Source organism: Bufo gargarizans, chromosome 9 (genome assembly GCF_014858855.1).
Source record: "Bufo gargarizans isolate SCDJY-AF-19 chromosome 9, ASM1485885v1, whole genome shotgun sequence".
In the NCBI taxonomy this organism is placed as follows: Eukaryota; Metazoa; Chordata; class Amphibia; order Anura; family Bufonidae; genus Bufo; species Bufo gargarizans.
The window spans coordinates 166,046,801-166,190,979 of NC_058088.1; the positions used below are offsets into that span (position 1 = coordinate 166,046,801).

The 144,179-nt window shown below is 46.0% G+C and overlaps 1 protein-coding gene across 1 annotated transcript; it reads left to right on the forward strand.

Annotated features, from left to right (window-relative positions):
• Nucleotides 1-583: 583 nt before the first annotated feature.
• On the forward strand, nucleotides 584-65,002 carry LOC122919833 (ceramide kinase-like). The gene is made up of 13 exons (XM_044269023.1): nucleotides 584-617; nucleotides 24,247-24,345; nucleotides 49,281-49,403; nucleotides 54,104-54,232; nucleotides 55,999-56,062; nucleotides 56,724-56,869; nucleotides 58,554-58,628; nucleotides 59,847-59,999; nucleotides 60,421-60,526; nucleotides 60,730-60,788; nucleotides 64,227-64,435; nucleotides 64,540-64,724; nucleotides 64,942-65,002. Exons 1-13 carry the CDS (start codon nucleotides 584-586, stop codon nucleotides 65,000-65,002), a joined length of 1,443 nt encoding a protein of 480 aa, XP_044124958.1.
• Nucleotides 65,003-144,179: the final 79,177 nt, after the last annotated feature.

Consider the following 144,179-nt stretch of genomic DNA (forward strand, 5'->3'; position numbering starts at 1 on the left):
CTCCTCAGAGGGGATAAGGGAATTCAGGCTTGGAATGGATGACATATGAGGCGCTGACGGGTCGTAGATGAGGCGTTTTAATTGGAGGATTGTCTCACAACCAGCCCGATGGGGTTGATCCGCCAGGACTGAAACGGAATGTGGAGAAAGGGACCGATGATGAAATCCTTTTCCACTTCGGATCGAAGGAGGGCATCCACGGCCTCCGGGTCACTGACCTGCGGAAGAATGTAAATGAGAGGAAAAACGAAGCTGCGGACGCGAAGGAGCAGCTGAAAATGAAGATGAAAAGCGAGGGAAATGAAACTATTTAAAATACTTACCAGAAGACGCCCAAGACCAAGGAAAAGGAGATCTGAATCCGAATGCGAACCGGTAAGCTAAAGAAAAATCCAGACCTGCAGAAGAGAAGAGGAAAACAAACAAAAATACGGTCCTCAGAGGGACCGAACAAGACTTGAACTTACCTGAGGAAAGATTTTAAAACCTTTGACTGACGCGAGCCGGAAAAAAAAAACGGACCGAACCTGCGATCTGAAGATAACGCATATGAGGACCAGATGAGCGACAGCTGGGAAGCGAGATGGGAGGCGAACCCCCAAAGGAAGCGAAGACAGGTAAGATGCCAGAAGAGGAGCAGTCGACAGCCGACTGGAAGCGAGAAGCATGGACAACCCACAGCCGTGAATAGCAGAGAGACCAGGTAACCGAGAACTGAAAAACAGAGCTGGGCGATCCAGGAGGAAGGAGGAACCCCGGGCGAACTAGGGTAGAGACCTGGGCGATCCAGGAGAAAGAAAAAGAACCCCAGGCGAACCAGGGTAGAAACCTGGGCGATCCAGGAGAAAGAAGAACCCCAGGCGAACTAGGGAAGAGACCTGGGCGATCCAGGAGAAAGAAGAACCCCAGGCGAACTAGGGAAGGGACCTGGGCGATCCAGGAGACAAACACGCGAACCGGGCGAACCGGAAAAGAGACGACCCTGGGCGATCCAAGGCTTGAGACAGGACGAACACCGCGAGAGAGAGAGAGCCCGGGGACCCGGGAAGAATAAGCCACGACAGAAAATAAGGCGAGAACGCTGTGATGCGGAACACTCGAAGAGACCGAGGGCCGCGGTGTAATGGAAAAGGTGGTGTGATAGAAAAAGGACAACCAGAGATGAGGCCCAGAGACATGAACTAGCGACTGCGGAGGCCGACATACTCGGAGCATGGAACAAGACTCCGCAGTGGCTGGAGGAAAAACATGCTGCAGCTGGGGGACGGCTTGATGGGTTGGGACCTGAGCATTCATGTTGTGTTCTGTAGGCGCAAGCCGCAGGCATCCAACAGGTGAAGCCTCAGAACAAGCGTGCGTTTATTGTTGTGCGCCCCACCAGACTATGGGAACGCGCGACAATAGCCCCAGAAACGCGCAAGTACCTCCAGGGAAGCAGAGAGACAACCAAGCCCCAGTGGACAGAGGGGGGCAGACAGAAAAAGATGAGGGAGGGTAAGGGACAGGCATTCAGACCAGACAGATGCGGGAAGCGAGTAGTGATGAGCGGCAGGGGCAATATTCGAATTCGCGATATTTCGCATGAACTAGTATTTTCGCAAAAATCGAATATTCGCAATTACGAATATATTTTGCGATAATCAAAATATTCGCGAATTCTCGAAGTTCCGATATTCGCGATTAAAATTCGCGACTCGAATATTTGTGATCAACACTAGAAGCGAGACCCTGGCGGCCGATTCACCCAGGCAGCATGAGGTGGCAGGCAGGAGCTGCGCTAGACATACCTTGAGATGCCGGGAGCGAAAGAAGGCTGACGCTGGAGACGCAGCAGGAGGAAGTTGAGGGGCGGACCTGGAAGTGAGGAGGCCACAGCTGAGGACCGGAGCGCACTGCACACGTGGTGTGATTGACGCCAGGACCTGAGGAGAGCCGAACGCTGGAGAAGCAGCAGGAGGAAGCTGAGGGGCGGACCCGGAAGTGAGGAGGCCACAGCTAAGGACCGGACCGTACTGCACGCCGCTGGAACGTCAGGCTGGAGAGGAGGTGAGTGCCGGCCTAAGTACTGCATGCCCCTCCCACAATTACAGGCTGCGCTGCAGCCTTAACTATTTGTTATAATTTGGATGATTATGGCTTACAGCTTATGAAACCCCAAAGTCACAATCTCAGGTCCCCTTTGCTCAGGGGGTTTGGATTATTTGCTGACTAGAGTGCGACACTTTGAGCTTAGAATACTGAAGCTTTTAACAATATTCTAACTTTAAGTTGCATTACTGAAATAATTGGACGTTTGCACGATATTCAAATTTTTCGAGTTTCACCTGTATATCACATGACCCTCTACTTCCCATTGGAAAAACTTGAGCTGAATTTAACCACTTTCCGCCCGCCAATAGGATATAAACGTCCTATGGGTGGATCTCTATTTCTGAATGGACGTTTTAAAACGTCCATTCAGAAACTGGAGCTGCATGCTAATCGTGCAGCTGCTGATCGGGTTGCCCGCTGTCAGTGACAGCAGGGCAACCCAGAGAGAAGGCAGGGACAGTGCCCAGGTGTCCCTGCCTTCTAGATCGCTGCATACACAGCGCTCACCGAGCGCTGTGTATGCAGAGCAGGAGCTGTGTGAGCAGACCGGAGAGGGTAGGAGCTGTGTGAGGTCTTTCACAGACCTCGATCAGCCCTGCACTGAGGCTGTACAGCGCTGTATTGCGCTGTACAGCCTCTCTGGGGGGTGTATTTTTTCCTGTAACTGGGGCTACTATGTCAGCCCCAGTTACAGGAGAAATCAACAGTGAAAAAAAAAAAGAAAAAGTGAAGTAAATGTCCCCCAGAGGTCTTGTATGACCTTATGGGGGACGAAAAGTGCAAAATAAAAAAATAAATAAAGGGTTGAAAAAATAAAATAAAATAAAAGTTTCACACGTAAAAAAAAAAAAGTCCCCAAGTAAGGAATAAAAAAAAAGTTAAAAATAGAAAAAATAAAATGAAATAGACATATTTGGTATTGCCGAAAATCTCTCAAAAAATAAAAAAAAACTATAGCTCTTAGAACATGGAGACACTAAAACATCATTTTTTTGGTTTAAAAAATGCTATTATTGTGTTAAAGTGAAACAAATAAAAAAAGTATACATATTAGGTATTTCCACGTCCGTAAAAACCAGCTCTATAAAAATATCACATGACCTAACCCCTCAGGTGAACACCGTAAAAAAAAAAAAAAAAAAAAAAAAACTGTGTCAAAACAAGCAATTTTTGTCACCTTACATCACAAAAGGTGCAACACCAAGTGATCAAAAACGCGTATGTCCCACAAAATGGTACCAATAAAACAGTCACCTCATCCCGCAAAAAATGAGCCCCATCATAAGAAAATCTCAAAAAAAAAAAAACTATAGCTCTCAGAACATGGACACATTAAAACATAATTTTTTTGTTTCAAAAATGCTATTATTGCGTAAAACTTTAATAAATGAGAAAGTATACTTATTAGGTATCACCACGTCCGTAACAATCTGCTCTATAAAAATGTCACTTGACTGAACCCCTCAGGTGAACGCTGTAAAAATAAATAAATAAATAGAAACTGTGCTAAAACAACCAATTTTTTGGTCACCTTGCCCCATAAAGTGTTATAATGAATGATCAAAAAATCATATGTACCCAAAAATAGTACTAATAAAACTGGCACCTTATCCCCTAGTTTTCAAAATGGGGTCACTTCTTGGGAGTTTCTACTGTAAGGGTGCATCAGGGGGCTTCAAATGGGACATGGCATCTAAAAACCATATGGAGTTCCTTTTCTTCTGCGCCCTGCCGTGTGCCCATACAGCAGTTTATGACCACATGTGGGGTGTTTCTGTAAACCGCAGAATCTGGGTAATAAATATTGAGTTTTGTTTGGCTGTTAACCATCAATGTGTTAAAGAAAAAATTTGATTAAAATGGAAAATCTGCCAAAAAAGTGAAATTTAAAAATTTGATCTCCATTTTCCTTTAATTCTTGTGGAACGCCTAAAGGGTTAACAAAGTTTGTAAAATCGGTTTTGAATACCTTGAGGGGTGCAGTTTCTACAATGGGGTCATTTATGGGGGTATCCACTATGTAAGCCCCACAAAGTGACTTCAGACCTGAACTGGTCCTTAAAAAGTGGCATTTATCTTAATAATTTGAAGAATTGCTTCTAAGCCTTCTAACGTCCTAAAAAAATAAAATGACATTTCTAAAATGATGCCAACATAAAGTAGACATATGGGGAATGTTAAGTAATAAATATTTTATGAGGTATCACTTTCTGTTTTAAAAGCAGAGAAATTGAAATTTTGAAAATTGTGAATTTTTCAAATCTTTGGGTAAATTTGGGATTTTTTCATAAATAAAGGTCAAATATTTTGACTCAGATTTATGACTATCGTGAAGTAGAATGTGTCACGAGAAAACAATCTCTGAATGACTTGGATAAATAAAGGCGTTCCAAAGTTATTACCACATAAAGTGAGATATGTCAGTTTTGCAAAATTAGGCCTGGTCAGGAAGGGGGCTAATGGCCCAGATGGGAAGTGGTTAATATGGCAGATTTCAAAATGGCGGTTGCAAACGCTTCCTCCATCAAATAATGCAGCCGACCTCCCAATTAATAAACACATTTTGGAAGTCAATTTTCTTTAACCACTTCAACCCCGCTAGCTAAAACCCCCTTAATGACGAGGCCACTTTTTACACTTCCGCACTACACTACTTTCACCGTTTATTGCTCGGTCATGCAACTTACCACCCAAATGAATTTTACCTCCTTTTCTTCTCACTAATAGAGCTTTCATTTGGTGGTATTTTATTGCTGTTGACATTTTTACTTTTTTGGTTATTAATCGAATTTTAACGATTTTTTTGCAAAAAAATGACATTTTTCACTTTCAGCTAGAAAATTTTTCAAAAAAAACGACATCTATATATAAATTTTTCGCTAAATTTATTGTTCTACATGTCTTTGATAAAAAAAAAAATGTTTTGGCAAAAAAAATAAAAAATGGTTTGGGTAAAAGTTATAGCGTTTACAAACTATGGTACAAAAATGTGAATTTCCGCTTTTTGAAGCAGCTCTGACTTTCTGAGCACCTGTCATGTTTCCTGAGGTTCTACAATGCCCAGACAGTAGAAACCCCCCACAAATGACCCCATTTCGGAAAGTAGACACCCTAAGGTATTCGCTGATGGGCATAGTGAGTTCATAGAACTTTTTATTTTTTGTCACAAGTTAGCGGAAAATGATGATTTTTTTTTTTTTTTTCTTACAAAGTCTCATATTCCACTAACTTGCGACAAAAAAATAAAAATTCTAGGAACTCGCCATGCCCCTCACGGAATACCTTGGGGTGTCTTCTTTCCAAAATGGGGTCACTTGTGGGGTAGTTATACTGCCCTGGCAATTTAGGGGCCCAAATGTGTGAGAAGTACCTTGCAATCAAAATGTGTAAAAAATGGCCTGCGAAATCCGAAAGGTGCACTTTGGAATATGTGCCCCTTTGCCCACCTAGGCTGCAATAAAGTGTCACACATCTGGTATCGCCGTACTCAGGAGAAGTTGGGGAATGTGTTTTGGGGTGTCATTTTACATATACCCATGCTGGGTGAGAGAAATATCTTGGCAAAAGACAACTTTTCCCATTTTTTTATACAAAGTTGGCATTTGACCAAGATACTTCTCTCACCCAGCATGGGTATATGTATAATGACACCCCAAAACACATTCCCCAACTTCTCCTGAGTACGGCGATACCAGATGTGTGACACTTTATTGCAGCCTAGGTGGGCAAAGGGGCTCATATTCCAAAGAGCACCTTTAGGATTTCGCAGGCCATTTTTTACACATTTTGATTGCAAAGTACTTCTCACACATATGGGCCCCTAAATTGCCAGGGCAGTATAACTACGCCACAAGTGACCCCATTTTGGAAAGAAGACACCCCAAGGTATTCCGTGAGGGGCACGGCGAGTTCCTAGAATATTTTATTTTTTGTCACAAGTTAGCGGAAAATGATGATTTTTTAATTTTTATTTTTTTCCTTACAAAGTCTCATTTTCCACTAACTTGCGACAAAAAATAAAAAGTTCTAGGAACTCGCCATGCCCCTCACGGAATACCTTGGGGTGTCTTCTTTCTAAAATGGGGTCACTTGTGGCGTAGTTATACTGCCCTGGCAATTTAGGGGCCCATATGTGTGAGAAGTACTTTGCAATCAAAATGTGTAAAAAATGGCCTGCGAAATCCTAAAGGTGCTCTTTGGAATATGAGCCCCTTTGCCCACCTAGGCTGCAATAAAGTGTCACACATCTGGTATCGCCGTACTCAGGAGAAGTTGGGGAATGTGTTTTGGGGTGTCATTATACATATACCCATGCTGGGTGAGAGAAGTATCTTGGTCAAATGCCAACTTTGTATAAAAAAATGGGAAAAGTTGTCTTTTGCCAAGATATTTCTCTCACCCAGCATGGGTATATGTAAAATGACACCCCAAAACACATTCCCCAACTTCTCCTGAGTACGGCGATACCAGATGTGTGACACTTTTTTGCAGCCTAGATGCGCAAAGCGGCCCAAATTCCTTTTAGGAGGGCATATTTAGACATTTGGATCCCAGACTTCTTCTCACGCTTTCGGGCCCCTAACATGCCAGGGCAGTATAAATACCCCACATGTGACCCCATTTTGGAAAGAAGACACCCCAAGGTATTCTGTGAGGGGTATGGTGAGTTCATGTGAGATTTTATTTTTTGACACAAGTTAGTGGAATATGAGACTTTGCAAGAAAAAACAAAAACAAAAACAAACAAAAAATTTCCGCTAACTTGTGCCCAAAAAAATGTCTGAATGGAGCCTTACAGGGGGTGATCAATGACAGGGGGTGGTCAGGGAGTCTATATGGGGTGATCTCCCCCCTGTCATTGATCACCCCCCTGTCAGGCTCCATTCAGACGTCCGTATGATTTTTTATGGATCCACGGATACATGGATCGGATCCGCAAAACGCATGCGGACGTCTGAATGGAGCCTTACAGGGGGGTGATCAATGACAGGGGGGTGATCAATGACAGGCGGGTGATCAATGACAGGGAAGTGATCAGGAAGTCTATATGCGTGATCACCCCCTTGTCATTGATCACCCCCCTGTAAGGTTCCATTCAGACGTCCGTATGTGTTTTGCGGATCCGATCCATGTATCAGTGGATCCGTAAAAATCATACGGACGTCTGAATGGAGCCTTACAGGGGGGTGATCAATGACGGAGGTGATCAGAGAGTCTATATGGGTGATCACCCCTCTGTCATTGATCACCCCCCTGTAAGGCTCCATTCAGACGTCCGCATGTGTTTTGCGGATCCGATCCATGTATCAGTGGATCCGTAAAAATCATACGGACCTCTGAATGGAGCCTTACAGGGGGGTGATCAATGACAGGGGGGTGATCAGGGAGTCTATATGGGGTGATCAGTGGTTCATAAGGGGTTAATAAGTGACAGGGGGGGGGGGTGTAGTGTAGTGTTTGGTGATACTTATTACTGAGCTGCCTGAGTCCTCTGGTGGTCGATCCAAACAAAAGGGACCACCAGAGGACCAGGTAGCAGGTATATCAGACGCTGTTATCAAAACAGTGTCTAATATACCTGTTAGGGGTTAAAAAAATCACATCTCCAGCCTGCCAGCGAGCGATCGCCGCTGGCAGGCTGGAGATCCACTCGCTTACCTTCCGTTCCTGTGAGCGCGCGCGACCTGTGTACGCGCGTTCACGGGAAATCTCGCATCTCGCAAGATGAGGCGTATATGCGTCGCTGAGCGCAGGGCTGCCACCTCCGGACCGCACATCTGCGTTAGGCGGTCCGGAGGCGGTTAAATTACACCCGTTAAAAGGGTGTGTCGAGACTTTTGCCTCACTCTATGTTTATTGTCACAAAACCATATGAAAAATATTTGCTGCATAAAACTTATGTAAATCACTAAAACAAGAATGGAGCGAACCAAATTGTGTATGCAAAACGGGAGCCACGGTGTCATGGCACATGAATATACAAAGTTACCCTACTTACCTGTATAAGTTGACTTTGGTATATCCCAGGAAACTTCTGGAAAGGGCTGGAGACGAAGAGGAGCATCTTGATTGGAGGTCGTTCCAACGGCTTCAATGGATGTCACTACAGAAACCGCCTCCACTCCAGCCATCTTCTGCAACCGTCCCTATCAACCACAAGTCTACGATGCAATCTGCCGGTGAGACAGTTTCTTCTCCCCACACTTTAACCCCTCATATACCCAGCTCTGATTCCATTCCTCCACATAAGGCCTCATGCACACGACCGTTGTGTGCATCCGTGGCCGTTGTGCCGTTTTCCGTTTTTTTTCACGGACCCATTGACTTTCAATGGGTCCGTGGAAAAATCGGAAAATGCACCGTTTGGCAGCCGCATCCGTGAGCCGTGTTTCCTGGCCGTGAAAAAAATATGACCTGTCCTATTTTTTTCACGGCCAACGGTTCACGGGCCCATTCAAGTCAATGGGTCCGTGAAAGAACACGGATGCACACAAGATTGGCATCCGTGTCCGTGATCCGTGGCCGTAGGTTTTAGTTTCATACAGACGGATCCGAAGATCCGTCTGCATAAAAGCTTTTTCTGATCTAAGTTTTCACTTCGTGAAAACTCATTTCCGACAGTATATTCTAACACAGAAGCGTTCCCATGGTGATGGGGACGCTTCTAGTTAGAATACACTGCAAACTTTGTACAAGACTGCCCCCTGCTGCCTGGCAGCACCCGATCTCTTACAGGGGGATATGATAGTACAATTAACCCCATCATATCCCCCTGTAAGAGATCAGGGCTGCCAGGCAGCAGGGGGCAGACCCCCCCCCCCCCCCCTCCCCAGTTTGAATATCATTGTGCGGCCCCCCCCCCCCCCTCCCCTGTTGTTAACTCGTTGGTGGCCAGTGTGCGCACCCCCCTCCCTCCCTCCCTCTATTCTTTTAATACATTGGGGCCAGTGTGCGCGCCCCCCCCCAACCCCCCCCCTCCCTCCCTCTATTGTTTTAATACATTGGGGCCAGTGTGCGCGCGCCCCCCCAACCCCCCCTCCCTCCCTCCCTCTATTGTTTTAATACATTGGGGCCAGTGTGCGCACCCCCCCAACCCCCCCCCCCCCTCCCTCCCTCTATTGTAATCATCATCGGTGGCAGCGGAGTAGAAGATTTTCATACTTACCTGCTTCTTGCTGCTGCGATGTCTGCGTCCGGCCGGGAGCTCCTCCTACTGGTAAGTGACAGGTCTGTGCGGCGCATTGCTGTCACTTACCAGTAGGAGGAGCTCCCGGCCGGACGCAGACATCGCAGCAGCCAGCAGCCAGGTAAGTATGAAAATCTTCTACTCCGCTGCCACCGATGATGATTACAATGGGGGGAGGGAGGGGGGGTTGGGGGGGTGCGCACACTGGCCCCAATGTATTAAAACAATAGAGAGAGGGAGGGAGGGGGGGTTGGGGGGGCGCGCGCACACTGGCCCCAATGTATTAAAACAATAGAGGGAGGGAGGGGGGGGGGGGGTTGGGGGGGCGCGCGCACACTGGCCCCAATGTATTAAAATAATAGAGGGGGGGTTGGGGGGCGCGCGCACACTGGCCCCAATGTATTAAAACAATAGAGGGAGGGAGGGAGGGGGGTGCGCACACTGGCCACCAACGAGTTAACAACAGGGGAGGGGGGGCCCACTGGCCACCAATGAGTTAAAAACAGGGGGGGGGGGGGTCTGCCCCCTGCTGCCTGGCAGCACCTGCCAGGCAGCAGGGGGCAGTCATGTACACAGTTTTTTTGTATATTCTAACCTGAAGCGTCTCCATCACCATGGGAACGCCTCTGTGTTAGAATATACTGTCGGAAATGAGTTTCACGATGTAGCTCATATCCGACAGTATATTCTAACATAGAGGCGTTCCCATGGTGATGGGGACGCTACAAGTTAAAATATACCATCGGATTGGAGAAAACTCCAATCCGATGGTATAACAGAACTCCAGACTTTACATTGAAAGTCAATGGGGACGGATCCGTTTGAAATGGCACCATATTGTGTCAACATCAAACGGATCCGTCCCCATTGACTTGCATTGTAATTCAGGACGGATCCGTTTGGCTCCGCACGGCCAGGCGGACACCAAAATGACTTTTTTTTCATGTCCGTGGATCCTCCAAAAATCAAGGAAGACCCACGGACGGAAAAACGGTCACGGATCACGGACCCACGGACCCCGTTTTTGCGGGCCGTGAAAAAAAACTGTCGTGTGCATGAGGCCTAACATTCAGTTGTTTAATGAATTTGTGTCATTTATTACTCAAAAGTCAATCTCTCAGTTTCCAGAGAGTGTTTGCGGCTCTCATGGAGTTAATTTGGTTTCTGAAAAATCTTCTACAGATAGCGACACCAGAATGAATCAAAGTAAAATACTGAATGTTAGCCAATCTAATGAGTTTCTGCCTTCACCTGTACCAAAGTTGAATACTGGCTCTTGTACAGGGGCGTACATAGAAATAACTGGGCCCCATGGCAAGAATCTGAATTGGGCCCCCTCATGAGTGACCCACTTAGGGTACGTGCACATCTACTGCAGAGGTTCCAGCAAAAGCCTCCGTTGCAGATTCTGGCAAAAACAAAGGGCAAAACAATCTTGAATGACCGCATTATTGTGAATGGGATCCGGCAGGTGCCGGCAGTGTTTGGCATATGCTGGATCTGGCGATTCTGGTATTCCGCTGGTATGCTTGAATAGAATACCAAAATCTGATGGCAAGTGATTACCTGGCCTTACCCGATGAATTGTGCCCGCTGCTGCTACTTTTTATATAGTGTCATCCTTCTCCATGGACTGCTCCTGCTTCACCTCCTCCCCGATGCTGACTTACCGAATATGCTGCGGGCCTGGAGCAGATCTTCACAGCACTAGTCTGCAGTCTGGTGATGGTGCGGGATCAGGTCTGGTCACAGTGCGACACGTGCTGGCAGAGGAACAGGACAGGGACATTTTCCAAAGTGCAGAAACAGAAATCTAAAGGATTTTATCCAGTTACAACTGATGTTTTTCTGACTGCTGCAGAACCTCCTAATACACACCTCAGCTGCTGCAGAACCTTCTAATACACACCTCAGCTGCTGCAGAACCTCCTAATACACACCTCAGCTGCTGCAGAACCTCCTAATACACACCTCAGCTGCTGCAGAACCTCCTAATACACACCTCAGCTGCTGCAGAACCTCCTAATACACACCTCAGCTGCTGCAGAACCTCCTAATACACACCTCAGCTGCAGCAGAACCTTCTAATACACACCTCAGCTGCTGCAGAACCTCCTAATACACACCTCAGCTGCTGCAGAACCTCCTAATACACACCTCAGCTGCAGCAGAACCTTCTAATACACACCTCAGCTGCTGCAGAACCTATACATACCTCAGCTGCTGCAGAACCTCCTAATACACACCTCAGCTGCAGCAGAACCTTCTAATACACACCTCAGCTGCTGCAGAACCTATACATACCTCAGCTGCTGCAGAACCTCCTAATACACACCTCAGCTGCTTCAGAACCTCCTAATACACACCTCAGCTGCTGCAGAACCTCCTAATACACACCTCAGCTGCTGCAGAACCTCCTAATACACACCTCAGCTGCTGCAGAACCTCCTAATACAGTGATGGCGAACCTATGGCACGGGTGCCAGAGCCGGCACTCAGAGCCCTTTCTGTGGGCACCCGCGCCTTGGAAAAAGTCTATGGCGTACCAATATGCTTTAGACTTTTCCTGCCATTCATCAGCACAGGACACACTATGAACGGCACGTGCAGCGCATTGAATGTAGGATATTGAGCTATTATAGCTAAATGATAAAGTACATGGAAGATATACTGTATTGGTATTCAGGTTAAATTGCTGTGTTGGCACTTTGCGATAAATAAGTGGGTATTTGGTTGCAGTTTGGGCACTCGGTCTCTAAAAGGTTCTCCATCACTGTCCTAATACACACCTCAGCTGCAGCAGAACCTTCTAATACACACCTCAGCTGCAGCAGAACCTCCTAATACACACCTCAGCTGCAGCAGAACCTCCTAATACACACCTCAGCTGCTGCAGAACCTTATAATACAAACCTCAGCCGCTACAGAACCTCATAATACACACCTCAGCTGCTGCAGAACCTCCTAATACACACCTCAGCTGCAGCAGAACCTCCTAATACACACCTCAGCTGCAGCAGAACCTCCTAATACACACCTCAGCTGCTGCAGAACCTTATAATACAAACCTCAGCCGCTACAGAACCTCATAATACACACCTCAGCTGCTGCAGAACCTCATAATACAAACTTCAGCTGCTGCAGAACCTTCTAATACACACCTCAGCTGTTTCAGAACCGCATAATACACACCTCAGCTGCTTCAGAACCTCCTAATACACACCTCAGCTGCTGCAGAACCTCCTAATACACACCTCAGCTGCTGTATAACCTCATAATACACACCTCAGCTGCTGCAGAACCTCCTAATACATACTTCAGCTGCTGCAGAACCTCCTAATACATACTTCAGCTGCTGCAGAACCTCCTAATACATACTTCAGCTGCTGCAGAACATCATAATCTGATGCTAGAGAACTTAAAAGGCTTTGATCACATCTGTGTTGGGGCCTCATTCGCAGATCAGATCATAAATTCTGGACACAATTTTATAGCCTGGCAGATGGAAACCCATCAGATCTCATCATAGTCAGCGGGATCCGTCGGGTGTTGTTGTCCATGAACTGCCAGATCCGGAACTGCAGTGATTTTCGTTGATTTGCTCCTATGACGGCAGAACAGTGAACGTCACCAGCACAGATGTGAACAAAGCCTAATACACACCTCAGCTGCTGCAGAACATTATTATAGTGATGAGGGAACTATAAGTCTCATCATCAACAGATTGGCATTATTGGAAATTAGGGAGCAACACAGGGAGAGGTAAAATGGAGAGAACTACAACTCCCAGCATGTCCAGGCTGTTATTATCGGATACAAGTAGATATTACACAGAGAGAGTATAAGGCCGGGTTAACATCACCGTTTAGTTTTCTGTTCTTCTGATCCGTCAGATAAACAGAAAAATAAAGAAAAAACGGATCCTGTATTTTAAGCATCAGTTCTGCACATTTGGCATCCGTTTATGCCATATCTGTCAGAGATCCGTTATTTTAGACGGAAAAAAGTCCTGCATGCAAAACGGAAAACTAAACGGTGATGCGAACCCAGCCTAAGAAGAGAGAACTACAACTCCCAGCATGTCCAGATTATTATAGGATATCATCTAGTTGTACTAGGTGAGAGATTTAAAAAGAAATAACTATAACCCCCAGTATGGGCAGACTTATTATAAGGCATCAGTATACATTACAGAGAGGGGTTATAAGAAGAACTACAACTCCCAGCACTGCCAAACTTTACTAGGGCATAAATTGAAATTACATGGAGAGGGATACAATAGGACAGAAGAACTACAACTCCCAGCATTACTAGACTGTATTAGGACATACATTTAAATTACATGGAGAGCGATACAATAGGACAGAAGAACTACAACTCCCAGCTGTTCTAGGATGTTATGGGTTATCACAAAACACCACTAACCTCCCTCCAGGCACCACACAGAAGCTCCACCCCCTCACAGGGATATGTCACAGGTCTTTCACCAGTCCTCTGCACTGGTCACATGATGATGACATCACCAAAGGTCCTTTAGACTTCTGCTACTCTGTTATTCCTTGGCTTCCTGCACTGGTCACATGGTTGATGACATCACCAAAGGTCCTTCTTCACCTCATACATTCTAAGGTAGCCATACAAGTGTAATTAGTGGGCGGGGCCTATCCTCCACTGCGGGCCCCCTTCCCCCAGGGGCCCCATAGCAGCTGTGTGGTCTGCCTCTATTGGAGGTACGCCACTGCTCTGGTATAAATAATAATTCAATTGGTGAATTAATGAGCTGTTAAATATCTCCTCTGGGTAGGGTTGCCACCTTTTCTTCAAGCCAAACCCGAACAGAAGGGAGGGAGGGCCCCCTTCCAGGCCCAACCCATGTCCCACCTCCAGCCACGCCCATGTTCCACCTCCACTTCTGGTCGTTGTCGCACCGCGATCATTACGCCCCTGAAGAGGCTCATTAGCATATTATACGTCTTTATTTTAAGAGAACGGCGGCAGGGAGTTATAAAACACACTATTACGTAGCTGACTGACATCAGCCCATCGCTAATGGCAGTCAGCTACATAACGTAACGTTTTTTCTGATGATTGACAGATTCAGAGACCTGTTTAAATGGTTTCTACCAGCAGAAATACTGTTATGTAGCTGACTGATATAGCGATGCGCTAATGTCAGCACTACATAACAGTATGTTTCTTACATTTGTCCCTGCAGCTGTTTTTGCAAAAAAAAAGCACTTTTATAATATGCTAATGAGCCTCTAGGTGCTATGTGGGCGTAAAATCAGCACCTAGAGGCTCCGTCCACTCACCCTGTATTCCGCCCAGGTCCTGTGTTGTGCCCGCCCCGCTCCTCTTGATTGATGCCACTGTTCCCTGCGCCGTTCACTTCTGTCTTTGGCGCAGGCGTAGTGAGTGAATGATGCGATCCTGGTGCCGGACTCCTCACTGCGCTTGCGCCGACTACACCACAGTGAGGAAGTCGGCACCAAGAGAGTGGCCTTCACTCACTGCGCCTGCGCCGAAGACATAGTGAACGGCACAGGCGCGGGATTTTGTCAATGCTGCTGCGAACAGTGGCATCAATCAAGAGGAGCAGGGCGGGCAGAACAGGGGACCTGGGCGGGATAATGGGTGAGTGGCGGAGCCTCTAGGTGCTGATTTTACACCCACATAGCACCTAGAGGCTTATTAGCATATAATAAAAGTGCTTTTTTTTTTAGCAAAAACGACTGCAGGGAATAACATTAGAAACATACTGTTATGTAGTGCTGACATGGGCGCATCGCTATATCAGTCAGCTACATAACAGTATTTCTGGTGGTAGAAGCCCTTTAACCACTTCAACCCCGCTAGCTGAAACACCCTTAATGACCAGGCCACTTTTTACATTTCTGCACTACACTACTTTCACCGTTTATCGCTCGGTCATGCAACTTACCACCCAAATGAATTTTACCTCCTTTTCTTCTCACTAATGGAGCTTTCATTTGGTGGTATTTCATTGCTGCTGACATTTTTACTTTTTTTGTTATTAATCAAAATGTAACGATTTTTTTGCAAGAAAATTTCATTTTTCACTTTCAGCTGTAAAATTTTGCAAAAAAAACGACATCCATATATACATTTTTCGATAAATTTATTGTTCTACATGTCTTTGATAAAAAAAAAAATGTTTGGGTAAAAAAAAAAATGGTTTGGGTAAAAGTTATAGCGTTTACAAACTATGGTACAAAAATGTGAATTTCCGCTTTTTGAAGCAGCTCTGACTTTCTGAGCACCTGTCATGTTTCCTGAGGTTCTACAATGCCCAAACAGTAGAAAAACCCCACAAATGACCCCATTTCGGAAAGTAGACACCCTAAGGTATTCGCTGATGGGCATAGTGAGCTCATAGAACTTTTTATCTTTTGTCACAAGTTAGCGGAAAATGATGATTATTTTTTTTATTAATTTCTTTCTTACAAAGTCTCATATTCCACTAACTTGCGACAAAAAATAAAAAATTCTAGGAACTCGCCGTGCCCCTCACAGAATACCTTGGGGTGTTTTCTTTCCAAAATGGGGTCACTTGTGGGGTAGTTATACTGCCCTGGCAATTTAGGGGCCCATATTTGTGAGAAGTACTTTGCAATCAAAATCTGTAAAAAATGACCGGTGAAATCCGAAAGGTGCACTTTGGAATATGTGCCCCTTTGCCCACCTAGGCGGCAAAAAAGTGTCACACATCTGGTATCGCCGTACTCAGGAGAAGTTGGGGAATGTGTTTTGGGGTGTCATTTTACATATACCCATGCTGGGTGAGAGAAATATCTTGGCAAAAGACAACTTTTCCCATTTTTTTATACAAAGTTGGCATTTGACCAAGATATTTTTCTGTGTAGTGCAGCTTATCCAGGATGGCACATCAATGCGAGCTGTGGCAAGAAGGTTTGCTGTGTCTGTCAGCGTAGTGTCCAGAGCATGGAGGCGCTACCAAGAGACAGGCCAGTACATCAGGATACGTGGAGGAGGCCGTAGGAGGGCAACAACCCAGCATCAGGACCGCTACCTCCGCCTTTGTGCAAGGAGGAACAGGAGGAGCACTGCCAGAGCCCTGCAAAATGACCTCCAGCAGGCCACAAATGTGCATGTGTCTGCTCAAACGGTCAGAAACAGACTCCATGAGGGTGATATGAGGGCCTGACGTCCACAGGTGGGGGTTGTGTTTACAGCCCAACACCGTGCAGGACGTTTGGCATTTGCCAGAGAACACCAAGATTGGCAAATTCGCCACTAGCGCTCTGTGCTCTTCACAGATGAAAGCAGGTTCACACTGAGCACATGTGACAGACGTGACAGAGTCTGGAGACGCCGTTGGAGAACGTTCTGCTGCCTGCAACATCCTCCAGCATGACCAGTTTGGCATTGGGTCAGTAATGGTGTGGGGTGGCATTTCTTTGGAGGGCCGCACAGCCCTCCATGTGCTCGCCAGAGGTAGCCTGACTGCCATTAGGTACCAAGATGAGATCCTCAGACCCCTTGTGAGACCATATGCTGGTGCGGTTGGCCCTGGGTTCCTCCTAATGCAAAACAATGGTAGACCTCATGTGGCTGGAGTGTGTCAGCAGTTCCTGCAAGACGAAGGCATTTATGCTATGGACTGGCCCGCCCGTTCCCCAGACCTGAATCCAATTGAGCACATCTGGGACATCATGTCTCGCTCTATCCACCAACGTCACGTTGCACCACAGACTGTCCAGGAGTTGGCAGATGCTTTAGTCCAGGTCTGGGAGGAGATCCCTCAGGAGACCGTCCGCCACCTCATCAGGAGCATGCACAGGCCTTGTTGGGAGGTCATACAGGCACGTTGAGGCCACACACACTACTGAGCCTCATTTTGACTTGTTTTAAGGACATTACATCAAAGTTGGATCAGCCTGTAGTGTGTTTTTCCACTTTAATTTTGAGTGTGACTCCAAATCCAGACCTCCATGGGTTAAAAAGTTTGATTTCCATTTTTTTATTTTTGTGTGATTTTGTTGTCAGCACATTCAACTATGTAAAGAACAAAGTATTTCAGAAGAATATTTAATTAATTCAGATCTAGGATGTGTTATTTTTGTGTTTTTATTTTTTTGAGCAGTGTATATACTGTAGTTGGTGACACTAATAATATTGCAGATTCTCTATCTCGGCAGGAGTTCATCAGATTCAGGCAGCTGGCTCCAGAAGCGAATGACACATAAATTCCATGCCCACCTCATTTATGGACAACGATACTACACTAATCCATACGTTTTTAACCTGTTTAGGACATAGGGCATACCGATACGCCCTAATGTCCCGATCCTTAAGGACACAGGGCGTACCGGTATGTCCGATGTGTTTCCGATCACCGCCGCGCGGCGGGCGGGGATCGGTACAAGGTGCCTGCTCAAATCATTGAGCAGGCACCTTGGCTAAATGCGCGGGGAGGTCCCGAGACCCCCCCGTGTCGGCGATCACAGCAAACCGCAGGTCAATTTGGACCTGCAGTTTGCGGCTTTTTATGGTGCGACGGGCGGTGATGTCATCGGGTCCCCGTACGGCTGTAGGGGGGACCCGATGGCATGGAAGGCAGCGCAATGCCTTTCTGAGCCATTGGTGCTGCCTTCCTGTGACGAGCCTGTGAGATCCAGCCCCCGGAAGCTGTATGAGTAATGCACACTGTAATACTCATACAGCCAATGCATTCCAATACAGAAGTATTGGAATGCATTGTAAAGGATTAGACCCCCAAAAGTTGAAGTCCCAAAGTGGAAAAAGGTGAAAAAATTATGTTTTCCCCCCAAAAAATTGAAAGTTTAAAATAAAAATAAACAAAAATGTCATTTTCCCCAAATAAAGTTGAAACAAATTGGTAAAAAATAGGGGGGGGGGGGAGTTGATGACATATTAGGTATCGCTGCGTCCGTATCGTAATAAAAAATAAAAACTGTGCTAAATAAACTATTTTTTTGTCACCTTACATCACAAAAAGTACAACAGCAAGCGATCAAAAAGGCTTATGCCCAACAAAATAGTACCAATCTAACCATCACCTCATCCCGCAAAAAAATAAGCCAAAAATCGCCCAAAAATAAGCCAAAAATCGCCCAAAAAAAAATAAAAAAATATGGCTCAGAATATGGAGACACTAAAACATTTGTTTTTGTTTTAAAAAAGCTGTTACTGTGTAAAGCCTCATGCACACGACCGTTTTTTTTTTAAGGTCCGCAAAAACGGGGTCCATAGGTCCGTGATCCGTGACCGTTTTTTTGTCCGTGGGTCTTTCTTGATTTTTGGAGGATCCACGGACATGAAAAAAAGTTGTTTTGGTGTCCGCATGGCCGTGCGGAGCCAAACGGATCCGTCCTGAATTACAATGCAAGTCAATGGGGACGGATCCGTTTGACGTTGACACAATATGGTGCAATTGCAAACGGATCCGTCCCCATTGACTTTCAATGTATACCAGTTTTCTCCAATCCGATGGTATATTTTAAATTAAAGCGTTCCCGTCACCATGGGAGCGCCTCTATGTTAGAATATACCATTGGATTTGAGTTACATCGTGAAAACTCATATCCGACAGTATATTCTAACACAGAGGCGTTCTCATGGTGATGGGGACGCTTCTAGTAAGAATATACTACGAACTGTGTACATGACTGCCCCCTGCTGCCTGGCAGCACCCGATCTCTTACAGGGGGCCGTGATCAGCACAATTAACCCCTCAGGTGTCGCACCTGAAGGGGTTAATTGTGCGTATCATATCCCCCTGTAAGAGATCAGGGGTTGCCAGGCAGCAGGGGGCAGACCCCCCTCCCTCCCCAGTTTGAATATCATTGGTGGCCAGTGTGCGCCCCCCACTCCTTCCCTCTATTGTATTTATATCATTGGTGGCCAGTGTGCCGCCCCTCTCCCTTCCTCTATTGTATTTATATAATTGGTGGCCAGTGTGCCGCCCCTCTCCCTCCCTCTATTGTATTTATATCATTGGTGGCCAGTGTGCGGCCCCCCCTCCCTCCCTCTATTGAATTTATATCATTGGTGGCACAGTGTGCGCCCCCCCCCCCGGCCCCCCTCCCTCCCTCTACTGTAGTTATATCATTGGTGGCACAGTGTGCAGAATCCCCTCTCCCCCCCCCCCCCCCGATCATTGGTGGCAGCGGAGAGTTTCCGATCGGAGTCCCAGTTCAATCGCTTTTAGAAGCATCATACTTACCTGCTGTCTGCTGCGCTATCTGTGACCGGCCGGGAGCTCCTCCTACTGGTAAGTGACAGGTCTGTGCGGCACATTGCTTAATGATCTGTCACTTATCAGTAGGAGGAGCTCCCGGCCTCTCACAGACAGCGCAGCAGCCAGCAGGTAAGTATGATGCTTCTAATATTGCTAAGTAACCATGGCAACCAGGACTGCAGTAGCATCCTGGTTGCCATGGTTACCGATTGGAGCCCCAGCGATTAAACTGGGACTCCGATCGGAACTCTCCGCTGCCACCAATGATCTGGGGGGGGGGGGGAGAGGGGAGGCTGCACACTGTGCCATCAATGATATAAATACAATAGAGGGAGGGAGGGGCCACCAATGAAATTAAAACTGGCGAGGGAGGAGGGTCTGCCCCCTGCTGCCTGGCAGCCCCGGATCTCTTACAGGGGGCTATGATACGCACAATTAACCCCTTCAGGTTCGGCACCTGAGGGGTAAATTGTACGGATCACCGCCCCCTGTAAGAGATCGGGTGCTGCCAGGCAGCAGGGGGCAGTCATGTACACAGTTCGTAGTATATTCTAACTAGAAGCGTCCCCATCACTATGGGAACGCCTCTGTGTTAGAATATACTGTCAGATCTAAGTTTTCACGAAGTGAAAACTCAGGTCTGAAAAAGCTTTTATGCAGACGGATGAAAGTAACCTACGGCTACGGATCACGGACACGGATGCCAATCTTGTGTGCATCCGTGTTTTTTCACGGACCCATTGATTTGAATGGGTCCGTGAACCGTTGTCCGTAAAAAAAATAGGACAGGTCCTATTTTTTTGACGGACAGGATACACAGATCACGGAGACGGATGACAAACTGTGCATTTTCCGAGTTTTTAACTGACCCATTGAAAGTCAATGGATCCGCAGAAAATCACGGAAAACAGAACAACGGCCACGGGTGCACACAACGGTCGTGTGCATGAGGCCTAAAACCTACATAAATAAATTTAAAAAAGTATACATATTAGGTATCGCCGCATCCGTATCGACCGGCTCTATAAAAATATCCCATGACCTAACCCCTCAGATGAACACCGTAAAAAAACGGTGCTAAATAAACAATTTTTTGTCACCTTACATCACAAAAAGAGTAATAGCAAGCGATCAAAAAGTCATATGCACCCCAAAATAGTGCCAATCAAAACATCATCTCATCCCGCAAAAAATGAGACCCTACCTAAGATAATCGCCCAAAAACTGAAAAAACTATGGCTCTAAGAATATGGAGACACTAAAACATGATTTTTTTTGTTTCAAAAATGAAATCATTGTGTAAAACTTACATAAATTAAAAAATAAGTATACATATTAGGTATCGCCGCGTCCGTAACAACCTGGTCTATAAAAATACCACAAGATCTAACCTGTCAGATGAATGTTGTAAATAACAAAAAATAAAAACTATGCCAAAACAACTATTTCTTGTTACCTTGCCTCACAAAAAGTGTACTATAGAGTGACCAAAAATCATATGTACCCTAAAATAGTACCAACAAAACTGCCACCCTATCCCGTAGTTTCTAAAATGGGGTCACTTTTATGGAGTTTCTACTCTAGGGGTGCATCAGGGGGGCTTCAAATGGAACATGGTGTAAATAAACTAGTCCAGCAAAATCTGTCTTCCAAAAACCGTATGGCATTCCTTTCCTTCTGCGCCCTGCCATGTGCCCATACAGCGATTTACGATCACATATGGGGTGTTTCTGTAAACTACAGAATCAGGACAATAAATATTGAGTTTGGTTTGGCTGTTGACCCTTGCTTTGTAACTGGAAAAAAATTATTAAAATGGAAAATCTGCCAAAAAAGTGAAATTTTGAAATTGTGGAACACCTACAGGGTTAACAAAGTTTGTAAAATCAGCTTTGAATACCTTGAGGGGTGTAGTTTTTAGAATGGGGTCATTTTTGGGTGGTTTCTATTATGTAAGCCTTACAAAGTTACTTCAGATCTGAACTTTACCTTGAAAAGTGGGTTGCTTCTAAACTTCTAAGCCTTGTAACATCCCCAGAAAATAAAATGTCATTCCCCAAATAATCCAAACATGAAGTAGACATATGGGGAATGTAAAGTAATAACTATTTTTGGAGGTATTACTATGTATTATAGAAGTAGAGAAATTGAAACTTGGAAATTTGCAAATTTTTCAAAAGTTTTGGCAAATTTGGTATTTTTTTATAAATAAAAATATTTTTTTTTTTACTCCATTTTACCTTTGTCATGAAGTATATTATGTGACGAAAAAACAATCTCAGAATGGCCTGGATAAGTCAAAGCGTTTTTTAAGTCAAAGCGAAAGTTATCACCACATAACGTGACACTGGTCAGATTTTCAAAAAATGGCCTGGTCCTTAAGGTGAAATATGGCCCTAAAGGGGTTAAGAGAATCTTTAGCACCATCAACATGGGCCGCGTATTCGGCCGCATGGCAAAATTGGATTAAATTCTGCTCATCCAAGAATATCGCCTGGTCAAATCCTAGTCAAGAGATCATTCTAGAGTTCATTATTTATCTATTCAAAAATGGTCATAAATCTCAATCTATATACAGTCATAGCTGGGATTTCTTTTTTCTTTAAATTAAATGGTTTCCAACCTTTAACTAGTAATTTTGTTATTAAACAATTGGTTAAAGATATAAAAAAAAAATTAACCTTTTTCTGACAGAACCAGACCTATGCCTCTAGAAATATTATGTGACTTTTTATTAGACTTACCCAACTTCTGTTCGTCTATTCTAGAAGCCCATCTATTTTCAGCGGCATTCTTGTTAACATTTTTTGGAGCCTTACGGATCAGTGAGGTTACAGCAGCTAACAAAAAAGCAAATGCCCCATTGTTAATTCAAGACATAATCCCTCATAGTAATCATATTCAAGTATTTATTAAGAAATCAAAAACTGACCAACTAGGCAAAGGAATGTGGATCAATTTGAATGATTTTCAAGATTCGGTCCTTTGCCCAGTCAAGGTGATTCTGAAATGGTTAGCTATTAGATCCATTTCATCTGGCCCCCTTTTCTTGCACGAGGATTTGACACCACTTACTAGATATCAGTTCAATTAAAAAATTTAAAATGTAAACAGCGTTTAGGTTATCATAATATTAAATTGACTTCACACTAATTTAGAATTGGTGCAGCGACAACGGGTCTTTTAATTAATAAGATAAAAAAATAGATGGCAATCTGATAGATATAAACTTTACATCCGACCAGATCTATTATTATAATATATGTTATTTCGATTCTTAGGTCATCTCAAGATAATATGGATTTTAGGTGATTCATTGATTTCCCTTGCTCAACAGAGCATCAATCAGATTTAAGAATGATAAATTGGATCTGGAAGAAAATAATAGTATCTACTGGAAGGGCGTTGAAGTGTGTGTTATTAGAGTGCCAAAAAAAATGGAAAAGGCTAGTCCTAGGCCAGATTTAATTATTTTACATTTCGGGGTACATGATGTAGGTATGTTAAGCACTCACATCTTGATTAATGATTTTAAGGTTAATATTAATCGTATTTTCAACCGGTTTGTTGTTATTTTTTCTTGGTTGGTGTGTAAAACATGAGCGAATATGGCTTGCGGTGAATTGTGGTGGTCATTTAGCTTTGCTTATGGCGGTGCGGTTAAGTCGCTCATAAATGAGCGGACTGTTTAATAATTTGTTTGGTATTATTTGATTTAATTATATTGGTTGATAAAACTTATGGTAACATGTTAGCACCGCGGCCATATTGTCACCACCAGATCTCTGAGAAACTCTGACAGACGTTCTTCAGTACCTCTTGTATGATGCATTCAATCTACCCATAGTTGCCAACTATCCCAAATTTGTAGGGACTCTCCCAGCAAATTTGGAGTGTCCCAGGCCAGAAATAGGCAGCGTTAATGCAATGGTCATCCTCAAGCGATTTTGGGTGCTCCCTTGGGGGCCTAATTACACAGAATTTACCAACTAAGGCTACGTTCATATCTCTGGTGAACATTTCCGTCAGGTTTGCCAGATCTGGCATTGCTGGATTCTGTAGTTCACTTCCAGTTCCCCATTGACCGTAATGAGGTCCAGCGGTGATCTGGCCTAAATGCCGAGTTTCAGCCAGACAAATACTGCTGCTTTCAGAGGTTTTTGTTCAGCCGACATCAGATCAGGCAGCTGGATCATCTCTGACGGAGATGTGAACGCAACCTAAAATGTTGGTAAGGCAACGTTCACATCTCTGTTTCTGAGAACCGGCACAAATGCCGACTGTTGGCTGGACCAAAAACTGTTGCATGCAGTGGAATATGTCCGGTAGAAACCCGACATTGATGCCAGAAATTGGCCAGATCTGTTCCAGACTTCATTACAGTCAATTGGAATGCAGCGGTGAAGTACAGGATCTGGCAGGCTGCTTTGTGCTGGAACAGCCTACCGGATCTCCTAACGGAGATGTAAATGTAGCCTTAAAATGTCTGCCCTGTCTGAACATGGCCTCATATTTTGAAAAGTACACCGTCCTACCAACCTATCATAGAATAGAAACACAGGCAGAGATATGTATGGTCACCTCCATTTCGGTATCTCTGCACTAGATTTAGGATGTGAGGACTAGTGTGCACCATGATACGCTGCGTATCAGGCTGTGTGTTCTGGTCGGGATGATTCCTATGTGACTTTCTCTTCTAAATTCCAGTCTCTCTCGTTTTGCACAGGTATGACAGTCTCCATTCCAGTCAATGAAATTGTCACCGTGCGTCTGGGCGACAACAAACAGCAGACGAAGATGAGCGCTCCTAGCAACCAGTTCACAGGTAACATCCACAGAGGACAGGAAATGGAACGTCCGGAATTAGCGAGGCGGTGGAGGGGGAAGGACATGAGTCATTAGAAGGGAACCATTCCCAAAGCATTACAATGAGATCCAGTTCCACCTTAACCCCTTAAGGACCGGGCTCATTTTCACCTTAAGGACCAGGCCATTTTTTGCAAATCTGACCAGTGTCACTTTAAGTGCTGATAACTTTAAAACACTTTGACTTATCCAGGCCATTCTGAGATTGTTTTTTCGTCACATATTGTACTTCATGACACTGGTAAAATAAAGTCAAAAAAATGAATTTTTTTGCATAATAAAATACCTAATTTACCAAAAATTTTGAAAAATTTGCAAATTTCAAAGTTTCAGTTTCTCTACTTCTGTAACACATAGTAATACCCCCAAAAATTGTGATGACTTAACATTCCCCATATGTCTACTTCATGTTTGAATTATTTTGGGAATGATATTTTATTTTTTGGGGATGTTACAAGGCTTAGAAGTTTAGAAGCAAATCTTGAAATTTTTCAGAAATTTACAAAAACCCAATTTTTAGGGACCACTACAGCTCTGAAGTCACTTTGCAAGGCTTACATAATAGAAACCGCCCAAAAATGACCCCATTCTATAAACTACACCCCTCAAGGTATTCAAAACTGATTTTACAAACTCCGTTAACCCTTTAGGTGTTGCACAAGAGTTATTGGCAAATGGGGATGAAATTTGAGAATTTCATTTTTTTGCCTAATTTTCCATTTTAACCCATTTTTTCCACTAACAAAGCAAGGGTTAACAGCCAAACAAGACTGTATCTTTATTGCCCTGACTCTGCTGTTTACAGAAACACCCAATATGTGTCTGTAAACTACTGTACGGCCACACAGCGGGGCGTAGAGTGAAAGGTGCGCCGTATGGTTTTTGGAAGCCAGATTTTGCTGGACAGTTTTTTTGACACCATGTCCCATTTGAAGCCCCCTGATGCACCCCTAGAGTAGAAACTCCATAAAAGTGACCCCATCTAAGAAACTACACCCCTCAAGGTATTCAAAACTGATTTCACAAACTTCGTTAACCCTTTAGGTGTTGCACAAGAGTTATTGGCAGATGGGAATGAAATTTGAGAATTTCATTTTTTTGCCTAATTTTCCATTTTAACCCATTTTTTCCACTAACAAAGCAAGGGTTAACAGCCAAACAAGACTGTATCTTTATTGCCCTGACTCTGCTGTTCACAGAAACACCCAATATGTGTCTGTTAACTACTGTACGGCCACACAGCGGGGCGTAGAGTGAAAGGTGCGCCATATGGTTTTTGGAAGCCAGATTTTGCTGGACAGTTTTTTTGACACCATGTCCCATTTGAAGCCCCCTGATGCACCCCTAGAGTAGAAACTCCATAAAAGTGACCCCATCTAAGAAACTACACCCCTCAAGGTATTCAAAACTGATTTTACAAACTTCGTTAACCCTTTAGGTGTTGCACAAGAGTTATTGGCAGATGGGAATGAAATTTGAGAATTTCATTTTTTTGCCTAATTTTCCATTTTAACCAATTTTTTCCACTAACAAAGCAAGGGTTAACAGCCAAACAAGACTGTATCTTTATTGCCCTGACTCTGCCGTTTACAGAAACACCCCATATGTGGCCGTAAACTACTGTACGGCCACACAGCGGGGCGTAGAGTGAAAGGTGCGCCGTATGGTTTTTGGAAGCCAGATTTTGCTGGACAGTTTTTTTGACACCATGTCCCATTTGAAGCCCCCCTGATGCACCCCTAGAGTAGAAACTCCATAAAAGTGACCCCATCTAAGAAACTACACCCTCAAGGTATTCAAAACTGATTTTACAAACTTCGTTAACCCTTTAGGTGTTGCACAAGATTTAATGGAAAATAGAGATACAATTTCAAAATTTCACTTTTTTGGCAGATTTTCCATTTTTTATTTTTTTTTCCAGTTACAAAGCAAGGGTTAACAGCCAAACAAAACTCATTATTTATGGCCCTGATTCGGTAGTTTACAGAAACACCCCATATGTGGTCGTAAACTGCTGTACGGGCACACGGCAGGGCGCAGAAGGAAAGGAATGCCATACGGTTTTTGGAAGGCAGATTTTGCTGGACTGTTTTTTTGACACCATGTCCCATTTGAAGCCCCCCTGATGCACCCCTAGAGTAGAAACTCCAAAAAAGTGACCCCATCTAAGAAACTACACCCCTCAAGGTATTCAAAACTGATTTTACAAACTTCGTTAACCCTTTAGGTGTTGCACAAGATTTAATGGAAAATAGAGATACAATTTCAAAATTTCACTTTTTTGGCAGATTTTCCATTTTTTATTTTTTTTTCCAGTTACAAAGCAAGGGTTAACAGCCAAACAAAACTCATTATTTATGGCCCTGATTCGGTAGTTTACAGAAACACCCCATATGTGGTCGTAAACTGCTGTACGGGCACACGGCAGGGCGCAGAAGGAAAGGAATGCCATACGGTTTTTGGAAGGCAGATTTTGCTGGACTGTTTTTTTGACACCATGTCCCATTTGAAGCCCCCCTGATGCACCCCTAGAGTAGAAACTCCAAAAAAGTGACCCCATTTTAGAAAGTACGGAATAGGGTGGCAGTATTGTTGGTACTAGTTTAGGGTACATATGATTTTTTATTGCTCTATATTACACTTTTTGTGAGGCAAGGTAACAAGAAATAGCTTTTTTGGCACGTGTTTTTTTTTTTGTTATTTACAACATTCATCTGACAGGTTAGATCATGTGGTAATTTTATAGAGCAGGTTGTCACGGACGCGGCGATACCTAATATGTATACAATTTTTTTTTATTTATGTAAGTTTTATACAATAACTTTTTTTTAAAACCAAAAAATTGTTTAGTGTCTCCATAGTCTAAGAGCCATAGTTTTTTCAGTTTTTGGGCGATTATCTTGAGTAGGGTCTAATTTTTTGCGGGATGAGATGACGGTTTGATTGGCACTATTTTGGGGTGCATATGACTTTTTGATCGCTTGCTATTACACTTTTTGTGACGTAAGATGGCAAAAAATAGCTTTTTTTACACCGTTTTTTTTTTTTTTTTTTACGGTGGTCATCTGAGGGGTTAGGTCATGTGATATTTTTATAGAGCCGGTCGATACGGACGTGGCGATACCTAATATGTATACTTTATTTTTATTTATGTAAGTTTTACACAATGATTTTATTTTTGAAACAAAAAAAAATCATGTTTTAGTGTTTCCATAGTCTAAGAGCCATAGTTTTTTCAGTTTTTGGGCGATTATCTTGAGTAGGGTCTCATTTTTTGCGGGATGAGATGACGGTTTGATTGGCACTATTTTGGGGTGCATATGACTTTTTGATCGCTTGCTATTACACTTTTTGTGACGTAAGATGGCAAAAAATTGCTTTTTTTACACCGTTTTTTTTTTTTTTTTTTTACGGTGGTCATCTGAGGGGTTAGGTCATGTGATATTTTTATAGAGCCGGTCGATACGGACGTGGCGATACCTAATATGTATACTTTATTTTTATTTATGTAAGTTTTACACAATGATTTTATTTTTGAAACAAAAAAAAATCATGTTTTAGTGTTTCCATAGTCTAAGAGCCATAGTTTTTTCAGTTTTTGGGCGATTATCTTGAGTAGGGTCTCATTTTTTGCGGGATGAGATGACGGTTTGATTGGTACTATTTTGGCGTACATGCGACTTTTTTGATCACTTTTATTACCTTTTTTGGGAAGTAAGGTGGGCAAAATTTCAATTTTCTCATAGTTTTTATTTTTTTATTTTTATGGCGTTCACCGTGCGGGGAAAGTAACATGACCGTTTTATAGATCAGGTCGTTACGGACGCGGCGATACCTAATATGTGTAGTGTATTTTATTTTTTTAATTTTTATTCAGTGATAAATGTTTTTTTTTTTTATCTTAACTTTTTTCACTTTTTTTTTATTTTTTTGACCCAGACCCACTTGGTTCTTGAAGATCCAGTGGGTCTGATGTCTGTATAATACAGTACAGAACCTATATAGGGTTCTGCACTGTATTTTACTTACACTGAACAGATCTATGCTTTCAGCACAGATCTGTTCAGCACCATGGACAGCAGGACGCCTGAGCAGGCGTCCTGTTGCCATGGGAACCTTCCCCGTCTGCCACAACTTCGCAGACGGGGAAGGGTAAGGACGGGGCTCTCGGGGGGATGCCTGGGGGCTCTCTCCCTCTCCCATCGGGGGGCTGCAAAGGCACAGCAGCCCCCCGATGGGAGAGGGAGGGAGCTCCATGCACTGTTAACCTTTTCCATACAGCGGTCCATACGGACCGCTGTATGGAAAGGGTTAAACGGCTGACATCGCATCAACGATGTCAGCCGTTTATACCAGGGTGCCAGCAATGTGCTGGCACCCTGGTATATCCACTAGAAACCAACGATTATTCAAGGGGAGGCGGGCGGGGGATCGCGATCCCGCCTGCCGCACCGCCCGCCTCCCGCAACGCCCCCACTGCCTGCGACACCCCCCCTGCACCACCCGCCGCCATCAAATCGTGCAGGGGTGCAGGGGGAAGGTGAAATCTTGATCTTAGGCACTCTGAAGTTTCTGATCCCCGCGGTCAGGGACCGCGGGGATCAGAAACTGCAAAAAGCGCAGCAAACCGCAGGTCTGAATTGACCTGCGGTTTGCTGCGATCGCCGACACGGGGGGGTCAAATGACCCCCCCCTGCGTTGTTACGGGATGCCGGCTGAATGATTTCAGCCGAAATCCCGTTCCGATTAACCCCCGCGGCGCCGGAATTCAGATTTTAAGTCAGGACGTACCGGTACGTCCTCGGTCCTTAAGGACTCGGGAAATAGGGCGTACCGGTACGTCCTCGGTCCTTAAGGGGTTAAAGAGGACCTGTCACTAGAGTTGAGCGAACACCTGAATGTTCGGGTTCGAGAAGTTCGGCCGAACTTCCCGGAAATGTTCGGGTTCGGGATCCGAACCCGATCCGAACTTCGTCCCGAACCCGAACCCCATTGAAGTCAATGGGGACCCGAACTTTTCGGTACTAAAAAGGCTGTAAAACATCCCAGGAAAGGGCTAGAGGGCTGCAAAAGGCAGCAACATGTAGGTAAATCCCCTGCAAACAAATGTGGATAGGGAAATGAATTAAAATAAAAATTAAATAAATAAAAATTAACCAAAATAAATTGGAGAGAGGTCCCATAGCAGAGAATCTGGCTTCACGTCACCCACCACTGGAACAGTCCATTCTCAGATATTTAGGCCCCGGCACCCAGACAGAGGAGAGAGGTCCCGTAACAGAGAATCTGTCTTCATGTCAGCAGAGAATCAGTCTGCATGTCATAGCAGAGAATCAGGCTTCACGTCAGCCACCACTGCAACAGTCCATTGTCATAAATTTACGTCAAGCACCCAGGCAGAGGAGAGAGGTCCCGTAACAGACAATCTGGCTTCATGTCAGCAGAGAATCAGTCTTCATGTCATAGCAGAGAATCAGGCTTCACGTCAGCCACCACTGCAACAGTCCATTGTCATAAATTTAGGCCCAGCACCCAGGCAGAGGAGAGAGGTCCTGTAACAGAGGATCTGGCTTCATGTCAGCAGAGAATCAGTCTGCATGTCATAGCAGAAAATCAGGCTTCACGTCAGCCACCACTGCAACAGTCCATTGTCAGATATTTAGGCCCAGCACCCAGGCAGAGGAGAGAGGTCCCGTAACAGACAATCTGGCTTCATGTCAGCAGAGAATCAGTCTTCATATCATAGCAGAGAATCAGGCTTCACGTCAGCCACCACTGCAACAGTCCATTGTCATAAATTTAGGCCCATCACCCAGGCAGAGGAGAGAGGTCCCGTAACAGACAATCTGGCTTCATGTCAGCAGAGAATCAGTCTTCATGTCATAGCAGAGAATCAGGCTTCACGTCACCCACCACTGCAACAGTCCATTTTCATAAATTTAGGCCCAGCACCTAGGCAGAGTAGAGAGGTCCCGTAACAGACAATCTGGCTTCATGTCAGCAGAGAATCAGTCTTCATATCATAGCAGAGAATCAGGCTTCACGTCAGCCACCAATGCAACAGTCCATTGTCAGATATTTAGGCCCAGCACCCAGGCAGAGGAGAGAGGTCCCGTAACAGACAATCTGGCTTCATGTCAGCAGAGAATCAGTCTTCATGTCATAGCAGAGAATCAGGCTTCACGTCACCCACCACTGCAACAGTCCATTTTCATAAATTTAGGCCCAGCACCCAGGCAGAGGAGAGAGGTCCCGTAACAGACAATCTGGCTTCATGTCAGCAGAGAATTAGTCTGCATGTCATAGCAGAGAATCAGGCTTCACGTCAGCCACCACTGCAACAGTCCATTGGCATATATTTAGGCCCAGCACACAGGCAGAGGAGAGAGGTCCCGTAACAGAGGATCTGGCTTCATGTCAGCAGAGAATCAGTCTGCATGTCATAGCAGAGAATCAGGCTTCACGTCAGCCACCACTGCAACAGTCCATTGTCAGATATTTAGGCCCAGCACCCAGGCAGAGGAGAGAGGTCCCGTAACAGAGGATCTGGCTTCATGTCAGCAGAGAATCAGTCTGCATGTAATAGCAGAAAATCAGGCTTCACGTCAGCCACCACTGCAACAGTCCATTGTCAGCTATTTAGGCCCAGCACCCAGGCAGAGGAGAGAGGTCCCGTAACAGAGAATCTGTCTTCATGTCAGCAGAGAATTAGTCTGCATGTCATAGCAGAGAATCAGGCTTCACGTCAGCCACCAATGCAACAGTCCATTGTCAGATATTTAGGCCCAGCACCCAGGCAGAGGAGAGAGGTCCCGTAACAGACAATCTGGCTTCATGTCAGCAGAGAATCAGTCTTCATATCATAGCAGAGAATCAGGCTTCAGGTCACCCAACATTGGAACAGTCTATTGGCATATATTTAGGCCCCGGCACCCAGACAGAGGAGAGGTTCATTCAACTTTGGGTAGCCTCGCAATATAATGGTAAAATTAAAATAAAAATAGGATTGAATGAGGAAGTGCCCTGGAGTACAATAATATATGGTTAAGGGGAGGTAGTTAATGTCTAATCTGGACAAGGGACGGACAGGTCCTGTGGGATCCATGCCTGGTTCATTTTTATGAACGTCAGCTTGTCCACATTGGCTGTAGACAGGCGGCTGCGTTTGTCTGTAATGACGCCCCCTGCCGTGCTGAATACACGTTCAGACAAAACGCTGGCCACCGGGCAGGCCAGCACCTCCAAGGCATAAAAGGCTAGCTCTGGCCACGTGGACAATTTAGAGACCCAGAAGTTGAATGGGGCCGAACCATCAGTCAGTACGTGGAGGGGTGTGCACAAGTACTGTTCCACCATGTTAGTGAAATGTTGCCTCCTGCTAACACGTTGCGTATCAGGTGGTGGTGCAGTTAGCTGTGGCGTGTTGACAAAAGTTTTCCACATCTCTGCCATGCTAACCCTGCCCTCAGAGGAGCTGGCCGTGACACAGCTGCCTTGGCGACCTCTTGCTCCTCCTCTGCCTTGGCCTTGGGCTTCCACTTGTTCCCCTGTGACATTTGGGAATGCTCTCAGTAGCGCGTCTACCAACGTGCGCTTGTTCTTGCGCATCTTCCTATCACGCTCCAGTGCAGGAAGTAAGGTGGGCACATTGTCTTTGTAGCGTGGATCCAGCAGGGTGGCAACCCAGTAGTCCGCACACGTTAAAATGTGGGCAACTCTGCTGTCATTGCGCAGGCACTGCAGCATGTAGTCGCTCATGTGTGCCTGGCTGCCCAGGGGTAAGGACAAGCTGTCCTCTGTGGGAGGCGTATCGTCATCGTCCTGCCTTTCCCCCCAGCCACGCACCAGTGATGGGCCCGAGCTGCGTTGGGTGTGCCACCCCGCTGTGACCATGCTTCATCCTCATCCTCCTCCACCTCCTCCTCATCCTCCTCGTCCTCCAGTAGTGGGCCCTGGCTGGCCACATTTGTACCTGGCCTCTGCTGTTGCAAAAAACCTCCCTCTGAGTCACTTCGAAGAGACTGGCCTGAAAGTGCTAAAAATGACCCCTCTTCCTCCTCCTCCTCCTCCTGGGCCACCTCCTCTTCCATCATCACCCTAAGTGTTTTCTCAAGGAGACATAGAAGTGGTATTGTAACGCTGATAACGGCGTCATCGCCACTGGCCATGTTGGTGGAGTACTCGAAACAGCGCAACAGGGCACACAGGTCTCGCATGGAGGCCCAGTCATTGGTGGTGAAGTGGTGCTGTTCCGCAGTGCGACTGACCCGTGCGTGCTGCAGCTGAAACTCCACTATGGCCTGCTGCTGCTCGCACAGTCTGTCCAGCATGTGCAAGGTGGAGTTCCACCTGGTGGGCACGTCGCATATGAGGCGGTGAGCGGGAAGGCCGAAGTTACGCTGTAGCGCAGACAGGCGAGCAGCGGCAGGATGTGAACGCCGGAAGCGCGAACAGATGGCCCGCACTTTATGCAGCAGCTCTGACATGTCGGGGTAGTTGTGAATGAACTTCTGCACCACCAAATTCAGCACATGCGCCAGGCAAGGGATGTGCGTCAAACTGGCTAGTCCCAGAGCTGCAACGAGATTTCGCCCATTATCGCACACCACCAGGCCGGGCTTGAGGCTCACCGGCAGCAACCACTCGTCGGTCTGTTGTTCTATACCCCGCCACAACTCTTGTGCGGTGTGGGGCCTGTCCCCCAAACATATGAGTTTCAGAATGGCCTGCTGACGTTTACCCCGGGCTGTGCTGAAGTTGGTGGTGAAGGTGTGTGGCTTACTGGATGAGCAGGTGGAAGAAGAGGAGGAGGAAGCCGAGAAGGACGAGGTGGCAACAGGAGGCAAAGAATGTTGCCCTGCAATCCTTGGCGGCGGAAGGACGTGCGCCAAACAGCTCTCCGCCTGGGGCCCAGCTGCCACTACATTTACCCAGTGTGCAGTTAGGGAGATATAGCGCCCCTGGCCGTGCTTACTGGTCCACGTATCTGTGGTTAGGTGGACCTTGCTACAGATGGCGTTGCGCAGTGCACACTTGATTTTATCGGATACTTGGTTGTGCAGGGAAGGCACGGCTCTCTTGGAGAAGTAGTGGCGGCTGGGAACAACATACTGTGGGACAGCAAGCGACATGAGCTGTTTGAAGCTGTCTGTGTCCACCAGCCTAAATGACAGCATTTCATAGGCCAGTAGTTTAGAAATGATGGCATTCAGGGCCAGGGATCGAGGGTGGCTAGGTGGGAATTTACGCTGAACGCTGCCGTGTGACATGGTTGAGACGCTTGGTGACGGAGGTGGTGGTGGTGTTGGTGGTACATCCCCTGTTTGCTGGGCGGCAGGTGCCAATGTTCCTCCAGAGGCGGAGGAAGAGGCCGAGGCGGCAGCAGCGGAAGAGGTAGCAGGGGGAGCCTGAGTGACTTCCTTGGTTTTAAGGTGTTTACTCCACTGCAGTTCATGCTTTGCATGCAGGTGCCTGTTCATGCAGGTTGTGCTCAGGTTCAGAACGTTAATGCCTCGCTTCAGGCTCTGATGGCACAGCGTGCAAACCACTCGGGTCTTGTCGTCAGCACATTGTTTGAAGAAGTGCCATGCCAGGGAACTCCTTGAAGCTGCCTTTGGGGTGCTTGGTCCCAGATGGCGGCGGTCAGTAGCACGCGGAGTCTCTTGGCGGCGGGTGTTCTGCTTTTGCCCACTGCTCCCTCTTTTGCTACGCTGTTGGCTCGGTCTCACCACTGCCTCTTCCTCCGAACTGTGAAAGTCAGTGGCACGACCTCATCGTCCCCTGCATCGTCTTCCACCCAGTCTTGATCCCTGACCTCCTGTTCAGTCTGCACACTGCAGAAAGACGCAGCAGTTGGCACCTGTGTTTCGTCATCATCAGAGACATGCTGAGGTGGTATTCCCATGTCCTCATCATCAGGAAACATAAGTGGTTGTGCGTCAGTGCAGTCTATGTCTTCCACCGCTGGGGAAGGGCTAGGTGGATGCCCTTGGGAAACCCTGCCAGCAGAGTCTTCAAACAGCATAAGAGACTGCTGCATAACTTGAGGCTCAGACAGTTTCCCTGATATGCATGGGGGTGATGGGACAGACTGATGGGGTTGGTTTTCAGGCGCCATCTGTGCGCTTTCTGCAGAAGACTGGGTGGGAGATAATGTGAACGTGCTGGATCCACTGTCGGCCACCCAATTGACTAATGCCTGTACCTGCTCAGGCCTTACCATCCTTAGAACGGCATTGGGCCCCACCATATATCGCTGTAAATTCTGGCGGCTACTGGGACCTGAGGTAGTTGGTACACTAGGACGTGTGGATGTGGCAGAACGGCCACGTCCTCTCCCAGCACCAGAGGGTCCACTAACACCACCACGACCATGTCCACGTCCGCGTCCCTTAATAGATGTTTTCCTCATTGTTATCGTTCACCACAACAACAAAAATATTATTTGGCCCAATGTATTGTATTCAAATTCAGCTGAATATAAATTTGAGGCCTAGTATTTAGGCGCTGGGTGACCGGTATAGATTTACTGACAGAATTAGACTTTGAAATGCACAGTAGCGTGTGTGTGAAGTTATTCTGAATGACCCTATGTGCACCTTGAATATTATATACCCTTTTAGGGATAGATTTCAAATAGCTCTGATATAGCAGAAACCACTAAATTATGAAATTGCTAAATTGGGAATTGTATTTCAACCTAGAACAAAAAATGTGCTTTGACAGACACTAAATAACTTGCCCAGCCAGAACAGTACAGCGGTAACGACAGATTTAGCGGGATATCAATTTGAGGCCTAGTATTTAGGCGCTGGGTGACCGGTATGGATTTACTGACAGAATTAAACTTGGAAATGCACAGTAGCGTGTGTGTGAAGTTATTCTGAATGACCCTATGTGCACCTTGAATATTATATACCCTTTTAGGGATAGATTTCAAATAGCTCTGATATAGCAGAAACCACTAAATTATGAAATTGCTAAATTGGGAATTGTATTTCAACCCAGAACAAAAAATGTGCTTTGACGGACACTAAATAACTTGCCCAGCCACAACAGTACAGCGGTAACGACAGATTTAGCGGGATATAAATTTGAGGCCTAGTATTTAGGCGCTGGGTGACCGGTATGGATTTACTGACAGAATTAAACTTGGAAATGCACAGTAGCGTGTGTGTGAAGTTATTCTGAATGACCCTATGTGCACCTTGAATATTATATACCCTTTTAGGGATAGATTTCAAATAGCTCTGATACAGCAGAAACCACTAAATTATGAAATTGCTAAATTGGGAATTGTATTTCAACCCAGAACAAAAAATGTGCTTTGACGGACACTAAATAACTTTCCCAGCCACAACAGGACAGCGGTAACGAGAGATTTAGCGGGATATAAATTTGAGGCCTAGTATTTAGGCGCTGGGTGACCGGTATGGATTTACTGACTGGGATATGGCCAAAAAATAACCACACTATTGCTGGTTAAATGCACTTGGTGTGACAGCTTGACCAACCACACTACTGAGGGTTAAATGCACTTGGTGACGGGCGCAGCTTGCCCCTGATGTAGTATATGGCCAAAAAATAAACAGACTATTGCTGGTTAAATGCACTTGGTGTGACAGCTTCACCCTGATGTAGGCTTTAGCCAAAAAACAACCACACCATTGAGGGTTAAATGCACTTGGTGACAGGCGCAGCTTGCCCCTGATGTAGTATATGGCCAAAAAATGAACAGACTATTGCTGGTTAAATGCACTTGGTGTGACAGCTTGACCAACCACACTACTGAGGGTTAAATGCACTTGGTGACGGGCGCAGCTTGCCCCTGATGTAGTATATGGCCAAAAAATAAACAGACTATTGCTGGTTAAATGCACTTGGTGTGACAGCTTCACCCTGATGTAGGCTTTAGCCAAAAAACAACCACACCATTGAGGGTTAAATGCACTTGGTGACAGGCGCAGCTTGCCCCTGATGTAGTATATGGCCAAAAAATAAACAGACTATTGCTGGTTAAATGCACTTGGTGTGACAGCTTCACCCTGATGTAGCCTTTAGCCAAAAAACAACCACACCATTGAGGGTTAAATGCACTTGGTCGCAGCTTGTGCTGGCGCACCACAAAATGGCCGCCGATCACCCCAGAAAAAAGTGACTGACAAACGGTCTGGGCAGCCTAAAAACAGTGAGCAATTGAATTTCAGCAGCTCAATGATGCACAGCTGCAGATCGATCGATTAATCAAGTCCTTTGGAGGAGTTAGTCTGCCTAATCTCGCCCTACTGTCGCAGCCGCAACCTCTCCCTACGCTAATCAGAGCAGAGTGACGGGCGGTGCTATGTGACTCCAGCTTAAATAGAGGCTGGGTCACATGGTGCTCTGGCCAATCACAGCCATGCCAATAGTAGGCATGGCTGTGACGGCCTCTTGGGGCAAGTAGTATGACGCTTGTTGATTGGCTGCTTTGCAGCCTTTCAAAAAGCGCCAAGAAAGCGACGAACACCGAACCCGAACCCAGACTTTTACGAAAATGTCCGGGTTCGGGTCCGTGTCACGGACACCCCAAAATTCGGTACGAACCCGAACTATACAGTTAGAGTTCGCTCATCCCTACCTGTCACCACTCCTGACATTTCTGTTTTAATATTCATACATGCATTCCCCATGTGATAACAATTCTGGAGCATCTATTTTTATTACTCTATGCTGTGCTGTTCCTTTATTATTTCTACTAGAAGTTATGAAATAATTGCTATTAGCCTTCAGTAAGGGTACAGAGAGGAGGTAACCATTTGGGGGTTGTACCTGCACACATGAACATGGCAGTAGTGATTGGATAGAGTGAGTCTGTGCAGGTACACCCCCGCCCCCCCCCACCCAACTTGTTACCGCCCCTCTGTACCCTTACGGAAGGCTAATAGCAATTCAATTATAATTTCTAGCAGGAATAATAAAGGAACAGCACAGCATAGAGTAAGGGTACTTTCACACTTGCGGCAGGACGGATCCAACAGGCTGTTCACCATGTCGGATCCGTCCTGCGGCTATTTCGCTGTGCCCGCGGACCGCCGCTCCGCCCCCATTGACCATAATGGGGACGGGGGCGGAGCTCCGGCGCAGCACGGCGGTGCACGGAGAAAGGGCGCCGGACTAAAATTACTGCATGTCAACCGGTCACGTGACGTAGCGTGGAGCTACAAGTGTCACCTCTCCTGACATGTCCATTTTAGTATCTAAGGTACTTGCATCCCCCATGTAATAACAATTTGGGAGCTTCTATTCTTACAACTCTTTGCTGTGCCATTCCTTTGTTATTCCTGGTAGAAGTTATTAATAATTTGCTGGTCATTTGTAATGAAGGTCCAAATGGGTTTTACCAGGTGGGGTGTGTTCCTGCACAGTCTGGGCAGCACTGATTAGTTATGTCAGACTGCGCAAAGACATAATACTCTCAACTGGTAAGACCCATCTGGACCTTCTTTGCAGACTGCTGGTAATTCATTCATAACTTCTAGCAGGAATAATAAAGGAATGACACACCTAGAGTCATAAAAATAGAAGCTCCAGGGGGGCGTGGTTTGCCGGCTGAGAGGAATGGCTGCCTGAGCTGTGAGCTCCCGAGCCCTAGCTACCGACTGCATAGCTACAACGAGTTGGCACTTGCTTTTTATCGCTGGCCTTATAGCATTAACCTCCCTCCTGGCTCCCATGATGACGAGGGGTAAGAAATCGATGAAGAACCAAGGAAAGCTGGACTTCTTTGTTGAAAGACTGAGGGATCAAGATGGCGCGGGCTCGCCGGCCTCCACGCGATCCTCAGGCTCAGCGGACCCTGCTTCACCGGCGGTCACTCCACCCCAGCAAAGGAGTCCGACTAAACCCTCTCCGATGCACCTACCTCCTAGGACTGAGTCCTCCCTGACTCCGCCAGAAACGAGCTCCTCTGCCCGGCACAGCGTTTCCAGTCCCCGAGAGAGGGACGGCTCCCCCTGCCAGAGCCCACCGAAGCAGAAGCCGCGGCTACAAGGGGAAGCGGTACCATCAGCGGGGGTGAGTAAACGGGATACCCCGTCCCTAATAGACTATCTTACGACTGACGATGTAGCCACCGGCAGCATGATTAAGGACATGTTAGTTGTCTTTAGCCGCTCCATGCACTGTGAGCTCGCGGCCCTGTTGAAGCCCCTGCAGGCCTCCATAGCAGAAGCGGATAAGCGCCTCACACATGTCGAATCCAAAATGGGAGATTTTCGCAGCTTCACATAATCATCTAGTAGATGCGCAAAATCTTAGCGGAGTGGAACATTCCCATGCCAGAACCTCCCGATCTCCAATCAAGAGGTCTTAGACCTATACCAACGGACTGGCAGACCGCATCTTCCAGGCGCAGGCCACATCGCTGAATAGTGACCTTCCAACTCCAGATAGAGCTGTTTTCTCAGTGTTTGGGCTCGGTGCGGCTGATCCGGTTAAAAACCGCCCTCAAGCCCTCACCATAGTGCCTGATGATTATCAGGTGTTTGTTCAGAACTTTTGTCTTATTCCTTTTCATGTTTCCTTTCCCTACCCCAAGTCATTGTTATTTTAATGTTTCCTCCTTGTACCCTCCTCAAGTGCCAGTGGTCGGAATGCTGTCGGGTCCAGAATTGAGCTTCTGTATACTGGGATCAGTTCTATTTGTCCTACTCACATGTAAGTTTATCTGGGATAATCTCTCTTTCCCTCCCTCATCATGGTTCTCAAGATTGCTGCTTTAAATGTTAAAGGGTTAAACAGCCCTTTCAAAAGATCTATGCTGTGGAGGGAAATAAGAGAACTGAAGTGTGACATTTTTTGTGCCACTGAAACCCACCTGCTGAAATCAGATGGCCATAGGATTCATCATCCTAAATTCACGCATATTTATCAGTCACATTATACTAAAAAACAGAGAGGGGTTATGGTGGTCATAAGTAATTCTGTGGCCTTCTCATTGAAGTCCTCAGTTCTGGACCCTAACGGTAGATTTATTATCCTGTTATGCTCTATCAATAATGTGGATTACACATTAGTTTTTGTATATGCACCTAATAGACATCAAGTTTCCTTCCTCCGCCGCCTAGCTTCTAAGGTCCGGCGGTTGAGGTCTGGCCATGTGATCTGGGGAGGAGACTTTAACTCTGTTTTAGACCCAGAAGTTGACTCCACGACTATCTCCAGAGATACCCCTAGAGCTATAAGGTCCCTCTTTCTACAAGAGGATCTGTATGATGTCTGGAGACTTCAGCATGGATCCGAAAGAGATTACTCCTTTTTCTCAGCAGCTGGCCAGTCATATTCTAGAATAGATTTGTTTCTGACAGGAAGATCAGTGATCGCCAATGTGATCTCATCATCCATCCGCTCGATCACATGGTCAGACCACGCCCCGGTTACTATAACGCTCAAAGAATCCCACTTATCCAAACCCTACTCCCCCTGGCGAAATAATACCTATGTAATCAACCACCCTGTTTTCTCCAAAGAGTTTGACTCTGCGCTGTCTGAGTTCTTTAACTTGAACGACGGCTCTGTTTCTAACCCTTCCACCTTGTGGTGTGCCCATAAGGCATTCATTAGAGGCGTTTTTATTAAGATTGGTAGCAGGCTGCAGAGAGAACGCAGGGAGAAGATAGATAAGTTATTAAAGGAGATTAAATCAGTAGAAGCACTCAACAAATCCTCTATCTCTTCTACTCACTCAGAAACTCTAAAATCACTTAGAACTCAGCTATCTGCTTGTCTTCTTTACAGGCATGAGCTACGCTTAAAAAGGACCCAGGCTACCTTCTACTCCCAGGATAATAAAGCGGGACGCCTATTGGCTAACCGGCTAAAACATAGAGCTGCTAAGTCCAAGATCCCTTATCTCTTAGATCCCTCCTCAGGGAATAAAATAGTATCCCCGACGGGAATAGCTGACGCTTTTGGAGATTTTTACGCCTCCCTTTATAACTTATCTCCCCATAGTCTGGTCACGCCTCCACGAGTGGAACTTATTGAGAAGTTTCTTGATAAATTGGGCCTTACAAAACTGACCCCTGCCCAGTTAGATACCCTCAATGCCCCCTTGACTGTTGAGGAACTTCAAGCCATTGTTAAGAAACTGCCTTCTCATAAAGCCCCAGGCCCAGACGGCTTATCTAACTCCTATTATAAGGTGTTCTTCAACCAACTCTCTAAATATATGCTACAATCCTTTCAATCAGCCAGAGACACAGGTTCCTTCCCTAAAGAAATGCTTGAAGCATTAATAGTGACCATTCCCAAACCCAACAAACCAACTGATGACCCTAAAAACTTTCGCCCCATATACCTCCTAAACACTGATATTAAAATATTTGCCAGAATCCTGTCGTCTAGATTTGCCCCTCTTATCCCTCTACTTGTCCATTCTGATCAGGTCGGATTCGTCAAAGGCCGTCAAATTCAGGAGAACTCCAGGAGAGTCCTAAATATCCTCGCTCATGTACATAAGAAAAAGACTCCTGCTCTGTTCGTAATGCTGGACGCTGAAAAAGCGTTTGACCGCATTTGCTGGTCCTTCTCTTTTGCAGTACTGGACAAAATGGGCATAGCTGGTCCTATACTCACCTCGATCCGAGCCTTGTATAAAGATCCCTCAGCTAGAGTGTGGGTAAATCGGTCCCTCTCCAGTCCTTTCAATATCTCCAATTGAACCAGGCAAGGGTGCCCCTTTTCCCCTCTCATGTTCATATTATCTATAGAACCCCTTGCCCAGGCCTTACAATTGGAAAAGGGAGTGTCGGGCGTCAAGATCGCTGATCGCAATCATACATTGAGTCTTTATGCAGATGATGTGATACTCACGCTTACCAACCCTGCCTCTTCTCTATCCTCAGCCTTAGATATGATCTCATATTTCGGTCAACTCTCCTACTATAAACTAAACACCACTAAATCCCAGGCCCTACCCCTTAACTTAGACCCCCGAACAGTGGCGTCCCTGAAAGAGAAATATGACCTGGATTGGCAACCGACCCAAATACAATATTTAGGCATCCACCTCACCTCCTCAACTCAGAGCTTATATTCAGCCAACTACCCTCCCCTCTTAGCTAATCTCAAGAAAGACCTTGAACACTATGATAAATTTGAAATCTCCTGGCTAGGTAGGTTAGCTACCTTTCAAATGTTTGCCTTACCTAAATTTCTCTATTTATTTCGGGTCCTCCCCATAAAACTTCCTTTATCCTATTTTTCTCAATGTAATAAGCTGCTAAATAAGTTCCTCTGGCATGACAGAAAACCCAGAATAGCATCTAAAATCCTACAGATTAGGAAACAACTGGGCGGTATTAGTCTTCCTAATATACATGACTACTATTTAGCGACAAATTGCCCAACTTGAGAGCTGGTGGAAATCAGATTTGTCCAAACAGTGGGTTCATATTGACTCCACGGAAGCCCCTAGAGGAGACCTGAAAGCTTTGTTGATAGCTTCTTTGAACGACTCCTTCAAAAAAAAACGATCTGTCCTTTCTCGCTTCCAATGCGGTAGACAGCTGGATCCGCTACCACATCCTCACATCCAAAGGGTCCCGTCCTGTCTCAAGCCCTCTTCCACTAGGGGTATTAGATTACCTTATCCCAGATCTAGGGGTGAATGCCTGGTATAAATACGGCATAACTGAGACCCCGCAGTTGTTCCAGACAGTTGGACTTTCTTCCTTTGAAAGTCTTCATAATACCTTCCAGGTTCCCAATGTAGAGTTCTACAAATTTCTCAGAATCAGACATTTTCTAGCAGATAACCCTTCTTTGTCAATGGCCAATACGCGGGTTCTGGAGTTATGGTCTCTACCTAATCCGAAACAAAAAATTCTTCACCCTTTATACTCTCAGCTTAGTGGCAAAGACACCTTTACTATGACTGCACCTCTCATTTCCTGGGAACGGGACTTAGAGACTAAGTTCACGCCTGCACAATGGCAATCAGCTTTTAAATATGTTTCAAGCAATATCACTTGTGTGACCCAATACGAGTCTTTTGTAAAGACCTCCTTGAGATGGTACTTTACCCCTGAAAGGCTACATCTGATATATCCATCTGTCTCTCCCCTGTGCTGGCGGAGTTGTGGTAGTAAGGGTACGTTATATCACATATTGTGGACCTGTCCGGTGATTCAGTCATTTTGGAAAGAGGTTTTCTCTCTAATCTCCAACATCACTGACCCGAGGTATTCCTTGGACCCCCCCTCCCCCTCCTTAGCATTACTATTGATTGGTGTCACAGAGGTGCATATAGAGGCTTGGCCTGCCATATCTTCCTCTCTGCCAAATTAGCTATCACCTCTAGATGGAAATCTGAACTCCCTCCTAAGATAGAGGATGTAATCCAAAGGGTTAACAAGACTTGCCTATTTGAGCAAATAATGGCCTCTGCAACCTTGAATAACAACTGCAACACGGTGAAATACGAGAAAACCTGGCGGGTATGGAAGGCATCACCATTCATGTTCCCCTCCCAAACACCACATCTGAGCACATAGTAGATCATGCGTACTGCCCCCCCCCCCCCCACTGGTACACCTGAGGAACTGTTACTTGTTTTGTATTATTCACTGGACGGATCTACCGTCTGTGCTGTTTATTTGTGTTGATTCCCATGTCTGGGAGTCTTGTTATAATCTATGCTTACGTGTAAGCTATCTCACCTGCGTGTGAGGATCATTTATGCTTGTTCTTAAGGAAATACCTTAATAAAAACCTATTGATTATAAAAATAGAAGCTCCAGAAGTGTTATTACAAGCAGGATGCAAGTAGTCAGAAGAAGGGACAGGTCCTTTTTAAAGGGTTTTGCAAGATTACAAAAACATGGCTGCTTTTAGCCAACAACAGAACCACACCCGTCCACAAGTGTGGTGTGGAATTGCAGCTCAGCCCCATTTACTTTAGCGGAAGTGAGCTGCAATACCAGAAACAGCCCATGGACAGGTGTGGAGCTGTTTCCAGAAAAAGGCAGACTTGTCTTTCTAATCCTGGACAGCTCCCAGCCTACCAAACAAAGGAGCGTGGCCTACATGCTGGTGGCTGACAGTCTAATGTGTATGGTGGCCTCCCGACAATACCCAACAAGTGATGGTGGACCTGTGGAGGGAAGCATACTTCCTACTCCCATTGATGTACCGCTAAGGGGGGGGGGGCATGTTGATGCAGTGGCACATATGACCCCCATCCATCCAAGAAGTTGACAACTGGGGCCCGAAGCACGGTGGACCGAAGAGCCAAACGATGGGGAGCAGGTAAGTATGCCTTCCTCCTAACGCCTGGCAGGGAGGGAGGCTGCCCAAAAGCATTTGAAAGCTGGTCAACCCCTTGAAGAGTATGTGGACACTTTCAGGTCTTGTCCACATGGTCAGATTAGGTTCATAGAATTATTTTCTCCCTTGGGCCCAAGGTACTTCAGTCAAACACTGGATCTGAAACCTTTCATCCACCATCCTATCTCCAGCCATCATAACTTTTGTTGTCCTCATCTTAAAAGCTTATGTGTGAATCATCCTATAAGAAATAGGCCCAATTTATTGGCTTCAAATGGGTTTGTCTTCTGCAGCACATTTGGGCCTGTCACTGTGTCAGTGCTTGAGACCAACGGAGGATTCTCTGGTGGACCAGTCCAACCTTGCACTAATCCCAATGGATGGCATGTCCATGGTCCTACAAGTATTAAGGTTCTCAAACACCACTCCACTGCGCCTTATGTATGGCACTTTAACATGTGGTACATCTTCGAAGCCATGATGTTAAGTGCAGCAAAAAGTACTGTTTTCATGGTGTTATGACAATGAAGGTTGTACCTCGGCGACGTGTTGTCTAGGTTTACGTCATGGAAAAGTACTCAATGAAATATGACCCCCAAGCCTTTGTACGTATGATTGACCTGTGTCGGGTATATAAAGCAAATGCTTTATATGAAGATACAAATTTTAACGGATCAAAAGAAAAATTATGCAAACTATATTGACCCGTGAGATGGACATAAACACCTCAAAAAGAGTTTGATCAAGAACCTGATTATTTTATGCAATCAGTAAAACAGGGTACAAGCGTCGATGCAAAAATAGAAATGGTTTATTATACAATAGTTTACAATACAATCAAAAATTAATCAACATAAATTTCAATAATATACAATGATATGCAGTACCCAGAATTCACCACTATATGATGCCAACAAAACAATACTCAACCAACACAAAAATATTATGCAATACAGCTTTAAATTTGTGAGAGATATACAATCAATGGATTATGCGGAAAACTCAATCAAGAAGATGACAGATACGAGCCCTTGCTCCGCCCAAAATTGATGACCAAACTCAGATAATGGTAGTATTGCAACAAAACTTATAAATTATTGGCTTGATATCAAACTAGGGAGTACTAAGATTCCCAACAGAGAGTTTCTCCAATATTATCCCCTTTATTCAGTTATATGCATCCTGATGGAGCAACTAACGTTACACATCCGCAAATGAGCGGGTATCTGACTAAGTATCAAGCCAATTAATTTAGATCAATACTACATAAAACAAAATATACATTACCCAAGGGTCAAGTGATGTGCAGAGTCTTGGGGCAGCCAGCTCTCAAGAGTTTTTCCCGATAATCCAAATGATTCTCCAGAGATCTATAATCCAAATGTTTATTTGTTTGTTTGTCCTTTTTTTTCTCTCCTTTTGTCTTTCTCCTGGTAACTGGTTTCTTAATGCAAAACTTATCAGATGAACACGCCCTCCGAGTTTGGAACTCTCCAATCATTGTTGGATGGGTGTGTGCATTGATAAGGAGCATGACGTCATAATACTACCCAGAATGCACTTTTGCTACTGATGTAGCATTAACTGCTCATATCTAGGTGGCACTGTTGTATAAGCAATAGGCATCATACCATTATGGGTTAACTCATACATGCCTGATATTTTCAATACTTCACACCTCTGACATCCAGAGGCCTTGTCTCAGGGCCGAGGGACAAACTTTAATACATGAATGTAAACTTTGAGGATCATCTACACAATTCTCACACTGTGGAATTCATATTCAGATAGGAAAAACAATGAAGCCTCAGAATCTGCAGATGCAGTGTACTGTATCTTCTAACTTTCTAAATGTATTGTTACTATAACACTAGCTTTTGAACAGCACAGTAATCTTATCATGGACTTACTTTGGCCTACATGAAAATCCATATAAATCAACATTGCTCTTAAAGGCAATGAATATCCATTATAACAAAAAATAATTAGATATAACTGTTTACACAGAATGAAAAAGCACAACAAATCCCCCTTCATTACAATGTAATACAATAGAGAAGTTGGACTACATTGGAATGTCACAAAAGGCTTTTTATTCGGATTCCTCAAAGACATTAGTTCTTGTTTAAACTGTTCGTGACTCTCATGAAGATTTATTGAATGAGTCAATAATTTTGAGTGTAAGTCGGTGGTAACAACAGTATCCTCTACAACGGAATATAAGTCCGATAAATGTTTTTTCTGATTCTCCATCTCTGCATGAATACTCATTAGGTTCCTTTTCAGTGAACCGATCTCAAGTTCCAATGTCTTAATAGAGATGGAATTAACGGCTGATACACCAGTGGCAATGACAGTGCCCACTACGCCAAAGATTATGGCGGCTGTAATCGCAGAAATGAACCGCTTTGGTTGTCGACTTGTTGAAAACTGTTCTCTAGTCATGGTTTTCCTTGTCTGTTCCAGGATCTGTGTAATCCTTTCTTGGGAATTGCCGATGTGCATTTGATACCAAATCTTTATCTCCGGAGACAAAATCTCGGAAATGTTGAACTGTCTTTCGACGAATACACGTGGATCCAACCTGATGTAGATCTTTTGTGATAGAATTCTCTTATTCGTCAAGAGGAATCCCGTGGTATCCTGTAGCATGATTCCAGATGAAGGGCCTGGTACAGCAATCGGCTCGGCCTGGAACTCCTTCCCCAAGATCAGGATGATGTAGATAATGGCAACAACACTCAATGCCATCTTGCGCCTGAAATATATTGTATGACAATATAAGTACATTCATCTTCCACTTTTTATCACTCCTGCAAGAAAAAAGTTAATACTACCATACATCTTTGATTTGGCATCGTTTCTTTTCTTGGACAGAGCAAGTTCTCGATAAAAAAGTGAATCAAGAGATATTTAGTTACAGAGGAAAATACATGAGGATAGATTAGTACATTTGTATGTTCATACTATACCAATCCTGGGTTTCCATCTTTAGCTGGAACCTTGATATCTCTTCACTCCTCATCATCCAGCAATCCTTCCATTTGGCGAAGTTGTGACCTAGGATGACAAACATGTCATTGATTAATATGCACCCATTTCTCTATAAATTCATCCCCCTTAGGAATTTTGATTTTGTAGACCACAGGTGACAATTTGTCAATGACGACATAGGGTCCCTTCCAGGAAGGCAGGAACTTCTTTTTCCTTCACCTGATCCTGGGTGAAGTTATAGAGATAAACCTGATCGGAAATTTCGTACTCCTTTTGAGTTGAGTTTTGAGTCTTCAGACTCATAGTAGGTTTTGGTGCTTACGGCTGCTTTCTCCATATTCTTCTGTGCAAATGCAAAAGCATGTTGAAGGTGCTTACGTAGATTCTCTATGTATTGATGGGCTGTTGAAGCATTTATCAAATTTTGGTCTGTAGTCCGGTAGAATAAATGCTGGGCTAACACCATCTTCCTTCCTGTGATCATTTTGAAGGGAGAAAGTTTGGTTGCTGCGCTTGGAGTGGCTCTGATGGCCATGAGAACCAGAGGCAACTTTACATCCCAGTCCTTACCGGATTCATCGACAAATTTCTTTAGAATGTTGACAATTGTTTGGTTGTAGCGTTCCACTCCACCACTAGAGGCTGGCCGGTAAGCTATATGTAGCTTCCTTTTTACTCCCAGTATCTCCCACGTTTTTGTCATCACCTCACTAGTGAAATTACTACCGCGATCGGACTCAATGCGTTGGGGAAGACCGAACCTGGAAAACACGTGGTTAATGAGTAGAGACGCCCACACACTTGAACTGCAAGTCTTGCAAGGCAAACATTCTACCCATTTTGTGAATAGACAAGTCACGGTTAACATATATCTGTTGCCTTTTGAGGAAGCTGTTACTGGTCCAATAAAGTCAATCTGGATGTCTGACCATGGCATGGACATCCCCCTTTTCATCAGCGGTGCCCGATGAGTGGGTGCTTGCGGCTGGAATTGAGGGCATATTAAACATCCTTGACAATATGTGCGAACGTCTTGCAATATATGAGGCCAATAAGCGTAATCCCGTAGTAATTCATACGTTAACTTCTCACCTCGATGACCAGCCATTGGGGCGTCATGGGCGTGTTGTAACATCAAACCTCGGTATGCTGTGGGTACCACCCATTGTAAGATACCATTCTGCGAGGTACTTACCAACAATCCATCCTGTAACGAGAATTACATCTTCATCAAAATTCGTAACTCTTCTTTGCCTGCACAGTCTTTCATAGTTACGGGACAATTCTGCGGATCTTCAATGTGTTTGTAAAACATACCAATGACTGGATCCCCCTTTTGACTCGCGATGAGATCCTCACTAGGGGAATCTTGGCTCCATTGTGCCACATTGGCTTTGGTTTCCTTTTGGGCCTGTCTTCTTGTCATTGCATCCACTTGGATAGTTCCCATGAGGTCATCAACGTCCAAGACTTCTCCATTAATGGCTGCTTGTTTAGCGAGGGAATCTGCCAAATCATTCCCCTCTTTATCTATACCTGGAGATTTTGAGTGACCTCTTACCTTTTTCCAGTAGATGGTCAGACCATGGGTAGTAACCATGTCGTCGATCTTACAAAACATTTTACCATGCTTGACAGGCTTATTGTTACTTCTTGCCATATTAGACCTTTTCCATCCAGGGAAGTACTCCATGAAGCTACTGCGAACATAATTAGAATCCGTGATTATAACAAACTCTTTAAGACCAGAATCAATAGCCATTTGTACAGCTTTATACACAGCAGTGAGCTCCGCGAACTGGCTACTTTTGGTACCAATTTTATATCCGACGGACGTGTCTGGGAATGTGTTATTCCATACGATTCCGATACCTGCGACCAATGTGCGTTCAGTTTCTATATCGGTATGGAAAGAACAGCCATCAACATATACACATGGTAAGGATTTGCAGTATTCTTCTTCATAAGACTTGTATTGAGATGCAGATTGCTCTTCCAGTAAATCATTTTGTGGTGATTCACCTGTATGTCCTGAATTGGAACAATCATGAAGTTCGGCTAATCCTTGAGCAACTGCTTTCTTATTATTTTGTTTGTACCTGATTTCCAATGGCCACACAGTTGACAGTAATGCTTTTTCACAGTCATTGAACTTGACCTCAACCGGTGACAAGGACTTGCTGACATAGGCGATGATCTTGTTTAGGTTGTCCTGTTTTTGGAAAAGGACTGCACTCACGGTTTTGTCGGTGAAGCCTGTTTCAATGCTAAAATCTTCTCAGCAAGGCTTTACATTCATACTCACTTTTACCATCAGATCCCTCATTTCAATTGATCCTCTGCTGTCAAATAGATTAGAAAACCATGGAGGCTTAGTTCTAGATCTAGCATTTTCATAGTTCTAGAAAGAGCCCCATACCTATCCATGGGTGGTGTTGGACAGCTTAGCTCTATGGAAGTGAAAGAGAAGCGACAACCACAGAATGGAGACATCCAGCAGATGTCGTGGTCATCATCTTGTGAACTTCAGAAACAAGTAGACTTGCCTGTTCTCTCTTGCTCCTTCACTCAAAAAATGTTTTCTTTATCTTGCAGTGTATCACGTGTCTCGTAAGTCTTCTCAACGCTGGTTTCTTCAAATGGTGACCTTTACAGCTTCAGATGCCCAGGTGGCTCATAGCTGGGTGCAGGCCATCCAGAAGAAGATGTATGAGATCGGTAAGGAGCATCCGTAGTGATAAATTGTATGAAGATGTACGAGATAGAGAGTTGGAGTCCTAAAGGCAAATAAATCATACCAATATCTGTACATGCTAAGAACTTTAAGATTTTGTCTCTTCCATATGTTATGGTCCATATCAGGGACAGTTTTAAAGAGGCTTTTTAGGAGTTTAATATTGATGCCCTGTCCTTAGAATAGCTCATCAATATCTGATTGGTAGGGTGATGATCAGCTGCTTAACCACCTCCGGACCGCCTAACGCAGATCTGCGGTCCGGAGGTGGCAGCTGTGCGCTCAGCGACGCATATATGCATCATCTCGCGAGACGCGAGATTTCCTGTGAACGCGCGCACACAGGCGCGCGCGTTCACAGGAACGGAAGGTAAGAGAGTGGATCTCCAGCCTGCCAGCGGCGATCGTTCGCTGGCAGGCTGGAGATGTGATTTTTTTAACCTCTAACAGGTATATTAGACGCTGTTTTGATAACAGCATCTAATATACCTGCTACCTGGTCCTCTGGTGGTCCCTTTTGTTTGGATCGACCACCAGAGGACACAGGTAGCTGTGCAAAGTAGCACCAAACACCACTACACTACACTACACCCCCCCCCCCTGTCACTTATTAACCCCTTATGAACCCCTGATCACTTCATATACACTCCCTGATCACTCCCCCCCCCCATCATTGATCACCCCCCTGTAAGGCTCCATTCAGACGTCCGTATGGATACATGGATCGGATCCGCAAAACACGTACGGACGTCTGAATGGAGCCTTACAGGGGGGTGATCAATGACAGGGGGGTGATCATGCATATAGACTTCTTGATCACTTCCTGTCTTTGATCACCCCCCTGTCATTGATCACCCCCCTGTAAGGCTCCAATCAGACGTCCGTATGTATTTTACGGATCCATGGATACATGGATCGGATCCCCAAAACACATACGGACGTCTGAATGGAGCCTTACAGGGGGGTGATCAATGACAGGGGGTGATCATGCATATAGACTTCTTGATCACTTCCTGTCATTGATCACCCCCCTGTCATTGATCACCCCCCTGTAAGGCTCCATTCAGACGTCCGTATGATTTTTACGGATACATGGATACATGGATCGGATCCGCAAAACACGTACGGACGTCTGAATGGAGCCTTACAGGGGTGGGATCAATGACAGAGGGGTGATCACCCATATAGACTCCCTGATCACCCCCGTCATTGATCACCCCCCTGTAAGGCTCCATTCAGACGTCCGTATGATTTTTACGGATCCAGAGGATACATGGATCGGATCCGCAAAACACATACGGACGTCTGAATGGAGCCTTACAGGGGGGTGATCAATGACAGGGAGGTGATCACCCATATAGATTCCCTGATCACCCCCCTGTCATTGATCACCCCCCTGTCATTGATCACCCCCCTGTAAGGCTCTATTCAGACGTCCGTATGTGTTTTGCGGATCCGATCCATGTATCCGTGGATCCGTAAAACACATACGGACGTCTGAATGGAGCCTTACAGGGGGGTGATCAATGACAGGGGGGTGATCACGCATATAGACTTCCTGATCACTTCCCTGTCATTGATCACCCCCCTGTCATTGATCACCCCCCTGTAAGGCTCCATTCAGACGTCCGTATGATTTTTACGGATCCATGGATACATGGATCGGATCCGCAAAACACGTACGGACGTCTGAATGGAGCCTTACAGGGGGGTGATCAATGACAAGGGGGTGATCACCCATATAGACTTCCTGATCACCCCCCTGTCATTGATCACCCCCCTGTCATTGATCACCCCCCTCCTGTAAGGCTCCATTCAGACGTCCGTATGATTTTTACGGATCCACGGATACATGGATTGGATCCGCAAAACACATAGGGACGTCTGAATGGAGCCTTACAGGGGGGTGATCAATGACAAGGGGGTGATCACGCATATAGACCTCCTGATCACTTCCCTGTCATTGATCACCCCCCTGTCATTGATCACCCCCCTGTAAGGCTCCATTCAGAAGTCCGTATGATTTTTACGGATCCACGGATACATGGATCGGATCCGCAAAACGCATACGGACGTATGCATAAGGCATAAGGCTCCATTCAGACATTTTTTTGGACCAAGTTAGCAGAATTTTTTTTATTTATTTTTTCCTTACAGTCTCATATTCCACTAACTTGTGTCAAAAAATAAAATCTCACATGAAATCACCATACCCCTCACGGAATCCAAATGCGTAAAATTTTTTAGACATTTATATTCCAGACTTCTTCTCATGCTTTAGGGCCCCTAAAATGCCAGGGCAGTATAAATACCCAACATGTGACCCCATTTCGGAAAGAAGACACCCCAAGGTATTCCGTGAGGGGCATATTGAGTCCATGAAAGATTTACATTTTTGTCCCAAGTTAGCGGAAAGGGAGACTTTGTGAGAAAAAACCAAAATAAATAAATTTCCGCTAACTTATGCTCAAAAAAAAAAAATTCTATGAACTCGCCAGGCCCCTCATTGAATACTTTGGGGTGTCTTCTTTCCAAAGTGGGGTCACATGTGGGGTATTTATACTGCCCTGGCTTTTTAGGGGCCCTAAAGCGTGAAAAGAAGTCTGGGATCCAAATGTCTAGAAATGCCCTACTAAAAGGAATTTGGTCCGCTTTGCGCATCTAGACTGCAAAAAAGTGTCACACATGTGGTATCTCCGTACTCAGGAGAAGTTGGGGAATGTGTTTTGGGGTGTCATTTTACATATACCCATGCTGGGTGAGATAAATTTCTTGGTCAAATGCCAACTTTGTATAAAAAAATGGGAAAAGTTGTCTTTTGCCAAGATATTTCTCTCACCCAGCATGGGTATATGTAAAATGACACCCCAAAACACATTCCCCAACTTCTCCTGAGTACGGCGATACCAGATGTGTGACACTTTTTTGCAGCCTAGGTGGGCAAAGGGGCACACATTCCAAAGTGCACCTTTCGGATTTCACCGGTCATTTTTTACAGATTTTGATTGCAAACTTCTTCTCACACATCTGGGCCCCTAGAATGCCAGGGCAGTATAACTACCCCACAAATGACCCCATTTTGGAAAGAAGACACCCCAAGGTATTTTGTGATGGGCATAGTGAGTTTATGGAAGTTTTTATTTTTTGTCACAAGTTAGTGGAATATGAAACTTTGTAAGAAGAAATAAATAAAAACAAAATCATCATTTTCTGCTAACTTGTGACAAAAAATAAAAAGTTCTATGAACTCACTATGCCCATCAGCGAATACCTTAGGGTGTCTACTTTCCGAAACGGGGTCATTTTTTGGGGTTTTCTACTGTCTGGGCATTGTAGAACCTCAGGAAACATGACAGGTGCTCAGAAAGTCAGAGCTGCTTCAAAAAGTGGAAATTCACATTTTTGTACCATAGTTTGTAAATGCTATAACTTTTACCCAAACCATTTTTTTTTTACCCAAACATTTTTTTTTAATCAAAGACATGTAGAACAATAAATTTAGCGAAAAATTTATATATGGATGTCGTTTTTATTGCAAAATTTTACAACTGAAAGTGAAAAATGTAATTTTTTTGCAAAAAAATCGTTAAATTTCGATTAATAACAAAAAAAGTAAAAATGTCAGCAGCAATGAAATACCACCAAATGAAAGCTCTATTAGTGAGAAGAAAAGGAGGTCAAATTCATTTGGGTGGTAAGTTGCATGACCGAGCAATAAACGGTGAAAGTAGTGTAGTGCAGAAGTGTAAAAAGTGGCCTCGTCATTAACGCAGTTTAAGTTAGGGGGGCTGAGGTGGTTAAGCGCTGTCAGGGAAGATTAGACATATTTGTTTATCAAGAATATCCCCTTTAACCCCTTCCCGACCAGCGCCGTAATAGTACAGAGCAGCGAGATGTGACTTGCCGTCTAGCGCTGTACTATTACGGCGCGCTGATCGCCGTAAAAGTGGCCTGCTCATTAAGGGGGTTTCAGCTAGCGGGGTTGAAGTGGTTAAAGAGTCCGGTTAGATCTGCTGCATCTTCCTAGGCCAGTGATGACACATTCCCTTGACCTAAGAGCATCTCAAGTGAATGGGTCGAGGCTGCAATGCCAAGCACAGACACTATACTATGTACAGCCCTATGCTTGGTATGTTCTGAAGAGGCCACAGCCGATCGGTGGCAGTGCCAGGTGTCGGACCCCGCCAATCAGAGATTAATGACCTATCCTGAGGATTGGTCATCAATATCAAGGTGTGAGAAAATAAGTAGTTGCCCAAGGGCACTGTTTACTCACCCACCCACCAAGGATGGTGGCCGCATGGCAGAAAAAACAACTCCAACTAATATGATTTAGCAGTAACATATAGGGCTGAAAAAATACATACAGTACAGACCAAAAGTTTGGACACACCTTCTCATTCAAAGAGTTTTCTTTATTTTCATGACTATGAAGGCATCATAACTATGAATTAACACATGCAGAATTATATACATAACTAACAAGTGTGAAACAACTGAAAATATGTCATATTCTAGGTTCTTCAAAGTAGCCACTTTTTGCTTTGATTACTGCTTTGCACACTCTTGGCATTCTCTTGTCAGCACAGCTTCTTTACAACCGGCGGTATACTTGTATATAAGTCCTCTGTGCTGTTTCTCATTGCACCATGAACCTTACAGTAAATCTCTCTTTTGTTTACAGGACACACAAGACCAAGGAAACTTCTCGTCTTCATTAACCCGTTTGGGGGTCGCGGTAAAGCTTCAAGAATTTACTATGGTAACACAAGCCACCTCTTCCAGCTGGCAGGAATTGAAACTGATGTGATAGGTAAGAATTTATAATGGGTACATTTTTAAAGACGTATTCCCATCTGAGACAATGGGAGTATATCGCTAGGGACCACAGCAACACAGAGAATGGAGCTGGGTAGGTGGTGGCCGGAGGACCCCAGGTTTCCCCGAGTCCAGCCACCACCAAGTGCTCTCCCCGTAGTAGTGAATGGGAGCGCACCACACTTATGTGGCTACCGCTCCCATTCATGTCTATGGGGCAGATGGAAACAGCCGAGCTAGTACTCTGCAATTTTCGGCGGCCCCATAGAAATAAATAGGGGAGGGGAGCTGCGCATGCTCAGTGCACCCTCCACAACTTTGCGGGCCCCGTTCTCTGTGTAAGTGCAGGTCCCACAGGTGGGTCCCGAGCCTATCAGACCCATTGTCTCAGATGGGAACAACCCTTTAATGGATTGACTATTGATGGGCTATCCTCATGACAGGCCATCAATATTTGGGGGGGGGGTTCAACTCATGGCACAGCGCCATACAGAAAGCTGTGGTTGGGCCTGGTATTGCAGCTCATCACAGCAGCTCAGGCCTATTCACTTGAAGGGCTGCTGTAAGCTGCTAGGCACAACCTCAATTTTATGTACAGTGCTGTATCTAGGTAGACAGTGAAGGGAAGAAGTGCCTGCTGGATCAATGTGGTTGCTATATTCTGATGATCAGCAGGGTTGCTGGAAGTCAGACCCCCCAAGGATCAAATTTTATTGACTTATCCTCAGGATAGACCATGAGTATTGCGGCCTTGGAAAACAAGCTGTTATCCTGTAATTTAGAGCTGCAGCCTGGTGTGAACTAGCCTTGAGGATATAGTCTACATACAAAGCAATCATGCCTCAGGGTCTTCTTCTTTCACAAGGAACCATACTGTTTGAATTATGCCTATGAGACACTTAGATAATACCCTCAAGGAAGCTGTAATGGAATTGAAAAGCAATATAGAACTGGATGGGGTCAACTCTTTGAACTCTAGTCTAATAGACAACCACTCTCTGACATGGTGGGTGGAGACTAGCTGCTATCCACTGCACACCCAAAAAGTAGAGGAAAATCTTCTTCCTAACTGTCTCACAGTCACTCAGAAGTAGCCCACAAAAGACGGAGAACATTACAAAGAGGTACTAATCTGTATTTTTGTGAATCACTTGTGCTGAGCTATAAACTTTCTTTGTAGCTGTGCAGTCTGTGTGTGTCTCCTCAGCTCCTGCTTACTCCTCCCCCTCCCCAGACTTGCATTGACATGTATAATATTATCCTCCTGCAGAGATGATCCTGTCCTGCATGGGAAAAAAGGCATTAGCAGGGGGAATGGAACTGGTATCAGGAGAACTAGATATTTCTCACTGATGAAACATATTACAAAGTTTCTTGGGGTTGCTTGTAATATTGATTTATGCAATTGTTGAAAATTAGTGTGTCAGCCAAAGCCACTGATTTTGGCGGGGTTGGATGACCATCTAGTACAGATATCAGCAACCTTCAGAGCTCCAGCTGTTGTGAATTGGTTTCTCAACAGATAGCATGCTGGAGCTTGCTCACTACTGATCTGATATGTAGGGAGATTGGGTATGTTGCATTTCAGCTGATCCTGTTGCCCTGAGAAGATAAACTGCTGCCAGACGTGCCTATCAGCAGCTTTCTCTTACTGGTTACACGGTGACCTGAGAAACTTCAGTATCAAACTGGTTCCAACCAAATATCCCCTTTAATAAAATTTTGGGAATTCTAATTCCTGCTTTTTTTCCATTATTTCAGAAACAACTCGAGCGAACCATGCAAGAGACTATATAATGGAAGCAGATCTACAGACATACGATGGGTAAGTCTTACAGACGAGCGAATCGGTTTGTACAAAAAATAGCCTTCCTGAGCAGCGAGGGGATGGACCCGCCTCTCAATGACTCCCCCTCCCCGTTGATTGACAGGGGAAAACATCTCACCTGGCTCTCACTGCTCAAGAAGGCTGATTTTTGAACGATTTTGATTGGTACGAATTGATTTGATAATCTTTAAGTCTTTTTCATGCAGTTAACACTTTTAATACAAAAAATCTTGGTAGAGGCCCTTTCACATTGGCCAATAATCGGGAATAAATGATTAAACTATCACTTATTCCTGAAAATAGACCTGAGTAAATTGGTCAGCGATCACCCAACAAACAAGCAGTTCACTCATTCTGATCGGTTAGGTACGCGTGGAAGTGCTCGCTAGTCGGCAGCACATCTCCCCTCGTAAACAAAGGATGTGCTGCCGACATAATGTGAAAGTATGGGGGGACACACAATGCACTTTGCATCAGCCTGGATAAAGCATTGCTCATTATGGCCCAGAATGCAGGTAAAAGGACCTTAACTGTATCTTGCGGACCATGTGAAACATATGATCGGGGAAGCCAGTTTTCTCCGATTTGTGATTCCTGGATGAAAGTATGACCATAGACAAAGCCAATGTTTCCAACATGTATTTCCTATTGTGTGCAGGGTGGTGGGTGTTGGAGGGGATGGCATGTTCAACGAGTTGCTCCACGGGCTGGTGAGTCGTACACAGTGTGACAGCAGAGTTTGTGAAGACAAAGAGGATGCGCAACTAACACCTTGCAACCTGCGGATCGGAATTATACCGGCCGGTAAAAGTCACATCTATAATACAGTAACAGTGCACTTTATGTACGACGCAAATGGACACCAGTGGGCATCCAGTAAAGAACTGTATATGAGACCCTTGCTCCCTAATTTTAGAGCACCATCCTTATCGTAGCGCACCCTCTTATGATTGCCCCAACAATTTCCCAGTAAGAAAAATATTAAAGGGATCCGGGTCAAGTGAAATTCATATATTAAATCAACCAGTTACATTGCTGTTTGGCGGCATTCTAGAAAAGCTAGTTTGTAGAAAATGTGACCAGTGTGGTAAGGGTCTAGTCATCTGGGTGGGTTGGCTTCAGGAATTAGTCACACTATTTGGAATGTAAGAACACCCATTGTTGGGTGTTGGGCCAAGTATGGTCTGACACCATTACGTTAGCTCCTGAAATCTTGTGCCTGCTCTCTTTGTTCCTGTTTCCTGGACTCACAGCATCTGACACATGCACAGTGCATAGATAAAGCCAGGCAGAGTACATCTGGATTAAATGGCCATTAACTTTTCACAAAACTTGCATAAATCAATAGTACAAGTGAACACAAGAAACTTTGCAATATATTTTATCAGTGAGAAATGTCAGTGAGAATTGCTTTTTCACTTTGCCTTTTTCCAGTCCAAAACGGGATCATCTCTGCAGGAGGATCATATTATGATGCCAATGCAAGTCTATAGAGAGGGGAGGGGGTAGGAGTGAGCAGGAAATGAGTGCTCACACACCCAGAATGACTGCACAGCTACATAGGAAGGTTATAGCTCAGCACAAGTGCTGCATTCACGGAAATACAGGCCAGTACTTCTCTGTAATGTCCTTCATTATCCTGCGGCTGCTTCTGAGTGACTGTGAGATGGTTAGGAAAGAGATTTTCCTCTACTTTTTCTGTGTGCAGTAAATGGCAGCTAGTGTCCACCCACCATGTCTGAGAGATCTTCAAACCAGACATTCAGCAAACACAGAGAAAAAGTCCTGAAAAATGGCAGAGGCAAGTCATATAATGGCCAGAAGCAGTGTTATTCCTCATGTACACACACTGTACTACGTTTATGTGAAGATCCGTGCCGCTTTAACTGTGCATGCCCGAGAAGCAGAAGGGGCGAGATTTCAGGAGCTAATGTAATCATATCAGACTCTGCTTGGCATCTCAGTCGCAGCACAATGGGCGTGATCACAGTCCAAACAGCGGGACTATTTCCCGAAGCAGACCCGTCCAGATGACTGCTCAGGGTCATTTGCGTAAGTAGATTTTCTACATATTAGCATGGCTAGAATGCTGCTAAACAGCTATAGCATACGTTGGTACTGGTGCGAATTCCATGTGACAGCTTCCCTTAACTCAGTCCCCAAAGTTCAAACTATTAGGCAGTGGGACGCCTGCATATTGTTTTTAGGGCGGCGGGGACCCCCTTTGCTTGCTTGACCGGTTGCACATGATATGTCCACCTCTGTTTCTAACCATGGAGACACATAAGCGTTCATAGGAGCTGTAAACCCAATTCAGAAAGATATTGTTGATCAGGATTTGCAGAGTTGCTTCATTTTTATATTAGATGCACTGGAGCAAAATAAATCATTGGTTTCAAGACTGCAAGTTGCATTTAAATCAGGGGGGTTTCTGTACTTCCTTGTCCTTATAATGTATAATTTCTCACCTCCTTGTCCCCGTCTCCAGGCTCGACTGACTGTGTATGTTTCGCAACAATGGGAATCAATGACCCAGTGACGTCAGCCCTGCACATCATTATCGGCAAGTCAAGATGAATTTACTGATTGTGAAGACTTTGCATTTCTTGATTCTTAAAGGGATTTTCCAAGACTGGGAACATATGGTCAGGGGACTAGGCATGGTGCCAAAGTAAAAAAAAAAAAAAAGACTCATCTGTCATTCCAGATTGAGCCGAGCACCAGTCTCGGCCACTTAACAATCCTGTGAGGTGCCATCTACATGCACGTCATCACTGGTGGCCATTCAATGGCTACAGCAGTGACTTTTGCAAGAACGACACATAACTACTGAGCTGCATAAGTCACCGCTGAGGGCATTGATGGCTTGGCAGTGGTGACTTGCATGCAGATGGCAAGACACAGTTCTTAGACTGGAAGCAGAAGAGACAAGAACTAGGCACTGGATGCCACAGACGTTTGCTTTTGCACCATGCCCGGCCCCCTGACCTTGGGTTTCCAGCAAACAGCTATCCCTACCACTCTATTCATACACATGCAAACTAGGCCTGGCCAAGTGTGCATGTGTCCTGACTGGGGAAAGGAGAGAACAAATACACTGCCAGACACATTTGGCAGCAGCTTATTTCCTGGAGGACAAATGGATGAGTTTGTACTCTAACTACCCGATCCTTATTACCCCAACAACCGCCCCTATGATCCCATTACAATATTGCAGTATTTAAGAAATGGTGATACTAGCACATCGCGGTTTTTTGATATGGTGATATATCGTGGATTCCGGTATATTGCCCAACACTATGTTTGTCCCATCTTCACATGTGCCCGCAAAAATGAAGTTTTAATATATGCAAATTAACGGCAACCCCCCTGTTGCTCCTAGAGGCTCAGCTCTCTGCAACTGCCGCACCCTCTGCACTTTGATTGACAGGGCCAGATAGTGAAAATGTCATCACCCCTGACTCTGTTAATCAAAGTGCAGAGGGCAGCTGCAGAGAGAGCAGAGCCTCTTGGTGTAACGGCAACGCCCCCGTTGCTCCTAGAGGCTCATTTGCATATACTTAAACTTCATTTTTCTCAGCAATTCGGGCACATATGAACATGGGACCAACACAGATGCCTTCAGCTGCCAAGCGCACATGTAACAGGTCAGCCAGTTTCATAGGTACAAAACTGCTGACAGATGCCCTTTAAGTTGATTTTTGCTGCTGTGAGAATGTTAAGCTTATTAAAGATGTGCTCGAAGTTTGTGATGGATTGTGATCTACATGGCTTTTTGTAGGTGACACACAACCAATGGACGTTTGCGCGTCATATCACAATGGACAACTGATGAAATATTCTGTGTCGCTGATTGGCTATGGCTTCTTTGGTGATGTCCTGAGGGAGAGCGAGAACATGCGTTGGTTGGGACCTATACGATATGATCTAGCAGGTGAGATCCACTGCATTAAACCCACTTCAGTGCAATGAGTTGTCCTATAAATTGAGGGTTGTTCTTATAGGTAGGAGAGATTTAAAAATGGTTGACCCCTGGCTTATTGTCTATGTCAGGGGTGCTCAACTGGCGGCCCTCTAGCTGTTGCAAAACTACAACTCCCAGCATGCTGTCATAGCTGTAGGCTGTACAGGCATGCAGGGAGTTGTAGTTTTGCAACAGCTGGAGGGCCACAGGTTGGGCTTCCCTGGTCTATGTCATATGTATGTAGCTGTACTAAGAATGGTGTGAACGCAAGGTACAGGGACCCCAGTTCTCATAGGTTCCTAGCAGAAGATGGAAGTGCGAGGATCATAACTTGGACTTGAAAAGCTTGTTAGCTATATCTTGCGCTGAACTACATGTTTTCTCCTTGTAGGCATGAAGATGGCACTCTCTAACCGGTCATACCGAGGAACCATAGAATTCCAGGAGGCCGGTGACAGCAACTCCAGCCCAAGAGACAACACTCGCTGCAGGACAGGGTAATGCTCCTCATCCTCCTCCTTCTTATATTTCACTGTGTCTGGATATGCAGATGTAACATTGCTGTAAGTATGACAATGTAATGTAAAATATTGGGACTGCACCAAAGAGCTTGCTCTCTAAATGAGTAACATATGGCTACAGAAGACAGGATTACATACAGTGAATTCCTTCCTTTCACTAATGTCTTATTTTTTTGTAGGTGTCTTGTCTGTTCTGAGTCATCAGATAGATTACGAGAGGCGGCAAAGAAATATCCAAGTAAGTAGACATGTAGGCATGATGTTCTACACTTCAACCCTTCTCCGTCAAATGCAGAAAGTCAAGTCAACTTGTAATGTGAGGACATGGCTTTAAAGGAGTATTCCAGGATTTTAATGTTGATAGGCCGAGGAGTCTGACACTCAGTACCCCCATCAATCACCTGTTTCCGAGTAACTGTAGCGCTGGAAGTCAGCACCAGAACTACATAGATCTGTCCAGCAAAACCATTAGCAAAACCATTAACAGATTTATTTAACCAATCACTGGCAACAGGAGTCGTCCCAGAAGATTGGAAATTAGCAAATGTTGTGCCCATTCACAAGAAAGGTAGTAGGGAGGAATCGAGCAACTATAGGCCAGTAAGCCTGACATCAATAGTGGGGAAATTAATGGAAACCATACTTAAGGAGAGGATTGTGGACCATCTAAAATCCCATGGATTGAAAGATGAAAAACAGCATGGGTTTACTTCAGGGAGATCATGTCAAACTAATCTTATTGATTTTTTTGATTGGGTGACTAAAATAATAGATGGAGGAGGTGCAGTAGACATCGTTTATCTAGACTTTAGTAAGGCTTTTGATACTGACCCACATAGAAGGCTTATCAATAAAGTGCAGTCATTGGGCTTGGACTCCCATATTGTTGAATGGATTAGGCAGTGGCTGAGGGACAGGCAACAGAGGGTTGTAGTCAATGGAGTATATTCAGTCCAAGGTCTTGTTACCAGTGGGGTACCTCAGGGATCTGTTCTGGGACCCATATTGTTTAATATATTTATCAGCGAAATTGCAGAAGGCCTCAATGGTAAGGTGTGTCTTTTTTCTCATGACACAAAGATTTGTAACAGGGTTGATGTTCCTGGAGGAATACACCAAATGGAAAAGGACTTAGGAAAACTAGAGGAATGGTCAAAAATCTGGCAACTAAAATTTAATGTTGATAAGTGCAAGATAATGCACCTGGGACGTAAAAACCCAAGAGCAGAATATAAAATCAGTGATACAATCCTAACCGCAGTATCTGAGGAAAGGGATTTAGGGATCATTATTTCAGAAGACTTAAAGGTAGGCAGACAATGTCACAGAGCAGCAGGAAATGCTAGCAGAATGCTTGGGTGTATAGCAAGAGGAAATACCAGTAGAAAGAGGGAGGTGCTCATGCCGCTCTACAGAGCATTAGTGAGACCTCATTTGGAGTATTGTGCTCAGTACTGGAGACCATATCTCCAGAAGGATATTGATACTTTGGAGAGAGTTCAGAAAAGAGCTACTAAACTAGTACATGGATTGCAGGATAAAACTTACCAGGAAAGATTAAAGGACCTTAACATGTATAGCTTGGAAGAAAGACGAGACAGAGGGGATATGATAGAAACTTTTAAATACAAAAGGGAATCAACAAGGTAAAAGAGGAAACAATATTTAAAAGAAGAAAAACTGCTACAAGAGGACATAGTTTTAAATTAGAGGGGCAAAGGTTTAAAAGTAATATCAGGAAGTATTACTTTACTGAGAGAGTAGTGGATGCATGGAATAGCCTTCCTGCAGAAGTGGTAGCTGCAAATACAGTGGAGGAGTTTAAGCATGCATGGGATAGGCATAAGGCCATCCTTCATATAAGATAGGGCCAGGGGCTATCCATAGTATTTAGTATATTGGGCAGACTAGATGGGCCAAATGGTTCTTATCTGCCGACACATTCTATGTTTCTATGTTTCTATGTGTGGTGTACAGAGCTGGTAACTGCAGCACTGTTCCCACTGAATGGGAACAGTACTGCAGTTAGAAGGTCTGTCCACCGCATAAGGGACAAAGCTGTGCAGATCTGGTTCTGACTTCCTGTGCTGGAGCTACTCAGAAACAGCATTTCGATGGGGGTGCAAAGTGTTCGACCACTTCGATCATATATTGACTGACGGCCTATCCTTTTTTAGGAACTGTTGAAGTAGAAATTGTCCCAACATAAAGAATGTACGCTCTCCAAGTCAATTTGGTCAGGATGCACGAAGTATGCGTGTGAACATATACTTATAGGAATCATGTTCGGCTGCATTCATAGGCCAGCAGGGCAAAGACCTGTGACATGACCTGTATAATTCTATATGACGGACACGGGTGCAGATTTCAAAACCAGAATTTTATGCAAATTACTGTGTATTTTGCACCAAAAAACAGAGGTGCTAGTTGTGGCTTTTGTTGAGGATTTGCCACAGATCTGCAATGCAAAAATCTGTTACAAAAAAATCGCACCAACAATTGACATGCTGCAGATTTCAAAACCCGCCCGACAGGTCAATATCTACATGGAAAAAAATGGTGAAGTGTACATAAGATTTGTCTAATCTCATTCACCACTCATGCACGAAAATCTACACAGAAAATACGAACGCAATTTGCAACGTGTGCAGGTAGCCATCAGGGTATGTCCACCCAAGATGGATACGCTGCATATTAAAGCACCAGCAAAGTGGATGACATTTCAGCAAATCTCATCTACACAAGCGTACTTTGACTTGTGTGCGCAGATTTTAAATCCGCACTATGTCCATTTACACCACGGATTTTGCCGTTTGCAATGCGCAGGGTGAAATCTGCATCAAAATCCACATGTTTTTCTGCTACATACTGCGTCTTGTGTGGACGTGGCCTAAAAGTCTCACATAGTGTGGTCCCTGAGGCTATCATGTACAAATAGCCCTAAACAACCTCTTTCAGCCATCAGACTTAAAGGGGAATTCCAGTTATATCAACGTATCCCCGATTCACAGGATAGGGGATAACTTTTAGGCCTTGTTTACACGTCAGTTATTTCCATCAGTTATTATGAGCCAAAACCAGGTGCGGGTCAAAAACACAGAATAGTTGCAGAGCTTAACGGTATTCAGTCGGCGCAGGCGCACTGAGAGGCGGACGCTCGCTCGGCCGCTCCATCCTTAATGCGCCTGCGCCGCCTGAATACCGTTACGGCGCAGGCGCGAGATCTTGATAGCAGACAGGGCTAGCCAGAGTACGATCCCGTTCGCTGGCCATGTCAAACAACATGCGGAGGGGGCGTCTTTAGGATAGGAGGATACGGCTGCTACCAGCAAGTAGCCGCCCTTCTTGCTGGTAGCAAGGTAATTTGCATATTTTAAAAGTACGTTTTTAACAGAATCTACTGAACCAAAATGATTCATTAGATTATGTAGGCATAAATCGCAGTATAGGGATTATAAGTAAACAAAAAAAAAAAAAACAGTTTAGTGGGGTGACAGAAGCCCTTTAAGATGGTGCAGTGAGGTACTGGGATTTTTATCGTTGGGGGTCCCAGCAGTCGGACTACTACAGATCTAATAAACCAGAATACCCCTTTAAGTAGATTCTTCAAAAACAGTCCTCCATGATCTATATTACACATGAGCACAGCCTAATGTCTCCTTGCTATTAAAAACAGATGGTTGCTCGGACACTTGGAGGAAGGTGACCGGTTCTTTCTTGGCAGTCAACATTACTGGAATGTCCAGTGCTTGTCCCAAGAGTCAAGATGGCCTCTCCCCAACTGCACATTTAGCGGACGGGACTGCCGATCTTATTCTAGTGAAAGAAAGCAGCACAGTACAGTTCCTGAGACACCTCAGCCGACACACCAACTGCAAAGACCAGGTAAGAGACAGGACCGGTGAGAATGGTCGTGGTGCTACCATCGTTAGTCCTTGTTTCTAAGTCTTCAGTCCTATTATAGAGCCATTCATTTTGTATTCCGACAGTTTGACTTGCCCAATGTGGAAGTGCACCGGATCCGTGCCATGCGCTTCACCCCTGAAGAACTGGATAAGAAAGAGGAAGTCTGTCGTCAAAACAGATTTTTCGGGTGTCCGTGTGGAAACACATCACCCACCAGCACGTGGAACTGTGATGGGGAGATCTTGAACTGCGCACAGCTCAGTGTGAGGTGAGGGCCACCATTTACTAAAATGACAAAAAAAATGACAATTGCCGTTACAGAATTTTACGTCCATTATTATCACAGTCCTTGCTTTGTTAGCCACTGGGCAAGTTCTTCTTCTTTAATGTTGCACCTCAGAACAGATTGGGATGTAGTCATGGTGGACTATGTGCAGTCAGAAGAGTCATAGAGTGATTCTCATCTTCCTTCTTTTTTATTGCAGGGTCCATCACCAGCTCATCCAGTTGTTTGCCCGGGGGATTGAAGGCACCTCGTGCAGCTAAGGACAATTCCTACATCGTCCAATAAAGGGTTCAATGTATTACACACGTGGGCATTTTAGTTGACCAGAAGGACTGATATCTGCTGCTGGCACAGCAATCTTTGCTCCCACTGGTTGCCTGCTGGCCGGGCACCACCTGACATCACAAAATTGCCAAGCACTTTAAGTCTTATGAGAAAACCTCACATCTCCAGCAGATGCCTGGAAGCTAAAAGGCTAAGGGTTCTGCTGAGATACCGCAGCTAGATAGAGGGACAAACGCTATTGGAATAACTAATTGCAACAGGTGTGATATACCTGTTTCCCCCCCCCAAAAAAAACTGATTAAGGGGTGCGATATACCTGCTTCCACAAAATACTGATTGAGGGGTGCGATACACCAGCTCCCACCAAATATTGATTAAGGGGTTTGATTTACCAGCTTCCAGCAAATACTCATTATTGGGTTCTATATACCTGTTTCCACAAAATACTGATAGAGGGGATTGATATACTAGCAAAATATTGATTGAGGCCTGCAATATACCTGCTTCCACAAATACTGCTTTTCTATAGGGACTTTGTCACAGGGTCATTTTTAAAATGACAGGCAGAGGAAGAGACAGGCCATTCCTCAGGGGTGGTAGAGGTCAGGCAGGTGCACCAGGCCGGAGCCTGTGGGAAGAAGGCGCGTGCGATAACTTCAAAGGACACACCAGAGTTAGTTGAGTGGCTCACTCGGCCTTCCGCTTCTGCACCCTCCTCATCCTCTGTATCAGAACCCTCCTCACTCTTTGCTGTGTGCACCCCCAAAGACACCACCACCACCATAGCCCCTCCACTCGAGTCAGAGGAATTATTTTCCCATCCATTCCCAGACCTTACCGATGCGCAGCCATTCTTGGCATCGGATGAGGAAGAGGAGGTAGCAACGGCCACCACCCAGCGGTCTGATGACAGTACCCAGATCAGCCCAAGGAGGGTGGACCCCGCTGTTGCTGCCTACTCCGAGATCTCTAATGTCAGTGGTGGTGAAGGTGCTGATGATGACGTGTCGGCGGACGTCATGTGGGTGCCCACAAGAGAGGAAGAGGAGGGGAGTTCAGAGGGAGAGACGGAGCAGCAGATAAGGACGAGAAGCAGGCAGAACTCGCAGTGCACAGGAGGCAAAAAGCAGACTGCAAATGTATCTGGAGCGAGCCATCCTCAATGCACGGTCACATGTGGCGTTCCAAGGACGCCGGCACATGGCATCGCAGTGTGGGCTTTTTTTTAACCTGTTAGCTGCTGACAATAGTGTTGCCATCTGCAGCCTGTGCTGTCAACGCATAAGTTGCGGTAAGCCCAACACTAACCTAGGGACAACCGTCTTAAGAAGGCACCAGGCCTCCCATCACCAAGCCCAGTGGGAGCAACGCCGTCAGAACCCACAAAGCCAAACTCCCGGCGCTCCACGTCCTGCCTCTTCTTCTCCTCTCTCCTCCCATTTGTCCTCCACCTTCCACCGTGCCGTTGTCGCGTTCATCTGGCAAAAGGCAGGCTTTCGTGGCCCAAATGTTCGAACGTAAAAAGTTGATGATGCCGGATAATCCTGTTGCCCAATGGCTGACCGCCAACTTGTCAGAACTGCTAGCCCGCCAACTACTGCCATATAAACTGGTGGACTCGGAGGCCTTTAGAAAATTTGTGGCCATTGGCACACTTCAATGGAAGGTCTCCAGAAGGAAATATTTCTCCCAGAAGGGCATCCCAGAGCTATATGGCCATCTTCAGCGGCAAGTGAATGTATCTCTGGCACACAGTGTCGGTGCCAAGATACATCTGACCACAGACACGTGGTCTAGCAAACACGAGCAGGGAAGGTACATAACTTTTACTGCCAACTGGGTGAACCTTCTGACGGCTGTCAAGCATGCAACCCGTGGCTCCCGTGTGGATTTGGTGTTACCGCCACGGATTGCATGCAGGCCTGCCTCTTCTTCTCTTCCTCCCTACTACATTCTCTGTCTCCTCCTCGGCTGAATCCTCCTTTTCCACTGCTACCGCCTCTTCTGCTGCACCCCCCAAGCTCCCCAGAACCTATTCGACGTGCCAGGTGAGACGTTGCCATGCTGTGCTTGTGTGTTTGTTTTAGATTCTTTATTTATGTCTCCATGACAATAAAACAGTCATCATAATATTGCATATATATATAATGAGATTGTTTTACTTATTTTTTAACAATTCCATTGTTTGTAACAAATAGAGAACATTCAATAACAGCTATTATTCAATATCACAAGACCTTCTACATACTACCTTCTAAGGTCCGTGTGTAATCCATGGTATCATCTAGCGAGAGCATTTAACCTTACTCAAAACAGGCTGGTAACAACCTACTTAGTATAAACTAACTTGTGCTAAATAATCAGCCCTTTGCATTTAAAGGGCTTCTGTCACCACACTAAAGTCATATTTTTTTTTGGGGCTAGTTACATTCCTTATAGTGCGATATATGAAAATATAATGGTGTTACTTACTTTCATTCAGCCGTTTCTTATAAAAACGAAGTTTTATAATATGTAAATCAGGTCTCTACCAGCAAGTAGGGCGTCTACTTGCTGGTAGCCGCCGCAAAAAAACGCCCCCTCGTCGTGTTGATTGACAGGGCCAGCCGCGATCTCCTCCTCCGGCCGGCCCTGTCAGCATTTTAAAAATCGCGCGCCTCTGTTCATTCGGCGCAGGCGCTCTGAGATGAGGAGGCTCGTCTCCTCAGAACTCCCTCAGTGCGCCTGCGCCGATGACGTCTTCTCTTTCGGTGATGTCATCGGCGCAGGCGCACTGAGGGAGTTCTGAAGAGACGAGCCTCCTCATCTCAAAGCGCCTGCGCCGAATGAACAGAGGCGCGCGATTTTTAAAATGCTGACAGGGCCGGCCGGCCGGAGGAGGAGATCGCGGCTGGCGCTGTCAATCAACACGACGAGGGTGCGTTTTTTTGCGGCGGCTACCAGCAAGTAGATGACCTACTTGCTGGTAGAGACCTGATTTACATATTATAAAACTTTGTTTTTATAAGAAACGGCTGAATGAAAGTAAGTAACACCATTATATTTTCATATATCGCACTATAAGGAATGTAACTAGCCCAAAAAAAAAAAAGACTTTAGTGGGGTGACAGTTTTCTTTTCTGGCATAGAGTTCCGTCACAGGGGCTCTATACTGGAAAAGAACTGATCAGTTTTATCCTAATGCATTCTGAATGGAGAGTAATCCGTTCAGTTTGCATCAGGATGTCTTCTGTTCAGTCGTTTTGACTGATCAGGCAAAAGAGAAAACCGCAGCATGCTACGGTTTTATCTCTGGCGAAAAAAAAACTGAAGACTTGCCTGAATGCCGGATCCAGCATTTTTTTCCCATAGGAATGTATTAGTGCTGGATCCGGCATTCAGAATACCGGAATGCCGGATCCGTCCTTCCGGTCTGCGCATGCGCAGACTGAAAAAAAGGTGAAAAAAATAAATGCCGGATCCGTTTTGCCGGATGACACCGGAAAGACGGATCCGGCATTTTTAAATGCATTTTTTCGACTGATCAGGCATTTTTAAGACTGATCAGGATCCTGCTTGCCGGATCTCTCTGCCGCAAGTGTGAAAGTACCCTTACACATAAGTAACGAAATGCATAAGTGAGTACAATGCCAGCTTTTCAAACCATAGCTAATCTCTTCTCCAGGAGTCAGAGAACCGGACACTTTTAAAATTGTTTGAGATTTGAGAGTACGTAAGATGGTCCATCTTTATTCCTTGGATTTTGAAATCTAAGGTGGGTAGGTCTGGAAGCATGCCATCTAAAAGAATGTCACCCAATCTGTAGTTTTTTAATGCTCTTTGTTTGTCCAGCCAGTATGTAGTAAATGGGTCCTTAAGTCCTAACATATCCCCTATCGTTAACAATGGTGAGGGATGGGCCTATAATTTATGCGTGCCATGAGTGGTTGCCCAAACCCCTAGCAGAGCTTTAGTCAGTAGTGGAATGTTAGTGGTAGGACGAGTACCCATTCCTACTCCTGTTAAGGCCTGGGTTAGTGAGAAGTCTACTGTCTCCTCTTCAATCTGAACATGGAGTTTGGAGGAAGGGTTCCTAAACCAGTCTAATACTCTGGTAATTTGAACTGCTTTATATAGATTTTCCATGTCAGGAAATCCTATACCCCCAAGGTGTTTAGGTTTAACCATTGTGGAGTGTGCCACTCTACATATCCCATTCGCCCATGTGAATTTTAGAAAAACACTCCTGAGTTGGGTAAAGAATGATCTAGATAAAAATATGCGGAGTGTTTGAAACAAGTACATCACCTTTGGCATAATCATCATTTCTCGTTAATTCACCCTACCCAACCATGAAATATACGGAATTTTCCATGAATTTATTATGTTCCCTATCTGGCGGAGTAGTGGAGTGTAGTTTAGTGTATTCCAGTTATCCGGGTTTGGAAATAGTTGTAAGCCTAGATATTTTATGTGGCTATTTGACCACGGAAAGTCAGTGACTGCCTGAGCTCGACTTATCATATTCTGTGGGCAGGATATATTCATTGCCGTTGATTTAGACGGATTTACTTTGAAGTTTGAAATTCTGGATGCTGCCTAATACATTGTATGAGCGTTTCCATAGTGAGGACAAATAAGAGTGGGGAGAGTGGGCAACCCTGCCGTGTTCCATTAGTGATCTGAAAGTTGGAGGACAGGGTGCCATTAATCTCGATTGAGGCGGAAGGGTTAGTGTATAGTGCAAATATAGCGTTTATGAAGAGGTTTATGAACGTTTTCTTCATAAACTCTCAAACTATCCTATCATAGGCTTTTTCCGAATCTGTGGATAGTAAAACCATAGGGACACGCTTGGTTTTCGCATATTGTATTAACTGTAGAACCCTTAGGCCTCTTTTAGACGGGCGTTGCGGGAAAATGTGCGGGTGCGTTAAGGGAACACCCGCGATTTTTCAGCGCGAGTGCAAAACATTGTAATGCGTTTTGCACTCGCGTGAGAAAAATCGCGCATGTTTGGTACCCAAACTCGAACTTCTTCACAGAAGTTCGGGCTTAGGATCGGTGTTCTGTAGATTGTATTATTTTCCCTTATAACATTTTTATAAGGGAAAATAATAGCATTCTGAATACAGAATGTATAGTAAAATAGCGCTGGAGGGGTTAAAAAAAAAATAAAAAAAATTAACTCACCTTAATCCACTTGCTGGCGCTGCCGGCATCTCGTCTGTCTCCTTCTTTGCTGAACAGGACCTGTGGTGAGCATTCATTCCAGGACCTGTGGTGACGTCACTCCGGTCATCACACCATGGTAAAAGATCATGTGATGGATCATGTGATGACTGGAGTAACATCACCACAGGTCCGTCGATCTCGATGAAGAGTTGTAGTACAGTCGGGTGACTGTCTGGGTGATCCTTACCACCGTGTGCCATGCATGCATCTCAAATTTAGGCCATGGATTGGCGTGGTCAGTAGGCCCCAAAAGTATCCTCGCCCCTATAAGGGCTATGAGCATCCTGGACAGCTCAAAACGTAGCTGGGGATATACCCAATAGTAGTAGATGAAAATGGTAGGAAAATACACAAAGGGGAAAAGTAGATGCCAATGGATTGTGTTCCTTGATGCAGAGCAGTGAGAGAGCACGACTTCTCGGCTCAGCTTCCGGTCACGGCCGCCCCCGTGCTGCGGCTCTTGTGCTTGGAAGCCAAGAGCCACACCGGTCCTGCACTCCTTTCAGCTCTGCGGTGACAGGCCGATCAGTGGCTAACCCCGCTCAATTTGACAGTTGGTAAAGTGGTGTGTGACAACTGTGCCAATCTGCTGAGCGCTCTGAAACAGGGCAAAATGACACATGTCATGCATGGCACACGTCCTGAACTTAGTCGTGCAGCGATTCGTTGCCAAATACCCCGGGGCCCAGGACACCTTGCGGCATGCCAGGAAAATCTCTGACCATTTAGATCTTGACGCCTTGCCCGTCAGACGACTGATTTGTGACTGCCCGACACGTCGGAACTCCACCTTGTATATGCTTGATAGGCTGCTCAGCAGAAACGTGCTGTTAACGACTACCTGTACGAACTCTGCGGCAGGACAGGTTCTGGGGAGCTTTTTTTTCACTGTGCCAGTGGCTGATCATGCGCGACGCATGCAGACTTCTGCGGCTGTCATGGAACCATGAACCAGACGTACAACAAGTGATGAGTGGAAATAAGAAGGCTTTATTGAAAATAAAGCTGTAAGGCAAAAGTCCAAATGGATGGCTAAACCGAAGCAGGGTCTTGCGAAACCAGAGATCAGGAACCAGAAGGGTAGTCAGATGAAGCCAGGATCAGGAATCAGCAGGGTAGTCAGACGAAGCCAGGATCAGGAATCAGCAGGGTAGTCAGACGAAGCCAGGATCAGGAACCAGAAGCAGCAGCAGTCTTAGAAGCATGTGAGCACAGGGGGACCAAGCAAGGAACTGAAGCCACAGACCTCCTATATATATGAGCTAGGCATCCAGCTCCTCCCAGTGGGAAGGAGGAGCCGCAGGGTGGGAGGCTACAAGAAAACCCAGAAACCAAGATGGCCGCCAGCACATGTCAAACGAAGGAGAACAGCAAGGAGGTAAGACCATGACAGTACCTCCCCCTCAAGGGCCCCTCCTCCGCGGAGTAAGGAACGGTTTCTGAGGGAAGCGTGCGTGGAAGGCTCGGAGCAAGGCAGGAGCATGGACATCTGCGGAGGGAACCCAGGAACGCTCCTCTGGACCATAACCACGCCAATGGACCAAAAACTGCACCCGGCCGCGGACCAGGCGTGAGTCCAGGATATTGCTCACCTCATACTCCTCACGATTGCCCACTTGGACCGGACGAGGCCGAGGAATCGAGGAAGTGAAACGATTACACACCAGTGGCTTCAACAGGGAGACATGAAACACGTTGGAGATCCGCATGCCAGGAGGAAGCGCAAGGGCATAGGCTACCGGGTTTACCCTGCGAAGCACTCGGAAGGGACCAACAAAGCGAGGCGCCAGCTTGGGAGTGGGCACTCGAAGGTTGAGGTTGCGGGTGGACAACCATACGCGGTCTCCGATCTGGTAGGAAGGAGCGGGCGCTCGTCTGCGATCAGCCTGGAGTCTCTGGCGCTGCGCAGAGACCTCAAGGGACCTCTGGATCTGTACCCAAGAAGCACGTAGGACGGAAAGGTGATCCTCCACAGCCGGAATATCCTGGGGAGAGAATACCTCCGGTAACACGGCAGGTTGGAACCCATAATTGGCCATGAAGGGAGACGTCCCAGAGGAAGAGTTCACCGCCGTGTTCCTGGCAAACTCAGCCCAAGGCAGGAGGTCAACCCAATTGTCTTGGTGATCGGAGACATAGCAACGAAGGAATTGCTCCAAGGCCTGATTGGATCGTTCTGCGGCCCCATTGGACTGAGGGTGGTAGGCCGAGGAGAAAGAGAGATGAATCCCCAACTGGGAGCAGAAGGCGTGCCAGAACCTGGACACAAACTGACTCCCCCGATCCGACACAATCTCCTTGGGCAAACCGTGCAACCGGAAGACCTCCCTGGCAAAAATCGAGGCCAACTCTTGTGCAGAGGGTAACTTCTTGAGAGGAACACAGTGGCACATTTTGGAAAACCGATCCACTATCATGAGAATGACCGTATGGCCTCGGGATGCAGGGAGGTCCACAATGAAATCCATCCCCAGGTGTGACCATGGACGCTCCCCGGTGGCTATGGGTTGCAAAAGGCCCAACGGAAGGTGCCGAGGGGACTTACTCTGGGCACAAACGGAGCATGCCGCTACATATGCGGCGATGTCGGAACGTAGAGAAGGCCACCAGAACAGACGTGAAACAGCCCAGGACAGCTGATTCTTTCCAGGATGCCCCGCGGCCTTGGAGTTATGGTAGGTTCGCAACAACCGAGTGCGCAACTCCTCAGGCACAAAACATCTGCCGTTGGGTCTCCCAGAGGGAGCACCAGATTGAGCCGCCAAAATCTGCTCACCCAGGGGAGAGGTCAGGCTGGTGCGAATGGCGGCCAGGATCTGATTCGGAGGTATGACCGAAGTCGGAATCGACTCCTCCCCGGACAGCTCGGAGTACTGCCGTGATAAGGCATCCGCTCTGATGTTCTTGGAACCGGGTAGGTAGGAGACCACGTAATTAAAACGTGACAAGAACAGAGCCCATCTGGCCTGACGTGGTGTCAATCTCTTGGCCTCAGAGAGGTAGGTCAGATTCTTGTGGTCCGTCAGGATGAGAACCGGAACCACCGAGCCCTCGAGCAAGTGCCTCCATTCTTTAAGGGCCTGCACGATGGCCAATAACTCCCTGTCACCAATCTGATAGTTGCACTCCGCGGAAGACAGTTTCCGGGAGTAAAACCCACAAGGAAGCAGAGGACCCTCCGGTGTTCTACGCTGAGACAGGAGGGCGCCTACTCCCGTCTCAGACGCGTCCACCTCGAGGACAAACGGCAACCCAGGGTTGGGATGCGACAGAATCGGAGCAGACACAAAGGCGGATTTTAGAGCCTCAAAAGCTCGGATGGCCTCGGGCGGCCAGACCTGGGGATTACTGCCCTTCCTGGTCAGATCCGTGAGAGGCTTGGCTAGCATGGAAAAGTCCCTGATGAACTTCCGATAATAATTGGCGAAGCCCAAAAAGCGCTGCAGGGCACGAAGACCACTGGGCTGGGGCCACTGTAAGACAGCCGAAACCTTCTCAGGATCCATGGAGAACCCCTCAGCGGAAATGATGTAACCTAAGAAGGTTACCTGGGATCGGTGAAATTCGCATTTCTCAAGCTTACCGAACAGCTTGTTCTCTCGTAACCGTTGCAACACTCGTCTGACATCCAGAATGTGGGCCTCCATGGATTCAGAATATACCAAGATGTCATCCAAATAGACCACCACACACTGCTGCAACAGGTCACGGAAAACATCGTTGATGAATTCCTGGAAGACTGCGGGCGCATTGCACAACCCAAAGGGCATAACCAAGGATTCATAATGACCGGTCCTGGTGTTAAACGCGGTCTTCCACTCATCGCCCGCCTTGATCCTTACCAGGTTATATGCCGCCCTCAGGTCGAGTTTGGTAAAGACCGTGGCCCCTTTGAGGCGATAGAACAGCTCGGAAATCAAGGGTATCGGGTAAGCGTTCTTGATCGTGATGCGATTGAGACCCCTGTAATCGATGCAAGGCCTCAACTCACCTCCCTTCTTTTTCACAAAGAAAAATCCAGCCCCTGCCGGGGACGAGGATTTGCGAATGTGTCCGCGTGAAAGCGCCTCCCTCACGTACTCCTCCATGGCCTCATTCTCCGCTACCGACAGTGGATAGACTTTGCCACGAGGAGGAACGGCACCAGATTGTAACTCTATGGCACAATCGTATGGGCGGTGCGGAGGTAGGGCAACCGCACGCACCTTATCGAATACATCCCGGTACTCCTCGTATTCAGGAGGCAACAGAGAGTCCGAGGAAGTACTCAGCAACTTGACAGGCCCATGGATGCAACTAGCCCCACACTGCGGTGACCACGAGAGGATCTCGGCCGATTTCCAATCGAAAGTCGGATTATGCTTCTGGAGCCAGGGGTACCCCAAGACCACCGAGTAGTGTGGAGACTAAATAACCTGGAGACAGACCGACTCTCTGTGAACGGCACCAATGGCCATCCCCACTGGAAGGGTCTCATGAGTCACGTGTGGCGGCAGAAGGGGTCTGCCGTCTATCGCCTCAAGAGCCAGTGGGGAACCTCGAGGCTGCAGAGGAATGGAATTGGCGGCAGCGAACACACTATCAATGAACAAACCACCAGCACCAGAGTCCACCAACGCCTGGGTCGTCACCGAGCCCCCGACCCAGGAGAGGACAACAGTAATCAGTGGTTTGTCAACACGGGAAACCGGGGACGAGGAGACTCCACCCAAGATCTGCCCCCGACAGGATCTCAGGTGCGAGCGTTTCCCGGACGGTTCGGGCATGCCAACCGAAAATGCCCACCGAGACCACAGTACATGCATCGGCCCTCGCGTCTCCGGAGTACCCTCTCCCCCTCGGACAGGCGAGCAAACCCCAGCTGCATGGGTTCACCCCCAGACAAGTCATCCCCAGGAGGCGTGGGAGGAGAGGGAGGCACGGGTGGGACAGCAAACGTAGGCGCCAATCTGTTAGAAGGCCTCCGCAGGCTCTCCTTAAAGGAAGGTCTCTCCCTGAGTCTGGTGTCAATCAAAATCAGGAAAGAAATAAGAGACTCGAGCTCCACTGGTAGGTCCTTAGCTGCAACCTCATCCTTCAAGGCATCCGAGAGACCATGAGAGAAAGCAGCGACCAGAGCCTCATTATTCCAGCCCACCTCTGCTGCCAGGGTACGAAACTCAATGGCGTATTCAGCTACGGATCGTGAACCCTGTCTGATGGACATAAGGAGCTTCGCAGCAGAGGCAGCACGAGCCGGCACATCGAATACCTTCCGAAGAGAAGCAACAAAACCGGAAAACTCGGCAACCACCGGATTGTTGTTCTCCCATAAAGGGCTGGCCCAGGCCAAGGCCTTGTCCGAGAGCAGCGAGATCAAGAAGCCCACCTTTGATCTCTCAGTAGGAAAGGCATGTGGCAGCAACTCGAAGTAAATGCCCACCTGGTTAAGGAAACCTCGGCACTGAGTTGGCTCTCCCTCAAAGCGCTGTGGAAGGGGGGCAGAACCGATCATACCCCGAAACACCGCAGGCGCAGCAACAGGTGTCGGGGTAGACTCTGGCGCAACAACCGGAGCGGCAGTAGGAGCGGGCCCAGGAGCGACAACCGACCCATCGGCAACGGAAGCTAAATGAGCCGTGCGTTCAAGCAGGGTTTGCAACGCCACAGCGAACCGACCCAACAGGTGATCCTGCTGATCAAGTCTGGCAACCAGCGTAGGTAGCGAGGATGGCCCTGTACCGTCAGAATTCATGGCTTGGTCCTAATGTCATGGAACCATGAACCAGACGTACAACAAGTAGGAAATGAGAGTAAGATGAGTGGAAATAAGAAGGCTTTATTGAAAATAAAGCTGTAAGGCAAAAGTCCAAATGGATGGCTAAACCGAAGCAGGGTCTTGCGAAACCAGAGATCAGGAACCAGAAGGGTAGTCAGATGAAGCCAGGATCAGGAATCAGCAGGGTAGTCAGACGAAGCCAGGATCAGGAATCAGCAGGGTAGTCAGACGAAGCCAGGATCAGGAACCAGAAGCAGCAGCAGTCTTAGAAGCATGTGAGCACAGGGGGACCAAGCAAGGAACTGAAGCCACAGACCTCCTATATATATGAGCTAGGCATCCAGCTCCTCCCAGTGGGAAGGAGGAGCCGCAGGGTGGGAGGCTACAAGAAAACCCAGAAACCAAGATGGCCGCCAGCACATGTCAAACGAAGGAGAACAGCAAGGAGGTAAGACCATGACAGCGGCCATTTGATGAGATCACCAAACTGGTCAGTCGCAGCCAGGGTGCCATCAGTGACATCGCACTTTACGCCTTCTTTCTGGAGCGTGCATCACGTCGTGTCATTGATCAAGCCGTTGAGGAGCAAGAAGATGAAGAAGTCGCAATGCTGAATGAATTCCCAGGGGGGCTACTCCATCTGAGACAAGTCAGCAGGAGTATGAAGAGGAGTCAGAGGAGGATGGTGCCTGGGGGGAGGAGGAGCAAGGAGAGCAGGCTTAAAACTTTTCTGGAATTCCTGGTGTTGTCGTAGATGGGGGAGGAGACTGAGAACGACATTCTCCTGGGCGATGAGCAGGAGCCAAGGCGCTCCACCGCTTCCAATTTAGTGCAAATGGGGGCCTTCGTGCTCCAGTGTTTGAAGAGGGACCCCCGTATAAAAAGCATAAAGGGCGAGGACCAGTACTGGGAGGCAATGTACTTAGACCCCCGGTAAAAACACAAAATGGCGGACATGTTACCAGCCTCACAGGCCTTGGTTCGAGAGATGCTGCATTCTGCTGTTGTGGCAGAGGAATTTCCACCCATAGAGAAACAGTTGCGGGGACCAATCCTACAGCGTATGCAAGAAGAGGGCGGTTTGAAGATGTTTTGGTTACTTTGGATATGAGATCATTCTTACAGCCAACCCATCGACAACCTCCCTCCCAATCAAGCCTCAGGGAACGCCTAGACTGACAGCTGTCCGACTACATCGGGTTAACGGCCGATGTGGAAGCTCTGAGAAGCGAGGAACCCCTTGACTACTGGGTGTGCAGGCTTGACCTGTAACCAGAGCTGGCACAATTTGCCATGGAACCCTTGGCTTGCCCCTCGTCGAGTGTCCTGTCCGAAAGGACATTCAGCGCAGCAGGGGGGATCGTGACAGATAAGCGCACTCGCCTAGCTCGCGACAGTGTGGACTACCTCACATTTCTAAAAATGAATGAGGCATGGATCTCGGAGGAGTTCAACACATGTGATGACCTTGGTCTTTCCACATGCAACATCTCTCAAGTGCAACTCTTAAGTGCACAGACTGAATTATACCAGAATTGGACCAGAATGGGACCACAGGTAATTACAGACATAGTCAATGCAAACAATGTTTAAATTTTTCCTCTTAGTCCTCCTACTTTTCCACAACCTCCTAAAATACCCCCACATCCATTCACCCAGCAAGTAACTATTCATCTCTTCTTCCATCTTACCTTCTCATCTGACCGCCTGCACAAACCTGTTTGCAAACATAAAACACTTCCTTCCCAAACACACACAGACACCTCATGCCCTCTCCTATTCTCATCTATTAACACTTTCTCTGCTTCTCCTTACTGCTGGTGATATCTCTCCAAATCCAGGACCCCCTCAGCAAATCCCCACTATCACCTCCATGTCCCACTACAAATCTCCTTCTACAAATTTCTGCAACCCCTTAAACCTAATTACCATTCCTCTGCCCCCTGCCCCTTTGGTTCCTCTTGCAGGAGCATTATGGAACGCGCGCTCTGTCTGTAACAAACTGTCGTACATTCACGAACTGTTTATCTCTCAAAACCTTTCCTTTCTGGGTCTCACAGAAACATGGCTGACACCCTCAGACACCTCCTCCCCTGCTGCACTCTCTTATAGTGGATTTCAATTCACTCACACCCCCCGCCCCGGCTGCAAACATTGTGGAGGAGTTGGTATTCTCCTATCAGACACCTGCTCCTACAGCCCAACTCCACTGCCACCCTCCATTACGCTCACCTCATTTGAAGTACACTCTGTTCGCATCTACTCTCCCTCCAACCTTCAAGTAGCAGTCATTTACCGCCCTCCAGGCCCAGCCACCATCTTTCTTGACCACTTTAACATCTGGTTACTACACTTTCTTTCTGCCGACATCCCCACTATCATCATGGGTGACTGCAACATCCCTATTGACACATGCCACTCGGCTGCCTCTAAACTCCTGTCACTCTCTTCCTCCTTCGGCCTATCACAGTGGTCTTCAGCTCCCACCCACAGAGATGGTCACACTCTGGATCTGATCTTTACCCGCTTTTGCTCCCTATCTAACCTTTCTAATTCGCCTCTCCCCCTATCTGACCACAACCTACTCACCTTCTCTTCACTGGTCTCTTCTGTAGCCCCCCCGGTCCACACACCAGCACACCCCCGCAGGAACCTTAAACATCTCGACTTTCGCTTGCTTTCTGACTCTCTTCTCCCACTCTCTACCATCTGCTGCCTCCAAGACCCAGAAGCTGCTACCACCCTATATAACACCACAATAAGTACAGCTCTGGACACTGTTGCCCCCCTCACACACAACAAAATCCGGAAAATCAACAGACAACCCTGGCACACCAACCTGACCCAAAAACTCAGACAAGCTTCCAGGGCTGCTGAGCGGCGATGGAAAAAATCCCCTTCTAAAGATCATTTCACTGCATACAAGCAATCCCTTCTCATATTCAAATCCTCACTCGCTGATGCAAAACAGGCCTACTCCTCATCTCTCATATCTTCCCTGTCACACAGCCCTAAACAACTTTTTAGCACTTTTAACTCCCTTCTCCACCCCACAGCGCCCCCACCCTCTCCTCTCTTCTCAGCTGAGGACTTTGCCAAATATTTCAAACAAAAGATAGTCCACATCAGAGAAAGCTTTACTACACAGTCCCCACAGACCCTCTACATAACTGCTCGGTCCTCTCCCCCCAAAACCCGCTTCTCCACCATTACAGAAGAAAAACTCTCCACTCTACTCTCCAAATCTCATCTGACCACCTGTGCACTTGACCCAATCCCATCCCACCTCATCCCTAACCTCAATGCAGTGTTTATCCCAGCACTAACTCTATTCAATCTATCACTAAACTCTGGTGTCTTCCCCTCTGCTTTTAAACATGCTACCATTACACCCTCCCTCAAAAAGCCTTCACTTGACCCATCTTCCTTGTCCAGTTATCGCCCCATATCACTTCTTCCATATGCCTCAAAGCTACTTGAACAACATGTCCATTCAGAACTGTCCTCCCACCTCTCCTCCTGCTCCCTCTTTGACCGCCTACAATCTGGCTTCCGAACCCACCACTCGACCAAGACTGCCCTTACCAAAGTCACCAATGACCTACTGACAGCCAAAACCAAGAAACAATACTCTGTCCTCCTTCTCCTTGACCTGTCCTCTGCCTTCGACACTGTTGACCACTCCCTTCTGTTGCAAACTCTCTCATCTCTTGGCATCACTGACCTGGCCCTCTCCTGGATCACATCATACCTCACAGACGGGATGTTTAGCGTCTCCCACTCCCGCACCACCTCCTCGTCTCATTCCCTCTCTGTTGGTGTCCCGCAAGGCTCTGTCCTAGGACCCCTGCTCTTCTCAATCTACACTTTTGGCCTGGGACAGCTCATAGAGTCCCATGGCTTTCAGTATCACTCCTACGCTGACGACACACAAATCTACCTCTCTGGTCCAGACATCACCACCTTACTATCAAGAATCCCACAATGTCTATCTTCTATATCATCCTTCTTCGCCTCTCGCTTTCTTAAACTTAACATGGATAAGACAGAATTCATAATCTTTCCCCCATCTTGTTCAAACCCCCCAACAGACCTATCTATCACGATCAATGGCTGCACACTCTCCCCAGTCAACAAAGCCCGCTGCCTTGGAGTGACCTTAGATTCTTCCCTTTCCTTCCGACCGCACATCCAAGCCCTTTCCACCACCTGCCGCCTCCAACTCAAAAACATCTCCCGCATCCGTGCTTTCCTTAACTTTGAATCTGCGAAAATGCTTGTACATGCCCTCATTATCTCCCGCCTAGACTACTGCAACATTCTCCTCTGTGGCCTTCCATCTAGGACTCTCGCACCCCTCCAATCTATCCTTAACTCTGCTGCCCGACTAATCCACCTCTCACCTTATTACTCCTCTGCCTCTCCCCTCTGCCAATCCCTTCACTGGCTCCCCATTGCCCAACGAATCCACTTCAACGTACTAACAAACGCATACAAGGCCGTCCATAACCTGTCCCCTCCCTACATCTCTGAGCTACTTTCCCGATACACCCCCACACTCACTCTCCGATCCTCACAAGACCTCCTTCTCTCCTCTCCTCTTATTGCCTCTTCCCACAATCGACTCCAAGATTTCTCCCGTGCATCCCCCATACTCTGGAACTCGCTACCCCAACATATCAGACTCTCACCTACAGTGGAATCCTTCAAAAGAAACCTGAAAACCCACCTCTTCAGGCAAGCCTACAACCAGTGACCCTGCTGCCTCTATACCGCCATGACCAACTTAACCCGCACCTACTGTGTCCTTCTCCCATACCATGTAGATTGTAAGCCCTCACGGGCAGGGCCCTCTCTCCTATAATCCTCCCTCCACCATACAGTCCCATGTAAATAACATCACCTCCTCCCCAGCCGCCTCCAACGCACAATCCCATGTAAACATCACCCCCTAAGGCTACTTTCACACTTGCGTTCGTGCGGATCTGTCCTGTACTTGCACAGGACGGATCAGCACCGATAATACAAACAAATGCATCCGTTCAGGACCGATTCGTTTGTATTAGATTTGAATTTCTAAGTCCCAATACGTATCCGTCCTGACTTACATTGAAAGTCAATAGGGGACGGATCCGTTTACAATTGCACCATTTTGTGTCAATGCAAAGGGATCCGTCCCCACTTACATTGTAAGTCAGGACGGATCCATTTGGCTCCGCAAGGCCATGCGGACACAAAAACGCTGCTTGCAGCATTTTGGGGTCCGCCTCCAAAACGGAACGGGGGGCTGTACGGAGCCGAACGAATGCATTGGGGTTAAACTGATGCATTTGGGGCTGCTTGTGAGAGCCTTCAAACGGATCTCACAAGCGGATCACCCAAACGCAAGTGTGAAAATAGCCTAAACATTAAGTCCCATGTACATAAACATCATTCCCCCCCACCATCCACTTTCAACATACAGTCCCATGTAAATAATATCACTCCCTCCCCCAGCCACCTCAAGCACACAGTTCCATGTCAATAACATCCCTCCCTTCAGCTCTAACATACATCCTAGTTAAATAACTACAACTCCCAGCATTGCACTGCCTCTCCCTTCACTTACCTCTCCTCATATACAGACATCACCATTAGGCTCCTTCTCCTCTTCACTCCGGTCCAATCCTGCACTGGTCACATGATGGTGATATGATCCAGGTCATCCTATCACAGCCTGTTTTGCTGATCACATGACCTGTGATGTCACCACAGGTCCTTCACCTCTTCCCAGTGTATTAGATTCAATTGTATTGCCGTTCTGTGTACGGCAATACAGTTGTATCTAGCAGGCAGGCAGGACATTCGGGCCTGGGACAAAACATCCAGGGCCCAGGCCCCAAATGTTTTAACCTAGCGACGCCCCTGGGATGAGGTGAGCTAATTTTTTTTATTTTTTAACCCCTCAAGGCACATGTTACTAAGCATTCTGTATTAAGAATGCTATTATTTTCCCTTATAACAATGCTATAAGGAAAAATAATAAAGTCTACACAACACCGAACCCAAACCCGAACTTGAGTGAAGAAGTTCGGGTCTGGGTACCACATTCAGTTTTTTATCACGCGCGTGCAAAATGCATTGCACTCGCGCAGAAAAAACTGAACAACGCAATAGCAGTCAAAACTGACTGAACTTGCTTGCAAAATGGTGCGAGTTTCACTGAACGCACCCTGAACGCATCCGGAGCCAATCCGTCATGCTCGTGTGAAAGAGGCTTTAGACCCCTTTCACATGGGCGAGTATTCCGCGCGGATGAGATGCGTGAGTTGAACGCATTGCACCCACACTGAATACCGACCCATTCATTTCTATAGGGCTGTTCACATGAGCGGTGATTTTCACACATCACTTGTGCGTTGCGTGAAAATCGCAGCATGCTCCTCTTTGTGCGTTTTTCACGCAACGCAGACCCTATAGAAGTGAATGGGGTTGCGTGAAAATCACAAGCATCCGCAAGAGCGGATGCTGGTGCGATTTTCACGCACGGTTCACGATCAGGATGGAGATCCGATCATTATTATTTTCCCTTATAACATGGTTATAAGGGAAAATAATAGCATTCTGAATACAGAATGCATAGTAAAATAGCGCTGGAGGGGTTAAAAAAATAAAATAAAAAATTTAACTCAACTTAATCCACTTGCTCGCGTAGCCCGGCATCTCCTTCTGCTTAATCTTAGCTTTGTGTAGCAACAAGGCCCTTTGGTGACGTCACAGTCATCACATGATCCATCACATGATCCATCACATGATCTTTTACCATGGTGATGGATCATGTGATGACCGGAGTGATGTCACCACAGGTCCTGTTGCTACAAAAAGCTAAGATGAAGACAGAAGGAGATGTCGGGCTATGCGAGCAAGTGGACTAAGGTGAGTTAATTTTTTATTTTATTTTTTTTCAACCCCTCCAGCGCTATTGTACTAAGCATTCTGTTTTCATGTTATAAGGGAAAATAATACAATCTACAGAACACCGACCCCAAGCCCGAACTTCTGTGAAGAAGTTCTGGTTTGGGTACCAAACACGCGCGATTTTTCTCACGCGAGTGCAAAACGCAGTACAATGTTTTTAAACGTAGTAAAAATAAGGAAAAACAATATACATTTTGTATCATACTAACCAGAAAAATTGGGTTGTCATTTCTACTGCGCTATAAATTGACATTTTTTCTTCCAATTTCATCACAAAGAATTTTCCCCCTATGTTAGCTATGTTAAGATAAACAGTGCCATTAACCCTTTAAGGACCCTTAACCCCATAGGGACCCATGACGTACCGGTACGGCATGGATCCCGAGTCCTTAAGGACCCATAACGTACCGGTACGTCGTGGCTTTAATTCGCGATTCCGGCGCAGCGGGGATTAATCGGAACGGGATGCCGGCTGAAATCATTCAGACGGCATCCCGTAACAACGCAAGGGGGGGGGGGTCATTTGAAACCCCCCCCCCCGTATCGGCGATCGCAGAAAACCGCAGGTCAATTCAGACCTGCGGTTTTCTGCGTTTCCGGTCCATTCGGGTCTCCGGTGACCCGATGAACCGGAAAAAGACTGCGATGGGTGGCGTGATTACACACCACCAATCGCAGTACGAAGATTTGAAGAGGCGGTGCTGGCCCTGGTGCTGAACACCGCTGTCCAGGGTGCTGATTGGTGCAGGGGAGAGAGGCGCGAGATTCAAACTTCCTGCGCTCCTCTCTCCCCTCCTCTTCCTGTCCAGCACCCTCACCGTGCAGCACCGTTCAGCACCAGCTCCTGCGTCCCCCTAATCGTAATCCATCACCCTCCTGCACCCTTCATCACCCAGGTAGGTTAGGGTCAGTGAGGGAGAGGCACTATTAGGAAGGGAAAGAAGGGAAAAGTTAGTTAGTTACCCTAAACTTTCTTTGATCCATCTATCAGACCCCAGACCCCTCCTGCCACTTTTTTTTCAGTAACCCACTGGTGAATCTGATGGTGGAGCAGACGAATCTGTACGCCTAACAGTTCGCCACTCAAAACCCAGGCTCATTTTTGGCTAGACCCGGTGGCTGGACGCCGGTCAGTGCAGCCGAGATGAGAACATTTTGGGGCCTCGTTCTGCATATGGGTCTAGTCCAAAAACCCTGTGTCAGGCAATATTGGAGTGGGGACGTCCTATACCAGACCCCACTGTACAGTATGGCCATGACACGTCCCCGGTTTGAGGCCATCCGGAAATGTCTGCATTATTACGATAATGCAGCATGTCCCCCCCCGAGCTGATCCTGCCTATGACCGTCTGTATAAGATACGGCCGGTCATCGATCACTTTGGGGCCAAATTCATGGAGGCCTACGTACCTGGCAGGGAGGTCGCGGTTGATGAGTCGATCATTGCGTTCAAGGGGAGACTCAGTTTCCGCCAATATATTCCCACAAAGCGGGCGAGGTATGGCGTGAAACTATACAAAATTTGTGAGAGTACCTCAGGGTACACTTACAAATTTCGTGTGTACGAGGGGCGAGATTTCCGTATTCAACCCCCAGAATGTCCCCCCACTCTGGGTGTTAGCGGGAAACTCGTGTGGGACCTTATGTACCCACTGCTGGATAACGGTTACCACTTGTACGTGGATAACTTTTATACCAGCTTTCCCTTGTTGAGGTCCCTTGCCGCCAGATCCACGTTCGCTTGTGGGACCGTGCAGAAAAATCAACGCGGCCTCCGGGCCCACCCCCTCCAGGTACCTATCCCCAGGGGTGAGACCCGTGCACTTACCAGTGGAAACCTGTTGCTGGTCAGGTATAAGGACAAGAGTGATGTCCTTATGCTGTCAGCAACGGTCCTCAAGCCCGATTGTATCGTACAATCGGTATATGGGAGGAGTTGATCTCTCTGATCAAGCCATATAATGCCATGCGCAAAACCCGGGCATGGTACAAAAAAGTTGCGGTCTACTTGGTACAGGTTGCCATGTACAACTCTTTTGTACTATCCCGAAGCGCTGGCAGCACAGGGACATTCCTCCAGTTCTATGAGGCAGTCCTCAAGGCCCTGATCTTTTCGGACCGGGAAAGAGCAGGCCGGAGTACCTCGGGAACTGGAGGCGCCCGGATCGTCCCTGGCCAACACTTTCCAGGTGTGGTCCCCCATACTGGAAAGAAGGGACAAACTCAAAAAAGATGCAGAGTGTGTCACAAGAGGGGGATACGGAAGGACACCACCACTCAGTGTGACACGTGCCCCGATCATCCGGGCCTCTGCGTTATCGATTGCTTCAGGGAGTATCACACTTCCATGGAGTACTACATTTTTATAATCCCCAACAGTCCACTAGAGAACATAAAAAACTATGGCTCTCAGACTTTGGAGACACAGAAACATTTTTTTTCCCCCAAAAAAATATTGCTGATGCAGGCAGGCATCCTCAAACTGCGGCCCTCCAGATGTTGTAAAACTATAACTACCAGCATGCCCAGACAACCTACAGCCATCAGCAGGGCATGGTGGGAATTGTAGTTTTACATCTGGAGGTACGCAGTTTTTAGGATGCCTGCTTAGTGTCTCCAAAGTCTGAGAGCCATACGTGCGTAAAAGTCGTCACTATAAAAATAACTTTCGACCAAACGCCTCGGATGAACGGTGTTAAAAATATAAAATTAAAAGGGTGCCGAAACACCAATTTTTGGTCAAAATTTCCATTTGAATCCTATTTTCCAGTAAAAAAGCAAGGGTTAACAGCCAAACAAAACTCAATATTTATTGCCTCGATTCTGTAGTTTGCAGAAACACCCCATATGTGGTCGTAAATGGCTATATAGCCGCACGGCAGGGCATAGAACGAAGGGAACTCCATACGGTTTCTAGAAGGCAGATTTTGATGGACTGTTTTTTTTTTTACACCATGTCCCATTAGAAGCCCCCCCTGATGTAGCCTAGACTAGAAACTCCAAAAAAGTGACCCCATCTAAGAAACTCCACCCCTCAAGGTATTCAAAAGTTACTTTACAAACTATGTTAACCCTTTAGGTGTTCCACAAAACTAAATTGCGAATGTAGAAACAATTTTAGAATTTAAATTTTTTGTTACCTTGCCTCAAAAAAGTGTAATATAGAGCAACCAAAAATCATATTTACCCCTAAAATAGTCCCAAAACAACAACCACCTTATCCCGTAGTTTCCTAGATGGGGTCACTTTTATGGAGTTTCTACTCTAGGGGTGCATCAGGGGGCTTGAAAGGGTACATGGTGTAAATAAACCAGTCCAGCAAAATCTGCCTTCTAAAAACCATATGGCGTTCCCCTTCTTCTATGTCCTACCATTTAGCCAAATAGTAGTTTACGACCACATATGGGGTGTTTCTGCAAACTACAGAATCAGGGCAACCCATTTTGAGTTTTGTTTGGCTGTTAACCCATTTTTTCCAGTAATAAAGTGAGGGTTAAAATGGAAAATTTTCTAAAAAATATATATTTCAAAATTGTTTCTCCATCTGCCATTAACTCTTGTGGAACACCTAAAGGGTTAACAAAGTTTGTAAACCCAGTTTTGAATACCTTGAGGGGTGTACTTTCTTAGATGGAGTCACTTTTTTGAAATATCTATTCTAGGGGTGCAGCAGGGGGCTTCAAATGGGACATGGTATAAACAAAACCAGTCCTGCAAAATCTGCCTTCCAAAACCCATATGATGTTCCCCTCCTTCTATGTACTCCTGTTCGGCCAAACAGTAGTTTACAACCACATATGGGGTGTTTCTGCAAACTACAGAATCAGGGCAACCCATATTGAGTTTTGTTTGGCAGTTAACCCTTGTTTTACTCCTGGAAAAAATTTATTATATTGGAAAATTTAAAAAAAAATAGAAATATTGAAATTGTTTCTCCATCTGCTATTAACTCTTGTGGAACACCTAAAGGGTTAACAAAGTTTGTAAACCCAGTTTTGAATACCTTGAGGGGTGTACTTTCTTAGATGGAGTCACTTTTTTGAAATTTCTATTCAAGGGGTGCAACAGGGGGCTTCAAATGGGACATGGTATAAGCATAACCAGTCCTGCAAAATCTGCCTTCCAAAACCCATATGGTTTTCCCCTCCTTCTATGTGCTCCCGTTTGGCCAAACAGTAGTTTACGACCACATATGGCGTGTTTTTGCAAACTACAAAATCAGGGCAACCCATATTGAGTTTTGTTTGGCAGTTAACCCTTGTTTTACTCCTAGAAAAAAATGATTATATTGGAAAATTGTTCAAAAAATAGAAATTTCGAAATTCTTTCTCCATCTGCCATTAACTCTTGTGGAACACCTAAAGGGTTAACAAAGTTTGTAAACACAGTTTTGAATACCTTGAGGGGTGTACTTTCTTAGATGGAGTCACTTTTTTGAAATTTCTATTTTAGGGGTGCAACAAGGGGCTTCAAATGGGACATGGTATAAACAAAACCAGTCCTGCAAAATCTGCCTTCCAAAACCCATATGGTGTTCCCCTCCTTCTATGTCCTCCCGTTCGGCCAAACAGTAGTTTACGACCACATATGGGGTGTTTCTACAAACTACAGAATCAGGACAACCCATTTTGAGTTTTGTTTGGCAGTTAACCCTTGTTTTATTCCTGGAAAAAATTGATTATATTGGAAAATTTTCTAAAAAATAGAATTTGTTTCTCAATCTGCCATTAACTCTTGTGGAAGACCTAAAGGGTTAATAAAGTTTGAAAAAAACAGTTTTGAATACCTTGAGGAGTGTAGTTTCTAGAATGGGGTCATTTTGGGAGGTTTCTATTATCTAAGCCTCACAATATGACTTCAAACCGGAACTGGTCCATAAAAAGTGGGATTTTGAAGATTTCTGAAAAATTTCAAAATTTGCTTCTAAACTTCTAAGCCTTGTAACATCCCCAAAAAATAAAATATCATTCCCAAAATGCTACAAACATGAAGTAGTCATATGGGGAATGTAAAGTCATCACAATTTTTGGGGGTATTACTATGTATTACAAACGTAGAGAAACTGAAACTTTGAAATTTACAAATTTTTCCAAATTTATGGTAAATATGGTATTTTTTATGAGGCTTTTTTTTCTCTCAGGCTATGAGCTGAGTGCTGTGATTGGCCAGCGCTACAGCATGGGAGAATGAGCCAACGGCAGGTTCCCCTGGGTGGAACCTAACTATGAAGATACCGGAGGCTATACCGGGAGAATGGAGCGGCGCCCAGGTATAACAGTAAGTGCAGGGGGGTCCCTGGGCGCCGCTCTACATGTCTGTATAGTTACTTTAGAAGTTTTATTCTGGTGAAAGGTCCTCTTTAAGGTGAAATAGGGCTGAGTTCTTAAGGGAAAATCTGACATGTGTCACTTTATGTGGTGATAACTTTAAAACACTTTTACTTATCCAGGCCATTCTGAGATTGTTTTCTCGTCACATATTGTACTTCATGACAGTGGTAAAATTGAGCAAAAAATGTCATTAATAATGCAATAATCATTTTTATAAAATACCAAATTTACCCAAAATTTTTACAAATTAGCTCATTTAAATTTTTCTACTTTTATAATAGATAGTAATGCCTCCAAAGATAGTTATTACTTTACATTTCCAATATGTCTACTTCATGTTTGGATAATTTTGTGAAGGCCATTTTATTTTTTGGGGACGTTAGAAGGCTTAGAAGTTTAGAAGCAAATCTTGAAATTTTATTGAAAATTTACAAAACCCACTTTTTAAGGACCAATTCACTTTGCAAGGCATACATAAGAGAAACCAGCCAAAAATGACCCCTGTGACGATCTGCGACCGCCACAATACGTCACAAAACCGCCATGGCGTCCCTAGTGGTCAATCGGCAAACAGGCCTCCCAGCCACTTTCAGCACACCGACAGTCTAACTTGAGTCCGTACAGTCGATAGGCTGAAAGCGCAGGGATTGGACCGCAGACTGACCGCAAGTAAGCGTGTGAGCGACCGGACCGGAACCACACACAGGGTAGTTTAACTGCCACCACCTTACGATTTATGGGAGCAAGGAACCCACGATCTGGATAATAGAACCAAGTAGCTTTCTCTTCAGAGAGGCTAGGGTAAGTTTTTGCAGTGTTTGAAAGCAGGCATATGGCTAGAGAAATCACTTGGAGGTCATTTATTATATATACAATACAACTTCTTAATATGTGCAGTGATTAAGGAAAGTATAGTCCAATAAACAAAAAGGGAGAAAAGAAAGAAAATACTTATTTTCCGCAGAAAAGATGTCCGTTGGTGAAATAGTCCGTTGCAGGGATAAAGTCCAAGAAACCTTTGTCCAGAGTGTAATAATCCGAATATGCCTACAGCCCACGGGTTCTCTGGCTGAGGCCCTCTTCAGGTGTTGTTAAAAGTGGAGAACTCCTTTAGCAGATTCTAGGTCCTTGTTATAAGGATCCCAGAATCAAGGCTGGTTATTGAGAGTCCGTCTGCTGGGGCAGGCTGTATTTCTGAGATGAATGCCAGTTCCGAAATATGGTATGTGCCATATCTCGGGATGTCTCTGCTGTACATAATTAGCAAGCACAGATTCACATTCCCCACAAAATATGGAGTTCAGGGATATCAAATATGACTATTATAACTGGTTCTATGATGGGGTAACACTATAACTTTACCTGGGCATCTCCTAGAGTTATGTTTGTCATATGTCAATGTCCAGTGAATTCTGCGTGACATGATGATGTAATTTTTACGTCCGTAAGATGCATGGTCTCTCTTAAAAAGGGTAAAAATCATATCTCAGATTCATGTTTCAATCAGGGAACCTTGGTGCCGGCCTGTCTGACTCAAGCTAGCTTACAAGCCCCTTATGGCAGTGACACCAAATGGCTCCCCCCAGGTGTAGTCTTCACGCCTAGCTGTGATATCTCTGCAGAAAAGGAAGCTCTTTTGTGTAGGGTCAACCTAAGGAAACCAGCTGTAATTGCGTTATCTGCTGGGCATCTATTGACTGACTTGAACAAAAGGACCCTTGAACAAAAGTAGCCCTGGGTACACAGAAGGAGACGCTCTGAGTAATCAGATTATAGGTTCTGATTTTACAAACGTTGTTAACCCTTTAGGTGTTCCACAAAAATTAATGGAAAATGGAGATCAAATTTCAGAATTTCACTTTTTTGGCAGATTTTCCATTTTAATCCATTTTTTGCCACTGACAAAGCAAGGGTTAACAGCCAAACAAAACTCAATATTTATGGCCCTGATTCTGTAGTTTACAGAAACACCCCATATGTGGTCGTAAACTGTATGGGCACACGGCAGGGCGCAGAAGGAAAGGAATACCATATGGTTTTTGGAAGGCTGATTTTGCTGGACTGGTTTTTTGATACCATGTCCCATTTGAAGCCCCCCTGATGCACCCCTAGAAAAGAAAAAAGTGACCCCCATTGTGGAAAATACGGAATAAGGTGGCAGTTCTGTTTGTACTATTTTATGGTATATATAATTTTTGGTTGCTCTATATTACACTTTTGGTGAGGCAAAGTAACAAAAAAAGCTGTTTTGGCAAAGTTTTAATTTTTTATTATTTACAACGTTCATCTTACAGGTTAGATCATGTTGTATTTTTATAGAGCAGATTGTTACGGACAAAATATGACTACTTTTTATTGTTTGTTTTGTCAGTTTTACATAATAAAGCATTTTATTAAAAAAAATATTTTTTAGTATCTCCACATTCTGAAAGCTGAAGTTTTTGTTATTTTTGGGGCGACTGTCTTATGTAGGGGCTAATTTATTTCGGTATGAGATGACGGCTTGATTGGTACTATTTTAAGGTGCATTTGACTTTTTGATCACTTGGTATTACAATTTTTGTGATTTAAGATGACAAAAAATGGCTTTTTTGGCACACTTTTTATTTTTATTTTTTTACGGTGTTCACCTGAGGGGTTAGGTCATGTCATATTTTTATACAGCAAGTTGTTTCGGACGCGGTGATACCTAATATGTTTACTTTTTTATTTATTTATTTAAGTTTTACACAATGATATAATTTTTTAAGGAAAAAAAAAATCTTTTTAGTGTATCCATAGTCTGAGAGCCATGCTTATTTTTTATTTTTTCTAAGCGACTGTCTTAGGTAGGGTATTATTTTTGCGGGATTAGATGACAGTTTTATTGGCACTATTTTGGGGTACATATGACTTTTTGATCGCTTGTTATTACACTTTTATTGATGTAAAGTGACTAAAAAGGTTTTTTTAATTTTTATGGTGTTCACCTGAGGGGTTAGGTCATGTGGTATTTTTATAGAGCAGGTTGTTACGGACGCGGCGATGCCTAATATGTATACTTTTTTTATGTACATAAGTTTTACAGAATAACAGCATTTTTGAAACCAGTCTCCATATTCTGAGAGCCATCGTTTGTTTTTTTTTGGGCGATTGGCTTAGGTAGGGGCTCATTTTTTGCGGGTTAGATTGGTACTATTTTGGGGGGTATACACCTTTTTGATCGCTTGGTGTTGCACTTTTAATGATGTAAGGTGACAAAAAGTTTTTTTTAGCACTGTTTTTATTTTATTTTTTTGATGGTCTTCATCTGAGGGGTTAGGTCATATAATATTGCGGCGATACCTAATATGTCTACTTTTCTTTTTTTCCCTATTTTTTACAAATTTTGTTTACTTTATTTTGGAAAGAGGACGCTTTTTTTTGTAAAACTTATTTAGTAACTTTTTTTTCACTTTATTTTTTGTCCCACTCTGGGACTTCCAACTTTTGGTGGTCTGATACCCTTTGCAATGCTTTACAATACTTCTGCATTGTAAAGCATTGGCTGTAAGTGTATTACTCAGTGTAATACATTTACAGCTTCCTGAATGTGAGATCCAGGGGGCTGGATCTCACAGGCTGTCATGGAAGGCAGCCACGATGCCTAAGAAAGGCCTCGGGCTGCCTTCCCTGCCATTGAGTCCCCGGGGACCCGGATGGCTGCTTCCTCCCTGTCAGTGCGGTCAGCAAGGGTTAATGATTTCACCGATGCAGGCACTGGTCCTTAAAAAGGTTATCCCAACATAATGATCACTGTTAAATCTGTTAATGATTTGACAGTGATCATTTTTGTAAATATACTTTATTAACAAATTCCCACTTACCTTATTGTTGTGACTCGGTCTCCCCTGGTTACGACCACTGCTCTACTCCAAAATCCCGATGGTCGCGCTTGCCCAGAAGACTCCTTCTTTTCTCCCGGCCGGGCCGCTCGCTGTCCTGAACGCGCACGCTGCCGCGCATGCATGATGGTGACTTCTTCCCGGCCAGAATAGTACAGAGCTGCGAACGCGCACGGCATGAAGCCCGCCCCAGCCAGAATACAGGAAGCGAATGCGCGGTGGCAGCAGGTAAGTATAAAAACGCAAAGTGGGATAACCCCCACGGATATCTGCGCCATACATGTATGTTAAGGGTTTAAAAAATACAACTTGTCCCACAAAAAAACAAGCCCACTTACAGCTATGTAAACAGAAAATGAAAAAGATGAAAAATAAATTGTGGCTCTTGGAAGGCGGGGAAGGGGAAACGAAAATACACTGTTTCATCAGTCACTATCACACTCCATGGGCTTAGATACACTGTTTCATGAGTGAGTATCAGGCACAGACAGGGGCAAGCGGGCACACAGGCAGCGGGCACAGACATACCTGAAAAGCCCAGTGAGTCAGTCACTGATGTGTGCTGCTGTGCCGCTGCCACGCAGTTTCTCCCGCCTGCCGCTCCCTCCTCAGGTCAGGACAACTCGCTGTGCCTAACTACAACAGGGCGCTGCCGAGTGACGGCTTCTACCGGCTTGATTCCTGTCTGGCACTGGCAGTAAGATGCACAGGGGGGCGGGATTTGGAATGATGATGAATGGACAGGCCGGGCCCCCAGTGTCGCCGGTGCCGCACTGTATGTGAAAAACTGTGTTAAAACTTCACTGCCGGGCGTCAGGCCCCTTGTCAGCCTGGGCCCCGAAGCAGCCGCCTTCCCTGCTTCCCCGGTAGCTATGCCACTGGTTTGAGTACAGGAGCTTTATGTTGGGGCCCTGAGTATTAAGTACAGTGTGTCTATGTAGGATGAGGGTGAGACTCTTACCTTTTATCCTTAATATCATTTCAGCTGTATGGTGTTTGTTGGGAGTGGCCTATTATATGTAGGAGGGGCTTATAACAATAGAAGGGGCCTAAAAATTTGGACTCTCCCTATACAAAATTTCTGGGTGCTTTTTATCACATATCATATGGACTTGCTGAAAATGTCTGGAATACCCCTTTAAGCGCTGTACAGGGAAGATTAGACATATTTGTTTATCAAGAATATCCCCTTTAACCCCTTCCCGACCAGCGCCGTAATAGTACAGAGCAGCGAGACGTGACTTGCCATCCAGCGCCGTACTACTACGCTACCTCTTTTTGGTGTGAACACCGTCTGAAGGTGATGAAATCCAGCTCACAGCCAAGCTTCCACACAACCGCCTAGCAGGACAACTAATGCAATGTGAACAAAGCCAGACTGTAAGCCACACCCATATCAGACCATGTGATGGAGGCTACCAGGTGCAAAAGAATGTTTAAATGCCAGGTAAAGGCACATACACTGCATATAAAACAAAATCACAAAAATATTGTGGCAAATATGGAGGAACTGCTCAAACCTCGAACACTTGTCACGAGGGTGTCAAGAGCCACGTCTGACTCTGTTATACCCGGGGTCAGGAAGTCGCAGCGGGTGGCTGCGCGCTCTATGTCTAAAGATCACGGTGTTTCTTAGTGTTTGTTTTCTGTGTTTGCCTTGCTATCCTTTTTGTCTCACTCAGGGATCCGTAGCTTCTCCTCCTCAGCTGTTTCTTGTCTGCCACTCCCAAACTCCTTATATTCTCCTCTCACACTTCTCTTGTTGCCAGTTATAGAGCTTCCTGCCTGGACATCTATGCTGACCCACTGGAGCTGAGAATCTGGTTGTTGTTCCAGAGTGCTACCCTCCGGATCCCTGTTGGGCTTTTGTTGTCTCCTGTTGTTGCCCACCTGGGATTATATGTTTAGTTTGTATTGTCTGTCCTCCCCTTGGTGTTTTCCTCTAGAGCTAGTGGTGCGGACTAGTGTTCCCACCGCCCTGTTCACTATCTAGGGCTCATCCTAGGGAAAGCCAGGGTTTTAGGCACGTGATCGGCGTACGGGTGAGGAACCCGTCTAGGGACGACAGGGCAGCCAGGTGCCAGACGCAAGGTGAGTCAGGGGTCACCACCTTCCCTCTCACTAGGGCAGGGCCTCCCTCTGTTCCTCCCTCCGTGTCACGTATGTGACAGTTACGCCGATCGTGATATTATAACTGGCCCTTATTTTTTGAGAAAAAAAAAATAAAAATATTATTTAATTTTTTTTTCTCTACTTAGAATCCAATATGGATCCTATTGCTGCTTTGGCAAAACAGCTTCAAGGCCTGTCTTTGGAGGTGGCAGGATTGAAGGCGTCTGTCCTCCAACAGCAGCAGCAAATGCAGCAGACCGTAAGCCCAGCGGTTGCTATGGGTAACCAGGTTGTTACAGAACCCAAGGTTGTTCTTCCTGACAGATTCTCTGGGGGAAGGGACAAATTTGTGTTGTTCCGTGAGGCCTGCAAATTATATTTTAAGCTGCGCCCTTACTCCTCAGGTAATGAAGAACAGCGGGTGGGGATTGTTATTTCCCTGCTTCAGGGGGACCCGCAATCCTGGGCGTTCTCGTTACCCCCTGGTTCCCAGGCTCTCCGGTCAGTGGAGGGATTTTTTGGGGCTTTGGGTCTCATATATGATGACCCTGACCGTGTCGCCCTGGCTGAGTCGAAGTTACGGAGACTCCTACAGGGAGATCGGCCAGCAGAGGAATATTGCTCAGAGTTCCGCAGGTGGGCTACGGATACTCAGTGGAACGACCCGGCTCTCAGGAGTCAGTTCTGCTCTGGGTTATCTGAAAGGGTTAAGGATGCGCTGGCGCTGTATGAGACCCCCCTTTCCCTTGATGCTGTTATGTCCCTCTCTATCAGGATAGATAGACGTCTTAGGGAGAGATCGAAAATTCCTGAGCAATCGGTAACCTCTCCCAAGCAGCAGTTAGTCTGTACGGACTTGGATGAGCCTATGCAGCTAGGAGGAACTTCTCGTCAGGTCCGTCCTCCTGAGGTTCGCCGTAGGTGGGGGGCTTGTTTTTTCTGTGGGGGGAAGGGTCATTTCATTAATGTCTGTCCCTCCTTTCCCAAAAACAAAAGACCGTCGGAAAACTACTAACCCCAGGCTGTGCGGAGGATGTCAGCCGGGGGGTATACGTTTCCTCCATACGAACATCTCAATTTGTGTTGCCAGCGGTTATTGTTTTTGGTGTTAAGACGGAGTCTATTTCTTTTTTTCTAGACAGTGGTGCAGGGGTAAATTTGATAGATGCCCATTTTGCCCGCACTATGGGTTTGTCTCTCTGTACGCTGCAGAGACCCATTCCCATATTCGCTATTGACTCTGCTCCTCTGTCTCAGAGAAACCTCACTCACGTTGTCCATAACTTACATCTTCGGGTAGGGGACCACCATAAGGAGCGTCTTTCATGTTACGTTCTGGAGGGCCTTCCCTCTCCTGTGGTATTGGGTCTTCCCTGGTTGGTAGCGCACAATCCAGTGGTGGATTGGCAGGCCAGGGAGATATTGGAGTGGAGTGAGCATTGCAGAGAGAATTGCTTAAATAACAATTGCTTAATCGCCTCCATAGCTTCCCTACCTACATTTATTTCGGACTTTGAGGACGTTTTTTCTGAAAAGGGTTGTCAGAAGCTACCACCTCATCGTCCTTATGATTGCCCGGTTAACCTGATTCCCGGTGCAAAATTACCCAAGTCCAGGTTGTATAATCTTTCGGGTCCCGAGAGACAAGCCATGAAAGATTATATCTCCGAGAGTCTGGCCAAGGGACACATCAGACCCTCTTCTTCACCCGTGGCTGCAGGGTTTTTCTTTGTTAAAAAGAAAGATGGGGGCCTGCGTCCTTGCCTAGATTTCCGTGAGCTAAACCGGATAACCGTCCGAGACCCATACCCTCTTCCTCTCATTCCTGACCTTTTTAATCAGATTGCGGGTGCTAGGTGGTTCTCCAAACTTGATCTTAGGGGGGCCTACAATCTGATTCGTATCAAGGAAGGGGATGAGTGGAAGACAGCTTTTAACACCCCTGAGGGGCATTACGAAAATTTAGTCATGCCTTTCGGTCTGACCAATGCCCCTGCTGTCTTCCAACATTTCGTTAATGATATTTTTAGTCATCTCATCGGCAGGTTTGTAGTCATATACCTAGATGATATCTTAATTTATTCGGCTGATCTGAAAACACATGAAGTACATGTCAGGCAAGTACTGCAGGTCCTACGGACGAATAAATTATATGCGAAAATTGAAAAATGTGTCTTCGCCGTTCAGGAAATACAATTCCTGGGATATCTATTATCTGCTTCAGGTTTCCGTATGGATCCTGGGAAGGTCCAGGCAATTTTAGATTGGGATCTTCCTGAGAACCTTAAAGCTCTACAACGGTTTTTGGGTTTCGCAAATTTCTACAGAAAGTTTATTAAAAATTATTCAGTGATCGTTAAACCCCTTACTGACATGACTAGGAAGGGGACTGATTTTTCTAAATGGTCTGACGCCGCTAAAATTGCATTTTCCTCTCTAAAAGAGAGATTTACCTCGGCACCTGTTCTAATTCAACCTGATGTCTCCCAGCCTTTTATTGTTGAAGTTGATGCGTCGGAGGTGGGAGTGGGGGCTGTATTGTCTCAGGGTCCGTCTCCTGGCAAATGGCGTCCTTGCGCTTTCTTTTCCAAAAAATTATCTGCAGCAGAAAAGAACTATGATATTGGAAATAGGGAACTGTTGGCGATTAAACTGGCGTTTGAAGAGTGGCGTCACTTCTTAGAGGGAGCAATCCACCCCGTCACGGTAATTACGGATCACAAAAACCTTCTGTACCTAGAATCGGCTAAGCGTCTCACCCCTAGACAAGCTAGGTGGTCGCTATTCTTTACCAGATTTAACTTTGTAATCACCTATCGTCCTGGGGCAAAAAATACCAAGGCAGACGCATTGTCTCGTAGTTTCCCTGGAGGGGGTAATGTTAGTGATCCGGTACCTATTTTACAAAGAGGAGTGGTTGTCTCGGCTGTACACTCTGTTCTAGAGGGAAAGGTGTTAGAGGCCCAGGGGGACGCCCCGGCCTCTTGCCCCTCAGAGAAATTGTTTGTACCGTTAAACCTGCGTCTTGAGTTATTGAAGGAACATCATAATTCGGCACTTGCTGGGCACCCAGGTAGTAAAGCAACCTTGGAGCTATTGTCTCGTCGTTTTTGGTGGCCAAGGTTGCGTCAGGATGTAATAGATTTCGTGTCTACTTGTTCTACTTGTGCACGCGCGAAAGTCTCTCATACACGTCCAGCAGGGTCTTTATTGCCACTTTTCATCCCCAATAGACCATGGACACATCTATCAATGGATTTCATCACTGACTTACCTTTGTCTGCGGGTAAAACAGTTATCTTGGTAGTAGTAGACAGGTTTAGCAAAATGGTACACTTTATTGCGCTACCCGCACTTCCTAATGCTAAGACTCTTGCTCAGGTGTTTATCAGTGAAATCGTGAAGCTTCACGGGGTCCCTTCCGATGTGGTTTCGGATCGGGGAACCCAGTTTATTTCTAAGTTTTGGAAAGCTTTTTGTACCCGTTTAGGGGTACACTTATCCTTTTCCTCAGCTTTCCATCCTCAGTCGAATGGACAGACTGAGCGTACCAACCAAAACCTAGAAACATATTTAAGGTGTTTTGCGTCTGAAAACCAAGAGGTGTGGTCATCATATTTACCGTTAGCCGAGTTTGCCATAAATAATCGCCGTCAGGAATCCACTGGCAAGTCACCATTTCTTGGTGCATACGGTTTTCATCCCCAATTTTGTACTTTCAAAGAGGGGGGGTCTTCTGGGGTTCCCGAAGAGGAACGGTTTTCTTCATCTCTTTCATCGGTATGGCAGAAGGTGCAAGCTAACTTGAAAAATATGAGTGGTAAATACAAATGCATGGCCGATAAGAAACGGTCGCCAGGTCCGGACCTAGGAGTGAATGACTATGTGTGGTTGTCTACTAGGAATATTAAGTTGAAGGTTCCCTCTTGGAAACTGGGTCCTAGGTTCATTGGTCCTTATAAAATTGTAGCCGTCATTAACCCTGTGGCTTTTCGCCTGGAGCTACCTCAGACTTTTAAGATCCATAACGTCTTCCATAAGTCGTTGCTCAAGAAGTATGTTCCACCTCTAGAACCATCACCGCTGCCACCTCCTCCTGTTGTTGTGGATGGTAATCTGGAGTTTCAAATATCCAGAATTGTTGATTCTCGTCGGGTCCGCCGCTCTCTTCAGTATCTGGTGCATTGGAGGGGTTACGGTCCCGAGGAAAGAATGTGGGTTCCAGCGTCAGAGGTAAACGCCAACAGGTTGATTCAGGCTTTCCATGTCTCTCATCCGGAGAGACCTGGTCCTGAGTGTCCGGAGGCCCCTCGTGAAAGGGGGGGTACTGTCACGAGGGTGTCAAGAGCCACGTCTGACTCTGTTATACCCGGGGTCAGGAAGTCGCAGCGGGTGGCTGCGCGCTCTATGTCTAAAGATCACGGTGTTTCTTAGTGTTTGTTTTCTGTGTTTGCCTTGCTATCCTTTTTGTCTCACTCAGGGATCCGTAGCTTCTCCTCCTCAGCTGTTTCTTGTCTGCCACTCCCAAACTCCTTATATTCTCCTCTCACACTTCTCTTGTTGCCAGTTATAGAGCTTCCTGCCTGGACATCTATGCTGACCCACTGGAGCTGAGAATCTGGTTGTTGTTCCAGAGTGCTACCCTCCGGATCCCTGTTGGGCTTTTGTTGTCTCCTGTTGTTGCCCACCTGGGATTATATGTTTAGTTTGTATTGTCTGTCCTCCCCTTGGTGTTTTCCTCTAGAGCTAGTGGTGCGGACTAGTGTTCCCACCGCCCTGTTCACTATCTAGGGCTCATCCTAGGGAAAGCCAGGGTTTTAGGCACGTGATCGGCGTACGGGTGAGGAACCCGTCTAGGGACGACAGGGCAGCCAGGTGCCAGACGCAAGGTGAGTCAGGGGTCACCACCTTCCCTCTCACTAGGGCAGGGCCTCCCTCTGTTCCTCCCTCCGTGTCACGTATGTGACAGTTACGCCGATCGTGATAACACTGTAGCGTGTTTTACATGGGGGGAGCAGTCCCACCGCATGTAGACCGCAGCAGACGACTATCCCCAGCAAAAAATGCATACAATGGAGGATGTCGGCGCGGTCCACATGCACCACTAAGGCATCCCATACACAACAAGGCATTGAGCGGATGAAAATACAATCATATATCACAAAAACATTGCACCAAACTGATATACCACTGACTATACTGGCTAGTCATACAAGTAGATATTAAAAGCTGAGACTTTAGCCAATATATTCCTGTCAGGAAGATATCGATATGCAGTGTATGTGCCTTTACTTAACCACTTAAGCACTTTTGCACCTGGTGACCTCCATCACATGATCTGATATGGGTGTGGCTTACAGTCTTGCTTTGTTCACATTGCATTAGTTGTCCTGCTAGGCGGTTGTGTGGCAGCTTGGCTGTGAGCTGGATTTCATCACCTTCAGACCGTGTTCACACCATAGTTAGTGCACCAGAGTTAGCGCAGTGGAAGGACCCCTTGCCATGCTGAGTGACCGTGACGTGGTGCATGATGGGCTCCGATATCTTCCTGACAGGAATATATTGGCTAAAGTCTCAGCTTTTAATATCTACTTGTATGACTAGCCAGTATAGTCAGTGGTATATCAGTTTGGTGCAATGTTTTTGTGATATATGATTGTATTTTCATCCGCTCAATGCCTTGTTGTGTATGGGATGCCTTAGTGGTGCATGTGGACCGCGCCGACATCCTCCATTGTATGCATTTTTTGCTGGGGATAGTCGTCTGCTGCGGTCCACATGCGGTGGGACTGCTCCCCCAATGTAAAACACGCTACAGTGTTCGGGGTTTGAACAGTTCCTCCATATTTGCCACAATATTTTTGTGTTTTTGCCTTCTGGGAGAGCCTGTGAGATCTAGCTCCCTCTATCTCACAGGAAGCAGGCTGTAAGTGTATTACATGGAGTAATACAGCCAGTGCATTACAATACAGAAGTATTGTAAAGCATTGTAATAGAGATCAGACCCCCAAAAGTTGAAGTCCCAGAGTGGGACAAAAAAAAGTGAAAAAATAAGTAAAAAAAAAGAAGTTTTCAAAAAATAAAATAAAAAAAAACTATGCTAAAAAAAAAAAAAAAATTTTAAATCACCTTACATCACTAAAAGTGCAACACCAAGCGATCAAAAAGGCGTATGCCCCCAAAAATAGTACCAATCTAACCGTCACCTCATCCCACAAAAAATAAGCCCCAACCTAAGACAATCACCCAAAAAAAACTAAAAGAAAAAAAAGGCTCTCAGACTATGGAGACAATATAACATGATTTTTTTGTTAAAAAAATGCTTTATTATGTAAAACTGAAACAATAAAAAAGTTGCCATATTTGGTATTGTCGCGTCCGTAACAACCTGCCCTATAAAAATACCACATGATCTATCCTGTCAGATGAACATTGTAAATAACAAAAAATAAAAACGGTGCCAAAACAGCTATATTTTGTTACCTTCCCTCACAAAAAGTGGTAACGCCATCTCGGCATACAGATTCCACTCGTGTTTTAGGTGAGTCTGACCTGGCTTCTCACATTCTATTCAGGTTCTTATCTCGCATGTCATGGTATTAGGTTATTTCATCCACTAAATGTTTTTTTGTGTGAGGACCTATGTATTATTGGCTTTCTTTGCCATTTGTTGGTCCATTTCAGTCCTATCCATGTTATCCATTTTACTAAAGCTGTGGGCTCACCTTATAATTAATGAATATGCTATGTATTTGACTTAAGGATCTTTGATTATATGTATTCTACCTTTATTTTAGTGTTCTGTATTACTCCGGGATGGTGTTTTTTTCTGTCCCTTTCCCCCTTTTTAATTGCAACATTATTTTTATCATGTAACAATTAAGTATTTTTCTCAATTGGTTGTTCATGAGCTCTAGGTTTACTAGTTTCTGCATCACAAAAAGTGTACTATAGAGAAACCAAAAATCATATCTACCCTAAAATAGTACCAACAAAACTGCAACCTAATTTCGTAGTTTCCAAAATGGGGTCATTTTATTGGAGTTCCTCCTCTAGGGGTGCATCAGGGGGTCTTCAAATGTGACATGGCAACTTAAAATTAACCCAATGAAATCTACACTCCAAAAACCATATGGCATTCCTTTCCTTCTGCGCCCTGCCGTGTGCCCGTACAGCAGTTTACGACCACATATGGGGTGTTTCTGTAAACTACAGAATCAGGACAATAAATATTGAGTTTTGTTTGGCTGTTAACCCTTGTATTGTTACTGGAGAAAATTGATTAAAATGGAAAATCTGCCAAAAAAGTGAAATTCTGAATTCTCATCTACATTTTCTTTCAATTCTTGCGGAACACCTAAAGGATTAACAAATAGTTAAAATTAGTTTTTAATACCTTGAGGGGTTTTGTTTCTAAAATTGGGTCATTTTTGGGTGGTTTTTAATATGTAAGCATCACAAAGTGACTTTAGACCGGAACAGGTCCTTAAAAAGTGGGTTTTGGAAATTTTCTGAAAAATTTCAAGATTTGCTTCTAAACTTCTAAGCCTTCTAGCGTCCCAAAAAAATAATAATATAATTTTCAAAATGATCGACACATGAAGTAGACATATGGGAAATGTAAAGTAATAACTATTTTTGGGAGGTATTACTATCTATTATAGAAGTAGAGAAATTGAAATTTGCACATTTTTCCAAAGTTTTGGTAAATTTGGGATTTTTTTATAAATAAAAATGAATAAAACAAAAATGTAATATTTTTACTGAATTTGACCACTGTCATGAAGTACAATATGTGACAAGAAAACAATCTCAGAATGGGCTGGATGAGTAAAAGCTTTTTAAAGTTATTACCAGATAAAGTGACACATGTCAGATTTGCAAAAAATGGCCTTAGCAGGACGGTGAAAACTGGCCCGGGGTTGAAAGGGTTAATTTCTCACTCAGCTTTTGGAGACAGACAAGTAACATAACACACAGATCAAAAAAACAAAACAGAAAAAAAGGTTCATTTTAAGGTTCTGAATGTTATTTTCATTTTAATATAAAGTTTAGAATTTTTAACATTAATATAAACTTCACACATTATTGTGTCTCCTTCTCCCCCTCGGTATCTAGCTGCATCTCGTGTGCAAGGCAGGTGTCCATCATTCTCGGAGTGGTGGGAAGATGTGAAGGATGGGGGCTGAAGAATTACTTGAGGTCCTGGGCAGTTTTCGTGGCTGTTCATCATTTCTTGCCTCTCTGAGTTATGAGGCTGTAAATGCAAAGAGAGAAAAGTGTGAGGGCCAGGAAAAACAAAGAACTATAGCAAAAACCTATTGTCACAGCATTCAAACCATGCTTTGAACTGGGCCCAGGATGAGGTGATCTAAAAGAAACAATAAAAGGAATCTCACCTCAGATAAAGTGGTTCCGCCCATTACTATTTTGGGTGGTGGTCCCACACTATTCACCATCCTCACCATGGTCTGTGCCAGCTATGTGTCTGAGATTCAAGTAACCAGGGCTTTATCATATTGGTAGCAGTGGCTTCTCCCTTGGCTTGGACAGTCTTCCAGTTCCAGGTCCTGCTCGGCTTTCGCTGCCAGAATTTGAGCTCGCTGCACCTCCTGCTGAGCCATGAGAACAGAAACCATAAGAAACACTCGGCAATATGTAGAGATGACATTGCAAACTGGGGGAGCTCACTGCATATAGATTATTGACTTCTATGGGAGCTGTAGAAATCCATGTGCAGAGATCGCCCCCAAGTGGTGTCTCCAAGCAGATAGGTTTTTAACCTTTTTATCTATGGCTATGCAGGGGATTTAGCACTTTGTATAAGAAAAAATATGAAGATGAAATGAACAGCACAGAATTACAGACTTATTTACAGATGATAAGCTATTTCTATAAAATTGTATATACACACATTTATATAAAGCTCAGTCTGAGAAGTTGTGGAACAGTTATAATTTACAGTCATTCATTATAGTGTTGTGCATAAGAATTGACACACAGGTAATCATTAGGACCCCCACAATCATCAGTGTGGTTTGGCCCATTTCTCCTTAGAACACATCTGTAAATCTTCCTGGCAGGTCCCAAGGTGTTCTTTAGGGGAGATGTGGAAAGAACAGGAAGTGTCAGCCTATTGTGAGGAGCTTGCTCTAAAAAAAACTTGCAGGGTTTCAGGATTTTTCCTGCAATGACTTATGTCATTTATGTGGAGGGAGGACTGTACCATGTTCATGTCTGGGAGGGGTCTTGTATACTCACAGTTTATTCCCCAATTTCACCGCTGAAGCAGCATAACAATAGTCTCAGGAATCTAAGAAAACAAAAAAAAAGCAAAAGTGTGAGGTTATCAGGAGAAAGGAGTCTTGTGGTATAAGTGGTGGTTGGTAATCAGAGATTAGACAAGCTGGAGGATGGACATGGGCCCCGCTCCTGGAGAACCACTTTTCAAAAGACAGGTCCCTAGATGATAGATCTTCAAGCAACACCCCAGGGATAGTAAAGCAGTTGTAAGACATGTAAGACACGCAGACAAGAAATCCTCCAGAATGACATCATAGTAACATCAGGACAATAACAAGGGAGGACTGCAGGAGCAATGCCCAGCCAGGACTCACGTTCTCCTTATGTGGCTCCTCTGGAAACACTGAGGAAACCATGATCTTCTTCTTGGTCTACAAAAAATGTAAAGAAGATGAATGAAATGTGTGATGTGCAGAGGATGGAGCATCAGTCTATAAGATGTTATTGTGAGGCAACATGACGCGTGCCCCAAGCGCCATGGATTATTGTAGATGGCTATGTGTGCCACCATTGTTATACAGCTGGTTAGAAATCTATCATTCACCAGGACATAGAAATGTCTGTAATGTTTCCATGTAATCAGCTCATTATGTCTGGACTTACCTTTCCTTTTCCTCCTTTTCCTCCATTTCCTCCATTTCTTCTTTTCTGTTGAACATAAAACAAGTCAATAAATCAATTCACATTTCATAATCAATGGGCACGCTCATTATGAAGAGCTCTAGGTCTAGATGGCAGGAATTATGGAGACTTGTCTTTCTGGAACAAGTCATGGAGGTGGCTCTTAGGGCATTGAGGGTAGTGGGACAAATGCTCTTGTTATAAACTTAGGCTACTTTCACACTTGCGTTCGGGGCTCCGCTTGTGAGTTCCGTTTGAAGGCTCTCACAAGCGGCCCCGAACGGATCCGTCAGCCCTAATGCATTCTGAGTGGATGCGGATCCGCTCAGAATGCATCAGTCTGGCACCGTTTGTCCTCCGCTCCGCTCAGCAGGCGGACACCCAAACACTTTCAATGTAAAGTCAAAACGGATCCGTTTGCACTATCATGAACAAAAAATAAATAAAAATTTTTTGTTCTGAACGGATCTAAGCGTTTGCATTATAGGTGCGGATCCGTCTATGCAGACACCAGACGGATCCGCTCCGAACGCAAGTGTGAAAGTAGCCTTACATGGTTGGAAGGGTGTAAAATGGAGGACATCTTTTCACAGTTCTTATCCTATAGTAGAAAACATAGTTCCGGTTAACAGGAAGCACTCAGCACGTGTTCCTCTATGTGCCCCTCATGAGAGCCATAGAAAGTGCAATATGCTGCATGACCGGTGCCAGTGGCGTACATACAGGGGTCGCTGTTGCGACCAGGCCCGACACTCCAGGGGGCCCGGTTGCCTGTGGAACCCTGGCTCCGCCCTGCTGTAGTGCTGTGTGTACCCGGGGGCCGGACCCGCCGCCCTATGCTCCTCGTGCACACCCTCCGGTGCTCCTTGTGCCCGCCCCTGTAATATACTTACCCTCCCCGGCTGCCGCTTCCTTGTCCTGAGCGCGTACAGCGTCGCAGAAAAGGTAAGTATTGGGGATGGGGGGCTTCCGCCGCAGATTGAAGTGAGCCGATGGGGGCTGAGTGGGGGGCTGAGTGGGGGTCTTCGGGCTGATCTGAGGTCTGATGGGGGCTTAGTGGGGGTCTCACGGGGGTCTTTGGGCTGATCTGAGGTCTGATTGGAGCTGAGTGGGGGTCTTAGGGCTGATCTGAGGTCTGATGGGGGCTGAGTGGGGGTCTTTGGGCTGATCTGAGGTCTAATGGGGTCTGAGTGGGGGTCTTTGGGCTGATCTGAGGTCTGATGGGGGCTTAGTGGGGGTCTCATGGGGGTCTTTGGGCTGATGTGAGGTCTAATGGGGGCTGAGTGGGGGTCTGGGCTGATCTGAGGTATGATGGGGGCTGAGTGGGGGTCTTTGGGCTGATCTGAGGTCTGAGTGGGGTCTTTGGGCTGATCTGATGTCTGATGGGGGCTTAGTGGGGGTCTCATGGGGTCTTTGGGCTGATCTGAGGTCTAATGGGGTCTGAGTGGGGGTCTTTGGGCTGATCTGAGGTCTAAAGGGGGCTTAGTGGGGGTCTTTGGGCTGATCTGAGGTCTGATGGGGGCTGAGTGGGGGTCTTTGGGCTGATCTGAGGTCTGATGGGGGCTTAGTGGGGGTCTTTGGGCTGATCTGAGGTCTGATGGGGCTGAGTGGGGGTCTCATGGGGGTCTTTGGGCTGATCTGAGGTCTGATGGGGGCTGTGTGGGGGACCAGGGGGTCTTTGGGCTAAACTTAGTTCTGATGGGGGCTGAGTGGGGAGTCTTTAGGCTGATCTGAGATCTGTGGGGGCTGAGTGGAGGTCTCATGGGGGTCATTGGGCTGATCTGAGGTCTGATGGGGGCTGACTGGGGGTCTTTGGTCTGATCTGATGGGGCTGAGTGGAGGTCTCATGGGGGTCTTTGGGCTGATCTGAGGTCTGATGGGGGTTAAGTGGAGGTCTTTGGGCTGATCTGACATCTGATGGGGGCTGACTGGGGGTCTTTGGGCTGATCTGAGGTCTGATGGGGGATGACTGGGGGTCTTTGGTCTGATCGGATGGGGCTGAGTGGAGGTCTCATGGGGGTCTTTGGGCTGATCTGAGGTCTGATGGGGGTTAAGTGGAGGTCTTTGGGCTGATCTGAGGTCTGATGGGTGCTGAGTGGGGGTCTTTGGGCTGATATGAGGTCTAATGGGTGCTGAGTGGGGGTCTTTGGGTTGATCTGAGGTCTGATGGGGCTAAGTAGGGGTCTCATGGGGGTCTTTGGGCTGATTTGAGGTCTGATGGGGGCTGACTGGGGGTCTTTGGGCTGATCTGAGGTCTGATGGGGGCTGAGTGGGGGTCTTTGGGCTGATCTGAGGTCTAAAGGGGCCTGAGTGGGGGTCTTTTGGCTGATCTGAGGTCTGATGGGGCTGAGTGGGGGTCTCATGGGGGTCTTTGGGCTGATCTGAGGTCTGATGGGGGCTGAGTGGGGGACCTGGGGGTCTTTGGGCTAAACTGAGTTCTGATAGGAGCTGAGTGGGGAGTCTTTGGGCTGATCTGAGATCTGATGGGGCTGAGTGGAGGTCTCATGGGGGTCTTTGGGCTGATCTGACATCTGATGGGGGCTGACTGGGGGTCTTTGGGCTGATCTGAGGTCTGATGGGGGATGACTGGGGGTCTTTGGGCTGATCTGATGGGGCTGAGTGGAGGTCTCATGGGGGTCTTTGGGCTGATATGAGGTCTAATGGGGGCTGAGTGGGGGTCTTTGGGTTGATCTGGCCTGCTATAAGTTCTACATCTTCTGGTATAGTAAGATGTATATCTTATATCAGCTATACATATACCAGAGATACCCAGGTTATATCATCAGCGTGGTCCACTATATCACTATATACAAGAAGTTGTTATACTGTATATCATCCTCTTGTATATAGTGATATACAGTATATATTATAATATATATATATGTATATATATATATATATATATTTACACGCGCGCACAGTTACACAGTTCTATCTGTAGCCACCAGTAATAATTCTGGATTTACAATGTTTCACCATCAAGATATTTAGGGGGTTTTAGATGCCGGTCTTAATAAGTCTCGGTGCTGGCGGAGGAGGCGTCGAAGTTATGTAGAGGTGCAGGCCACTACATACCTTCGGCGGATCCACCTCTGCTTCTAAATCTACGCCAGCTCCCTTTGCTAGCGTATATTTAAACCATTTTCTATGCCTAAAACAGGCGTAGAAACCTTTGCAATGCAATAAGCGTCAGAAATACACCTAATTTACATATAGTTCTGTAAGTAAATAACCCCCTTACACTCTAAGGCCCCTTGCAGATGAGCTTGAGTGGATTAGGTCTGTATATGTTGCGGATGCGTTCAGTAAAAACTGCGCAATTTTGCAATCAAGTCCATAGAATTTTGCTTGCGATCGCATTCATTTGTTCTGTTTCTATTGCACGGGTGCAATGCTATTTAATATGTTTTTCACGTGCATGATAAAAAACGAAATGTTTACAAACGACATCTCTTAGCAACCATCCGTGAAAATTACATCCGCAAACAAGGTGCGATTTTCACACAGCCACATTCACTTCTATGGAGCCAGCGTTGCGTGAAAATCGCAGCATATAGAACATGCTGCAATTTTCACACAACTCACAAGTGATGTATGAAAACCATCTCTGGACTTACCTTTCCTTTTCCTCCTTTTCCTCCTTTTCCTCCTTTTCCTCCATTTCTTCTTTTCTGTTGGACATAAAACAAATTAATAAATCAATTCACATTTGATAATCAATGGGCATGCTCATTATGAAGAGCTCTAGGTCTAGATGGCAGGAATTATGGAGACTAGTCTTTCTGGAACAAGTCATGGAGGTGGCTCTTAGGGCATTGAGGGTAGTGGGACAAATGCTCTTGTTATAAACTTACATGGTTGGCAGGGTGTGAAATGGAGGACATCTTTTCACAGTTCTTATCCTATAGTAGAAAACATAGTTCCGGTTAACAGGAAGCACTCAGCACGTGTTCCTCTATGTGCCCCTCATGAGAGCCATAGAAAGTGCAATATGCTGCATGACTGGTGCCAGTGGCGTACATACAGGGGTTGCTGTTGCGACCAGGCCCAACACTCCAGGGGGCCCGGTCGCCTGTGGACCCCTGGATCCTCCCTGCTGTAGTGCTGTGTGTACCCGGGGGCCGGACCCGCCGCCCAGTGCTCCTCGTGCACACCCTCCAGTGCAACTTGTGCCCGCCCCTTTAATATATTTACCCTCCCCGGCTGCCGCTTCCTTGCCCTGAGCACGTACAGCGTCGCACAACAGGTAAGTATTGGGGCCTGGGGGCTCCCGCCGCTGATTGAAGTGAGCCGATGGGGGCTGAGTGGGGGTCTTTGGGCTGCTCTGAGGTCTGATGGGGACTTAGTGGGGGTCTTTGGGCTAATCTGAGGTCTGATGGGGGCTTAGTGGGGGTCTCATGGGGGTCTTTGGGCTGATTTGAGGTCTGATGGGGGCTGAGTGGGGGTCTTTGGGCTGATCTGAGGTCTGATGGGGGCTTAGTGGGGGTCTCATGGGGGTCTTTGGGCTGATTTGAGGTCTGATGGGGGCTGAGTGGGGGTCTTTGGGCTGATCTGAGTTATGATGGGGCTGAGTTGGGGTCTTTGGGCTGATCTGAGGTCTGATGAAGCCTGAGTGGGGGTCTTTGGGCTGATCCGAGGTCTAAAAGGGGCTGAGTGGGGGTCTTTGGGCTGATCTGAGGTCTGATGGGGCTGAGTGGGGGTCTCATGGGGGTCTTTGGGCTGATCTGAAGTCCGATGGGGGCTGAGTGGGGAGTCTTTGAGCTGATCTGAGATCTGATGGGGCTGAGTGGAGGTCTCATGGGGGTCTTTGGGCTGATCTGAGGTATGATGGGGGCTGACTGGGGGTCTTTGGGCTGATCTGAGGTCTGATGGGGCTGACTGGGGGTCTTTGGGCTGATCTGACATCTGATGGGGGATGACTGGGGGTCTTTGGGCTGATCTGATGGGGCTGAGTGGAGGTCTCATGGGGGTCTTTGGGCTGATCTGAGGTTTGATGGGGGTTGAGTGGGGGTCTTTGGGCTGATCTGAGGTCTGATGGGTGCTCAGTGGGGGTCTTTGGGCTGATATGAGGTCTAATGGGGGCTGAGTGGGGGTCTTTGGGTTGATCTGAGGTCTGATGGGGCTGAGTGGGGGTCTCATAGGGGTCTTTGGGCTGATTTGAGGTCTGATGGGGGCTGAGTGGGGGTCTTTGGGCTGATCTGAGGTCTGATGGGGGCTGAGTGGGGGTCTTTGGGCTGATCTGATGTCTGATGGGGGCTGAGTGGGGGTCTTTGGGCTGATCTGAGGTCTAAAGGGGGCTGAGTGGGAGTCTTTGGGCTGATCTGAGGTCTGATGGGGCTGAGTGGGGGTCTCATGGGGGTCTTTGGGCTGATCTGAGGTCTGATGGGGGCTGAGTGGGGGTATTTTGGCTGATCTGAGGTCTGATGGGGCTGAGTGGGGGTCTCATGGGGGTCTTTGGGCTGATCTGAGGTCTGATGGGGGCTGAGTGGGGGTATTTTGGCTGATCTGAGGTCTGATGGGGCTGAGTGGGGGTCTCATGGGGGTCTTTGGGCTGATCTGAGGTCTGATGGGGGCTGAGTAGGGGACCTGGGGATCTTTGGGCTAAACTGAGTTCTGATGGGGGCTGAGTGGGGAGTCTTTGGGCTGATCTGAGATCTGATGGGGCTGAGTGGAGGTCTCATGGGGGTCTTTGGGCTGATCTGAGGTCTGATGGGGGGTGACTGGGGGTCTTTGGGCTTATCTGAGGTCTGATGGGGCTGACTGGGGGTCTTTGGGCGGATCTGAGGTCTGATGGGGGATGACTGACTGGGGTTTTTTGGGCTGATCTGATGGGGCTGAGTGGAAGTCTCATGGGGGTCTTTGGGCTGATCTGAGGTTTGATGGGGGCTGAGTGGGGGTCTTTGGGCTGATCTGAGGTCTGATGGGTGCTGAGTGGGGGTCTTTAGGCTGATATGAGGTCTAATGGGGCTGAGTGGGTGTCTTTGGGTTGATCTGAGGACTGATGAGGCTGAGTGGGGGTCTCATGGGGATCTTTGGGCTGATCTGAGGTCTGATGGGACTGAGTGGGGAACCTGGGGGTCTTTGGGCTAAACTGAGTTCTGATGGGGGCTGAGTGGGGAGTCTTTGGGCTGATCTGAGATCTGATGGGGCTGAGTGGAGGTCTCATGGGGGTCTTTGGGCTGATCTGAGGTCTGATGGGGCTGACTGGGGGTCTTTGGGCTGATCTGACATCTGATGGGGGATGACTGGGGGTCTTTGGGCTGATCTGATGGGGCTGAGTGGAGGTCTCATGGGGGTCTTTGGGCTGATCTGAGGTTTGATGGGGGTTGAGTGGGGGTCTTTGGGCTGATCTGAGGTCTGATGGGTGCTCAGTGGGGGTCTTTGGGCTGATATGAGGTCTAATGGGGGCTGAGTGGGGGTCTTTGGGTTGATCTGAGGTCTGATGGGGCTGAGTGGGGGTCTCATAGGGGTCTTTGGGCTGATTTGAGGTCTGATGGGGGCTGAGTGGGGGTCTTTGGGCTGATCTGAGGTCTGATGGGGGCTGAGTGGGGGTCTTTGGGCTGATCTGATGTCTGATGGGGGCTGAGTGGGGGTCTTTGGGCTGATCTGAGGTCTAAAGGGGGCTGAGTGGGAGTCTTTGGGCTGATCTGAGGTCTGATGGGGCTGAGTGGGGGTCTCATGGGGGTCTTTGGGCTGATCTGAGGTCTGATGGGGGCTGAGTGGGGGTATTTTGGCAGATCTGAGGTCTGATGGGGCTGAGTGGGGGTCTCATGGGGGTCTTTGGGCTGATCTGAGGTCTGATGGGGGCTGAGTGGGGGTATTTTGGCTGATCTGAGGTCTGATGGGGCTGAGTGGGGGTCTCATGGGGGTCTTTGGGCTGATCTGAGGTCTGATGGGGGCTGAGTGGGGGACCTGGGGATCTTTGGGCTAAACTGAGTTCTGATGGGGGCTGAGTGGGGAGTCTTTGGGCTGATCTGAGATCTGATGGGGCTGAGTGGAGGTCTCATGGGGGTCTTTGGGCTGATCTGAGGTCTGATGGGGGGTGACTGGGGGTCTTTGGGCTTATCTGAGGTCTGATGGGGCTGACTGGGGGTCTTTGGGCGGATCTGAGGTCTGATGGGGGATGACTGACTGGGGTTTTTTGGGCTGATCTGATGGGGCTGAGTGGAAGTCTCATGGGGGTCTTTGGGCTGATCTGAGGTTTGATGGGGGCTGAGTGGGGGTCTTTGGGCTGATCTGAGGTCTGATGGGTGCTGAGTGGGGGTCTTTAGGCTGATATGAGGTCTAATGGGGCTGAGTGGGTGTCTTTGGGTTGATCTGAGGACTGATGAGGCTGAGTGGGGGTCTCATGGGGATCTTTGGGCTGATCTGAGGTCTGATGGGACTGAGTGGGGAACCTGGGGGTCTTTGGGCTAAACTGAGTTCTGATGGGGGCTGAGTGGGGAGTCTTTGGGCTGATCTGAGATCTGATGGGGCTGAGTGGAGGTCTCATGGGGGTCTTTGGGCTGATCTGAGGTCTGATGGGGGCTGACTGGGGGTCTTTGGGCTGATCTGAGATCTGATGGGGCTGAGTGGAGGTCTCATAGGGGTCTTTGGGCTGATCTGAGGTCTGATGGGGGCTGACTGGGGGTCTGTGGGCTTATCTGAGGTCTGATGGGGCTGACTGGGGGTCTTTGGGCTGATCTGAGATCTGATGGGGCTAACTGGGGGTCTTTGGGCTGATCTGACATCTGATTGGGGCTGACTGGGGGTCAGCCCAGTTGCCCAGTAGTCTGACTCTACACTACGGTCACTCACCCCACCTCGCCTCGTTCTCTCTCTCTCTACTAGCCTGAGCTAGGCCCAGGAGCAGCATTCATTCAGCTAGCCAGAGCCCACACTGAGCCCAGCCAGCCTCCAGCCTTCAGCCTTGCCAGTTGCCACAGACTTTCAGCAGGTCGATTCAGCAGCTTTCAGCCAGAGCAAGCTCAGGTAAGAGTTAATATCTGGCCTTGGTATGTTCTGTATATTATTATATGTGAGCTGGCCTGGTATAAGTTATACATCTTCTGGTATAGTAAGATGTATAACTTATACCAGCTATACATATATTAATATACCGGAGATACCCAGGTTATATCATCAGCGTGGTCCACTATATCACTATATACAAGAAGATGTTATACTGTATATCATCCTCTTGTATATAGTGATATACAGTATATATTATAATATATATATATATATATATATATATGTATATACACGCGCATAGTTACACAGTTCTATCTGTAGCCACCAGTAATAATTCTGGATTTACAATGTTTTACCATCAAGATATTTAGGGGGTTTTAGATGCCGGTCTTAATAAGTCTTGGTGCTGGCGGAGGAGGCGCCGAAGTTATGTAGAGGTGCAGGCCACTACATACCTTCGGCGGATCCACCTCCGCTTCAAAATCTACGCCAGCTCCCTTTGCTAGCGTAGATTTAGACCATTTTCTATGCCTAAAACAGGCGTAGAAACCTTTGCAACGCAATATGCGTCAGAAATACACCTAATTTACACATAGTTCTGTAAGTAAATAACCCCCTTACACTCTAAGGCCCCTTGCAGACGAGCTTGCGTGGATTAGGTCTGTATACGTTGCGGATGCGTTCAGTAAAAACGGCGCAATTTCGCAATCAAGTCCATAGAATTTTGCTTGCGATCACGTTCAGTTGTTCCGTTTCTATTGCGCGGGTGTAATGCGATTTAATACGTTTTTCACGTGCATGATAAAAATCTAAATGTTTACAAACTACATCTCTTAGCAACCATCCGTGAAAATCACATCCGCAAGCAAGGTGCGATTTTCACACAGCCACATTCTCCTCTATGGGGCCAGCATTGCGTGAAAATCACAGCATAGAGAACATGCTGCGATTTTCACACAATGCACAAGTGATGTGTGAAAACCACCGCTCATGTACACAGACCCTTTGAAATCAATGGGTCTGGATTCAGTGGATTCCTATATTCTAATATTAGAGAAGAAATGTTGTTATGGTAAAGTATAATTACCGTTGTGGCGGCTGGGAGGTGTACACCGTGTTTCGCCAGCTGATGGAAGAAGAAATGGACAAATATGACTTATACATGTCATAGAAATTCTTATTACCAGAAATGATAATGTAAATGAACCTCATTATTGAGCAGCCAATCAGTTCACTGCGTTTATTCCTCTTATATCACCCACACTTAGCCTTGAGGTTATTTGTCTATTGGGATAATGTGGGGTCCAGGAGGATGAACACTAAATATTGGGATGATCAGACCTTGGGAAAGATTTCTTAACAATGGCATTTCCTACACCACTTATAAAGAATAGATCTTTGGAGCAAAATGCTCCAAATTTACTAAATAACGCACACCTCCTAAAAAATGTATCCTAAATACAAAACATAAAATCAATGCCTGCTATGAGATGACACTGTTTACTGCTAAACTATCACTAGGAATAATAAATATGTTGAATATTGGATGGCCATGCCACTCCTGGATAATTCTACCCACTTTTCTTACTATTATTTAAAAATAATGGGTGGTGAGCGAAGATGTAAATTGTAAGGCAAATATAATGCACAAAATGTGTGACTTTTTACCTCCAGTCTTCAGAGGTTAATCATTCAATACTGTAAATGTCTTCCAATGCTCTCAACAATTTTTATGTTAAATGTGCCACAGTAATGTAAATACCTTGCATCAAAAAATTCTCTCAATTCTTTGTGAATCTCCTCGATGTTAAAGTTGTTCTTTTCTTTCCTCTCTTCCTCCACAACTTCCTCCAGATGTTCTTTTTTTTCCATTTCCTCCTCCAGATGTTTCTCCTCATTCTGTAGATGTTCCTCCACCTTATTCTTAGACCCCTCTTCCATCACCAGATGTTCATCCTTCTCTTTAGCCTCTCCCTCCTTCACCATATGTTCCTACTCCTTCTCCATATTCAGATGGTTCTCCTCTTTAGTCTCTTCCTCAGTCTCAAGATGTTCCTCTTCCTCCTCCTTCTGCTGATGTTCCTCCATTTCCTTTTTAGCCCCCTCCAGATTTTGTTGCTCCTCCTTATTTGTCTCCTCATTTTCTAGATGTTCCGCCTCCTCCTTCTGATTTTCCTTCATATCCTGATGTTTCTTCTCCTCCTTCAGATGTTTTGAATTCTCCTCCTTAGCCTCCTTCTCCCACTGATGTTCCTCCTTCTCCTTAGTCTCCTCCACTACCTTCTCTAGGTGTTCTTCCGCCTCCTTATTCTCCTCCTTTATCCTGTATAGTGTAAAGAAGATTAGAGTTTAGAAAAAAGTGACTGATCAAATTTAGGCTAGTTTCACACTACCACTTTTAGTTCTCCCTTCTTTGTAATGATACCCCACCCTTAGCAGCACCGGAGGACTTCTACATGGCCATAGTCTTCAGTAACCATTATACTGATCGTGTCCTGGCACTTCACCATCTGTACCCACACACAGAGCACTTATTGGTATCTACACTAGATTTTGCACTTTTGGGGTGACATTTCTCTCCTATCTATGATCACATTGGGATAACATGGATTAAATATAGACTTACCTGAATTCTCAATATCGCGCACAGTAACTCCAAATCTTAAAAAGCAAAAGAAGAAAAAACACAAGAACATTACTTAAGTATTTTCCTCTTTTATCAAAAGTAAATTCTAAGACAGAGAACACTATGAAGGTAAGATGGGAGATAAGAAGAGAGAAGCACAGACATTAAATGGAGGGGACCTATAGGAAGATGGGGAGAAACGAGAGAAGAAAGGAGCCGACAGAGTGTACTTACCTCCACCACAAGAGAGTGTCAGCTCTGTGGCTCCTCATATAATGTATGAGATGTCATAAAAACTGGGCAGAACTAAGAATCTGATCATTCTCTAACATCATAAGCAGCAAAACCTTTGGAGCCACTAAATATAGCATTTTATTAAGATTTGTCACCTCTGTGTGTTTAGTCTGCTCCAAACTGGAGCATAATTCCTTAGCACTCTACATGGTAACTCTGTTATTCCTCTTGTAAATATATGAATACATTGACCACTGGGTGCTACCATTCCCCTTGACATCACGGGGTGTCCCTGAACACTGTCAGCCCTGATTGGATTGTGTGTAGGTAAATACCACACTGGTAAGGATAATGGTGATGCCCGGTTGTTAGTTTGCTCATTCATTTCCAGGAGAAATAACAGAGGGATTACACAATGCTGAGTTCTGAGAATTGTCAGACATGACAGGAGAGCTGATGTAACAGGGAGCCGGCAACGCGCTCCCTCTCCACAGCGCCGCCGGCATCCCGCTAATGTAAGAAATCCCGTAAATGTAAGAAATAAGTGATAACAGAAGGAAATAAATAAAATGGAAGGATGGACGGACGATGGCGGCTCATACATTCAGATTATTACCAAACATGACGGTGTCTATACAATGTAAATGAAGGAGGGAGAGGGGGCAGAGAAGCTCAGATAGCCTGACATTACATGGAGGAGACCTATAGGAGGAGGGGGAGAAAGGACAGAAGAAAATGGAGACACAACAGAGTGTACTTACCTCTCCACCACTAACTACAACCCTCAAGGGAGTGTCAGCTCTGCAGCTCCTTATATAATGTGTGTGATGTCATAATAACTGGGCGTGGCTAAAAATTACAATATTCTGTGACATCATAGAGCAGCAGCAACAGCTGTGGTTTAACCCCTTAATGCCAGAAATACATATGTAATGCACTATAACTTTGTATGTGTTTTATGTCTCCATGTGAATTTCACCCAGTATTTCGGGGACAGATAGCGCTGTCTTTCTGTGGTGTATTTTCACGGGGGACATTTTTATTTATTTAAAGTCATCCTGACGATGAGGACACATAACCGAATGTAAGAAGTCTGCGCCTTTTAGTCAATTTTTTACATCTTATTCCAGTGAATATCGATATTAAAGCCCCATGGTCCTCATCGGATGCAGATCCATTCATTTCCCCTTGTGCTGTCCGTATCCGTATGTCCGTTCCACAGAAGGGATAGAACATGTCTTATTCTTCTCTGTTTTGCAGACAAGAATAGGTTTTTTTCACATAGGGCAGGATGTTCAGAACGGTGGAGAAAATGCGAGTCACACGCGGCTGGTGTCTGTTGGAGGATTCACATCTTGCTGACTGAAAAACAGATACGATCACGAGCATCTCCATAAGACTGGAGTCACATAGGCCCCAAATTCTTTTCCTAGGGGTTCACGGAGTGAAGAGCCTCCACCTTGTACAAAGTAGCATTTCTTCACAAATGTGTCATTTTGCAGCCGCTGTGAAGCATTGTAACCAGGCCGGTAACATCGCCCGCGTTCACATTCTGCTGCTTCTCTGCTGTAAGGGGACACCTGATATATTCTCTGGATAAACTGCGGGACATCAGCCACAGAGGGGTCATCCTAAAAGGACCTCAAATACTACAAACCACAATAGTATTTAGCTAGAGGTATTATGGGTCATTTTAGGGCTGGGTCAGGTCAGTGGGAACAACTGTAAAATTGCAGGGAATAAAGTGACGGCCCAAAAATCCCCCCAGACCCCATCACTTCCATAAAACTAGGTAATTAAAGGGGTATTCAGGTTCATTGAAGTTATACTTTATCCATAGGATTCAGGATAAGTATTTTGTTTGGTGGTGGTCCTACCGCTGGGACCCCCATGATCAGAAAAACAGATGCCCCATTCCTCCTCCAGCCCCCCTGAAAAGCACGGAGCAGCCGGTTGGGCATGCATGCTGCCCCTCCATTTTTTTCTATGGGAATTCTGGAGATAGCTGAGCTCTGTACTCATCTATCTCTGGAACTCCCATAGAAAGGACTGGAGCATCCCCCCCATGTGCGACCGATCGCACCATTCTTTTTAGGTGGGCTGCGGGGTATCTGAGACCCTACAACAACAAGTCCCAGTATGCTGGCTTTCATAACTGTGACTCCCAGTGTGTCCTGAAAGACTAAGGCCCCTTTCACACGAGCGAGTTTTCCACGCGGGTGCAATGTGGTGAACGCATTGCACCCGCACTGAATCCGGACCTATTCACTTCAATGGGACTGTGCAGATGAGCGGTGATTTTCATGCATCACTTGTGCGTTTGCGTAAAAATCGCAGCATGTTCTATATTCTGCGTGTTTTTAACGCAATGCAGGCCCCATAGAAGTGAATAGGGCTGCGTGAAAATCGCAAGCATCTGCAAGCAAGTGCAGATGCGGTGCAATTTTCACGCATGGTTGCTAGGAGATGATAGGGATGAGCAAAGAATTTTACTCACCTCATCCACTTGATCGTTCAGCCGGCATTGTGGTGAGCGCAATTACCTAATCAAAGGTCCTTTTGCAGGTCCTTCAAGAAAAACAAAGAAGAGGATCCCGGCTGTGCGATCAAGTGGATGGGGTGAGTTATGTTTTTATTATTTTTTAACTGTCAATTTACATTTGACTTTGCATTCTGTATTAAAGAATGCTATTATTTTCCTTTATAACCAGGTAATAACGGAAAATAATAAAATCTACAGAACACCAAACCCAATCCAGGTTCATTGCACTCACGCAGAAAAAACTGAGCAACGGAATGCAAACACAGCCAAAACTGACTGAAATTGCGTTCCTATTTGCGCGGGTTTCCCGCAATGCACCCTGAATACATCCGGCCCTCACCCGTGACGCCCATGTGAAAGAGGCCTAATGCTCTTGGAATATGCTGGGAGTTGTAGTCTACTAAAAGATAAACATACAATCGTATGAGCTTCCAATCATGTTATGAAAACTGTAGGTTTTGAATGCATGCTGGGAGTTGTAGTTGTAAACACTACAACTGCCATCATATTCTGAAAGTCTACAGCTCTCAGGATCTGGTGGGCTGGGGGTTGTAATTCCCAACAAATGAACAGAGAAACCCTTTGATAACAGTTCAGTAAAAAGCTGTACTGTTGGCTCTTGTGGGCACAGATGGCATACCACCAGGAACTCTCTTATGAGCCACCAGTTCACCATATTACAGTGCCACCACTTTTTACAGGGGTTGTCCTCCCATCTGTTTGGAAACTACAGCTCCCAGCATACCCAGAGAGCTTCATGCCTTCAGGTCATTCTGGGTAGTCATCCTGTTTTGTAGATCGTCTGGTTTGATTTCCATGTACAAGAGCTGTAGGGTCGGCCCCAGACACCCCAGTCCGACAGTGTTGGGCCTGCCATTCCCAATCACTCCAGTACACATTCTCTGTAGGGTCCTCAGCTGGGGCTGCTGGGCTCATTAGAGAACTATATTGGCTGAATTTCCATGACCAGTAGCCAATGGACACACACATGTGGGGGTTATCAGAGGTTATCAAAGGCAATTCATGCACTTCTCGTTTTGTTTGTGTGGTGCCAAATCAATTAATAATGAGACTAAAGACACAGTTGGTTTCATGAAAGCATCTTCTCATCCCCCCCCCCCCACCCCACCCACTCTTGAGAACTCACAAAAGTTGAAGTTTCTGAGGAGAATCGTAAGAAATTAATCTTTCTTACCTTGCCAGCAAGTGATCTCGTCTGATGGTTCCGTTTAAGTCGCTCTCGTGGCATTTGAATCGGATGTTAAGCAAGCTGTCTGCCCACCCAGAGGTTGACAAATTGTCAGCGCAATTCATGCGTCTTATTTGTGTGGTGCCAAATCAATTAGAACTATAAGTATGTGTACACCATACTGCTTTCATGAGACCAGACACACAGTTGGTTTCATGAAAGCATCTTCTCACCCCCCCCCCCCCCCCATGGTAGAAGAGAGCCATGGTAGAAGAGAGCTTTATTCACATTACTTTGACTTAAATAGCAGACATGACATCAGAAAAGGGATGTTCCTTAAGAAGAGACTATTTGCTCCTTAACCTGATAGGAGTGGTTCAGCAACTTCAACTGAGTTCATAGGTATATTTGAAAACTGTAATGTAATCCCCATTTCTCCCCTCCCTTATTGACCTTCTCATACATATGGTTTGCAGCCATCTAGTGGACAAAAATGTGTACTACAGAATGTTCACACCACATTATATAGAGATATAAGGCCCATCTCTCACAAATCCCTCCTTTTGCGGGAAATAGACCAAAGGTGAACAGGCAAAGTGAGGTACTCTCCCAACGCCCTAAACAGTGAAGAGCTGATCTTTCCTTATGGCTTCACCAGGTCCCCCCCCCCACTCTTTCGGGTTTGCCTTTACCTTGTCCTATTTGCCCCGCAACCATCAAGAAGGTATTATTTACTTCAAGATGGAATAATTTTTGTCTTTGACAGGGGCACAGCACATATATATATAGTGTGGGTATGGATGTATTATACATTCTTAAAAACAATTTCCTAAAATGGAGAACTATATAACAGCCTGTTAAAAACATTGTAGTCGCTGAACCAGTTCCCAAAACATTGTTCTGGCCATGATGTGATTAATTTCAGAATTTGTCCCGTCAGTTCATTTGATAAAGTCCATCAGTTTCTTCAGATCCTTGGTGATCCTTCCAGTTAGGGGCAGTGTTGTCCGGAATGTAGATGCAGCAGGAACTTTCAATGATCTTGTAAACCCCTCCTTTTTCTGCTGTCAAGGACCAGTAGGTTCTGTAGAGTCATCACCGAAAAATAGCTCAGTTGTTCCACCTTTCCCTTCACAGCATCACAGATATAATTCACAAATCTCTGTTGATGACAATAGAGATGTTACATTTTATTTTTATTTTAATTTTTTTACTACTAATCGTGGGAATTAATGACTGAAATACTGCATCTATCTGACTTTTAGCTTTAAATTAGTCAGAAACTCTTTTACAGATTCCTATGGCATCCATGTATACATGTGAGTCAAAGGATGTAGGAGTGACCTCAGTCTTGACCGGACATTGTTTTTGCCTACTGATTTGATCCCACTCAGGGGGTAAGAATAAAATAAATGGCATCAGTACTTGATCAGGGTACATTGGCTACTTCATTCTACCTGCATCCTGGGTCGGAGTTTCAAATCTCCACACAATCACCAGATGTCTGCATTTTGATAAACCAACTGTCAGAGTAAACGTTAGAGTCACTACTCATCTCATTCAGCTGAATTATGTAAGAACAATATCCTGGAGGGAAAACACCAAAGGGCTTTCCTGCAGGAATTATGACTAAGAACTGTATAGTTCGAAACGCGTAAATCTGGGGGAGTGAAGAGGGGTGCCACTGTATATGTTTATACAATTTTTGGTGCAATAAAGACCGGGACCTACAAAACCACGAGTGCTGGAGCCTCTATTTTTCTACACTTTCCTGCATATAATCCTATCTCTAAGGCCAATTTGTCTTCATATTTTTAAATTGGCCAAATATTTAATGCCAATTATAGGTAAGGATATAAGAGCCACAGATGCAACTGAACTTTGAGGTTTCTCCCTCACCAACATTCTAAATTTGCCTAGGGGATCTTTGTAACTTACACATGCTCCTGAAACATATATCCCCGAATCCTTTTGGATAGGATTTCTAATGGACAGGAACAGAGGATTACACTCATTATGTTTACAACTGTTTGGTGGTGTTCCCTTCAGGACAGTCATCCTTTGCGACAAACCTTCACCTTACTGACTCTAGAGGTAGTTTCCACTGGTTTATATTCCCAACACTTTAGACTAGTACTCCATTCTGTTAATCTCCAATATCCACAGTTAGTATGGTCATATCTAAACACAATTACCATAGACTGGGTCAGTTACAGTCACACAGATGTGCTTATCAGACCAAAACCAAGTGTCCTTATTTGTCATCTGTCTTACAGTCCACTATACTGCAAAAGTCAACTTATTTGTTCCTGACTCATCTTGATAATATAACACAGTTGGAATTTGATTTGACTGTGATTTCCCCTTTGTACAATATGAAACAAACAATACGACATGCAAAAACATTATGGCTCTTATAGTCCTTGCACTTGATTGCCCAATCAGGCTCTTCTTCCAATTTGACAGCAGTGGCGGCGGTTACCAGGACTTGAAGGTCTTCAAACCGTAGCACTAGGATTTTCCGCACGTCTCTCGTTTCACCACTACCCAATCTCCTGATTTTGAAGAATTTATTGTTTCTATACAGTCTGAATTCTAGAAAACAACTAAAGCTTGGAAATACACATTAGACAATTAATTTGTGCAGCAGACAACATATTTTTGGAAAACTACTATGCTGCATCTGGAACTATTGGGGAAATAGAGACCTAATCCAGGGGCATTCCCAAAGAGTACTTCATAAGGATAGAGATGTATATCAGATGGTGAAAAGCCCCAGGTAAGATGACCTGGGCGACTTCCGGTTCCGGCACGCGCATGGAAAGCCGCTAGTTACAGGAGCTCCGCTCTACCAGCCCGAAATTCATTGAGCCGCCGCATATCGGGACTGTAAAGTGCCCATACATACCCCTTAACGTGTTGGGGGCATCCCATGGAGAAATATTTGGTCAGAGGCGGCTCTCAGAACGAGTTTCTATCGTCACTCCCGACCGGAGGGGAACCGAGAAGCCGAGGCAAGATGGCGCCGACGCAAGATAAACGCCAAAGACCTACTAGATCGACTTCTCAGTCTACACAGAAGAGCACTGAGGCCTCCTGTTCGGAAGAGGGGGTGGTGGACTGTGGCCCAGGGCCGAACGAGGAGTTAACTTCCTCATGTAAAATGATGGCTATAGAAGTAGCCAAACTCCTGGCACCGGATATTAAGGCCTCACTAGAGGCCACAGTGTCGACGGCCTTACAACAGTTACAGACTGAAGTGACACAGCATACCTCCCAGATCGCCGAAGTACAACAGAGGGTGATGTTAGCCGAGGAGGAGCTGGAAAAAGCGCATAGCAACATCAGCGAGCTCATACGCAGCACCCAGTACTTAAAGGAGAAGGTCGATGACCTGGAGAATCGCTCCCGGAGGAGCAACTTAAGAATAATCGGATTGCCGGAATCGATTCCCCCAAACCAGTTGGCAGACATTTGTGAAGTGGAGATCCCGCAAGCGCTGGGGCTGAGAGGCACATGCATAGTGGAAAGGGCGCATGGCTTGGGACCGCCGATGTCGGCGGGAGGGCGCTCGGACAACGTACGACCCAGAGCGGTGATTGTTAAATACCTAAACTATGCCGCCAAAGAGGCCATATTGTCGCAATTCAGACGACACGAGCCATCCCTACTGGTTCGGGGCAAAAAGGTTCTTTTATTCAGCGACTACTCGGCTGAAGTAGCTAAACGAAGGAGGGAGTTCACTCAAATTTGTTCCTCGCTGGCTCAGAATAAAATCAAGTTCGCCTTATTGTACCCAGCGACGCTAAGACTCTTTCGTCAAGATGGCACGATTGACACCTTCCACTCCCCAGGAGAGGCGATGGAGGCTTTGGAGTCTGATCCGTTGTTCTCGGACATGATTCCCCCACCTTCCCAGAGATCAGCAACATCGATCAGAGGAAGAGGATCCAGACAGAAACAAGGACGTTTGCTGTCTAGGCCTATGGGATCAGAAGAGCAGATGGTGAAATCTGGAGGAGAGCTGAGATCGTAAAGAGTGGATGCGGTTCTACAAGGCACCTTTGAAAGAACACGTGAGATGACAAAAGACTTATGGTTCATTTACGTTCAGATATGCCAATTACTGTTATGTCAAGAAGTGAGGGCTAGGAGAAAGTACGAGATTGTCTTTGAGGCAGTTGGTTCTGTTTTCTTATAGTAACGACAGCTACACGATAATATGTGCGAAAAAAGTGAAGTTAGCAGAAATGATGTTAATGTTGTGGGGCTGGGAATTGGGAGGGGGGAGAGGGGTGGGGGGAGGGGAGCACTAATCTGGGACTGGTCGAGACTAGGATGATCAAGCGATGCTATGTGAGATACCGTTGCTATCTGTTCTGGGTTGACTCTCCTGCAGAGATCTATAATATCAAACCATTATGAGAGTGGCCACATGGAATGTTAAAGGCCTCAGATCCCCTTCAAAACGTATGGCGGTACTACGCCATCTTAAAAAACTTAAGATTGATATTGCATTTCTGCAAGAGGCGCATCTGGAAGAAGCAGATTACTGGAGGATGCAGAGATTGTGGGTGGGACAAGTGGTAGGGTCATCCTCTGTGGGTAAAAAGGCGGGTGTCATCGTTCTATTGCACAAATGTTTACAATATGTTATTAAGTCCACATCGACAGATGACCTAGGGAGGTGGATGCGCATATGTCTAGATTCTTCCGCAGGCCAGATGGTCATCCACAATATCTATGCCCCCAATACATCTCAGATGGAGTTTTATAAGCGATTGGAGGTGGATATTCTGAAAGAGGATTCCCAAATGATAAATGGTAGCAGGAGATTTTAATAGGGTGCATAATGAACAAGAAGATAGGAGACGAGGGGCTCCTGGGGCTATTAGCAACCAGAGTCGTGCTCAGACCTTACTCCCTCTATTGCAGAATACGGGACTACTTGATGTATGGCGCTATTACCACCCAGTGGATTTAGAGTTCACCCTTTTTTCGCATGCGCAGGGGTCATGGTCAAGGATTGACTACTTTTTGACATCGCCGAGATTACTGACAAAAGTCAAAATGGTTGAGATTTCCACACTTGCTAATCTCTGACCATACCCAAGTGATTATGGAAATCATGGACACCGTCCCTAGGGGACAGGAATATATTTGGAGAATGCCTCAACACTTGTCTAGTGACAAAGAGTTTATAGACAAAGTTAGAGGCTGGTGGTGGGAATACTCACAGGATAATGCGGAACATGCATCTAATCAGGCTCTTTTCTGGGATGCAGCCAAAGCTGTTCTGAGGGGCCGTATAATGTCTCACACGATAGGAAAGAAGAAGGAAGCGAGGATTAAATATGAAGAGGCTATCATTCAGGTACGAGAGGCATACACAAACTTCTTGCAAACCCCCACAGAAGCTAACAAGTTATTATGGGTAACTGCCAAGCATAACTTTGACTATTGCGTTGAGAGACAGGAGAAGTGGTTTGGAGACTATCAAAAGGCGAAGTTTTTTCGCCATGGGAATAATGCAGGGAGATTATTGGCCAATTTAACTCGTCCATTTGCCAAACAGTCCCCATTGCATCCTTTAAAGGATAAATCGGGTAGGCTATGTACCCAACCAAAGGAAATAATGGAAACACTGGGGGATTTCTTTCAAACATTGTATACCAATGATCCCTTTGATGCCCAGGGAGCAATTGACCTACTGATTAGGGTAGAACTGCCACAGCTTTCAAGGGAAGTGCTGGAAACGCTGAATCGTGCGGTAAGTGAGGAAGAAGTAAGGATAACTATTAAATCCCTGGCGAACTGCAAGGCTCCGGGTCCCGATGGGTTCCCAGCTGAATTTTATAAAGCAATTAACCAGGAATTATCCCCAACTTTGACTAATCTATTTAATGACATCTTGAACGGTGGAAGTCTACCAGACACAGGCAAATTAGCCTATATAAAAATACTTCCAAAACCGGGAAGAGATTTAACTCAGCCAGGCTCATATAGGCCGATATCGTTAATCAACCAGGATGTTAAGATTTTATCTAAAATCTTAGCTAACAGGCTGGCCATTTGTGTGACTGATTTGATAGGTCCTCACCAAGTGGGGTTTATGAAGGGCAGATCAGCGGTGACCAACATCCGGAAGGTTTTGGCAGTTCTAGGCAATGGCAGGAATGATTTACGGGAATGTAAAACAGCGTTATTAGAAATCGATGCCGAAAAAGGCGTTCGACAACGTTAGCTGGCAGTGGTTAGATATGGTGCTAGATAAGGTCAACATCAAGGGTAGCTTTAGAAATTACCTAAGAGCTATATATGAGAATCCCCTAGCGAAAGTGTATGTACTGGGCTTTTTATCAAAGAACATTAGACTTAGCAAAGGCACGCGGCAGGGATGCCCCCTGTCTCCCTTGCTCTTTAACCTAGCAATGGAACCCCTAGCTAGATTGATGATACAATCTGACACCTTTGAAGGGATTAAAGTAGGTACTCAGGAGCTGAAAGTGAGTTGCTTCGCGGACGACATCCTGATATACCTGGGAGCACCGGAACGTCAGCTAGATCGGGTGATGGAGACTTTAATTACATATGGGAGAGTGACGGGTTATAAGATCAACGTAGACAAGAGCCAAATGCTGTTTCTGGGGCGGAGGACTTACCAAGAAAGCCGGATACAATCTAGAGTGGAAATCAGAAAAGATTATATAACATATTTGGGTATCAAAATAGGGCGTACCCCGGAGTCGATATATACACTGAATTATCCCCCTCTATTTCTAAAGATTGAGAGCGAATTGGAAAAATGGAAAGAGTTACCCCTGTCCTTATGTGGCAGAGCACACTTAATTAAAATGGTGAGCTTCCCGAAGTTACTTTACCCACTCCAAACAATTCCGTTACTACTAAAACACACTGACACCAAAAGGATTCAGAGAGCGTTCAATCGCTTCTTGTGGAAAGCCAAAAGACCGCGTATTGCTTATGCGAAACTGACAATGTTGAAATGGGAAGGAGGACTGCAAATGCCGAATATTCGCCATTATAATCTTGCAGCTTTATTCCGACATGTCAGGGACTGGGTATGGGGGACTGGGTACTACTCGGCAATCAAGATAGAACAGGGATTAGTTGGTTCATGGAGCTTAGTTGCTCTGCTGCATACCAAACTAAAAGATCTTCCCATATCGATCAGACAGTCTATCTTGCTAAAGGACACCATAATGGCATGGAAGTCAATTAGGAAAATCTATGGACTTCCCTACTATGTCTTATCTCAGATGCCATTGTGGTCGCTGCCTGCGTTCCCCCAGGGCAGGGATAATATTTTATTCCAAGGTTGGAGGGCAAAGAATATCATGAAACTTAGCGATTTATTAGAAGTCAACGGCAGCCAATTGCTATCCTGGGAACAGGTGAAGGGACAGTATGACCTAACAGATGCTAATTACCTCCCTTTTCTGCAAATTCAGAGCTACTGCAAGGCACAGGCAATTTCACTGGGTGACCCGAATAGGCTTACGTGGTTCGCAGCCATGCTGGGCAAAGATGGGTCGCATATGTCCCTCTCAGAATTGTACCAAAGGTTGCGTAGCATACAGATGATAGGAGCGGTAAAGGAGGCCTTCAAGCCTTGGGTAAGGGAATTAAATTACCAGAACATAGCAAGAAAAATGAGGGAGGGTTTGGAATTAGTGAGGCGGGCAGTTTACAACGAACAATGGAGAGAAACGCAATTGCGAATTTTACATAGGGCAACATACGCCTTAAATCTGTCTTATCAGGATGCTCCTGCCCATTATTTGCGGCATTGCCCCAAGTGTATCCTCCCGAAAGCTGGACTTCTTCATGCTTTGTGGGAGTGCCCAAAGGTGCAACCATTATGGCAAAATGCAATAGTTACAATAAAGAAAATCTGGGGAGAGGTAGTGGGATTAACGCCACAACAATGCATTTTTCATTATATACCAAAGAACCAAGAAGAAGATTTAGGGACAGTGGTCGCTAAAGGGGGAGTGCACGTATTGCTGATGTCAGTAAAGAAGGCTCTTCTGAGACGTTGGTTGGAGGAGGGAGTTCCATCATGGGCGGAAGTGTTAGGGATTATGAAAAATGTTTTGTACCTTGAAAGGTTGGAGGTAGAACGAGATAAGGAAGGGTTAATTGAAAAATTTATCAAGAAATGGAGAGATTTTATAGAAAAGCGACTTTCAAACTGCGAAATTCAGGAACTTATGGCCCCTTTCAAAATGACTAAATGGTATCTAGAAGCACAACTAGCTAATAAACTAGGGAAGTTAGATACCTAGACTGACTTTATTAAGAGCCAAATCTGGGTTAAAATCAGAGATGATACATCAACATGGTCCCAGACGAGTGTTCAGGGGTTGGGGTATATAAGGGAGGGATGTTGGAGGGATGGGGAATGGGATTCGGGGCAAGGTATTGGGTTGAAAATGAAAAATTTGGTGATTTGAGAATAATGTACAGATGTCTGCTGTTTTATACATCACTATTCTGTAACGAAATGTTATCCATGACTTATTGATCGTATGTATAACCTGTGATAACTCTCATTTCAATAAAGAGATTATAAAAAAAAAATAAAAAAAAAGATGACCTGGGCATTTGCCTTATTATAGCATTCACCTTCAACTAACCTAGTGGCAGCATTGTTGAACCCAGGAGCCATCCATCACAGAACCCAATCACACCTTCTCTCTCTTGATTTGCCCATGTTCTAAATCCATCCTCTTAAGGTAGAGTGCCCTCTAGGAAGAGTTTCTTACCAACCCTCCGAGTCCATTCTCAATCATCACTTCTACCTTTATCCTTTGATGTTTCTTTTCAGCCTCTGTAGCCTGTATCTGAAAAAGACAAACTTTTTGGAAGTCTACTGGCCCTAAGCCATCCTGTATCACACAGACTTCCACTTAGCGTAGACTTTAGGTAATAGATTAGCCTCTACCCTCTTCAGGCAGCATCAGGGCATCAAACATCTTTCCTACACTCAGCATTCATTATTGATGGGCTTACACATGGATCAAACAAAATCTCTGCTTCACCAGATTTGACCATAATAATGAGTGATACTGAAGGCATACCTGGATTAATATTGATGTTAGCAGTCTTACCCTCAGCCATCTTACAAACCTCAGCGAGTGTCTTCAGCTCTGTCTCCTGCACTAACATTGCTGGAGAGAGTGGTTCTTTCTTGACAACATCAGATTAAGTAGGAGCACCATATCCTGTCCGAGATGATCCATCTTCCAAGAACCTGAAATTATCTACCAGAAACTCAAAAATGTGGTTATTAATTGGAGACAGTAAATTTGAATTTGAATTTTTATTTACTACTCCCAGAAAGCACTTTTAATTTTTAATTACAGAGGTGGTAAAGTATTTTTATTTACTACTCCCAGTCTCCCCCTCCAGATGCAGCAGAATAGTTGGATCTAATTTTGTACACCCTTAAGACGGTGATTAATTGGTAAGAGGAGTAGGAATTGCATTACTATCTACTCCTACACATGTGATACTACCATTAGCCATGAGAGATCATGGAACATGTTTGATATGAGGCAATGGAATTAGATCCTAAGGATTGTATAGATAATAGGGATCCAGTATTTGATTCTTGATTGTTAATTCCGTATGGGCGTTGCCCTTGAAAAGCTGAACATTTGTCGCTCCTCCCATGGGCGAGGAAGTGGGAAAGTACATACAAAGTCTTCCTTTCCCCCTCTAGTGGGGAGGACTGATAGGCAGCCATGCCCGCCTTAGGCATTCGTTTAATACACCTTTAACAATATGGAGGGACAAAATGAACTTCACTTAGACCTAGCTTATACTAGACCTTTCTAGTTAATCCTTAAGACCATCCACAAAGGCAGCATTTAGGATTTTCTCATGCATATCTAAGGTAAGCTCAAAAATCTAAATCCACCCAACTTTCCTGGAGTCTAATGAAAACTTTCTCCACACTCTCTGTTCTCTACTGATGACCTAAACGCTTCCTCCTAGACTCAATGATCTTCACTATGCATTAAACCCCCAGCTCTACATTGGACTAAATTGTTCAAATCTCACCAATAATATGAGAAAGCTCTCCATATTTTCTATAAAGCAGCATAAGTAAGTTCTCTGAATTGGGAATTCTATTCACCATGGCAAAATTGATGTTACTACTGGGTGTGGTAGATGTCATATATTATACAATAATGCAGATATCTTTACACTTTTTCTCATATCTGAATAAGGACTTAGAATGGGTGCAACCTCAGATTGATAGGATTGGACACTTCCAATTGGCATCATGGCGCAATCACTGCGGGCACTTGCTTCACTAGTGAAGCATAGAATTGGGAGAGGTTAATGAATAAAGATAAGACACATGTTAGTATCTTCACAGTCTGCAGATCTATTACTAGCCCCCCTTCCCCAACCCCCATATGGAGGGGGGTTGATTCCTGAGGGGGGTTTCAGTAAGAGCACAGGAGGGGGATGTGAAGGGAAGAGCAAAATCCAGATGGGAGGGGTTCTTTTTGAGAGCACATTCCAGAGAGAAAACAGGAAAAGTTATTGTGGAACTACAAGTCATGTAATTACTTTTGGAAGTTACAGCAGATGTGATGGGGAAGGGATGCCACATGTTTTTTTTTTCTTTTGTTCCTCATAGGATTCAAAATCCTCCATCTTGTAATAAGAAATGCTCATCATTTCTCCAACTTACTTCAATTTCTCGCAGTCACTTTCATAGACAATTTCCACCATAACTCAGCTTGCACCAGCCTATTACCTTTAATCAACATTCCTTTTCCTTCAATACTTTTCCACAATCCTTTCATTTAATCTACCGGTTTCTGGCATATCAATTGCACACATGAACGATTTTAACTTCATAACTGAAACTTTAGTTTCGATATGCAGCCTCTAGGGGAACTCTTACACAATACTATGTATTTCCGGATAATACCGGATAGCTCTGCTACTTAATATAACAAATTGCTTTAATTTTTTTTCTAACTGAAACTTTTCCTTTCTTTCATCAACTAAGCTGCTGTTACATCTCCTCACTATATCCTGTAACATTAGAATTAGCCATTTTATATGTTAATATTTTATTAGTATTCTAGATTCTTCCTAGTCGGGGAAACCACAAATATTTTTAACCTAGATTCTTCCTAAACGGGAAATCACAAAATGTTTAACCTAGATTCTTCCTAAACGGGAAATCACAAAATTCTCAACCTAGATTCTTCCTAATTGGGAATTCACAAAAAAATAAAAAATAAAAATGCAAACTAAAAGTCATCCAATTAGGGGAACTCAATACTATATATAATCTAGATCCTTCCGATCTGGGAATACAATCCTTCCTTTTTCCCCAAACTCTAGTCAGAGTCTGTAATTGTAGAGTAGGAGACACTTGCGCTGCAATAGGGTACTCACTGTCACTGATGTGTTCGAAAGAAATAAAAGGGAAAAAATCACCAAGTGGCGCCTAACCGCTAATAAAATATAGTAGGTGCTAGAGCAAAATAAACCCCGAAGATAGAGTTTGGAGAGAAATAAATGTATGCCACCGGCTCTGCTCCGCTTTTCAGCGACAATGAGCTTTGTGAGGACAGTCAGCAGTTACAGGCCAGCCCAGACTTGGAGGAGAGGCCTGCTGTGGACTCATTTAGGCATACAACTTCCGGTGATGACAGTAAAGTGGGAGCAGATGTTGCGAGAGGTCAGGGACGTGCGCAAGAGACAGGTGAGGGTGACACAAGTGACGACCATACATTTGTAGAGGATGGTCACACATGGGAGCCAGGTGAAAAGAGGGCATTATCATGATCAGAAGCGAGGGTGGCAACATGCCCGTTAGACAGCATGGGGGAAGCAGTGGGAGATCTGTAGCCAAACGTGGGAGGATTACACTGTCTGCTACTCGGGAGACTACCAGTAAGGGACACTCAAGCAGTGCACGGGTTCATAAAAGCAGCGGCAACCAAGTGGAATTGTAAAATGCACTTATGTATGTGTCTTTTAATGAGGTATATATACATCAGGTGGAATTGTACAATGCACTTTGTATGTGTCTTTTGATGAGATATATTTATATCAGGTGGAATTGTAAAATGCACATATGGATATGTCTTTTGATGAGAAATTAGTCCTCTGCTGGGGATAACATGCTTCATTGTTATGTTAAACCTTAAAACTCAATAAAATCGTTTAAACATAAAAGCAGCGGCAGGCAGACATCACGCATTGGTGGACGAAAAAAGCCAATCATCGTCAGTGTAGGAATTTTTTACCAAGTAACTGGGGGACATTAGCATGGCAGTATGCAGGATTTGTGGGCAAACGGTGAGGCGTGGCGAGGGTGTTAATGTTATCATGAGGGCCCTGCATCAACACATGGAGCGTCACCATAAAGTGGAGTCAGAAAACCATGCCACTCATTTAGTCTTAGAGCCTGATGCAGCACCCACTGCATCTCCCACCGGCCCGTACCCCTCTCAAGCAGTCAGGGCGTATCAACGTCAGCAGAAGGAAGCTGTCGTTTAACTTTCTTCCCATGGACATCAATGTCTATTGCTCCTGATGCTCATTCTCTAACGTGTTTCCCCAGCAATCAATCACCGAGGCGATTGCAAAAAGACAACAGTATGTGTGCACTTATCCAACGGGCAAGAAGCTGAATGTGCACCTGGCCAAGTGGCTGGTACTACAGTCCCTCCCTTCCCTTGTAGTTGACTTTGCACATTTCAGAGAACTGATGGCTTGTGCCCACTCAAGGTGGAGAGTCCCAAGCCGACATTACTTCCAAAAAAGCTGTACCAGCCCTGCACATGTACATTGGGCAGAAGGTGGGCCAGTCCTTGGGCCTCTCAGTATCTGATAGAGTTCATGCTAGCGCTGATGTATGCAATTGTGACTATGGTTAAGGACAATATATGTCATTCACAGCCCATTGGGTAAATGTGGTTCCGGTCCAGGCACACCAGCAACTTGGCCAGGTGGTGGTAATGCTGCCTACGCATTGTAATGTTGGAATTTCTGTACCAATGTCCTCCTCTGCCTCCTCATCCTTCACCTTGTCCTCACCCTCCAATGTAGGAACAGTTCACAGTGGTCCTAGAGCATATCACTTATGCAAAGCTAGGCATTGTCACACGGTTCTGCACCTGGTCAGCCTGGGCAACTGGAGCCATACTGGGGAGGAACTGCTAAGTGTCATCAATAAATAAATTAAACACTAGCTGTCTCCTCGCCAACTGGAGATAGGAACCATGGTTACGCATAACAGGAAGAACATTAAATTCTGCGCTGCGTCAGGGAGGGCTGATCCATGAGCCCTGCATGGGACACGTCTTCAATCTCATTGTCACCTGGTTCCTCAAGTCTTCCACTGACCTGTAGGAGCTGTAAAAATGTCCAGAAAACTGCATGCACTTCAGCCACTCTTACCGTGCAAAACACACCCTCCTTGAGCTGCAAAGGCAAAATGCTGTTCCCCAACTTTGCCTGATATGTGACATTTCCACCTGTTTGAAATCCACGTTCCATATGTTAGACCGCCTGTATGAGCCGAGGAAGGCGGTCAATGATTTCTTAATACTGCAGACGGACAGGTCTACTCACCGGTGAGACTCCCAGGTTAGCCAGTGGCAGCTCATGCGTGACACATGCCATTTGAAGCCCTCTGAGTCTCTTGCACAAATGGCCAGATGCATGCTTTCCTGCCCGGCCAGTAGTGTGGCATCAGAGCAAGTGTTCAGGGTGGCAGGGGGCATAGTTACCCCCTAAGAGAACTTGCCTTTACTCCCTAAGTGTTGAGAGACTAACCGTTGTAAAGATGAATCAGGCGTGGATCAACCAGGATTTCCAGATGTCTGTGCCTGATGCAACAGCATAGATCATTCTGCCACTAATGATTATACTGCAGTGTGCTGCCTCACCGGAATATTCATCACAATGGGCCGTTACTTCTGGCCACGTGCTGCCAGTGTTGGACTGGGCTGTCTAGAGCCCACCAGTAAAATGTACGGATACATCCAAATATTACCTCCTCACACAGTAGACAGCAGGAAGACGCTAGAAGATTATTAATTATCGGGTCCTTGCAGCAACTTTGAGAAGACAGATCCCTGGGAAAGGAGGACACTGATTATTATGTACAGTACTCCCACACTGAGTATTATGTACAGTACTCCCACGTTAAGTATTATGTACTCCCACACTTTCAGTATTATGTACAGTACTCTGACACTGAGTATTATGTACAGTACTACCACGCTGAGTATTATGTCCAGTACTCAGACGCTGAGTATTATGTACAGTACTCCCACGTTGAGTATTATGTTCTACCACACTTTCAGTATTATGTACAGTACTCCGACACCGAGTATTAGGTACAGTACTCCCGCACTGAGTATTATGTACTCCTACTCTATAAATATTATGCACTCCCACACTAAGGGCTTATGCACACGACAGTATGGCTTTTTCAGTGTTTTGCGGTCCGTTTGTTGTTCCGTTTTTTGTTTCCATTGGGTTTCCGTTTCCTTCCCGTTTTTCTGTATGCCATATACAGTATACAGTAATTATATAGAAAAAATTGGGCTGGGCAGAACATTTTCAATAGCTGGCTCAGCAAAAACGGAACGGATACGGAAGACATACGGATGCATTTCGGTATGTGTTCCGTTTTTTTTTTTTCAGACCCATTGACTTGAATGGAGCCAAGCACCGAGATTTGCGGACAAGAATAGGACATGTTCTATCTTTTCACGGTACGGAAATACTGAAACAGAATGCACACGGAGACACTTCAGTTTTTTTTGCTGAACCATTGAAATGAATGGTTTAGTATATGTACCGCATACTGAACTAAAATAAAAAACGCCAGTATACTGAATGCAAAATACTGTCGTACATGAGCCCTAAGTATTATGTACTCCTAGTTAGAGATGTTGCGAACATAAAATTTTCCGTTCACGAACAGCGAACACGAATTTTCGCAAATGTTCGCGAACGGGCGAACCGCCATTGACTTCAATGGGCAGGCGAATTTTAAAACCCACAGGGACTCTTTCTGGCCACAGTAGTGATGGAAAAGTTGTTTCAAGGGGACTAACACCTGGACTGTGGCATGCCGGAGGGGGATCCATGGCAAAACTCCCATGGAAAATTACATAGTTGACGCAGAGTTGGATTTTAATCCATAAAGGGCATAAATCACCTAACAATCCAATTTTTTTTTTGAACAACGTGGTTTAAAACATCCAGTGTGTGTATACGATCAGGTATGATGTTGTATCGATCAGGTAGTGTAAGGGTTACGCCCGCTTCACAGACATTGACAGACCAAACTCCCCTTTTAATGCACCGCAAACAGTCCATTTGCCCAACCGCAAACTTCCCATTTGCACAAGGTTGGATACCAAGCTAGCCATGTCCCGTTGATGTCATTGAAGGTTTCTTCCTCCACCCAGCCACGTACAACACCAAGGGTCCCGGAAAGGTGAATTGAATTGATTTTTCGAATGGGGAGATGGTTAAAAAAACGCTGTCTCCCTCCCCTTTGTTTGAATCCACGGTCACTGCGTCTGTGCTGTGCAATTTACTGTCCCACCCGATATGAGTGCTATTTTCTATAGTTCTCTCTTCTCATCAGTTTAATCCCTGTTACGTTCCCAATCTGGGGTCCATTTATTAAATAGATTTTTCCAACGGGGAGATGGTTAAAAAATTGCTGGCTCCCTCCCCTTTGTTTGAATCCACGCCACGGTCAGTGCGTCTGCGCCGTGCAATTTACTGTCCCACCCGATATGAGTGTTATTTCCTGTAGTTCTCTTCTCATCAGTTTAATCCCTGTTACGTCCCCAATCTGGGGTCCATTTATTAAATAGATTTTTCCAACGGGGAGATGGTAAAAAAATTGCTGGCTCCCTGCCCTTTGTTTGAATCCACGCCACGGTCAGTGCGTCTGCGCCGTGCAATTTACTGTCACACCCGATATGAGTGCTATTTTCTGTAGTACTATTCTCATCAGTTTAATCCCTGTTACGTCCCATGTCAGGGTGGGATTGCCTTTTGTGAAAAAAATTTTAGGCCGGGTATCTTCGACTGCCTTCACAGTGACAGACCAAACTCTGATACACCAAACTGAATTGATTTTAGGAATCGGGAGATGGAAAAAGCAGCTTGGTCGGTCCTCTTACTCCCAAGTTGGGGCACTGCGCGTGCACGGAGCAATGTGCTGTGACACCCTATATTTTTTTTTTTTTTTTTTTAGAATTGTTTTTTTTTTTTTTTTTTTTATTTATTGGGAAAACTACAAAACATTTGCAATAAAAAAGTTTTTACAATCTCTCAATTCTTAGTGACCCGAGTAATTATATATAAATATATTCCACTCATCTTTTCATAGTATTTAGAAAACCCTCCCCTCCCTCCCTCCCAGTTTGTGGTGCGTCAAAGTAGGACCCCTATGTGACACCCTATATGAGTGGTGTCTTAAATAGTACTATTCCTATCAGTTTAATCCCTGTTACGTTTTTAAATTGTCTGCATTACTTCTAATAAACTATTAAGAGACTTTATTATGATTTTTTTATTTTATGTATTAAAAACCCACCCATACAACTTAAAAAAAGATAAATAAAAAATTTAAGTTTTTTCTATGAAAAAACATCCAGCCGCCCCGATCGCTTTTGGTCTGATCATAATGAAGCAACAGCCTTATCATCGGGGGTGTGGCAACATTGCCAACACACTCATAGGGGTGATGATCGCTTCATTGTGATACGCAAGCCCCTTCACCACAACAAGGTAACGATTACGAAAGGGGAATTGACACTTGTATGTGCCTTTTTTTTGTTTTGTTTTTGCAGCCACAGTGCAGCACCAGAGGCCAGAAAAATTTGGCATGTACACTTGCCTGAAAAACAATGTTATTGTTGCAGCCGCTGTTGTAGCAGTGGCCGAAAAAATTTATGTTTTCAAGGCAGAAAGGTGACTAAAACATTGCGGCTTGAACCCTAGTTGGTGGCGGAGAATTCACGAAAGTCATCCGGTATGCAGACATTAAATACAGCAGCGTGGGAACCATTTTGAGGCCAAGGCATGTCATCAGGCCTTTTGTTAGTTAAACGTATCCCCTACTGTCAGTCCCTTCGGGATCCATGCCTCATTCATCTTAATGAAGGTGAGGTAATCAACACTTTTTTGACTGAGGCGACTTCTTTTGTCAGTGACAATGCCTCCTGCTGCACTGAAGGTCCTTTCTGACAGGACACTTGAAGCGGGGCAGGCCAGAAGTTCTATCGCAAACTGGGATAGCTGAGGCCACAGGTCAAGTCTGCACACCCAGTAGTCAAGGGGTTCATCGCTCCTCAGAGTGTCGATATCTGCAGTTAAGGCGAGGTAGTCTGCCACCTGTCGGTCGAGTCGTTCTCTAAGGCTGGATCCCGAAGGGCTGTGGCGATGTGTAGGACTGAAAAAGCTCTGCATGTCCTCCATCAACAACACATCTGTAAAGCGTCCTGTCCTTGCCGCCGTGGTCGTGGTAGGAGAAGGATTACTTTGACCTCTTCCCCAGTTAGATTCCCGTTGTGCTGTGACATCCCCCTTATAAGTTGTGTAAAGCATATTTTTTAGTTTGGTTTTGAACTGCTGCATCCTTTCTGACTTCCGGTAATTTGGTAACATTTCCGCCACTTTCTGCTTATACTGGGGGTCTAGTAGCGTGGCCACCCAGTACAGGTCGTTCTCCTTCATCCTTTTTATACGAGGGTCCCTCAACAGACATGACAGCATGAAAGATCCCATTTGCACAAGGTTGGATGCCGAGCTACTCATTTCCCGTTCCTCCTCCTCACTGATGTCATTGATGGTCTGTTCTTCCCCCCAGCCACGTACAAGACCACGGGTCCTAGATAGGTGACAACAACGAGCACCCTGGGATGCCTGCTGTGGTTGGTCTTCCACCTCCTCAAAGCCACATTCCTCCTCCGACTCCTCTTCCTCATACTCCTCTTGCAGCGTTGCCGCAGGTCTGGCAAGCGATGATGACAAGGCTGTTTCTGGTGGTGATGGTGACCACAACTCTTCCTCTTCCCGCTCATCTACAGACTGATCCAGCACTTTTCGCAGGGCACGCTCCAGGAAGAAAACAAATGGGATGAGGTCGCTGATGGTGCCTTCAGTGCAACTGACTAGGTTTGTCACCTCCTCAAAAGGACGCATGAGCCTACAGGCATTGCGCATGAGCGTCCAGTAACGTGGCAAAAAAATTCCCAGCTCCGCAGAGGCTGTCCTAGCACCCCGGTCATACAAATACTCGTTGATGGCTTTTTCTTGTTGGAGCAGGCGGTCGAACATTAGGAGTGTTGAATTCCAACGTGTCGGGCAAATCAAGCGCCTCACTGGCATGTTGTTTCGGCGCTGAATGTCTGCAAAGTGCGCCATGGCCGTGTAGGAACGCCTGAAATGGCCACACACCTTCCTGGCCTACTTGAGGACGTCCTGTAAGCCTGGGTACTTAGACACAATGCGTTGTACGATGAGATTCAACACATGTGCCATGCACGGCACATGTGACAACTTGCCTAAATTCAATGCCGCCAACAAATTGCTTCCATTGTCACACACCACTTTGCCGATCTCCAGTTGGTGCGGGGTCAGCCACTGATCCACCTGTGCGTTCAGGGCGGACAGGAGTGCTGGTCCGGTGTGGCTCTCTGCTTTCAGGCAAGTCAACCCCAAGACAGCGTGACACTGTCGTATCCGGGATGTAGAATAGCCCCTGGGGAGCTGGGGGGTTCAGTTGATGTGCAGCCAGACGCCGCAGCAGAAGAGGACTCAGCCGAGGAGGTTATGGAAGAGGATGGAGTAGGAGGAGTAGAGGAGGTGGCAGTAGGCCTGCCTGCAAGTCGTGGCGGTGTCACCAACTCTGCTGCAGAGCCACGCATTCCATGCTTGGCAGCCGTCAGCAGGTTGACCAAATGCGCAGTGTAGGTGATATACCTGCCCTGACCGTGCTTTGCAGACCAGGTATCAGTGGTCAGATGGACCCTTGCCCCAACACTGTATTGCCAGAGATGCCATGACTTCCTTTTCAATCACCGAGTAGAGGTTTGGGATTGCCTTATTAGAAAAAAAATTTGTCCGGGTACCTTCCACTGTGGTGTCCCAATAGCGACAAATTTTTTGAAGGCCTCAGACTCCACCAGCTGGTATGGTAAAAGCTGGCGGGCTAAGAATTCCGTCAAGCCAGCTGTCAGACGCCGGGCAAGGGGGTGACTCTGTGACATTGGCTTCTTACGCTCAAACATTTCCTTAACAGACACCTGACTGTGGGCAGATGAGATGGAACTGCTCAAGGTGAGAGGCGGAGTGGCGGGTGGTTGAGAGGGGGCAAGGAGGACAGCAGTGGTTGACGTGGCTGAAGATGCTGGACCAGGAGGAGGATGGTGGCTTTGAGCTTGTGTGCTGCTTCTACTCGTCATCATGTGTTGATCCCATAGGCGTTTGTGATGTGCGATCATGTGCCTTCGCAAAGTAGTTGTACCTAGGTGGGTGTTGGATTTCTTACGACTCCATTTCTTTTGGCACAGGTTGCAAATGGCATCGCTGTTGTCAGAGGCAGACACACAAAAAAAATGCCACACTGCTGAGCTTTGCAATGACGGCATTCTGGTGGTGGCAACAGCATGCGTTGATTGGCGAGCTGTCTGGCTGACCCCGGGTGCTGATACATGCTCTCTGACTGTGCCACTAGCTCCTTGCGACGACCTCCCCCCGCTTCCAACTCGTCTCCTCCTTCTCTCTGTGTCCCCTTCTGAACTTTCCCCCGCTTCTTCTTCTCTTCGAGCAGGCACCCACGTGGCATCCACGGACACATCGTCATCATCAACCGCTTCACTTGTATCTGACACCTCAGCAAAGGAAGCAGCAGCGGGTACAACATCATCATCATCACACTGTACATCCATGTGTGTAATGCTGCCTGACAGACATATCCCTGTTATCTACATCCCCTGGCAATAATGGTTGCGCATCACTAATTTCATCCAACTGATGTGTAAATAACTCCTCTGAGGGATCAAGTGAAGCGGCTGTGGTGGCTGTGGTGGTAGTGGTGGTGGTGGCGGCGGGCGGGAGAGTGGTGACCAAGCTGAGCTGGAGGAGGATGGTGCGTCAAGGTTCTTAACGGAAGCTGTTGAAGATTGGGTGTCCTGTGTAAGCCAGTCAACTATTTTCTCAGAATTTTTTGGGTTCAGGGTACGTGGCCTTTGAACACTGGGCATTATTTCAGGGCCAGTGGAAATCACAGCACCACGAACACGACGGCCCCTGCGGCATGGCCTGCCTCTGCCTGTCATTTTTTATTAGATAAGTGTTACTATGCGTGCAAGGTACTGTGCCACCCTATATAAGTGGTGGGCAGTGGGCACAGTACAGTCTATGTGGGCCTGGCTGACACACACAGGCTTGCAAATGTGATTAGATCACAGTTAAATTTTAAATAGATTTTTTTTTTCTGAAAGGTATTTGGGCAAATGACACCCTGTAACGGTATGAGTGCAGGCCTAGCCAGTGGCCACAATAGAGTATGTGTGGGGGGCCTGACACACACGGGCTTGCAAATGCGATTAGATCACAGTTAAATTTTAAATAGATTTTTTTTTTCTGAAAGGTATTTGGGCAAATGACACCCTGTAACGGTATGAGTGCAGGCCTAGCCACTAGCCAGTGGACACAATACAGTTTGTGTGGGGGCCTGACACCCACGGGCTTGCAAATGTGATTAGATCACAGTTACATTTTAAATAGATTTTTTTTTCTGAAAGGTATTTGGGCAAATGACACCCTGTAACGGTATGAGTGCAGGCCTAGCCAGTGGCCACAATAGAGTATGTGTGGGGGGCCTGACACACACAGGCTTGCAAATGCGATTAGATCACAGTTAAATTTTAAATAGATTTTTTTTTTCTGAAAGGTATTTGGGCAAATGACACCCTGTAACGGTATGAGTGCAGGCCTAGCCACTAGCCAGTGGACACAATACAGTTTGTGTGGGGGCCTGACACCCACGGGCTTGCAAATGTGATTAGATCACAGTTACATTTTAAATAGATTTTTTTTTTCTGAAAGGTATTTGGGCAAATGACACCCTGTAACGGTATGAGTGCAGGCCTAGCCAGTGGCCACAATAGAGTATGTGTGGGGGGGCCTGACACACACGGGCTTGCAAATGCGATTAGATCACAGTTAAATTTTAAATAGATTTTTTTTTTCTGAAAGGTATTTGGGCAAATGACACCCTGTAACGGTATGAGTGCAGGCCTAGCCAGTGGCCACAATAGAGTATGTGTGGGGGGCCTGACACACACGGGCTTGCAAATGCGATTAGATCACAGTTACATTTTAAATAGATTTTTTTTTTCTGAAAGGTATTTGGGCAAATGACACCCTGTAACGGTATGAGTGCAGGCCGAACCAGCCACTAGCCAGTGGACACAATACAGTATGTGTGGGGGGCCTAACACACACGGGCTTGCAAATGTGATTAGATCACAGTAAAATTTTTAATATATTTTTTTTTTCTGAAAGGTATTTGGGCGAATGACACCCTGTAACGGTATGAGTGCAGGCCTAGCCAGTGGCCACAATAGAGTATGTGTGGGGGGGCCTGACACACACGGGCTTGCAAATGCGATTAGATCACAGTTAAATTTTAAATAGATTTTTTTTTCCTGAAAGGTATTTCGGCAAATGACACCCTGTAACGGTATGAGTGCAGGCCGAACCAGCCACTAGCCAGTGGACACAATACAGTATGTGTGGGGGGGGCCTGACACACGAGCATGCTAATGTGATTAGATCACAGAAAAATATTAAATATAATTTTTTTTTATCTGCAAGGTATTTTCGGTCACACCCTGTATGAATGGTGTGCACTGTGCACACAGTGCTGTCTGTAACTGAGCCTGCAGCCTCTCACACACGGGCAGCCAGGCAACTGCAATATATATATGGGAAAAAAAAAAAAAAAAAAGCAGACTGATGTACCAGCCCTGAAAAGTGCTTTTTGGGGTGCTGTCTGGATGCTGTCCTTACAGCAGATGAGTCTGTGGACACAGAACAATGCCCTAGCTAACGCTTTCCCTATTGAATCAGCAGCAGCAGCAGCACTGTCCCTCCTCTCTCTGTGAAAGCAGAATCCGAATGAATCTAAAATGGATGCTGTCCTGGAGGTGGGAGGGTCTGGGAGGGAGTGTCTGCTGACTGTGAGGTAGAGGGTCAAAGTTTACTCAATGATGATGTATAGGGAGCGGACCGAACATTGCATATGTTCGCCCGCAGCGGCGAACGCGAACAAGCTATGTTCGCCGTGAACTGTTCGCCGGCGAATAGTTCGGGACATCATTACTCCTAGTACATAAATATTATGTACTCCCACACTGAGTATTATGAACGCCTACTTTATAAATATTATGTACTCCCACACAGAGTATTATGTACTCCTACGCTTTCAGTATTATGTATGCCTACGCTGAGTATTATGTACTCCCAGTGTTGGATTGGGCTGTCTAGGGCCCACCAGTAAAGTTTATTTTGGGGGCCCACCATACGGATACATCCAAATATTACCTCCTCACACAACAGTAGACAGCAGCGAGATGCTACAAGATGATTAATTATCGGGTCCTTGCAGCAACTTTGAGAAGACAGGTCCCTGGGAAAGGAGGACACTGAGTATTTTGTACAGTACTCCCACACTGAGTATTATGTACAGTCAGTGGCGTGCCCGGGGGGGGGGGCGGTCCGCCCCGGGTACTGGCTCTCACGGGGGTGCCAGCAGGCCCAGAAGCAATGAGCGCTTCCATCAATACAGATGGAAGCGCTGACACCAACATACTGCAGCGGGGCAGGGAGCCGCCGATCACCGCCATAGGCTTCAGGCCTAGTAGGCCTGAAGCCTTTGAGGTAGTGAAATCCCGGCACAGGCACGCGTGATGGTGTCATCACACGCACCTGTGTCGGGACTCAGCAGCACAGTGCCGGGACTCTGTGAGCAAGCGCAGGTGAGTATTCAGATTTTAGGGTTTTTTGTTTTGTTTTGTTTTGTTATTTTCTTTTATGTACCAACTTTGGGGGACATGAGGGGGCTGGGGTGCACACAGGAGGACGTGTGGGGGGAAAATATGGTGGGATACTGTGTGGGGGCAAAACATTTTTATTTTATTTTACGTGCCAACTTTGGGGGACATGAGGGGGGTGCACACAGGAGGATGTGGGGGGGGGGGAGGAATATGGTGGGATACTGTGTGGGGGCAAATTATTATGGGAGTGATTACTTTGTGGTGGGAAAATTACTACATGGGCAATGTGGGGGACACTGCTGTGTGGGGTGTAGTGTGAGGGACACTACTGTGTGGGGGGCAGTGTGGGGGACACTACTGTCTGGGGGGCATTGTGGGGGACACTACTGTATGGGGGGCATTGTGGGGGACACTACTGTATGGGGGCAGTGTGGGGGACACTACTGTATGGGGGCAGTGTGGGGGACACTACTGTATGGGGGCAGTGTGGGGGACACTACTGTATGGGGGCAGTGTGGGGGACACTACTGTATGGGGGCAGTGTGGGGGACACTACTGTGTGAGGGGCAGTGTGGGGGACACTACTGTGTGGGGGGCAGTGTGGGGGACACTACTGTGTGGGGGGCAGTGTGGGGGACACTACTGTGTGGGGGGAAGTGAAGCGGACACTACTGTGTGGGGGACACTACTGTGTGGGGGGCAGTGAAGCGGACACTACTGTGTAGGGGGCAGTGTGGGGGACACTACTGTGTGGGGGGCAATGTGGGGGACACTACGGTGTGGGGGGCAGTGTAGCGGACACTACTGTGTAAGGGGCAGTGTAGCGGACACTACTGTGTAAGGGGCAGTGTAGCGGACACTACTGTGTAAGGGGCAGTGTAGTGGACACTACTGTGTGGGGGGCAGAGTAGCGGACACTACTGTGTGGGGGCAGTGTGGGGGACACTACTGTATGGGGGCAGTGTGGGGGACACTACTGTATGGGGGCAGTGTGGGGGACACTACTGTGTGGGGGGCAGTGTGGGGGGACACTACTGTGTGGGGGGCAGTGTGGGGGGACACTACTGTGTGGGGGGCAGTGTGGGGGACACTACTGTGTGGGGGACACTACTGTGTGGGGGGCAGTGTGGGGGACACTACTGTGTGGGGGGCAGTGTGGGGGACACTACTGTGTGGGGGGCAGTGTGGGGGACACTACTGTGTGGGGGGACACTACTGTGTGGGGGGACACTACTGTGTGGGGGGCAGTGTGGGGGACACTACTGTGTGGGGGGCAATGTGGGGGACACTACGGTGTGGGGGGCAGTGTAGCGGACACTACTGTGTAAGGGGCAGTGTAGCGGACACTACTGTGTAAGGGGCAGTGTAGCGGACACTACTGTGTAAGGGGCAGTGTAGTGGACACTACTGTGTGGGGGGCAGAGTAGCGGACACTACTGTGTGGGGGCAGTGTGGGGGACACTACTGTATGGGGGCAGTGTGGGGGACACTACTGTATGGGGGCAGTGTGGGGGACACTACTGTGTGGGGGGCAGTGTGGGGGACACTACTGTGTGGGGGGCAGTGTGGGGGACACTACTGTGTGGGGGACACTACTGTGTGGGGGGCAGTGTGGGGGACACTACTGTGTGGGGGGCAGTGTGGGGGACACTACTGTGTGGGGGGACACTACTGTGTGGGGGGCAGTGTGGGGGACACTACTGCGTGGGGGACACTACAGTGTGGGGGACACTACTGTATGGGGGCAGTGTGGGGGACACTACTATGTGGGGGGCAGTGTGGGGGACACTACTGTGTGGGGGGCAGTGTGGCGGACACTACTGTGTGGGGGGCAGTGTGGCGGACACTACTGTGTGGGGGGCAGTGTGGCGGACACTACTGTGTGGGGGGCAGTGTGGCGGACACTACTGTGTGGGGGGCAGTGTGGCGGACACTACTGTGTGGGGGGCAGTGTGGCGGACACTACTGTGTGGGGGGCAGTGTGGCGGACACTACTGTGTGGGGGGCAGTGTGGCGGACACTACTGTGTGGGGGGCAGTGTGGCGGACACTACTGTGTGGGGGGCAGTGTGGCGGACACTACTGTGTGGGGGGCAGTGTGGCGGACACTACTGTGTGGGAGGCAGTGTGGCGGACACTACTGTGTGGGGGGCAGTGTGGCGGACACTACTGTGTGGGGGCAAGGTATTTTCTGTCACACCCTGTATGAATGGTGTGCACTGTGCACACAGTGCTGTCTATGACTGAGCCTGCAGCCTCTCACACACGGGCAGCCAGGCAACTGCAATATATACAGACGTGGACAAAATTGTTGGTACCCTTTGGTCAATGAAAGAAAAAGTC

Excerpts from the sequence above, each read along its gene's own strand:
- LOC122919833 (XM_044269023.1), top strand. The coding sequence starts at position 584 with ATGGGAGGCGAACCCCCAAAGGAAGCGAAGACAG. Across the intron at positions 24,346-49,280 it reads TCCTAGCAACCAGTTCACAG|TGTATCACGTGTCTCGTAAG; the intron begins GTAACATCCACA and ends TTTATCTTGCAG. Across the intron at positions 60,527-60,729 it reads AACACTCGCTGCAGGACAGG|GTGTCTTGTCTGTTCTGAGT; the intron begins GTAATGCTCCTC and ends ATTTTTTTGTAG.